Below are 105,647 nucleotides of genomic sequence, written 5' to 3' on the forward strand. Positions count from 1 at the left end.
CCTCCACCAGCCCACCCATTCCAGACGCCGGCTGCAGGCCCCAGGCAGTTCCCTGTGCTTCTGACCCACCAGCTACAGACTGGAGGTTCCCACGATGCCCCTTAGGTTCAATTAATTTGCTAGAGCGACTCACAGAACTCGGGAAAACACCTATGTTTACCAGTTTAATGAAGGATACCGTAAAGGATGCAAGTTAACAGCCAGATAAAGGAGACACAGGGCGGAGTCCCCAATACAGGAGCTTCTGTCCTCAAGGAGCCTGGGGCCTGGCTTGGGGGCACATGGAGGCATCTGGTTCCCTGAGCAAAGAAGCTCCCTCTGACTGAGAAACAGGAATAAAAAGACCACCAACCTGGGCGACCTAGACACGGCGAGTCCCTGGAGACGCCAAGCACAGTGAGACTGAATCCGCAGACAAAGGACACCAACACAGACTGCTGACCAGCGAGGGCGCTGAATCCATAATCAGAAATCTCCCCGCAGACAAAAGCCCTGGACTCATGGCCTCAGTAGTGAATTTGACCAAACAATAGATCTAATGCAGCGCATCTCAAACTCTTCACAAAAGCTGAAGAGGAGGGAACTCTTCTTGACACACTCCAACAAGGTCAGCGTAACCCTGACACCAAAGCGAGGCAGAGGTGCTGGAAGATAAGGCCCCGCAGAACCATATGCCTCAGGAGCATCAGGGCTCCCCAGAAGGGCAGCAGACATGACCCACCAAGTGTTGGTTGGATTTTATACCATAACCACGTGCCCGCAGACAACTGAACGGATGCGCAAAATGTGTTGTGTGCATTGTAGTGTAAGTGCTGGGCATTGAGCTTTTGGTAGCCAAGGCCTCCGTTATCAAAACCCCCATCTTAAAGAAGCAGGGTGCCAGCTAGCAGGAGATAGACCCCAGGTGCCCCACCGGGAAGTCCCCTTTTAGGGGGCCTGGGGCAGTCTTGCTAGCCGAGGGCTGGAGAGACTGGGTTCCCTTCCCTTGCCTTCATTCCTGCTCTTAGGTTTAAATTCACAACAAAGAGTGAAGCCCTGAAACTCCAGGCATCTTCCCTTGACCCCAATAAAGGCAGAGCCCAGGCTCGTGTATCTCCTGTACCCTTCAGGACTTGTGAGCGATGAACTTCGTTTTTCCAAGCTCTGTGGTGGTTGCTGCTGAGGTGCATCCTGCAGTCATAATAAGAACCTCAAGGGCTGGTCCAGCCACAGCCTTGGGGCCAGGCCGTCGGGAAATGTTTGGGGCTTCACAGGCGCAGGACGGGCCCAGGGGAGCACCCCAGGTGTTTCTAGGGAGTAGAATCACTACTGGGTAAATTCAGTTATGTGTACCTTACACACCAAAAAATTGACAGAAAGGTGTCTGAGGAGAATAGATCTAGTGTGGAGGAATAGGTGGCCGGTAGGCTGTACAGTGTCCAGTCCTAACTGGACACCCAAAGTGGAAAGGTGTGCCCACACAAAAACATGTACAGGAATGTTCCCCTCAATGGTATCTTAACAGCCAAAGGGCAGAAGCATCCCTGTTGAACACAGATGACACATGGATCTGCCCGACATGCACATTCACATGATGGAACATTATTTGGCAATAAAGTGAAGTGCAGAGCTGCAACAGGCACCCTGTGGTTCCCCCGCCCCACATGCCCAGACAGGCAATTCTATAGGCAGAAGGTGGGTTAGTGGTGGCCTAGAGCTGCAGTGGGATGTTGGGAGGGGACAGCTCAGGGGAGTGAGGTTTCTTTGGGGAACTAAAAACGTTCTAGAATTGGTTGTGGTGATGGATGCACAGGTCTAGGGACCACCCACTTGTAATAGATGAACTATAGTGTATGTGAAGTATGTCTCAGTAGAGCTGTTTTTACAAAACAAAACACAAACAAAAAAGAAAATGCAACAGATGACAGGCACCCCTGCTGCGGACTCCTGGAATGGAGCCACACACCAGGGACACTTGCTGTTGGGAGGAAAGTGCCGCTTGATCAAAGCAGAATCCTGATCAGTGGAGGACCTCACCTTCAGAGCCAGGCCCACTAGCGGGTAACAGGGCACGAGCACACCAGTCAGCCTCTCACCAGAGAGACTAGGAGCCCCCTTTCATGGAACAGCCTCTGTGTGAAAGACCTAAGGCACAGAGCGAGCCAGTCCCTTGGGAACGTCTGATGGAGAGGGAGGTGTGGATCCGGGCAGGGTGTGTGGCGTCTGTGGGGACAGGGCCAGGCTAGGTGGGGAGGCCTGGCTAGAGCCACTGGCCAGCTGGGTCCAACCCTCTCTCTGTCCCTTGCAGGGACAGCTTGAGGGCCGGGAGAGAAGCAACTGACACTAGACCACTTTTTGAAATGATGTGTATTTGTTTTTTAACAGAGCACATGTATATGACAGAAAATTCATGTATATGACAGAAAATTCAAAGGGGATGAAAGTGTTTACTCAGAAGAGTGGGTCCCCTAGCCACTCAACTGACACCCCAGAAGAAGTGGGTTAATGCCAATGGGATTGGTGCCTACCCTCCTGGAGACTTTTATGCCACAGTACTCTCTTCTCTCCTGCTGGCACATGCTTCCACACCATGGCTTCTCTGCTGATGTGAAAGGTGCCATTGCTATAAACCAGATTCTTTGTGTGGGAGCATCTCTGTGGGACAGCGGCCCCGTGATCAGTCTGTTCAAGCACTAGCTCTCACATTGCCTGTCCAGGCTTCATCGTGTCCTCACAGGGCAGAGCCAGTCCCGCTCCACTGCTATTTCCTGTCCACAAACTTCCCCAGCCTTTATTTATTTAGCCAGAAAACCCTTTATTTCCCTTAAACTTTAAAAAGAGCCAGTATGATTCAAAATATTCTTTTATTTTATTGGGATCACCTTAACTCTGTAGATTTGCTTAGCTATATTTTTTATCTTGAAGATATGAAGTCTTTGTATCCAAGAATTTTGTGCTTCTACATTTGTTCACATATTCTTTGGGAGCCTCAATAGCACTTTAAAATTTTCCTCATGTAGATTTGACTCAAGATCATTTACAGCAATTGCATCACTTTTGTTACCATTGTAAGTGAAGTCTGAACAAAGCAGGAGAATTGCAGGGTGTGTGTCCAGCACCTCCTGCCACCACTTCTGCTCCTGGCACCACAAGAGGGTTGCCTCCCCACAGGACGTGGCTGCTCTTGTGGCTTCGGTTGGTGGACAATGGGCCGTATTTGTATTTACCTACATGATTTCCTTTTGGGCATTTCTTTGTTTCCAGTCCAGGGCCATTTTCTTGCAGTCTGAGAAGTATCATTTCATCTCGTGAGTTTTTCTGCCAGCAAATTCTTGTTATTGCCTGTCAATATCTTACTCATCTTCAGTGTCTGCAGGACATTGTGCCACGTATAAAAGTCCAGGTCTGCAGGCTTTCCTTCTCAGTCAGCTCAGTGGAAGGCATCCTTCATTGTTGTCCACCTGCTTTGTGTGTGTTGGGACGACAGCTGACATTCTGATTGCTGGCCCCCCGGGAAAATGTGTCTTTTTACTTCTATTGCCTTTAGGATTTTTCCTTGGCATTGGTTTTACCAGGTGTGTGGTCTTGGCGGCATATCCTGCTTGGGTTTCCCAGGGATTCATGAAGGTGTGCTTGACATCTTTATTCAATTTTGGAAATTCCAAGCCTTTACCTCTTTAAGTGCTGCTTCTGCCCACTGCCTCTCCTCTCCTGGGTTGGGGTTCCATTTACAAGGGTTTTAGGTTACTTGGCTATTTCTCTGACATTCCCAGAGCGCTCAGCCCCTGCCAGCCTCCTTTCCAGGCTCCTTGCCGCCTGTGGCCTGATTCACTAAGTTTCCTTGGATCCTCAGCTCTTTGATAGGTTTTCAAGACTATGAATTTATAGCTTAACCAGCTTGTTGAGGTTATTAGGGGAGAATATATAGTCTCTGGTGATTTTATACATTGTAATTAAAACAGAAATTAAATGTGTACTTTTTTAAATAAACATTTATTTGTAGTACTTTTTAAAGTAGCATATTTTTTAATTTTTCGTTTGGCAGAAATGTTGTAAGAACAGTACGAGGATCTTTTTTCCTGACCCCTTGAGAGTAGCTTGCCAACACGACGTGTCATCAGCCCCGACCTCCAAGTGAGGAGGTTAGTTCGTGGCCACCCCCGCTGACCTGTAGTTTCTCCAGGTGTCCTCAGTGTCCTTTAGATGGAATCCCACCTAAATGAGGTGCGGCTTCTGGCTGCCGCATAGCTTCAGCCTCCCCTGATGGTTACAGTCCACGCGGCTGGTAGGAAGTCCCTCAGTCTGGGCGTGTTTATGTTCCCTGTGACCAGATGCAGGTACTGAATCCATGGCAGAAGCATCATGGAAGTGACACTGTCTTTCTCACGGAATTCTACCACACGGTGCACTGTCCCCTGGTCCCGGGCTGAGAGGATCATGTGTTCACCTTGACCTTTCACAGTAAGGTAGTATTTTCAGGCATCTTCCCGTAATGTTGCTTTTATTCCCCGTGTAATTAATAAGCATTTTGTGGACAGGGTTTCTGAGTCTCTGTAAATATCACACTCCTGCTCAAGTGTTCCACTTATTTATTTATGTAAGCATGGACTTATGGATTCTGTTTTTATTCATTGGGTTGTAATTCATTACTATCATTATTTATTTTCTTGATCAAAGTGCCCCAGATTCAACTGATTTAAGCTGGCCTCGCTGTCCCTTAAAGAGCTGCCCACTTTCTGATGCTGGGTTTTGGCTCTCCTGGCCATGCACTGGCGCTGCCCTGGAGCCGGCCACCCCCATGGCTTCTGGGTCCATGTTGGTGGGGAGCTGCAGAAGCCTGGGGCGGGCGCTGCCCGTGAGGGCTGCTGTCATACTGCTGCCTGGCTTTCCCCTGGGCAGAGGTGGGGAACACACAGTTACCACATTTATAGTCAGTCTATATCCACCTATGTATTTTGAAAATCATCAGTCACACAGGTATCACCAATTCCAATCCAAGTCAGAGTCTGTAGTGATTTCCTTTCAAAGTCCATGATCTCTTTTCTGCCGGTAGGAGACTCAGCTCCCCTTGCCCGGATACACCTGTTCTGGCCTGCCCTCCTTCAGGAAGCCCATCTCCTGTTGGCACCACCCCTCCCTTTTGCCCCCCAGGATGCTCTCTTCAGCTGGCTTGGGCTCTGACGCCCACACTTGGTCAGCTGTGGGGATGCCTGTGAGGTAAAGCACAGAACTGCCAGAACCTCTCGCCTTGCCTTAGTCTGTTCATGTATCAGTAGGTGTTGACCAGTGCAGCTGTCTGCAGCCTCTGGGCAGCGGGTGGAGGGAGGACAGCACAGCTGTCCTCTCCATCCTGGTGCACAACTGGTCTGATGCCTGTCAGTTGCCGAGGACCTGCCCGCGGAGTTCCAGAAGGGGCCAGAGGGGAGGTAAGGGCAGCAGCCAGAGGGGCCAGGGCCAGGCCTTCCTGCGAACAATAAAAGGGTTTCTCCTACCTGCCTTTCCCGTGACTAATTTCGGCCCCACTGGCTCATTTGCCCCCTTCCGGGAGCACCCTTCCCTCCGGAGCTACACTGCCCCTCACCCTGCCTGTCGTTCAGCACCGCGTGCCAGGCCCAGCCAGGCCACTGTCTGCAGCCCCACCTGCCCCTGTGCTCAGGCTTGGCCCTGCGGGGTCTCAGGGGCGGGGGGCGGAGTCTTCACCTGCTGTGGGCAAGGCCACCCAGGCACAGCCAAGTGGCGGGAAGAGCAGTCAGGGAACCAGCTAAGATGAGGGGACAAGTGAGAGCCTGACCTGGAGGAGGGCCTCTGGCACCAGGAGCCCCAAGGAGGTGGGACGGGGCTTAGGGTGCAGACCCCAAAATGGTAGCTGTAGAGTTGGCATTGGGCTTGCCAGGGAGGTGCCGTTCTGGGAGGTAAATCCTTTCCTGGTTCCCTCAGCCCGGGGTAGTTTTCCAAAGACCCAAGGACCTGATAAAGAACCCGTTAAAGGCCATTTTCTCTTCTGATTTTATTTTATGTGACAGGCAGAGCCTAATCACCTGAAGGGATGGGTGAGCCCCTTATCGGCCCAGCAAAGGCTTTGAACTCTTCTGGGACACAGCCAGCCTCCTGGCAGGCCCACTGGCCAGAACAAATGGCCAGGAAGGAACGGGGCTTATCTGGAGATGACCTGGGGGCCACAGGCTGCCCAGGACAGGCTGGGCTTGGTCAGCAAAGGGAGGCTGTGGGGAGGCTGTGGGCAGAGCTGGCTCAGCTGTAGGGTGAGGAGGCCAGAGGGAAGTGCGGCTAGGTGCCACCAGTAGCCAGCCAGGCAGTTCACTGCAGCGACAAGGTTGCCACAGAAGACATTCGGAGCCTGTGCCGGTGTGCAGCCATGGGGATCCAGCCAGTGCGCCATGGCACTGCTGGCATGGCCGATGGGCACTGCTCACTCATGGGCACTTGCCGGCCAGAGCCCTCTGCCTCCAGGAACAGCAGCAGCATCCCGGTGGCCTTCCACGTGGGGCCCCTTCCTCATCAGCCTGTGGACCCTCATGGCCCTTTCGTACCTCCTGGGTAGGCAGGCCTTGCCATGGGAGGGTCTCCGCGCCAGCTTACAGAGCAGGCCTCAGAGGTGTGTGGCTGGGTCGGTCTTCACGGCCTTTCTGGTTCCAGTCCACAGTTCCCCGCACCGTGTAAACAGTGGTCCACTGAGAGCAGTTCTTTCAGAACAGCAAATGGCCTCCCAGGCCCTGGCAGGTGGCTGGGCCCTGGTCACTCAGCGTCCCTGCCCCCCCGCCCAGGTGCCCCGAGGCCCTGGCACCCTCTCTGCTGACTCAGTCCAGCACCTTCCCAGCTAGGTGAGGAGGAGAAAGGCTGGGATGTGAAGCCCCTTGGGCTTCAGGGGCCCCTTTGAGGTGTCACACAGGCACTGTCCTGGCCAGTGCCAGCAGCCTGGTGGAGCACCTTGGGGCAGTGCACAGAGGGGGCTGAGGGACTGGACCACACGTGTTGGCACACACACACACACACACACACACACACACACACACAGGACACGTCCCCTGCACAGTGGGTCATCTGCTCCCTTGCAACTCTTGATACATTCGTGTATCCTTTACATTGAGAATGAAAAGATTAAGACCAAGTGCCCCATATTCTTACAAATTTCAAATCAGCAGAGTCTGAATTTGTGCTTATTCCTGATAAAGCATAAAGTCTCTTGAAAAGTCATGCAGAGTAAATAATTCAGCTTTAAGCATAAACTAAACTTGGGGGCTATAGTATCAAATTAAATTAAAAACTGATTGCCCAGCATGTGATCAAATTAAGATAAGAAAGTGTATTCCATTGTCTGATTCCAGTGATCTCCTCTTCACAGAAAGAACTGATTTGCCCAGAAAATTCCCCACACAGAGAGCTGGTCCCTGGGAGGGCCTATCACCATGGCTGGGAGCAGGCAGGGCTAGGGTCTGGAGGCGGAGGGTCTGGTTCCAGCCCTGCCTAGTGGCCCCACGTTCTTCCCTGACAATGGGCCTGGTGGGCTCTGGGGAAGCAGTGTCCTGCCCAGCGCACAGGCTGAGAGGGAAATGGGGGTGGCGTGCTCTGTGGATGGAGGGCCACCTGCAAAGTAGCCTGAGGCCAGCACATGGGGCTGTCAGCAGACAAAGGGCAGTTGCTGCCTGGCTTGAGCACAGCCAATCTCCCCCACCCTACAAAAGTCCCTGCACAACCACACGTGTGCCAGCGTCCCTCTGCGGCTGTGGCAGAAGGAACTGTTCCCTGGGATCCCAGTGGGAGGTGGAAATTGTCTGGCCTGGGCACCTGTTTGAACTGCTGAGCACAGGCTTGTGGGGGACAAGCTCCTCCTTCTGGGCAAGCCGAGGGCTCTGAGCAAGTGGGAACCTGCCAGGAACTGTGCAAAGACTCCTAACTCTGATCCCTGGCCCCTTATCTGTCCCTGAGATCTAAGCAGTCCTGAATCCTGGAAATTTTTTCATTCATTTGGTGCAAAATCTGGGATGAACGATATCTAGTCTTTATTTCTCACTCACATTCCACAAGTGTGTTTGATTTGGGGTGCTGTCCAGAGCCCCCTGGACAGACAGGCATCAGATTCCTGAGACCTTAGAAGGTCTGTGTCCCCAAATCACCTGCCATAGGGAATGCAACATGGCTTTAGGCTCCAAAGTGTGGAATCTGAGTTGGCAGATTTTCCAGAATCCTACCGAAATACTCATCTGTTGAGCAACAAAGGGAAGACTCATCTTGTTGAAGCAGGAGGAGTTTAATTACCAAAATACAAATGAAACTGCACTGCGGCCCTGGGGCTGTCTAGAAAAGCAGGAGGCTGTGTGGTCCCCGAGGGCCAGCTCTCCTGGAGGCTCCCTGCGTGGACACCTGCTGGAGGGCACCGGATCCCCTTGCAGCAGAGCTCATGTTCCTGGCATTTCAGGGCAGACTGCTCTTCCTTTTACAACATGAAGCTGAGGGGCTCAGAGGAGCCCAGAATGTGGGCGAGGCAGGCAAGGTGATCCGCCGGGGCACAAAGGGGCAGAGACAGCAGCCCCATTGGCTCAGGAGAGGCCAACAGCACAGGATTCTTACCTCAGGCAAAATATTTGAATTTTCTGTCTTTTTCATACTGATTTACAGAAGATCTATTTTTCTGGGTACAAATCTTGTGAGTTGCAAATACCTTCCTTAGTTGATAGCTTTTTAAAAATTTTATTTCTAAGATGTGTTTTCTTGAAGAGAAGTTTTTAAAATCTGATACTAGCACTCTTAAACCCATGCTTTGAGCTGTTTCATTTCATTTATGGTATCTCCTCCACCTCACCCAGCCAGGGCTGAATGGCTCTTATTTAGCTTTTGTTTTAGCAAATGTGAATGCATTCAGTCAATTAATTGTAAGAGAGTGCAAGATAGTGTAAATGTGGAAAACGATACTTCTTTTTTTTTTTTTGGGAGGGCATCTCTCATATTTATTGATCATATGGTTGTTAACAACAATAAAATTCTGTATAGGGGACTCAATGCACAATCATTAATCAACCCCAAGCCTAATTTGGAAAGTGATACTTCTTGAGATGGAATCATCTTGTTGCCTACGATGCCTGGCCCAGCTTTGCCTGACTGGCATGTACGCAGCAAGAATTGAGGACCCCATGTAATGGTTTCAGTGACAGAGAAGACCCCCTGAGTGTCACACCACGTTCATCCCTGGAAAGGACTGTCCAGTCACAGGTGGGATGGAGCTGTGTTTCCTTGCCTGCAATGCAGCATAACAGTGCCTGCCCGACTGGATATGGTGAAGACAAGGGGACTGCTGTGCACCAGGTGCACTGACCACCAACAGCATCAACTCCTGTTGTTTTCTTAAGGGGCAGATCCACTAAGGCCCTGAGCAATGTGGACGGTCCACGCACAGTCGGTGGTCTGCACAGGGTGGGGTCTGGCTGAGGTGAGGCCGGCTGGAACCTAGTCCTTGGTGACGCTGTGGAGTGTGGCTCGAACACCCTGCCTGCTGGTTTGGCGTCTCGGCCAGGCCACAGTCCCGAGTCATCCAGTGGCCTTGGCCATGGCTGCTAAGAGCTCTCTGGTAGGCGGCAGGCCCATCACCAGGTCCCCTTCCTTCCTGTACCTTCTCTCTTCATCGCTTGACACAGAAAGGACTTTGCTGTCCCATCACTTCTGTGTATCTTGGGAACATAGGCACTTGTTTTGTTTGTTGTCTTGAGGTTTTTTACTTAATCAGGATTCAGAGTGGGCATCAGGTCCAGTGGGCACAGCCGAGTAGCCCTGCCCAAGGAGAGCAGGCTGCCCTGGCAGGGGCATGTGGTGCTGGCTATGCCCTCCTCAGCGAGAGGCAGGGGGAGGCCCACAGCTGTGCAGCTGTGACCCTGGCAGGGCCAAGGGCGAAGCTCAGGGCATGAGCCCAGGGGTAACCCCGTGAGTCTCAGCCTGCAGCAGATACTCACCTTCCTCCCTGTTGGCCTCCATGGAGACAAGTTCCAGGACCGCGCAAGTCCTGGGCAGCACTCGCCCCCTGAACCCCAAGTCCTCACTGTGCCCTCTGACATGGTCAGAGAAGGGATGCTCCCAGACCCCTCGGTAATGCAGTCATGCACCTTACTGTCTCACTCTGATGCCCCCATACGCTTCTCCACATCTCTTACCTTCCCAGCCTGGGGATGTGAACATGACCTGGGGGATTCAGGCCGTGTCTCCACGATGAACAGCACAGAGGGCACGGTGGCTTCCCACCTCTCGTCCTTCAGGGCAGTGGGCTTCCAGCACCCCCTGCTCAGCCAGCCCAGGCGAGCCCCTCTCAGGTGCTTTCTCCATCCTGGGGAACTGTCCTCAAGCGCATGTGACCAGTGGCAGCTGGGATGGCGGAGCAGGAGTCGTGGGCCAAGGCTCCATGGCCAGGAGCCGATCTGGAGCTCTCCAACTGTGTTTGTGCTGCAGACCTGCCCTATGCCCCCTCACCCCAGATGGTCGGGGAGTCCCTCTGCCTGGCCCCTCGTCTTGGCCGCACCCCCTTCCATGCCCCCGGCACCTGGCAGAGAGAGGCTGCACCCCTCGGGCAGAATGAGACCTCCTCGTTGCTGCCTTCCTGGGGGCCCCTGGGCTCCCTCTGGTTCATCTCCATTTCTGGCTATTTTTCACTGCAAATATTGGGGACTGTGTTCTTATCTCAGTACCAGATGTTTTAAATAGGAAGTTCCAGAGGCCATAAAACAGCTATGTCGCCCTTTACATAGACCCGTGTGGACAGGCATCTGGGTGTTGTTTGCCTGCAGAGAAGCTTTGTGTTCCCAGGACTCAGCTGGGATGCTGGGTTGTTTCTTTTCAGAAAGAGACCATGTGTGCTCAAGGGGAAGAGGGGGAAATGGGCATTGACATCACACTTGCCATGTGCAGCGTGGACCCCTTTGGGTTCCTGGGGATGTTGGTGTGTGGTAGAGCTCGGGGACCTGAGTATAGGCCGGTAGCCACTTGGGGACTCCAGAAGTCCCTGCAGGGGCTCCGCCGAATCCCAAAAACCTGGTGCCCCCACCCTTGGCTGTATCCAGGTTCATCCCTGCCCTGCGGCCAGGTTGCCCTCCTCACGGCAGGCATGTAACCCAAGGGCCTCATCTGAGAGGTGTCATCCACCAACCCTTCCCCAGCTGGGTCCCTCTGGGAAGGAAACTGGGCGGCCACCCCTGTACCCAGGACCGGTGCATCCTAGTTGCTGCACAGATTATTCACAGGACAGCGATATCCCCACTGTGAGTGAGAAAGCTCAGCTTCATAAAAGTTGAGCAACCCCACCAAGGTCATGCCACAAGGAAACCCAGTAACCTCTGAGCTCCCCTCTGTGCTTATCTTCAGGACCCACCCCAGCACCCAGCAACCTTGGGCTCACCACTCTGTTTGTTTTCTATTTATAGTGGTCTTATTCTGTGTTAAGCATGACTTTATAAGCCGCCCCAAATTCCTCTGGGAAGCAGATAGGGGTGCACACCCTAAATAAATAAAGCAGAGTGGTTCAGTGAAGGGAAATGGGTCCTTGTTTCCTGGTCATAAACACACTGCCATAATATTGAGTAGAAAATGTGGCAAATAGCAAATCTAGGTGCTGGAACCCCTCACAGCAATTCTTCTCATGGACTTTAGTGCTTTATTATAAAGAAAGCGATTTGCTTACAAGACTCCCAGCCGGGAAGGAAACAGCCTGAAATAGCAGAACCGGGTGTGGACAATAGATTGCCTAATGTCTCATACCTTCTTTGGAGGAGTGTGGCCAGCGTCCGTAGTTCAGTCTGCAAAACAAATCTGTGGTACTGCTGTGCAAACAACCCATCATGAGAAAGACACTTGCTGGAGCAGGCTGCACGCCAGGCATCATGCCTCGCTGTGCCTCAGGCTGCTGCATCCTGTCCCCTACGTCAGAAATGTTCCTCCGCGAGCTCCTCCTCGTTTCTCCGTGGGCACCAGCCGCAGCTCCCTCCCTCGCCCACCGCAGGCCCTGTTCTCCAGTTCACACCAGCTGTGCTCACCCCAGGGACAGAAGGGTGTCTGGACCTTGCTCCAGAGCATGAACAATTGCTGACTTTGGTCAGGCAGTCGGGTGCGGGCCACCCAGAAGTGCATATCACCTAAGTTGAGAGGTCATATTTTTATAAGAGCTAATATAAAATTTGTCACTCATTGACTTTTTATTCACCAGCTTTACTGAGCTACAATGGACACGTAATGGCACATAAAGTGTCCACTCACTGCCTTTGACATGTGTCACCACAAACAAGACGAGGCCCCTCTCCATCCCCTCAAGATCCTCGTCCCCCTTTGCGACCCCTGCCTCCATCTCCTCCCTGTTCACGGCCTGTGCCCTGCTTTCTGTCCCACTGATGAGTAGGCATTTTCCACAACTTTTATAGAAATGTGATAACACAGCATTCACTTTTTCTGGCCCAACTTACTTCACTCAGAATAGTCATTCAGAGGGTCATCTATGTCCTCGCACACATCCAGGTCTGCTCCTTTCCATAGCCTGGCTGCATACCGCCATACCCACAGCACCCGTATGCACTACACCACAGGGGCATGTCTGGGCTGCTTCCACTTGGACATTAATTTAGTCAACCAGCTTCCTCTGAAGAGGGTGGCACGCTCTCTCTTCCGGTCTTTCATCATTTCTACACCTTTATGTGTAAAGTGAGCTTCCCACAGATAAACTCTTCCTGCCTTTCCGGGCACTGTTTCTTTTGCATGTAGGAGGGGCTGGGCTGCGGCCACTAGGGCCCCTTCCAGCTCCATAATGTTGTGACCCTGTAGTGGAGGCCACGGGGACCATCCCCACCAGGAAGGTGGAGACACTGGTCTGCGATGTTGGCCTCACGGAAGCACCTCCATTCACGAGCCACCAGGCAGGGAGGCTAGGGGCCAGCTCACCTGGGGCGGCGGCACGAGCACTGGACGACTCTACAGACACGTCAGAGCTGCACATGCCTATCTGACTCATGCAGTTGACCATTTAGTCTGCTGAATTTCAAGGTGGTCAGTGTGGAAAGAAGCTGTGAAAGAGGGCAGGGACCTTGAAGGGGGCCTGGGGGCCCTACGCGGGCTGCATGCAGGCCCAGGGACCAAGGCTCTTCCACCAGACCAAGCGATCACCAGCAAGGCCTTCGGCAAACAAGGCCTTTCCTCTGCCAGTGTGAACCATGTGGGAATGAGTGACTTGTTCTAGGTCAGTGGATTGCCAGGGCACCTTCTGTCCTTCAACTGTGAACACCACCCTACGCCCCCTGCTCTGGAAGCCCCCCAGAATCCCTGGCCAGGTGTCTTCCCTCTGGGGCCCATGGGGGCCCTCACATTCCGGCAGACCCTGTACTGAGCTGAAATGTTTTGGGAGCTCTGAGAGCACCCCAAAGGCAGGAGCCAGGCCCTGGTGGATGCTCGGCCTGCAGGTGGAGAGAGGCCCTCACAGGCTCCCCTTTCTTTTGTGCAGAGACCTGCCCATGGCTAGTCTCCTGAATGCATATAACAGGTGGATCCCTTATAGATGAAGTGGCAGGTCTCACAGCCCCAGGGCTGTTCAGAGAAGCAACTACTATTTCAAGGCTCTGTTTGCTGGCTCACCACAATCCGTCTGGACTTACCAGAATTGCCAGAGAAAATAATAATTGCAGCAAAACCAGGGGCCTATAAACTGCGCCTGGTCCAAAGCCAAGACTGCCATGTGGCGGTAGTAACATTGGCATAGATGCATATTTAATCATTGGGCTGAATGGACAACTCTTCATTGGGCCCTTACCTAGAGAGCTGGTACCTTCAGACACAGGTGGCGAGGTGAGCGGGTGCTCGTCTGCCTGCTTCGGCCCACCCCGCACAGCCCCAAAGCCGGGCCGTTTGTCCTTCTGCAGCTGCTCTGCATGTTACTGGTGAGGAGGTGCCCGCAGCTGGGGTCCTGTAGCATGTCGGCCGAGGGGCCGAGCACTTGCTCCCAGTGCAGGTATGAGCAGACTGGGTGCTTTCTGCATCTGGAGGCTCAGCCTCAGGTGTGCAAGAGTCGTTTGGACTCATCTGAGCCACAGCAGGGTGCCCCGGGCAGGCCAGAGGGTCATGTCCTGAGCCGGCCACTCCCTGGGGTGGCTGCTTTGCATACTGCCTGGGGGCAGGGAACACTCACCCCCAGCAAGCTGCTCCCCTCCTGGTCCCAGGAAAGGGTGACCTGCTTGCAGGGGCCCAGGAGCAGAGCCTGCTGGAGCAGCTGGCCCCTAGCCCCAGCACTGCACCTCACCACCCGTCCTGCCGTGCCAGCCCTCCTACCAGCCAGGCCCAGCTGACTGCCCAACAGCCGGTGTCCAAGTTCAGAGCCCTGTGGGCTGCCCTTGACCTCTGGGCTATGGCTGCTGCTTCAAGGGGCGTCTGGCACTCAGGATCACTTGGCTGGGCCCCCGCAGCCAGATCTTTGCTGCTGCCCCTGACCACACCCAGAGGAAAGGGTCTGGCCCCTTCTCGGTTCTGGGGCTGTGTAAGCTGCTGGACTAGACGGTTTGGCCAGTGCTGTGGGGCAATGTGACTGAGCCTGGGCACACTGAGGCCACATGGGCACGCTGGTGAGAAAGAGGGGCTCCTTGTTCAGTCATTGTAGGTGCCAAGAGCCTGCTTCAGCAAGCCTGCCGCCTGGTCCCCAAGATACTAACACTCCAATTGGAGATAATGCTCCGTCCCCACTGCTGGCTGGGCGGGTCTCAGGGGAAAGGCGGGTGGGCTTTGGGAGAGGGAGGCACGGTCTCTCCGCCTCCCACAGCGGCAGGCTTGTTCAGGGCAGGAGGGAGACCTTTCCTCGCCAGGGCCCTCGTGACTCCTTGGAGGTGACCAGGAGCATCCCCTCACCTCCTAGGCCCCATATCTGGTTCTGCCTTCCACCTGGGGGTCCTTTGTGCACCCTCAGGTGGCCGTCGCCCCTCTAGGGTGGGCTCGTGAGCTCTAACCATGCTCAGGCGGGGTGCAGCAGCAGGCAGCACCTGTGTTGCAGACCGTCCGGGAAGCTCCAGTGTGGCCCTGAGCCATGGGGACACCTCTCCTTCCCAAGTTATCGGGAAGCAGGAAGTTAGCACGGCAGGCCTGAGCCAAAATAACCAGATCACAAAGTCCACGCCTGTGACGTGGAGACTTTACTGACAGGAGAGGCTGCTCCTGGGCCCATGCGCCCAGCTCTGTAAGTGCTTTTGGCACCAAGTATGTGGTGTTTCAGCCCAGAGCAGATTGTGCAGTGCAGGGGTACAGCCTGGCCTAGCCCATCGCCACTCAGCGCCTTGGCCATGCTCTTGTGAGCAAGCCCTGGTGTGGGCTTCCTAAAGTCAGGTGAGGTCGCACAACGGCAAGGGGCTTTTCCTCCCGACAGGCCTCCGGCAGCCACCCTAGGCCTTGGCAGAGTGGGACAGTTGCTCGAACTTCCAGGTGCCTTCCCCGCACTGCCAGGGCTGAGCCTGCAGAGAACTGGGGCAGGAGGGGGTGTGTGGGCTCTAGAAACATCCCTGACCCTGTGCCCAGCGGGGTCCCTGGCTGATTCTGTAGGCTTTGCTGGGCGAGGTACCCTCGAGGCCTCAGGAGGATGGGAATGAAGCAGCTCGCAAGCTTTCACCCCTGGGCCTTCTGCTGCCGGGAGCTGCAGGACACCCACAAGGATGGGGTGAGCAGCTCTGCAGGAGCACGCCAGAGCAAAGCCACGGGAGAGAGGAGCTGAGGAAGGGGGGTGCAGAGACAGCCAAACAAAGGGCTCCACAAACACTTTTTGTTGGGCAGAGACAATGGGTTTTTGGGGAACATCCCAGATCCAACATGCTTGCAAGCAGCTGCAAAGCCTGCCCCCAGGGCCCTGTCCCACTCGGGCAGGGAAGGAGGAGGGGCCTTCTGCCCTCTGCCCTCAACCACCCCAACCGTCACCCTCCAGTGGGTCTGGCCAGCCAAGGAAGGCAAAGCTCTCTGGGTCATTGGCCATCATCAGTGGTCCAGGCAGTCCCACACCACCCTGAGGTCACCCCCAGGCAGGGTCATCTTCCATCTCTGGGCTCCAGGCTCTGTCCACATGCATGTTTGGTGGGCGCTGGCCTGTGCCCAGCGATACCAAGCAAGAAATGGTTTCCAACAGCAAGCTGTGCATGGAGGAGCTGAGGACGGGTCACTGATCACTCAGCACTCCATGGCAGCCCCTCACTCACACTGGAAGGAAGTGGGATGCTGCCCATCACAACGCACACAGCTGACCTTCAGGGCCCCCAGGGACAGGGTCTGCTCTTAGACAGCCCCCTCTAGTGGGTTTGGAGCCCTGAACACCAGGGCCTGTGAGGAACTGTGTCGGCCTTCTGGAAGCAGATGGTACTTGGAGGGGCAAGGTGCCATGCCCGGCAGGCATTGGGCACCAGGGCCTCTCCCAGCCCTGCCCTCCAGAGCAGGCCCCTGTGTGAGAGATGATCTCACTGGGTGGGCTGGGCAGTCTAGTTGGCACTGTATGAGTTCATGCTCCAGGCACGTGACAGCTCGACTCTACCTTGCACTGAGCTGGACGTGAGCCCCAAGGGATGCCTGAGGGTGGCTGTGGGGTGGCTGTGGGCTATCTGCAGTCCTCCTGAGGCCCCTGTCACAGCTGTGCAATAGCTACAGGAAGGAAGCAGGCCCAGGTCCCCCAATGGCTCCTGTCCCTGGGGAGAGGGCCCTGTGCAGCCACTGTGTGCCCATGCCCCTGCAGATATGCTGGGCTCTGCCTTCTGGAAGCCCACATTGTCCTATCTTCAGCTGCAGGCACCACCTGACCTCCCCACTAATGTGCAGGGTTATGAAGCATATAAAAACTTCACAAGGCAAGGAAGCAGAAGCCGCAGGCGCCAGCCCACCCCTGGAGCTCGACAGAGCTCATGGTCGGTGCTCACTTCCTTGCACTGATCCCTCACCTTCTAAAGAGGGAGGCTGGCTGAAGGGGACCTGATGGTAAAATGATCTGCTGACCTTCAGCTTGGCAGGTGCCTGGCCCGCCAGAGGCCCTCTCAGCAAGCAGTTTTGCCAAGGCTGCGTTTCACACTTTGTTCCAGCAGCGTGATGTCCGGTTCCGTCAGTCGGCCTGGCAGGTCATCATTCTTCCTTTGCTGACAGGACACCCTAAACCACAGGAGGCTCGCGGCTGGACACACAGAGCAGACCCGGGGCCCTCGCTGCCCAAGGTGGCCCAGTTGTGCAGCGTCTTCAGGAGCAGTCCCATTGGCCACCACCCAGACCTTCCATCCCACACGCCCTGCTGCCCAGGAGCTCCACAGTCCCACGGGCGGGCTGCTGAGGCCCTTGGCCCACCTGGACCCCTGAACACATTCACTCTGAGGTCTGACGGTGGAAAAGACCCAGAGAGTGTGTGCGGGGACCTGTGCGGGGCCCGGGGGCCAGAGCAGGCGTGTCCAGCCGAGGCATCCCCTCCCCGCCTCTCCTTGCCCCAGGCCCTGCTGCAAGCACTGTGTCCTGGCATGCTGTGGAGGCTGCACCCTGGCTTGGGGCTGTGGGCACTCAGTGGCTTCCCAGAAACAAGAAAGGAGCACCCTGAACACAGTCACTGCCACAGCTCTAAGGCAGGGGTCTGTGATGGGCAGAGCCAGGGGGCCCGGAGCGGCTGAGCCCCCCTCCCGGGCCAAGTCATCCCTGGTTCCGAGAGGAGCATGCCCATCCCCACCTCTGCCCGGTGTGCACTGGCCCTTCCTCTTCTGCTGCCTTGCCCAGGACACGCAGGGACCCTTCCAGCACCAGGGACCCATTGCAGCATCAGGGGAGGGCAGGCCTCAGTGGCCTCTGCTTCTTCTCCAGGGAAGGAACGACAGAAGCTAGATGCCCCACCCGCAACGTAGGAGGCCCCACCACCTCCTCGGGGACCACGGGCCTGGACTGGGCTGGAGAGGCGGCTGGGAGGCAGGGACAGCGGTGGGCCCGATCCGTATGTCCTCCTCTACCTGCCATGTTTTCAGGCAGCCTGGTGCCCATTACCAAGTCCTCTCCTCCTTGGGGGTTAGCTAAGCTCCACTGCCCATCCAGAGCAGCTTTTTGTTGCCTTTCCCTATTTTTAAAAATACTTAATTTTTCTAAAGCAGTTTTAGGTTCACAGCAAAATTGAGATGAAGGTTTGGGAACTTCCCATACACCACTCCATCTCTCCAAAATACACAGTCTACCCCGTTATAGTCATCCCCCACTGGGATGTTGTACTTGTAACAGTCGATGAACCTACACTTGATAGTCGATGACATGTTATCATTCTGCAGAAACTACGGAGTTCAGTTACGTGGCTTTGGACCAATGTGTGATGACATGTGCCCAGCACCGCAGCACCACACACAGCCTGGGCACTGCCCTGGGAATCCTCCGGGCCCCACCTGCTCGCCTCCCCACCCCTGCACCCCCACCACTGATCTTACTGTCTCACAGTTCTGCCTCTTCCAGAATGTCAGAGTCTGAATCACCCAGTATTCAGTCTTCTCAGACTGGCTTCTCCCACTGAGTAAGATGCATCCAGGGCTCCTCCATGGCTTTCCATGGCTTGATGGTCGTTTCTTCTTAGCTCTGAATGAATAACGTCCCACTGTCTGGATGGACCAGCCTATTATCCATTCACCCACCGAAGGGCACCTTGGCTGCTTCTGAGTTCTGTCAGTTATGAATAAAGCCACTGCAAATATCTGTGGGCACGCTTTTGTGTGGATGTTCACTTTCAGCTCCTTTGGGCAAACACCAAGGAACGCGACTGCTGGACTGTATGGTAAGAATATGTTCAGTTTTGTAAGGAACGTAACTGTCTCCCCGAGTGGCTGCACCATCTACATTCCTGCCAGAAGTTATGAGAGGTCCTGTTGCCCCACATCCTCTCCCACGCTCAGTGGTGTTGGTGTTGGCCATTCTAGCAGGTCTGTAGTGGGATCTGATTGTTGTAATTTGCATTTCCTGATGGCATATGAGGTGGAGCATTTTTCATGTGCTTGTTTGCCATCTATACATCTTTGGTGAAGACTCTGTTAAGGTTTTGGCCTGTTTTTAAATTGGCTTGTTTTCTTATCATTGAGTTTTAGGCATTCTCTGTATATTCTGCATAGTAGTTCTTTATCAGGCGGGTCTTCTGTAAATACTATCCCCCAGTCTGTGGCTTGACCCCTCACTCTCTGGACATTGTCTTTTGCAGAGCAAAGGTGTTTTTTATTTCAATGCAGCCCTGCTTATCGATTCTTTCTCCCGTGGATCATGCCTTCGGTGTTGTACCTTAAAAGGCAGGACCATCCAGGTCAGCTAGGTTTTCTCCTGTGCTTCTAGGAGCTTCATAGTTCTGCATTTCCTGCTTAGGTCTGTGACCCATTTGAGTGAATGTAGTGAGGGTGTGAGGTCTGTGTCCAGGCTCAGCCCTTTGTACGTGGATGTCCAGGTGTTCCAGCATGGTGTGTTGAGGACCCTGTGTGCCCCATCTTTGCTCCCTCGCCAAAGGTCTGTGACTGTATGTGGGTCTCTGCTGTGGGTTTCTGGGCTCCCTGTTCTGTTCCATCGATCTATTTGTCCACTCTCTCCCCAGCACCACACCGTCTCAGTTGATTCCTGTGGCTTTATAGTGAGTCCTGAAGGCGGGGTGTGCATCATGCAACGTAGTTCTCCGTCAGTGTTACCGCGGTGGCTCTGTGTCTGTGTCATCTGCCTCTCCACAGGAGATTTAGAGCAGGTTGTCAATATCCATAAATACATTGCACTCTGGCTGATGTTAATGATGTTAAGCTTAAAAGTAAAACTGTCAGTTATTTTTTTGGGTTTATTCAGAACAGCAGAGACTTGCAATTCAGGACAAGCAGCTGCTCCAGAACCACAGGCAAATGCAGAGACTGGAGGGTTGGGAAGGGGGCTGGGCCGTTCCAAGCAGAAAGCCCACTGGAGGGACCTGGGAGTCCCGCGTCAGGAGCTATGACTGCCTCTCATTGCTGGGGGAATAGGTTCCTTCCCTCCTGCGGCCAAAGCTGCCAGGTGGACAGAGACAGTGGGCCGGAGCCCCTGTATGTCAGTAGGTTCCCTTTGCTGATTTTCACATGCACCCACCCCCAGGCTGCTGTCTCCCCAATCAGCCTCTGTGGGGCACCCTGCACCCCCCTTCAGGGTGCACACCCCAGGAAAAGCAAATCCACCTGAATATTCCCCTGAGTAATCAGTGATTAACAGGGATTTCTCAGGGAATCAATGCCGATTTTGTTATGAAGTCAAAAAGACTATTGAATCCCCCGACCCCAGGCTCATTTCCCATGCGAGGCCACCAGATGAGTCCACAGGAGGACAGGGTCTGGGAGCCAGTGTCCACAGCAGGAGGGGGCCTGGGTGCCAAGTCCACCACCAAGTCTCAGCCTGGGTCTGCAGGACTCGAAGGCCAGCCGAGGAACCGGCACCAGCAGACGCCTGCTCTGCCCTCAGACCTGCAAAGCCACCAGCTTTCTGACTTCCTTGCTGGAATGTCTGTTGTTCTCCCCATGGAGATGACCCGGATCCGTGGTGCCCAGCACAGCAACCCTAGCACAGATCAAAACTCAGGCAGGGTCCAGACCCAGACAGAGCCCCAGGCCACAAGCGGGAGGGGCCTTCAGCCAGGACCTGCTGAGCTGCCAGGAGGTGCAGAAGGCCCTGGGATCTCAGGCCTTCTCTGCCTGGGGTGGTGGGGCCAGTCTCAGCCAGCTAACTCTGGCCCCCAAGTGGGGGGCGGGCTGGCTTCCTGATCCTGCACTCTGGGACTGCCACCCAATGCTGGGTGGTGCCGCCCTGTGAGACAACCTGCGGGTGGGGACAGGGCGAGCCTAGCACCCTCCCCAGGCCCCTAGGCCCCACCCCTCAGGCCCCATCTTCCCCTGCAGCCCATGGGAGGGGGATTAGGGGGAACAGGGAGCCGACACCTGAGAGCCGGGGGACCGGGGGCGCACAGGTATGAGGGTGCCAGGGGCACCCGTACCTGGGCAGTCTGAGGGTCTGTGCTCTCTGCGCACCAGCCCTCAAGAAGGGGCGCCCTTCTCCCTGCCAAGAACCTGGGGTCTTACTGACAAGCTGATTCTCAGGCTGGGACATTGCAGCCTGACCGTCCTCCAGCCCCCACTATTCCCACCTCACGCCCAGCTCCCGTCCCCCCGCTGGCCAGGTCCCCAACACCTACAGCCCACTGATCCTCACCCCAGGGCACCCAGCCTAGCCAGCAGGTTCGCCAGCACCCCCAGGCCACTCTGCACACATAGCTTCTGGTTATGGGGGCACTGCTGGGTGCCTCCGCTGGCCCAACCTCCTGGGAGGCCCCAGGGCAGACCCTGGGCTGGGGCTCCCCCACACCTGCTCCCACAGACACCCTTCCCCAACCGGGCACCTCCATCTGCCCAGAGACCCTCCCTGCAGCGGGCTGGCTGCCACCCCTCAGAACCCAAGGTGGGCCTTGACAGAAGGAGATGCCTGGGGGGCTGTGCTCACCACGGCTGTGAACGTATGGCTGTCACCGTCACGGGGATGTCATGGCAGTGCTGGGCCAGCTCCAGAACAGCAGGGAGGGCAGGGAGGGGATGGCCTGGCCAAGTGGATTCAAGAGTGGCAGGTCAAGGGGAAGTGGAGGGTGTGGAAGTCAGTGCGGCTCCCCAGGCTCCTACATGAAGGGGAGGGACGCAGGTTGGAGGCTGTTTTGTAGTGGGCTGAGGTGGAGGGGCTCAGAGATGGCAGGTGGCTTTTCCCCCCACGCTGGAAGGGAGATGGGCCTTTGGGGCTGAGACTGTGGAGGGGCTCAGAATGGGGGGGCCCAGTCACTCCCGCTGCTTTCAGAGGGGAGGCCAGGAGGTGTCCGGGCCAGCTCCCTGAGCGGATGGGCAGCCGAGGGGCAGTGAGGCCAGCCTGGCCGTCCTGTGGCTGCTGACGGTGGTCCAAGGCACCCTGTGCTGTCAACCACTGAGTAAACATTAATTAGTACGAGTTAATGTGTAATTCTGCACCCCTGAGTATCTCTCTGGCACCGTCGCTGCTCTTGATAAGGTCTTAATGAGAAGAAGGAAGGGAAAGCTCCCGATAAGAGCCTTTCTTGTGGCGAGCGCCAAGGTCCCGGGCAGGCACAGAGCCTGCCCCTCTGCCACCCCCACATGATCCACCATGGGCACCCCCCGCGCCGTGCCTGCATGTGCCCGGTGGGGGGCTTTGGGGTGATGCACATCTTCTTGGAAGTTCAGGTTGCTTTGTCTACCTCTTCCACACAGACATCTCTTCTGGCTGTGGCCTTGACAAGGGACATGTCCTCACAGGTCACCTGGGCACCCAGGCCTCCCATATCCGTGTGTTTTCCCTCTTGGCTCACAGGCAGCAGTCCCACGAAGCAAGGTCAGGGAGTGTGACGGTAAGGTCACCCATCCTGGGGTACAAGCAGTTCCCTCGGCAGGTCAAGGCGGCGGTGGGGGACTGGCAGAGCATGGGCACTGGGGTTAAGGCAAGAATATGGTGCGTCGTAAACTGGGCTCACCTCCCAGCCCGGCCCAAGTCCGGGAGATGTCAGCACACTGCCTGTTTATGGGCCCGGCTGCCAGCGGGGCCCGGGGATGGTGACTAAGTGTCGAGACCGCCGTTCCACACATGAGTCTGCCAGGGTTGGGCAAGGGCGTGGTGGGTGGGGTGACAGCCTTTTCCGGGAGCAGAAGAATGCATCTCAGGAAAAGAACTACCAGGGCCCCTCTCCCGACCTGCTCTCCTCTGGCCACTGGTCACACAGTGAGGGATTCTGTGCCCAAGCCAAGAGTCCTCTGTGGCATCCTCCCTCGGGGAGAAGGCAGGGCCCCCACAACCCTCAGGCAAGGCCCCTCTCAGATGCTGTCCCACGGGCAGACAGAAGGTCCTGCTCAGCACACACATGTCAGAGGACAGTCCCTGCAGACTATTCCACGGGCCAGCACTGGCCAAGGGCCTGCTCTAAGTTGCAGGTGCAGAGGTCACTGTCCCCTCTCAGGGCGCATGTACGCATGCACACACAGCTTTGTTTCAGACATCTGGTCCTGGTGTCAAGGACAGCTCTCCATACAAATGTGGTTAGTGAGTCAGTCCCCACCCTGCCCTACCTTTGTCTCCAGCACTCGGGCACCCGGACAGTGCTGGCTCGGAAGACAAGGGGCATGGGAGGAGCATGTGCATGCCTGGTACCAGCTCCAGGCCTGGCCTCCCCACCTCCAAAAGCTTAGCACAGCCAGACCTGTGCTCTGCAGAAGCTGGGATCCAGGAAAACCTGGAGAAACAGCCCCAGAGAGAAGCTACCAGAGCCTGTGCAGCCTCTGGCCAACCCGAACCATGGCTGCCATGGTGCTGACATCAGGCCGCACCTCTGGGGCATTTGTGGCATTAATAAAAAAACAGCTGGGATCATCAGCAAATATTTAAATAGTCACTTGACCAGCCTGGTATGGAGCAGTCAGCCGAGGCCATGTCCCCAAACGCCTGTGCACACCTGGACAGGACGAGCTCTGGGCAGCTCTGTCCACAGGAGTCCTGGGGCATCTGCAGGCGACATCCTCTGCAGACACGGGGCATAGATAAGGATGAGCTTTCCTCGGTGTGTCTCCTGAGACCAGCCACGTGACAGGTTCCAGCTGCTGGTCAAGGACTTACGCGGGTCCCCACATCACCCCCCACACACTGCTGCTGCCCCAAGCCACCCTTCGCAGCCCTCTTTCTCCTCCTATCAGGGACACCAGGCTTTGGAGGGAAGTTGGGATGCCCTTGTGCTGTGCAAAGAGGGGTGGGCCTCACAGTGAGGCCTGTAAGTGCCAGGGAAGGGCCAATGGCCACGGCTGGGGGCCTGCCACCCACTAGCAGGTACCTGGGGCCATCTGGGCAAACTGAACCAGTTTACTGTTCTCACTATCATTGTCCTTAAACCAACCATACCCCAGCCCCTGACCAGCTCAGCATGCAGTGGGGATTATTCAGCCAGGCAAAGCCCTGTGCTGGCCCACGCCTGGGTCACAGGTGGCCTTTATTGTGCTCAGAGAGCCCCTTCTCCTGCACGGGGCGGCCAGTCCCCACACCTGCTTCCACTGGCCCAGACGCTGGGCCCTTGGGTGGCCTCTCAGGTGGCGGGCTGTTGCCATCTCCCTGTCTGGCAGATGAAGAATTCGGACACAGAGAGGCGAGGCAACTCCCCCAAGGCAACACAGTCAGGCAGGGCTCCACGCCAGCTCTGTGGCCACGTGATCTCCGTGAAGCGCCGCCTTCAGCCCCCCTTGCTTTACAATGGGATCAGGAGGCCTGCGCAGTGGGTGATAGGCAGGCCTTCTGCATAGGGTTCCCATGGGTATCAAATGAAACGTGGGGTGGGGATGTACGTGGGGGTAAGTGGCCGGACCTGTTGTTATTTTTCTGTATATATAATACCTGATCTCAAAATAGGGAAGTTCAGAGGCAAAACAATGGCGTATTCATTGGCAGACAAGCACATCCTAAGTTGAAGCTCCCATGCCAGCCAGATCTGTGCTGTATTGTGGATGCACACACATTTCAGAGGGAGGTGAAGTCTCCCTTGGTGCGTGTCCATAAATGCCGACGTCTGTGTTAGGTAAAGGAGGGCAACCCCAAAGCCTGGGCCCGGCTCTGATGAAGCCCTGCATCGATAGTCTGCCTGCAAGCTGGTGCCCGCTCAGGCAGAGCTTTACGTATTTGATGTGTCAGAGTCACAGAATCACCGACATGAGGCTCATGGGCCTTTCCACGTGAGGGGAGTGGTGAGCACATCTCACCTGACCAGGCTGGTCTCATCTGCGACAGTGGTCAGGGAGGCCCTGCTGAGGAGAGCCGGCCAGGGGCCCGACGATGAGTGGCTTGTAATGCAGAACTCGTGTCTGTGTCCAAGGAAAACACCCTTGTTTTCACAAATGAAGATGGCAGAAGCAAGAGAGATTTTTGAAAATATTACTTTTGAAACCTGAACTTGCAGCTGGCACCTCCCAGCAGCATGGCTTTGTCGTTATCTCAGATTCAGGACACCAGTGTCCACCTGGGGCTTGGCTGAAGCAGTCAAGGAGGCACATTTGAACTGGGAAGAAAAACTGGAATTTGCATATTGTGCTCCAGCACAAATCTCCGAAGACAGCTGTGGTGGCCTCTGCTCTGCCTGGCCTGGCCTGGGGGCTTCCCAGGAATGAGGCCGGGTGAGCCCCACACCTCTGGCCCTTCCACACCCTCTCCTGGGACACTGAGCAGTGACTCAGACAGGGCTAGCTCCCACTCGTCCTCAGAACTCACTCAGTAAACCCAGACACTCCTGGTTCTGGAGAGAAGTCCTGGTTTATGCCCGACACGGCTGCATCTCCTTTACAGCCCAATTGACCTCGGTCCTGCTAGGGCTGGCCCAGGACAGCCTGTACCCACAGTGACCTTGCTGCCCAGCCCTGGGTGGGTGCTCCGGGCCAGGCTGCGGGTTATGTCCCACGAGGCCTCAGGTGGGGGTAAGCATGGGGCTCAGTGGACAGATCAGGATGGAGGTGGCCTCTCCACCAGGAAAGGAATGGAGGCTGGGGGCAGGTGAACTCAGAAGGGGCCCTGGGCTACCACTGCCGCCCCATCTGCAGAGAGGAGGCCAAGTGGTCCTCCGGGTGGCTCACTGGGATGGTAGGCCCAGAGTCACCTGCACCCCAACGAGCTGGACCTCAGCAGGTGAAGGCCCATGGAGCTGGTATTGGCTTCTGCCTGCAGGGCCCCCGAAGAACCCAGGACAGCGAAATCCCACACACCTGGGACCAGGAAGCCAGTGAGAGGCTATAGGGATAGCTCAGGGGACAGGCTGCATCGGCAATGTAGTTTTAGGGAAACACCTCCGGCTCTCCGTGCCTCTGCTTCCCTTTCTACAAAAGGGAGGTGTGGGCTCTCAGGTCAGCCCCCCTCAGTCCTGCTCTCACCCTCACTGTACAGACAGGAAGCTGAGGAACAGAGAGGACATGTGCCCAGGCATGCTCCATAGCCTCTCAGCCAGGCGCCTGTGTCGTGGCAAGCCTGGCCTTGATGGTGCCCCACTGCAGGTCGGAGACCCAGGCCTGCCACCCTGGGGACAAGCTGGCCCAGCCGAGGCACTGCTGTGCGACACAGTCCCTGACAGTACAGTGAGGGTCGGCATGCCATGCACAACTCAGGGCCTCCAGGGGCACAACAGGGGTTTGCGCACAGCACCCAGCTGAGCCCCCCATGGCTGCCTGTGTGGCCCTGCTGCCCAGCAGCCCTAATTCAGCATGGTCTTGTGGTAGACGTGCTCCAAGGGCAGAGGCTGACCCACTGAGAAGCTGGGGGGTCTGGCTGACTCTCATTCTGGCCCCCACATCCCTGAAATCTAACACAGACCCCAAGAGGCAAGGGCAGGGCAGAGGCAAGGGGCGTGTGGGGGCCTCGATGTTGGTGTCCGGACAACTAAGGACCGTCTTCCTGCTGGCCTCCTCCCAGAGGGCTTCTGTCCATGCCAGCCTCCCTCCCTCCCAGGCCCAGGCGCTAGCAGAGGAGGAACTGGGTGGGACTGCGTGGGTCCTGGGCCAGGGCCTACCTCCTGCCTGGCCACTGATAAAGCCTGCAGGACAGTGAGGACTGACGGAGGGTCCTGTGGGATAGCAGGTCTTTGGTGCTCTCATTGAGAGCACTGTAGAGTCACTCCTGCTTTCCTGGAAGCACCAGCAGAGTCAGGCCAGGGGACTGTGGTTGCATGAGGCCAGCCCCTGACCATCTACAAAGTCTGAAGTGAGGCCTTTGCTTCCAGGGCCCTTCTGATGAAGGACGGAGGCTTCGTGCCCAGCACCTTTCAGGGAAGAAGCTGTGTGGGGGAAGCGGGGGCTGGGCCTCAGATGCCAGACCTTGACTCTGTGCCCTCGGACACTGAGTGCCCCCATCCCCCAAGCCCTCTGTGCCAGCCAGGTCTTGCATGAGAGACATTCCCATCTGAAAGGCTAATTTGTGCAAATGAGTGTTCTGCTCCCTGCACGGCCTCTACCTAGGAATTCACTGTCCCAGCCCACACACGGCAGACATTCCTCTCTACAAAAACTTTCCATTGTCAGGTGAGCCCTGATGGAGGAACCCACCCTTGTCCACATGGGGGGCCCAGCTGCCACGCTTCTGCTCCCACTCTTTGGGTTTAGGCAACACCAGCGGTGGTCAGAGTCCTTGACAGAGGCTAGGGACAGACTGCCCTGACCACAGGCCTGGGGTCTCCTGGCTGGATGGCCTTGACCCCCTGCTCTAAGGCTCAGTGAAGCAGTGGGGGAGGGGACCACATGCTCCTGGGGTGGCTTCAGGACTCAGACGCCAGTTGTGGCCTCAGTCCCCCCACCCAGATGCCCCTGGGGGCTCTGCCCTGGGCTGGTGTGAGTCCCCTGCAAAAGGACCCCAAAGTGGGGGTTATATGGCATTCACGGCATGCTTCCTAAGTGGGGAAGTCCCACTGGTGACAGTGACAGGCACCTGGAGAGAGCTGTGGCTAACACCTCCCTCGGGGAGGACGGGGACTGCTGCCCGGCTGCACTGCTGGGTGACCAGGTTCAGACTTTGCCATCACGGTTCCTGGCAGTCCACAAAGGAAGCAAGACAGATGGAGGTGAAGAGGGACCGTGTGGGGGCCACAGGCTGTTCCCCTGCTCTCTGTGCTCCTTTGCAGCCCTGCTGAGCTGTGGGCAGAGGCCCCGGGGTACAGCCATGCCCCCAGGCCAGCCCGTCCCTGTGACCACAGGTGCCCACCACTCCCAGGTTCTCTAGCATGGGCAGGCTGTGACCCCACCCCACCGCAGGCAGGGGTCTGCCTCCCTCCATCTCCATCCCCACTAGGTCTGCACAGCACCTGTGGGGGTGCCCGAACCCATCGCTCACTTGGAGGCCTCAAATTCTCTGTGAATGTGGAGACTGCCAGCCAGACTTTACCCTTCACTTACACTGGACAGTGTGACTAAAAGGCCCAATGCCTGAAAATGTTAATGACCAATTTTCATAGCACGTTAGTAGGAGTTCTAAAGTGATCCCCATCGACAAAATTGCTGTTCTTTGGAGAAACTGCTCAGGATTCCTTCAGAAATGCTATCAGGGGTCAACTTGTTCACAAAACCACCCCATTCTCCGTGGATGGGGGCTCATCCCAGAAGCTCCCAGGGCCCTGGACTCAGCCGGTAAGGGGCAGTCTCTACAAGAGCACAATTCCCATTGTGCTACCCGGGCGGCACCTGTCAGAGGCCCCCAGAGCCTGCTAAATCCTCCAGCACACAGCATATCAGCCCAGAGACAAAGCCCAGGCGCCCCACTCTACCCTGTCCAGCTATTGTCACTGGCCTTTCAGGGCTGCCTGTTTGCTCTGGGCCTGGCCTGATACTATCGATCACCTGGGGAGGTGGGGCTCTGGGCTGGCTGCACTGGGAGGGCGGTGTTTTTCAGGCCCAAGGGGACCTGGCCCACCTCCAGCAGGCTCACTGAGGGCTCCCAGGTTCCCCAGCCAGAAGGCCAGCTGCGTGTCACTCCCCATCTGGGAGGCCTGAAGAGCAGCGAACAGGCTGGCAGGCTGGCCCTGAGTCATCCCCAGCTCTGGGGACAGGGCCTGCCAGGTGCACAGCAGGGGTGTGCTGGAGGCCTGTGGTCCAGCTCAGGGCCCGCTCACACCTGTGCCACGCACCACGGGGAAAACTGAGGCTTATCAATATAAACAAGCACTCACCCAAGGTGGGTGGGGGCCTGGGCCCGCGGGCACCAGCACTTCTGAGTCCTACATTGGGCTTCTGGTCAGAAATACCTGGGGGCTTCTGGCCCTTCTGGTTCAAACAGAAGCCATGGGGAGTGGAGGAGTGGGGAGCACGTGAGCTCTCTGGGGCCGTCTGTCATGAGTGAAGGTGGGCATCAGGTGCCTCTTGGTGCGCCCCTGCCCTCTGTGGCAATGCCAACATGGCCAGAGGGCTGAGGCCTTGTGGACAGCCACAGTGGTACCCGAGTCCCGGGTCCGAGGCCCTCAGCCAGCACACCATCTTGGAGACAGGCAGCATTGTCCGTGAGGGTGAATGAGCTCTTCCAGAAGGTGGGCTTGGCAAGATGGGGGTGGGGGCCGAGAGCAAGTCTGGAAGCAGGAAAATCCACAGATGAGGCAGATCTGTGGCTCAGCCTGGGAAAGCAAGGCACCTGCCAGGACACACCCCAGAGCCCAGGGTCCTCTGGGCCTGGAGGAAGCAGAGGAGGAGACCTGGATGGTCACTCAAGTATGAGAAGCCCCAGGGACACCAAGACAGCTGCATTCTGTGTGAACAATGGCTCGGAACACAGCGGGGCAGAGGGGTGAGCCAGCCTGGATCTGGGCGCCAAGGTGAGGTCTGTACTGTGACCATTGCCTCCCAGATCTGCCCTCTGTGCCTCTAGGCTCACAACTCATCTGTGCTGTTGCTGACATCCACATGCGCTTGTCTGCATCCTCCACACTGACCGAGCAGTCTGAGCGCATGTCTGTGCTGCACAGACCCTAATGGTCCTAGCAAATCTTTGCTGAAGGGCGGTGCCCACGAGAGGGGTGCATGGGAAGATTAACAGGCACGGAGGGCAGGGAAATGCCCGCGAGTCAGGTGCAGAGCATGCTTGGTTTGCTGTGAGCTTGTGAGTGGGTGCATCCCTGGCGCTGTGAGCAGTGACACACTCACCTGCTGCATGTGTGAGAGCAAGAGGCCCAGGCACAACATTCAGATCCGAACACTAAGATGATGTTCCTAGTCTGGAAGAGCTGTGCAGAGATAAACTTCATCAGAGTTGACAAGAAAACTGAAAATGTACTTTAAATATAGATACAGACTGAAGGCAGACAGTTGGGAAATGACACACCTTGCATGTGTTAACCACAGGAAAACCGGCGTGGTTATATGAACATCAGAGTGGACTGAAGGGATGAACAAGGACATTCCGGAATGATAAGCAGCCATCTCTGCCCAAAGGCGCAGCGATCCTTTTAGCACAGCTCACGGCCTTGCAAACAAAGCCCAGAGATGTAAAATGACAGTCACCATCACAGAGATTTTTGCATCTCTCAGTTACTGAAATTAGTAAGAATATAAACGATTTGAACAACACAATTAAAAGCTTGACCAAATGGACAAACACAGAGCCCTCCACCTGAGGATGGCAGCACACACATTCTCACCAAGGGCACACTGCTGCTTTCCAAACCAGCCCAGCTTCTGACCCACAGATCAGGTCTCAGCAAAGAGGTAAAAGGACTGAAATAACACAGCGCATTTCTCTGGCTGCAGTGGATTGCGTCAGAGCTCAGAGTTACAGAAAGACAGCAGAAAAGCTTCCAAGTGTTGGAAATTAAGCCATTGCCACTCAAGCAACACGCGTACATGACCTGTGATGAAGAAAAAATCATGAGAGAAACCAGAAAATATTTTGAACCAAATAAGGAAAATCCAATATAGTAAAACCACTGGAATGCACAAAAGCAGTTACCAGAGGGAACTTGACAGCTTCTGGTAAAAATCATGTAATAAAAAAAGAGGAATACTGAAAATCAGTGACTTAAGCTTCCAGTTTAAGCAGCTGGAAAAAGGGCATTAAAATACAAGCACAGAGAGTATGAGGTGCCTGTGAAAAAGGACAGAAATGCAGCACAGAAATCAAGACCAAAACCTGGTTCTGGGAAAAAGACTGATAAAGTTGGTAAAATACTAGCAATATTGGTCACTAAGAAGAGAGAAAACAAAAATTACCAACAGGAGGAAGAAAAAAGGAAACATCACAGCCAAGTCTGAGACATAAAAAGGGTATTATGAACTTTGCATTCATAAACACAAAATCTTAAATGAAATGAGCAAATTCCTTGAAGCTACAATTTACCAAAATGGACACAAAAAGAAACCATGTCTGAATAGTCATGAATTTATTAAAGAAATTAAATGTATAATTTAAAATAGTTCCCCCTAGAAAAGCCCAGGCCCAGATGGCTTTGCTGGGGGTGTGCTGGGGGTTTCTCCCATGTGTGTCTCACACAATCTTTGTTAGATTTTCCCCCTAGGTATTTGGTACTTTTGATAATGTGTAAGTAGTATTTTTAAATTGACTTTCCTTCTCTAAACAGTCTGTGTGCAGGTTTGAAGCCAGCAGCCTCACAGCCTCACAGCCTCACTCTCCTGATTCTAATAATTGTAAATGCTGGGAGTGGCTCTGCGCCTTCCCTTCCTCCTTTCCGGCTCCTGTGAAGGCTGGGCCACATGGGCAGTGTGTGCTCGGGAGTACCTGACCTCAAGCAGACTCCTGGAGCTGAGCTCAGGGAGGGGGGCCCTGACGCATCTGTTCTCCCTAAGCTGCTGGGAGTGTCCTTCTCGAGTCTTGTCCTGAGTGACCAGTCTCGCCAAGCTGACCTGTCTCCGCGGACCCTGGCTGGCTGCCCTGAACACACCGGCTGGGCCAGGGGCAGCTTCTCCCACATGGTCCCCTTGTTCTCGTGCAGGGCCATGGCACCCCATGTTGGGCCCCCATTCTGCTCCTGAATGGGGGCACACTTGTTGCTCTGGTCACTCTGTCCCCTGGGGGTCTTTCTGGGGCCTAAGCACAGGAGCTGGGGTCACTGGCCCAGCTGACAGGGACTTTGGGCCTAGGCTGTATTCCAGAGAGGGGTTCCCTCTGTGGGGGTTGGTGTGACATCAGTAGCGGGGGTGGGAGGTACTGCTGTAGAGCTCAGTGGAGTCTGGGGGTCACTGTCAGGGGAGATCCCCAAGGGTGGGTAGGACAGGCACAGCCTCCACCTAGTCAAGCAGGTGGGGTGTGCAGTGGGGTGCAGATGGGGTTTCATAGGACATGGGATACTCTGGGTGGAGGAGGGGATTCGGGGGGGTCCTAGCAGGGGTCAGAAATCTGGACGAGGGTCCAGGTTGGGTGGGTTTGGAGGTCCCTGGATGTGGCAGAGTTCAGGGTTGAGCAGAGGTTAGGGTCCTGGGCAGGTACCCCAAAGTCTCAGCTACGTGCAGGTGGATGGCAGGGGGCTGACACCCTGAGGTGGTGCCTTGCTCTAGCCCGTTGCCCTGGCCCACAGTGCCCCAGACCTGGACCCCCACCCTACACACTACGCAGCAGTCTGTGACCCAGGCCACCCCCAGGATCCTGGCCTGGCCACCCCTGCCATGTTGGGGTGATTCTTACCAGGGCTGGAATCTGCAGGCAGCTGCCATCTGCAGGGTGAGGTCAGCATGTCCTGGGGACATCGTGGACCGAGGCAGAAACACAGGGCTGCTGCTTGGAGTGGCTCCAGCTGCAGTTTCCCAGAGGCCCCCCTCCCCCTACCTGCAGGCCCAGCTCAAGTGGCAAAGGACTAGTGCTCACACCTTGTAGGCAATGCAGTTTATTCCAGCAGTCACCTAAGGGTGAATATGCCACACGGGCATTTTGGTCAGCCCCTGGGGCTCTGGCCTGTGTAGGCCATGCCTGGTGCCAAGCAGGTGCTCAGTAAATGGACCAAGGGCATACCGGGGTTACAGTGGCTGGAAATATGAGAAACCAGGTTCCTTCCTACCTTTAGGAAGAGCTAGGGTGGGACCACTGGAGTTTAAAAATAAATGGGGATGTAGGGGTGGTGGACGCCTTGTGCAGACTTAAAGTTACACTGAAAACTCAATTTCCATCTCTGGTGTACTGTTGGCAAAAGTAGAAACAGACCCTAAACCTTTTGCCTCTTTATTCAGAAGACATTTTTCACAGACCACATGAGATCCAGAACCGGAAGTCCCCCTGACAACTGGTGTGAGGATTCTCACTCGTGTCTCACAGTTTTGAGGCCCAGGGGCTCACCGCAGGCTCGGCACATGGAAGCTCTTTCGGCCCGGTGTTTTGCAACTGACTTCTCTGAGGACATCATGTGCTCGCCTTCCATCTGTGATGCTCCACTGCCCTGAGTTCTGCTTGTAGGAAAGTAAGGCTCAGACCTCTGCCGCAGCTCCATTCTCAGACTTGGGCCTGAGCAGCACCATTGACCCAGAGCCTCCCAACAGCCTGGACCACAGATGTTTTCATCCTGCAAACGGCTGCAAATCCTGCCCTCAGCCACGCTCTCCCCAGAGCAATATGTCCTGCATGGTCACACCATGCACACACCCATGCCATTTCCAGGGCCCGTGGCCTTTCCACTCTCCACTGGGCATCTTCTCCTTGTCCTTGGGCCTCCTGTGGCCACCCCTTCCAGCTTGCCATCCAATCCAGGGCCAAGGACAGGTGCAGCGATCGTTCCGACCTACAAGCCCACACATGATGCTCTGCTCTTCTGCCCTTGAATTGCTTCCTGGGTCTCAGCAGCAGCCCTCCCAGGAGTTGTTATGGGCTTAGGACAGGCTCTCAGATAAAAGCCCCTGAGGGTGGTGTGACCGGAGGGCCACTGGGCACCACAGCACACCCCGTGGACACTGAGCACCACAGCACACCCTGCGCTGGTGGGACGTGGCCTTGCTGGGGATGCACGGGCAGCATCTTCAAGGAGGATGCTCTTCCTGAAGGCTTCACCTGGGAACCACGAGAAAAACACCAAGTAGTGTCTGGGCAGGAGGCAACTCCGATCTTGTCTAGCTGGCTCAGTATCAGGGATGTAAGGCTGACAGTGGAGCTGGGGCCAGACACTGGGACACAGTTGAGCTGGGAGTGACTCCACAGCCTCCACGGCCCACCACAGCCCTGGCAGCCAGTCACACACCACTATTGCTGGGTGCTGGATGATGGGTGCCAGACCCTGCGCTTAGCCCGCGCACCTCAGGTGCTCACAGTGACCCTGGAGGCTGGTCTTCCTCCCCCTACCGAGGACCCCTGGGCTACCGCAGAGGCCCTTACAGCTGGGAAGTCCTCAATGGCCACCCAGTGAAGCCTGAAGCCTTCTGCAGCACCCTCCCACATGGTCACCCTGCTTCACCGGCCAGTAAGTGCTCAGCCACCCAGCTGTCACCCAGTTGAGCATGATTTGAACCCTCTCTGTTTCCCCACTACCCTACTGCTGGCCTGTCAGCAAGAAACTGGGGTCAGAACCAAGGAATGAAGTAGCCCAGCTCAGCACTATCCTGTTTAAGCCTCCTGGGACCCCAACAGATGCTCAAGTAGCAGAAGATGCACCCATCCGTCCACCTGCCCACCCGTTCCTCTGCACCATGAGCCTCATGGGCTTTTGCGGACGCTCACTCCTGGACACAGATTCCCACAGCAAGGGTAGTCAATCCAGACAAACTGAGGGGATAGCATTTTAGAAGGCATGGAGTGACTCAAGGCACAGGGCGCGCTCAGCTGTCGTGGCTGTGAGCTGAGAGGTCAGCTATGGGATAAAAAGAAGCTGACACCAGGGAAATGATGGGTACCCGAGAGGAGGTGCCCAGGAGGGAGGCCTGGAGGAGGTCAGGGAGAGGCCTGTGTCCTAAGAGGACTGGGACCTCTGATGGGCCTTGGCAGCAGCCAGGCGGTGGCTGGAGGTGCTGGGAAGCTATGGCATTTCCTTTGCATTCTGAAGGTGGAGTGGACAGGTGTGCTGAGAGATGGGAAACAGCAAGGCCGCAGAAGCCAGGCGTGCCTCCAGGGGCTCTGGGCAGGCTCGCTTGCTGGAAGGAAGCTGACTGGTGCTGCAGCTGCAGGCAGGGCTTGGGGAAGACTAAGGGGGGCCACTGAATGTGAGATGCATGGTGAGCCATCCATCCGCACGCAGGCTGGGCAGGAGGGCTTGCAAAGCGGAGGTCCTGCCTGGATGCCTATCTGAGGCCGAGCCAGGAGCAGAAAGGGCATTCAGGCCCCTACACTGGAGGTCTGAGTGGGCGCAGCTGGGCTCCTAGGTCCGGGGCAGAGCGTCCCTCACAGGAGGAGCAGGGCGCACCCCCCCCCACCCTCCCAGAGCGCGCACCAGCGTGGGGGTCGAGGAGGCTTGTGTCCTGCTCTACCCGAGGTTGGGGAGGAGGAGGCCCCAGTTTCTGACAAGTTGTTCCACCCTGATAGGAAGTGCAGCTTCCTGCTGAAGACAGCTCCAGGCCTGCTGCCCCGACACCTGCGGCCTTTGTGGGGTCCGCACAGCCCCAGGCCCGGCCCTTATGGGTAAGGAGGTTTTGGGGCCCATGTGCCCACTGCTGCCTCAGGCAACTCGGGAGCTGAGCGCAGCCACCAAGGGCCGCCTGAGCACCGGGAGCCCCCTGTCGGGCAGCCCGCCCGCAGGACCCGCGAGCCTGGCTCGCCACCCGGCCCTCAGCCCCAACCCCGCGCGGTGCTCACCCACGAGGGAGGCGGTGGCCCGGCCAGCTCCGCGTCGCCGGGCCCCCGCGGACCCAGCAGAGGACGGGAGGGGAGCGCGCGGGGTGGGGGTCAGGGGTAAGGCCGCCGCGCGCAGTGGGCGAGGAGGAGAGGCCGGCGGCGGGTCGGCCGCGGTGGGCGTGCCGAGAGCCGGCCACGGTGTCCGCGCCCGCGTGCGCGCGGCGGGGGCGGGAAGCCCCGCCCCGGGGCCGCCCGATTAAAGGCCACGCCGGCGGGCTGGGGCCCGGACAGCAGCCCGCAGCCGCACCGCGCTCAGCTCCGCGCCGCCCAAGCGAGTCCCGTCCGCCCGGGACGTCCAGCGGCCCCGCCGAGCGCACAGGAGCCCGCGCCATGAGCGTCCGGACGGGGCGCTGAGCGGCGGCGGCGATGTCGGGGCGTGGGGCCCCGGGCTCCGGCTGGGGGCTGCGGCTGGCGCTGCTGCTGGCGCTCGGCGTCCTGCCGCGGGCGCGGGGCTTCGAGGAGGAGGCGCACGGCGAGAGCCAGGGCTTCCAGGTGGTCACCTTCAAGTGGCAGCACGTCCAGGACCCGTACATCATCGCGCTGTGGATCCTCGTGGCCAGCCTGGCCAAGATAGGTGAGCGGCCCCGCCGCGACGTGCCCTGGCGCCCGCTCCCCTCGGCTCGGGGCCTGCGGATCCCGCCTGCGCCCCGGGGGCAGGGCTGGGCGCCCGCGCGCGCCTTCCGCCGGCCTCTGCTGGCGCGCGCCTTCCCCGCGGCCGGTGGTCGGAGCGCTGTGGGCAGCCCCGGGAGTCGGGCCCAGGGCTCGGGCAGGGCGCGGCTCTGGGGCCCGCGAGCCCGGCCGGGCCCGCAGTGGCAGGGCGGGCGCGGCCTCGGCGGGTCTCCGCGTTTGGCCCCGCGGTGCCCCATCCGGGCCGCAGGCTCCTTGGAGCTGCCGCAGCCGTGTTTTCTGTCGGGCTTGTCCGCGCTGCTTAATGCGCTAAGAGGCCTTGTCCTGCCGTCAAGCACCCGAGTGATATTTTGTTCCCAGAACAGCCAGAAAACGGGGCCGCTCAAGATCAAACCCAGTAAAGTCCTATTTATAGGAGCGACTTTTCCAATGACGGCTGTTTTAAAAACCCTGGTCTGTCGGATTTCTCTCCTCATAACTCGCTCCAGTGAGCCGGCGGAGTGGGGGCTGCAGGTGGCTCCCGGGGAAGGTGACGGGAAGGTCAGCTTTCTTAAGAGCTCAAGAGGACCAAAGTTTCAGCACGTTGGTCATCACCAGCGCGGCCTTCCTGAAGGTGGTGGGGACCCACGGGCACGTGTGACTTACTAGGTGGGGTCTGAGGACACCCTCCTCCTTCCCCGAACAGCGGGTGGGCAGTTCCCCGTGGTTTTCGAATGTGGAGGTGCGAGGTGCAGTGGAGAGGGCCCTCTGGGGGAGGTCAGGCTTTGGGAGAGAGGGTCAGAGGACACTGCCTGCTGTGTGTCCGGCTGATGCGGGGACCGCCTTTAGATCCTTTTCTGCTTCTGTCTCTTAAAAGCTCTCTCGGTCACCCAGCCCCCTCCTCTCTCCTTCGCTGGGTGTCTGTTTAGCTACTTGGCCCTCCTTTGCAGGCTCACTCTGCCCCCACAGAGGTTTTGGGGTGGGGGCTCGAGAGGTGGGAGTGAAATGGGCACGTAGACATGGGGCCTTGCAGGCTGTCTGTGCAGGGCATCGCCAGCGTGGGCCCACTGGCCACTTTCTGTGATCATTTGCTAGGCAGCAGCCTAGGGCTCTCCCTTCTGAGTGACCTCTTTCTGCGGGAGAAGAGGGGTCTTCTCTGCTGCCACCTTCTCTTCTGTGAAGCCACCATTAGTATGATGCTGTGTGTATGGGCAGACCCCGCCATTCCATCCTGGGGCGGGTGCAAAGCGGGTGTGCACATGCAGCGGAGCGGCCAGTCCTGGCACATTGGTGTGGAGCCTGGTGCCTGAAGCCCAGGGACAGCCACCAGGGCACCTGCTGGCCTGGCAGCCCGGGCAGGGAAGCCGCTGGAAGGGTGGCACTGATCCGAGCTTGTTACTCACCCTGGGAGGTCTCCCAAGTGGTCAGGCTCGCCCCGAGAGGGCCTTCCCCAGGGTGGGGCGGCCACCTACTCCAGCCAGCCCCATCTTGTGGGCAGGGCAGGCCCAGAACGTGATTGCCTGCCGGCACAATCATTTAAAAAAGCTGCCATCGCAGGGCCACATGCCCACACCAGCGCTGCTGTGCGGGGGGTGCTGCCCCACCTAGTGGGGAGGCTCTGGGGTGGGGGCCCCACAGACATGGCGGCCAGATGGCCTCGCCTTGAGCGCCCTCCAGCCCTGGGCCAGGCCTCGGCCCTGCCTACACTGTATGGGGAGGCTTGTGCCATGCTGGCATCGAGTCTTGCCCGTGGACAGTTGGCACCACAGATAGACTCCATGGCCCTCCTGGTGGCTCACAGGGGCCTCAAATGACCTCTGTGCCCTCACTCCAGAGGCCGCCCGCCCACCCTGTCCCTGCTCCCAGCGCCCTCGGCTGCCCTTCCCTGTTCACCTTGGGGCCTAATCCTCAGCCGGGCCCTGGGCCTTCCCCTGACTGTTCTCCTGGTACTGCCCCAAGCCCAGCACCTTCCTGGGGGGCCCTGAGCTTGTACCCACATGGTGCTGGGGCCCCACCTCCAGTCCAGGGTTCACCAAAAGTATGGCTGCCCACCAGGTGCCTCTGAAAGGACATCTCCCTAGGCCTTGGACTGGGCTGGGCTTTCTCTCTCCCATCAGACAGGCCACCCTCTAGCCCCCGATCCTCTTGGGCCTCTAGGACCCAGAACCAAAACCCACCTCAGCATGCAAGCCAGACCCACTTGCTCATAGTCAGCCCCCAGAACCGAGTCACATGAAACCAGTCACCTCGTCCCAGTGGTCACGATCATCCAGACCAGACCAGACCCACTGAGCCCACTGAGCAGGGTGCAGGTCCTGCCTCATAGTCCAGGCCCCACCCCCATGGTGCATGCCCTGGTCCCAGAGCCCACCCCTGCTCCCCAGAACCCCTGTCCTCCCTGCAGTGAAAGCAGAGATCTGACTGGGTTCCCCACTGCCCAACCCACCTCCCTGCCTGCAAACGGAGCTCCCACTCACCCAGCCCCCTGCCGTAAGGCTCCCCCCAGGACTCGGTGCTTGCAGTCAGGTCCTGACCATGGACCCACACCCTTGGTGGCCTCCCAGGCCCCAACCCCAGCACCCTGTCCCTGGAGCCCCACTGAGCTCTCAGCTTTTGGCCCACCCAGGCGGGCCTGGTGATTGTGTGGCAGCGTGTCCAGTTTGTGCACGAATGAGGGAGACGGGCTCCCCATGTGCCTCCCCCAGCCCCACAGTCCAGGCCTCGCTGCTCTGAAGTTCTTTGGCCCCTTTCATCTCCAGAATGGTAGCGGGTAGTCTGGACCCTTTCACCTCAAGTCACAGGATGGGGAGAGGAGCTGCATCGCTGTGCATCTCCAGACATCTGTGGAGTGTCTTACACCTGGCTCTGTATGTTCAACTCACATACCTGTTTGTGCTAAAGAGGTCAAATGTCTTCCAGCCTTTGGAACCTGGTTGGGGCAGTAAGACACAGGGTACCCTGAAACAAGGCAATGCCTGGCACCAATGCTCTGTGGCAGCTTCTCATGTGTGCAGCTTAGGAAAGGCCAGAGAGCAGGTCGCAGCCATTAGCAAGGCAGCCATGCACCTTTGCACAGGTGAGGAGCAGTGTGACTGCTGAGCCCCCAGACCCCACCAGGCCCTGTATCTGGGGCTCAGTGAAGGACTTGCTGTGGGCCCCCCATTTGCATGTGTTTGGGGTTCCTCTGCCAGTTTTGGCAGCCCTTTCATAGCACAGGGCAGGGTGGAGACTGCAGGGCTGAGGGGCTGAGGACCCTCCTGCAGTGGGTGGGGGTATTCCTTCCTGCGGGGTCCTGAGCCTGCAGCCATCCACTCAGGTCACTCTGGGCCTTGGGCTGGGCTGGGCTTTCTCTCCTTCATCCTGTTGTTTCTTCTCAGGCCTCCCCTGGGGGCTGAAGCTTGGGTCCAGCACCTGATTGTGAGGCTCTGAAGGCCTTGCTTGGGAACGAGTCCAGGCAGCTTCTGGAGACGGAGCCCTGGAGGTGTCAGAGTGGCCAGGAAGGGCGTTCCTGTAGGAGGGGGGAGATGGGAGAGTAGGAGGCCCGAGGGAGGCCAGCCCAGCCCAGCCTAGCCCAGCCCAGCCACTGGAGGACTTTGATCTCCCAAAGGGCATGGATGGTGGGACTGACCAGATCCATGTCCTCAGACCATTGCCCTGGCCATAGGGCAGAGGATGGAGCTGGGCTGGGGGTAGTTCCAGGTCAGCCTGGTCCATTTGTTCACAAGCATTAGCAGGAGGACCCTTCAAGGGATGGGTCTGGTGTCCAGCTGACATCCCAGCAGGCCCCAGGGTGAGGGGTCACCCAGCCAGGTCAGTGAGGGGTCAGTGCTGGGGGAGACCCTGCTGGTGAGGAGCTGAGCCACCTAGACAGAATGGGCTGGAGGTGGCAGCGGCGCCTGGCAGGGATGACCCAGTGAGATGCCCAGTGTGGGGACACACACTAGAAGTGGAGCTTGGGGCGCTGAGGGGGTGAGAAAGGGCACCCCAACTTTAGATGCCTTTGGGAAGTGGTAACACCGCTTTCTGAGCTGGGGTCCTGAGGCGGCAAGCTGAGTTTCATTGAAGGGCCAGGTCTTTGCTGTTCTCATACCCTCTGTGGAAAGGAGGGCAGCTTCCCAATCACAACCCACTTGCAAGGAGGGAGAGGCTGCCCCCAATCCCCACAGAAAGGCCCCAGGGGCATCCATGTCTGATGGGCTACCTGGATTCCAAGGATGGAGGCTGGGGTGGAAGGTGGGTGGTCTCTTCATCCCACCTGCCCTGCTGCCTGTCCCACTGCAGAACGTCCCTGGGACCTCCAGGCCCCTCCCTCATTGTCCCTGGGGGCTTTGCAGGCACCACCCTCCCCCCCGAGTGGGCAGCCTTTCTGTCCACCCCCTGATCGTGGAGGAATTGGCCCCTGCCGGGGTCTTTCCTGACCAACAGGCCTGACACTGTGACCTGGGCACCTTCTGCCCTCCACAGAGTTAGTTCCCAGCTGGCCCACCGTGGGAGCACACCCCTCTGGGGGGCCAAGCACTGACTTAGCCATCTGGACTCTGCAACCTCCAGGCCCCTCTGAGCCACTGTGCGTCTGGGCAGAAGGATTGCAGTGCAGTGCCCGGCTGCCACCCCTGGGGGCCGGGATCTCCCCGGGCACTCGGCCTGTACCCGGTGTCTCACCCAGGGCCCTTGGGGAGCCTGGGCCACTGGCTGTGTGGCCGATTTACGCCTAATGCGTGGACTCCTCCAAGGCACAGCTGTCGGGCACTGGGTGTCTGCCTGAGCTATGTCCCCAGGCTGAGGAAGCCTTGGGATGGTGTTTACCTCCTGCGGCTGAAACCAGAAACTTGTGGTTTTTATTTCATGTGCACAGGTCCTGAGACCAGGAGACCCTGGCACGCTTCCTACCCCTGTCCCATTCTCCTGTAGGCTTCTGGGCATCTCCACCTGGTCCCACCGAATCTCCCTTACTCCCCTGGCAGGAATAAGTGAGGGGGTCTGGGGAATGAGGGTGGCCTAGAAGGCAGGGTGAGCAGGAAGAGTCCCCATGGGACCCCATCCTCCCAGCAACAGACAAGTCAGGGGGTTCTAGTGGACCCCAGTCCTGGCAGGTCAGGTGCAGTCAGATGGGCCTGGAGTCAGGACCCATCATCCCAGGTCCAGAACTAAGGAATCTCCCAAAAGTGTCTACAGGAAAGACGGCTCCATGCTGAAGGTATAAAGTCTCACTTTTCAGGAACTGTCCCCAGGGGAATTAGCCACAGGCTGTAAAACAATCCCCGGGCATCACCATATCCTGAGAAGAGGGGCAAAGGTTGGGAATCGCTGATAGCATCCAGTCCTGCCTGCTTTAGAAGGGACTCCCTAGGGGACTTCCACTTGGGCCAACTTCCCAAACGGGGGTCCAGGAGCAGCACCACGTTGCTCCCCAGACCCTGAGCCCCCTGCGGAGTCTGGACCAGGTCAGCCTGCATGGGTCCGTGTCTCGGGTACAGAGCACTCCAGGGTGTCAGGCCCACCTCCTGCCCTTGCCAGGATTCCCTAGGAGGGGCTATGGGTTCCTCTGTGCCCCGGCGGGGTGGAGGTGGGTTTTCCTGTCCACCTGCTGGACCCCTGGCCATGTGCGCTGTGGAGCTGGGGTCTGGGGTGCATTTGAAGTTAGAGTTCCCATCCCTGCACTGTCTCCCAAGGGTCAGAGTCCCTTTCGGCACCCAGTTTTACCTGGGCTGTACCACAGCGGGGTGGGGTCAGGGTCAGCAGGGTCAGCACTGGCTGTCCCCAGCCTCAGCGGCACTGCCCGCCTTGCGTGTGCTCAGTGTCTCAGGGAAGGGGCTCGCCTAGCTCTGCCCTGCTACCTGGAGAGTGTGTGCGGCCGAGCCCTGCAGCACGCCACTCTCAGGGCTTAGGGCTCAGGGGCCAGGTCTTGGGCACTAGGTCGTGGACACGCAGTCTGAGCAGGGTCCCCAGTCATGTTTGCCCTGGAGGCCAGAGTGGGTGGTGTCCTGCCTGGCCTGCAGGCACAGCTGGGGTCCCTGTCCTGTACAGGGAGACACTCTGAAGGCACCGAGAGTGTCTGAGCAGCCCCAGGTGGGCCCCCACCCCATGCTGCACCTTTGCTCCCAGCCACCTCCAGCCTCTCTGTTATCTCCTGCCCCTCCTCTTTCTCCTCTTCATACCTTCTCTATCTGCCCCTCCCCACACCAGCCCTGCCTGCAGAGCCCACTGGACATCTCCAGGGTGTGTGCACTGGGGGCCCGCTGGCCCTTGGTGACAGGGAAGAGGGGGCTGGGGCAGGGCCGAGGGGCAGCGGAAGTGTCAGGAGGAGCACGGCAGCCCACACCCACTGCAGCAGTGGGCCCCTGAGGTTCCAGGGGAAGCTGAGACCTGCCCGCCAGCAACCCCTGCTGAGCAAGCTCAGTGCCTGCAGCCCACCCTGCTCCTGAGGATGCCCCCTCAGCACCAGCAGCTCCATGGCCACATTCTTTCCCCAAACTGCCACACGGCCTCCTGTGAGCAGCCCACCTCTGACACACCCTCAGGGCCAGGCATTGACTCTTAATGCCCACGTCAGCCTAGCGCCTGCCTGGGGTTCAGGGTGGGGAGCTCACCACCCCACGCGGAGCCCACTGGGCCATGGGTCCCCAAGAAGCCTGAAGCGTGCCCCACCACATGCTGAAGTCTGCTGCCCCATGCCCTGTCCTGTCCCTGGAACCAGGCAAGCAGATCTGCCCGGCTAGCACCAGGCCTGTATGTCCCGGCTCTCTGGCCTTCCTGGGACAGAGCCTGGAACTCATCCCAGGCAGGTCAACCCTCAGCTCATCCACAGCTTTTCTGAGCTTGAATGGTCTGATTTACATTGTTAACGCAGCCCAGCAGCCACAGCTCTGGGCGCTGGCAGAGCCCTCCCCAGTTTAATAGTCACATAACAAACACGAGTGCCACTGCGTGCCAGTCATTCCTGTAGGTCCAGAAAAGCAGACCCAGCCTCCCCAGGTGTCCCATGCCCTTGAAGGACAGACAGGCGGAATTGTGTCCTATGAACAGCCCTTGGGGCAATGAGAAAGGCAAACAGTGAGGCAGAGAGGTGCGAGCCCTGTGGGCATGGGGAAAAGCATTTTCAGGGTTGGAACAGCGAGTGCAGAGGCCCTGAGGCAGGCGTGTGTTTGAGGAACTAGGGAAGCCAGTGTGGGTGGGGGGTGAGGAGGAGGGGCCAGAGAGGGACAGTGGGCCCACGGGCCTCTGAGCACATGCGTGCCTGCCCCACCGAGGGGTCAAGCTCCAGGGAGGCAGGAGGGTGGCTCTGCCCTGTCACCCATGAGCTGAGCCTAGCCAGGGGCATCTGTCATGTTGGCACAGTCCCTTTGACTTTGTAAAATCCTTACCATAAACATGTCGGAAAACCAAGAAGGACATTACACAATGATAAAGGGGTCAGTCCAACAAGGGATATAAACATATCAGAAAACCAACCCATATGTGCTCTAGATCTGATCAGAGGTCAAGGTCACCCAAAGGGGAAAGGCCCAAGAAACAGGCCTGTGAGTGCTAAAGGGCCCTGTCCAGGCTGCCCTGTTTTGGCCTCCATGCCTCCAGCATCTCAGGAGCACACAGGACTGGGTCTGGGGGGAGGGCCCCTGGTGGGGGGTCCTTGGTGCCACCCCGCTCTGCCAGGCCTGCCCTGCCTGTAGGGGGGCGTCTGCACCTGCCAACCTCTGAGCACTGCGCTGTCCTCTGCAGGTCACGTGAGGCGCCCTCCTGGGCCTGGGGTCCGGCCTGGACGCGCCCACACTGGCCTCACCTTGCAGCTTGCTGTGTCCTGAATCCACATCTATAGCACAGGTGTTCATTCAGTGGTTCTAGAAGGACTGAGAACCTTGTGGTTTGCTGGACACTGAGGGTCACAGTCCAGGCTCCGCTCAGATTGTGGCCAGGGAGTAGGCTTCCCATCTGAGGGGCAGCTGAGATGGGCCACAGAGGAAGGGAGGGGCTGGGCAGAGCAGGGTGGGCTGGAGGGAGGTGGCAGGATGTGCCAGCCAGAGGGCCTGGTCAGGCTCAGGGGTTTTGGGGTCTGGGCTGGAGGGTGGGGGCTGTGGCTGGCTGAAAGGTGTGGACGTAGCAGGGTGGGGGGTGTGGAGCCAAGTTGTCTCCCATGTCCCCACCCATTGAAGGCTCTGTTTCAGGCACAGAAGCAACCCTGTCAGGCCAGCCAAGTATGACCTCCAGAAGGGAGTCCTGTGAACACCCCAGGGGTCCCAGCTTCTGGGGGCAGAAACAGCCCAGGGTCCTTCCAGGCCAGCATGGTGCTCAGGGAGTGCTGGTGCAGGGCTTCTGGGAGAGGGCTAGATTCTGTTCCTTCCCTTGCTGGGAAGATCAGGAAACTTCCGATGCATTCACCGCCTGCCAAGCCATCAAGCCAAAGTCCGACCAGTTTTGAGTTCTCAGCTAGGAGGAGGCTTCTTGCAAAGGCAGAATGGGAAAGTTGGGGCTGCCTGTTCCTGGCAGCTTGGGAACACGACCACCAGCTGGTGGGGGCTGCCCCCCGTGGACTCAGTGAGGCTGGGTCGCTAGGGCATCTCTAGCCTCAGCCTCTGGGTAGCAGGGGAGAAGCCCGGCGGGACCTGCAGGCTCTGTCCAGTTCAGTGCCAGGGCTGCCCCAGACATGTTGAGTCAGAGCCTCTGGCGTGAGGCTGGGGCCAGGACCCAAATTCTGCGTCTCCAGAGTGGAAACAGGAGGGCAGGGTGGTCGTGGTCCCAGGGCAGGCACCACCCCGCCAGACATATATGGATTCTGCTGTGCCTTTGAGGAGCTGAGGACCCTGCAGGGCCTCCCACACCCTGGCTCCTGGTCTCTCACTGCATCTCAGAGGACACATGGTGGCCTTGGCTGTGGGCAAACTGCTGACCCCTCCAACGCCTCGGGCACCCCCCCTCCCCGGCAGGCACATGGCCAGCATCCACCTCCCCTGAGGTGTGGCCGTGAGGGGGTCTCAGGCAGGTGCGCAGATGGCCCTAAGGTGCTTCCTAGGGCCTGGTGGGCATTCTGTGAATGTGGTGGTCTCTCTGCATGGCTCCAGCTGTGGTGAGGTATCAGCCCACAATAGTTGAATAAAAACAAAAATGCCAAGACAGCTGCACAACAGCTACAGACACCTGCATCTGAGGTGGATGGTGGGGAGCCAGCCAGGGCCGCACAGCACCCACCAGGGCAGGTCCCAGTGTCCTTTGATGTCTGGTGGGGAGGTGGGTGCAGCTCTGCTCCCCACACGCACCTGTTACCTGCGTTTGCTGTCCTCATCTGTCCTGAGGGGGGGATGATTTTATGACCTTACCCTGGCAGGTGTCGCTTTGACCCACTGAGTCCCCAGATAGCGAGGGTGTTCCTCGGATTTGGCCAGGCCGATGAAGGGTGGACTCGAGGGTGTGCAGGAGGCCCTCAAGCCATAGCTGCTCCTTCCCTTTTGTCCTCGGCGTAAGAGTGCCCGCCCATGCTGGGCATCTCCAGGTCAGCGTGGCTGGGATGTAGGGGGACATCTGACTGCCGCTTAAACATGTAGTGAGTATATGAACAGGGCTCAGGGTGTGGGTCACCATGTGCGGCAGGTCTAAGCACACATGTCCATGTGCCTCCCCCAAGACAGCCTACCTTCCTGGGTATAAACTGGTAAAGGAAGCAGTTCCACATTTCTGAGAAGTTCTCCGGTGTTGAGCGTACAGCCTCTGTTGTCAAAATCCTTCACTCATTAACTCAGTAATGCTGAGAACATTCTGACAGCCAAGGCACCCTCAGCACTGGGCCGGCGTGAGCCTTGTGCTGTGCCCTGCATTTCAGGGCCCCAAGGCCTTAGAGGAGCATGTCCTGGCCCAGCCCCCATCCGGCTGACCCAGGGCCCCCACAGAGGTGTCAGCAGGTACAGGGTGGGCACACCTGGCTAACGCATGGGGACAAAGACATGCTCTTTTCACCAGACAGAGGCCACTCCATCCTCTGACCACCAGCTCAGCATCAAGAAGCCACCCCCAGGCTATGCTCTGGGATCCTCTTCCCCACCCTCCTGGCCCTGGCATCCGTTAGCTGGAGCAGGGGGTGCAGATCAAGGGGATTTGTCTCTGTACCTCCCCCTCCCTAGGCCCCTACATGGTGGGCTTTCTGTTTATAATCCTAGCTTTCTCATGATCGCAATATTTGTTTTAGTGTCGATGAGTTGCATGTGATCAGGAAAGTAATCTAGTGCCAGAAAGTGGAGTGCCTTCGCAGGCCATGTGCTGGCCCACAGCCCTGAACTGCCAAGCTGATCTCAGGCCTGATGTGGCGCAGCTGTGGGCTCCCAGGAGTGGATCCAGCTGCCCTGGAGGGCCTGACCCTCCCTTGGGCCTGTGGTGGCAGAGGTGCTGAGGGCAGGCAGCCCTTGAATTAAGGAGGGTGTTGTATTCCAGCCCTGCTGCCCATACAGGCCCACAGGCACATTTAGCTGTTCTCAGCCTAAACCCGTGGGCTGAGCCCCAATGCTTAACTGTGGGAAGTTAAAGTTAAACGGCAAATTGCCTGCCCTCCCGGGAACAAGGTCCTTCTGCTTCATGGTGTGCTCCAGGGGGACGGCGTCCGGCGTTCCACCTGGGGGGTGGGGAGGGCCTGTGCTCCTCCAGAGGCCCAGCCCAGCGCTGGCCGCCTGCCCCGCAGAGCCGCTCAGACAGCCCGTGGAGGGCGTGTGCTCTCACGTCGTCGTCGGGCTCCCTGTCCTGGGAGCCACGTGTCAGGCGGTTTTCAGGGAGACTGTCAAAGCAGGGGGACATGCAGTGTGTAAGGCTTCTGACCCCTGAGTCCAGGGAGGGGAGTGAGGCCCCTGTGCTCAGACTAGCCTGTCTCCCAGGGCAGCTCTCTGTCCCCAGACCACGCCACGCAGAGCTTGCAGCTCTCCACCATGGCAGGTGCACCAGACCCAAAACCCTGAAGGACCAGTAACCCGAAACAAATATGCCTCCAGCCTCAGCCGGGAGGAGACCGTGTGGCCGAGACACGGCGCTGGGTGTGCGGCTTGGTGGCTGCAGCCCCCTCCTCCACTCACTCACACACCCGCACTCACTTGTTGCTCACATTCACACTCACTGACACACTGGTGCACACCCAGGCAGGCATGCACACACACCTGCATGCTGGCTTGTGCCCTCTCTTGACCTCTGGCTTCCTTGGCCCTCCCACCTGGGCTCCCAGCACCTCCACACTGTGCTGTCCTGGATCCAGGATCCCAAACTTCACTGTCCTGGTCAGTGGAACCCCTCCCTGGGGGCAGCGACAATGCCCTTTCAGCGAAAGTGGGACTTTTGTTCAACTTCTGATGAAAGCGCACAGGAGTGCCAGCACAGGAGAATCACAAGAGAGAGTTAACCAGGGGGCATGAAACTGCAGGCTGTTTGCATCTGGTTCTCTCTGGATGAACAGCAGGTGTGTTTCCCGGCCTGCCTACCTCCCACTTTCTTGTCCTTAAAATGCAATCACCTCTGCACCTGGCTGGGCCTGCTAAGGGCACATCACAGCACAAAACCCTGCCCCCACCCCTCACAGCCCAACAAGAGGTGCCTCAAAAAAAAATTAGTAGACTTAATATTTTTAGTAAAATTGTATTGTACAGAATAATTGAGCAGATAGTACATAGTCCCCAAAACACCCCCTCCCCTGCACAGGTTCCCAGTCCTTCACATCTTGCATTGGTGTATTACATTTGTTACAACTGATGGATCAATATTGATACTTTATTAACTGAGGTGCATAGTTTACATTAAGGCTCAGTCTCAGTGGCGTGTGGTGTTGCTTTGGACCAATGTGTGATGACATGTGCCCAGCACCGCAGCACCACACACAGCCTGGGCACTGCCCTGGGAATCCTCCGGGCCCCACCTGCTCGCCTCCCCACCCCTGCACCCCCACCACTGATCTTACTGTCTCACAGTTCTGCCTCTTCCAGAATGTCAGAGTCTGAATCACCCGGTATTCAGCCTTCTCAGACTGGCTTCTCCCACTGAGTAAGATGCATCCAGGGCTCCTCCATGGCTTTCCATGGCTTGATGGTCATTTCTTCTTAGCTCTGAATGAATAACATCCCACTGTCTGGATGGACCAGCTTATTATCCATTCACCCACCGAAAGGCACCTTGGCTGCTTCCGAGTTCTGTCAGTTATGAATAAAGCCACTGCAAATATCTGTGGGCACGCTTTTGTGTGGATGTTCACTTTCAGCTCCTTTGGGCAAACACTAAGGAGCGCGACTGCTGGACTGTATGGTAAGAATATGTTCAGTTTTGTAAGGAATGTAACTGTCTCCCCGAGTGGCTGCACCATCTGCATTCCTGCCAGAAGTTATGAGAGGTCCTGTTGCCCCACATCCTCTCCCACGCTCAGTGGTGTTGGTGTTTTGGATTTTGGCCATTCTAGCAGGTATGTAGTGGGATCTGATTGTTGTAATTTGCATTTCCTGATGGCATATGAGGTGGAGCATTTTTCATGTGCTTGTTTGCCATCTATACATCTTTGGCGAAGACTCTGTTAAGGTTTTGGCCCATTTTTAAATTGGCTTGTTTTCTTATCATTGGGTTTTAGGCATTCTCTGTATATTCTGCATAGTAGTTCTTTATCAGGTGGGTCTTCTGTAAATACTATCCCTCAGTCTGTGGCTTGACCCCTCACTCTCTGGACATTGTCTTTTGCAGAGCAAAGGTGTTTTTTATTTCAATGCAGCCCTGCTTATCAATTCTTTCTCCCGTGGATCATGCCTTCGGTGTTGTACCTTAAAAGGCAGGACCATCCAGGTCAGCTAGGTTTTCTCCTGTGCTTCTAGGAGCTTCATAGTTCTGCATTTCCTGCTTAGGTCTGTGACCCATTTGAGTGAATGTAGTGAGGGTGTGAGGTCTGTGTCCAGGCTCAGCCCTTTGCACGTGGATGTCCAGGTGTTCCAGCATGGTGTGTTGAAGACCCTGTGTGCCCCATCTTTGCTCCCTCGCCAAAGGTCTGTGACTGTATGTGGGTCTCTGCTGTGGATTTCTGGGCTCCCTGTTCTGTTCCATCGATCTATTTGTCCACTCTCTCCCCAGCACCACACCGTCTCAGTTGATTCCTGTGGCTTTATAGTGAGTCCTGAAGGTGGGGCGTGCATCCTGCAACGTAGTTCTCCATCAGTGTTACCGAGGCGGCTCCGTGTCTGTGTCATTTGCCTCTCCACAGGAGATTTAGAGCAGGTTGTCAATATCCACTTAACTTGCTGGTATTTTTTAAAATTGGGATTGCACTGTACCCATGGATCAAGTTGGGAGGAACTGACATCTTGGCCATATGGAGCCTTCCTATCCATGAACATGGAATAGCTCTCCATTTATTTAGACCTTTGATTTCTTTCAACCAAGTTTAGAAGTTTCCTCAAATAAGATGGGTACATATTTTGTTAGGTTTATACCTAGGTGGGTTTTTGGGTGCTAATGTAAATGGTATTGTACTTAAAATTTCAAGTTCCATTGCTCACGACTGGTATATAGGAAAACAATTGACTGCATATCCTGCAGGCTTGCTGTCATCTCTTATTAGTTCAGGGGATTTTAGTTGATTCTTTGGGATTTTCTACACAAACAATCTTGCTCTCTGAGACAGAGTCTTGCCTTGCCCCTCCCTGTCCTGCAAGGTTGGCATGCTGGCTTTGCTGACGTATGTTGGGCAGTTTAGGCTGTCTTGTCCAGGACCGTACATGTGGGAGGGCAAGGCAGGAAGTCGTTGGGATGTGAGCTCATCAGATACGGGGCTCTGGCCGGGGTGGCAGCATTGGAACCTGCCCCCACATGCTTGCTTTCCAAGTTCTGGTGTTTCCTATCAAAAGTCCACTGCTATGCATTATTGTGACTAGATGAACCATCTCTGTAGCCGTGTGATTCCCTGTCCATTTCCTGTGCAACCTTTTGTTTTACCTGAAGTTAATGATTAGTTGCTGTTGGCACAGTTTTCTATGTATTTAAATAATCTGCCCCAAATTCCCAGCAGGCTGCCACACTCTGCAATGTGCTCAAGCACCCAGGCGTTCTCTCATTTTCTTCATGAGATGTAAAGCCCCCTGGGCTCCCCACTTCCCGTGACCCTCTTCCCTCCTTGGGTGCCCCTTACATCACATGCCTTCTGTCAGGGAGCCCCACTGTTCCGGGGCCTCATCCACCAAATGTGGCTATTCACCCTCTTCCTTTTGGGGATGGCTGTGCCCAAACATGGAGAGCAGCTGCCGACCACCTGAAGGGACCCTGACTGGGTCTGCGCTGGGGTGCGGGAGGGCAGCGTGGCAGCGAGGCACCACTGCGGCCCCTCCAGTGGCACCGAGCCTCCACAGCATCCCCCTTGCTGGTTCCTTGTGTGGGGCCCCCGACTCCTGTCCTTGGTAATGATGTGCCTCGGGGGGCAGCCGACTCCATGCATGGCGCTGATTCTCAGAAGCACAAGCCCTTCATCGCGGAGGGTCTGGGTGCCCCCATGTCCCTCCTCGCTGCTTCCACATACCCCTGACTGCCAGCCACTGGGCCAACCTCTGCCCATGAATCTCCTCTCCTGCCTCTCACATCTCCGTCTTTCTGCTCTGTTGTGAGCGAGAACTTCATCTTCCAGCTCTCGAATTAACCTGCTGCTCTCGCATGTTCTCAGACTGCCAACAAGAAGCCTTTAAATCTCTGAGTGACTCTCTTGTTGAGGGTAGAGCATCTTCTGTCACCTGTGGGCTGGTGGTTGAGGCTTCCATGCCCACCTCCCACCCTCAGCAAATCTGGTCCAGGAATGTGGGAGGAGGATGTCCCAGCTGCCTGGGGAGCGGGTGAACTGTGGAGGGCAGGGAGACCCCTCTTTCCTATTGGCCTGGCCCAAAAACTCAATTAGAGAAAATAAATGACCCTTGACCCCCTTTGCTGTCATTGGGTGGGAAACTACGATGTCTGCCTTGCTGGGAGCAGACCGTGTCTGCGCAGCAGCCCAGGAAGCTCTGGACGATCTTCTTACCATGGTAACTTGCTAGGAAATGGCAAGACAGGACCTCAGCAGATGCTTTCAACTGTGGGGAAACCAGGACTCCTGACCCTTCCCAGAGGGGCGGTGGCACCCAGCCAGGCTGCTCCGCAGGGCATGCCCTTTGCCCCTGACTGTCTTGCATTTGGGGTGAGCAGTGGGGCCCAGGAAGTGCAAATGCCATGTGAGGACTTGCTGTGCCATTTGCCCCAGTAATGGTTTACATGTCACAGTGCAGCTTTCCGGGAGGCCCAGTGCCCGCACAGGGGCCTCCCAGTGGCAGCTGTCTGACTATCTCCCACTGGGAGCCTTTGTCTCCTGGCAGTGCTGCCTTGACACCAAATGTCAGTCGTCTGCCTCACTTCCTGCTGCTCTGCATCCAGGCGGTGCTTCAGGGGACGGTGCAGGAGCGCTCTGATGGTGGTGACCGTGGCGACAGGGCAGCCACGGAGCAGGCACAGGCTTGGTTTACGATGCCTTGGGACCTTGCCCACATGTTTTATCTGCATGAAAGATGTCCTTAGAGGGAAAGGCCTGCTGGAATTTTTCACACGAAGGTGTACAGGTCGATGGGATCTGAATGTGCTCCCCTACAGGGAATGTTGGCCAAGTCCTGGTAGCCTTTCTGAGGGCCCCATGTCCCCCCAGCCCCACCCCAAGGTGAAATGTGTTTGTATCTTGGTCTCAGTGGATTTTACAATGAATTGGATCATTACCAGCAATCTCCAGACTCCAGCTGATCACCGGCCCCAACTGAGCTTGAGATTTTTCTCCCCTGTCGCATGGCTTCCAGTGATATAATTAGTTTTGTGTGGTCTTGGAACTTGAAACTTTGAAGAGAATGCCTTCTCTGGTTTGTCTCATTCCGAGAGCTGCCGGGCTTCGGCTTCTCATCGCCAGCGGAGTGATGGAGCCGGTCTGTGCCGCGGCATGGCTGAGGTGCTGCATCTGTGTGCGCCCTCACTTCCCCTGCCATCGTGTCCTTGCCAGTGTGCCTGCCACGGCTGAGCTCGATCGTTTGTTGGTCAGGGTCTCGGGGCCTTCCCACAGCCACCCCGCCATGGGGCCCTGTGTGTGCTGCCCCCACTGACCGGGCGCGGTCAGTGAGATGAGCGGGGCTCCGCTCAGGGACGGCCGGGCAGCCCATCCGCCTGCCCTCAGCTCTCCCCCAACTTCACCTCTGCCCTGTGGCCTTTAGGAATGGGCCCCGCTCACTCTCACCCACCCTGGGTGCTCGGCTTCCTCCCACCCGTTCCAGCCACGGGGCCACGGGAGCAGAGCCATAGAAATCACCCAGTCTAAAGAGCTTCACATCCATACGTGCTTATCTTTCACCAAGTTGGGGACATTTTCAGCCATTATTTCTTCAGATTTTTTTCTGTCCCATCCTCTGTCCCCACCTTCTGGAACTCTGGTCGCACATGTACGGGTCTTTCACCATCACCACACCGGCCACGGAGGCTCTGCTCACTTTCTTATCATTCTTTGTCTTCCAGGTGAGAGCGTTTCTACTGAACTGTCATGAAGTTCACTATATCTCCCATCATCTGTGTCTGCTGTTAGGCCTACCCATTGCATTTTTTAGTTCAGATATTGAATTCTTCAATTCTAGAATTTCCATTTGGTTCTTCCAGATGTCTTCTGTTTCAGGGGTCAGCAGCTTACCGCCCATGGGCTGGCCTCCCGTCGTGGCTCTTCTCAGGCTGGAGTGGCGGAGCTCGGTACTCAGCTGCAAAATAGACTATAGGCCACAAGGCTAGACAACTTAACTCTCTGTCTCTTTTAGAAAAAAAATTGCCCTCTCTGTCCTATTTGGCTGCTGAGATTTATTATTTATTAATTCATTACAAGTGATTTCCCTTCACATCCCTGAGCACAGCTATAATAGCTGTTTTTAAATCCTTGTGTGCTAATTCTGACATCTGGGTCATCTTGAGATCTCTGATTCACGAATCCCATTTTCCTGCTGCTTCATATGCCTGCCAGTTCTGGATCGTCCCCAGGACACTGGGACTTATACATGGTAGGAACTCCATCCTGTCATGTTCCTCGGAGAGCATGGAATCTTGTGGGGACAGCAGCTGAAACCTCTGGACCATTATCGTCTGCTGGTAGCTCAGCACCTGCCTCCGTTGCATGTTCCTCAAGGATCAGCCAGTGGTTTGGGGAGAGTCTGTACACAGAATTGGGCACTGCCCTCCCATTTCTCAGCTGAGGTGACACCTCATCTCTGGGCTCTGATTTTTTCAGTCCAGCAAGTCTACAGGCTTCTGTTTGAGGTTCGGCTGCTCTGCATGGCCATGGCCTGCCCCTGACCCCCAAGAAAAGCCATGCAGACAGGGAGGTGGCCTGGGCCACTTTCTCCCTCAAAGCCTAGAGCCCCTTCATCCTCCTTTTGGTCTCCCTACAGTGTCTTAAGTTGTCTTTCATTTTTTTCCCAGAGTTTATAGTTGTTACCTGGGGGACAGTTGGTACAACAGGAGCATTCCTGCTGACACCCAGCCGTAAGTCGTGATTGTCACAAATCTTTATCTCAGATTTTTAAGTCAGAGCCATTTTGAGATCAGAAGAAATCAAAGTCTAAAACCTGAACTCCTTTGTACGTGGAGCACTTCGGGGACAGAGTGACCCAGAGGGAGAAACTGGGGAGCAGCGGTGCAGTGGGGCGCCAGTGCGGGCTCGGGGTGCTTGCTCCGGCCCCCATGGGCCTGCTGCCAGCCCAGGTGTTCACCTGGGCTCCCTTGGCAGCAGCTACACTTATTACTATTAATGTATGTAGTTATGTATGACATCATCAGTAACACCAGTGTGGCTGCTGCCTGCCCTGAGCACAGGCATCCAAGGTGCACATCCCTGCATATAGGGGGAGGGTTTTATTTTAAATCAAGTGCTCCTTGTGCATGAAGATGGCCAGGACAGCCTGCAGCCTGGCCTTCCTTGACCCTCATGTTTGCTGTCCATGATGGCTCAGAATTGGAGAATCCATGACTTCCCTGGGAGGCTGCTAATCATTTCCATTTTTTTATTTAAAAATTGACAAAGTTTGCTTGAGTTTTGTAAATATATAATGTCCAAAACATTCTATAGTTTGTGAGCAGAAGGGCTATATGACCCTTGAAGCCTTCCACGTGTGGCGTAGGACCAGGAGGTGCCTCCAGACAGGTGAGCGCCACCTGCTCAGCAGCCTCGCTCCACCTGACAGTGACCTCCAAGCTCTCATCTGGAACAGTCTTGCAAGCAGAAGGTGTGGGGTCATTTAGATAATATTTGTGGATACTATAAATATCTTTACCTCAAGTCCTGGGCTGGGCAACTGGCACATTTACTACTAGTCACTGTGTGGTGGCAAGTTTGCCCAGGTCAGAGGGAGAGAGGGTCTCCCCATCTCCTCACGGACAGGTGGAGAGGGGAAGCCAGAACTGGACCCTGTCCCAGAAGAGTGCCTGGGGACCCTATAAATGCCCTGTCTGTAGAGAATGCTGGAGAGTCAGTGCTGGGAACCCACACACATATATGTCCGAGTGTCTGTGCCCATCTGTGTGTATGTATCTTTGTGTCTGTTTCTATAAGCGTGTGTCTGTGTGTGTGTGTGTGTTCCTGAGCGTGTGACATTTCTGGCTGACACCTGCCCAGCTGGTCCTACTACGCAGTGCGGGTCCCGAGTGCCGTCCCTCCCGTTCTCCAGAAAGGCTGTGGCTGAAGGTCTGGCTGCCTGTCAGGCAGGGTTTAATTTACCCAGCTCCTCTGCGTTAAAGTAAAACCAGAGGATTTACTGTGCTGGCCATTTGCATGGACTCAGCTGAATCTCATTGAGAGGTCTCTGGAGGCAGTGGCCATGCAGAGCCTGACCCTGGGCCCCAGGTCCCAGCTGTGTTCTGAGGGGGCATGACGCACGTCAGTGATGGCCCGCTTGAGGCCCCGGCACCGCTTGGTCCAGGACCCACTCCAGAAATGGCCGGCTGGCTGGCCGGTGCCTCCTGACCTTCAACACCGGTCAGAGGGTTTGTAATTAGAACTAAAAGCGTGTGTTCCCCAGTTGTTACCATCCTGTGGCTGTGCCATTTGTGCTTAATTGGCTGTGACCCTCCAGACCTTGGGAGTGAGTTAACTGTGGGTCTGGAAGCCATTTCATCAATGTCCCCACAGCAGGGGCTCCGGACCTGCATTCTTGGTGCCCCTCCACTCTTGTCCTCTGCACAGACCCCGCCCTGTCTCCTACTATCCTTGCCACTCTCCGTCCTGGGAGTCTGTGCTGCATGTCCCCTGCAGCAGGACCTCAAATATTTGCTGACTTGGAGTTTACATGGGTAAGCCGCAGCTGGCAAAGCCCAGCTCACGATGCTCTGGCTCACTGCCCTTCCGTGCAAGACACACAAGCAACAGCCAGCTCTGATGTATGCTTTTCTCTGTGCTGCGACACCCTCTGCCCTTCCAACCTAAAGCGTTGGGCTTTTCCTGGGAAATGCACGGAACTTTGATGCAGAAGGTCGCTGCACTTCCCAAGGTAGTGGCCTCCCTGCTGCATGTGGCCGCAGGACCCCGGGCTGCCCTCCATGTTTGTGGCCCAGCCTCTGAGACAGGCCAGATGTGGTGGCCCCAGAGGCTGGGTCCTGAGGGGGAGCTCAGACCCGCCTTGTGGACCGTATATCTTTGGGGGCAAAGGAAACAAAGGCTGGGAGAGAAAGATCTCCCCACACTGTGCGGACTGAGGTGCTGAGTTTTCTGGCGCTCAGTGGTGAGGAGCAGGCAGGAAGCCTGCAGACCCCCACCCACCCTCCTGCCAGGCTGGGTGCCTCCCCAGAAGCCAGGCTGCCTGGGTGGTGGGGACCCACTGTTAGGGAGGCTGCTGCAGAGGTAGCAGGCAAGGGGTCCTCCCTGACCCCTGGGACACGGCTGCAGGCCACAGACGACACACTGGCAGGAGGAAGGCGCTGGTCTTGCCCCCTCCCACCCCAGGACATGGTGACTTTCAGGGTGACCCTGGCATGTGCCCATTACCACCCCATCCTTACAACAGGGCCGCAGTGGGACGGGGGGGTGGGGCAGCCCCTGCCTGGGCCACACCCAGTTCTGTCCAGCGGGCCCGCCACCAGCCGCAGCAGGAGGTGGCTGCGGTAGGGTTCTTGGGGCAGGGGCTGGATTGACCTAAACACCCATTATGCACTTAATTGGTGAACCACCAGCAAACTGCCACTAAAGTCCACCGTGTCTTCGGCTCAATGAGCTCATTCCGATGCGGACTGCCATCTCGGGGGGCACAGGGCTGCCCTTGGGCCTGCCTGTCCTGCACTGGCCAGACTCGCTCAAGAAGAATCCCAATCATCCGGACCCCTGAGCTCGGGGCAAAGACTGAGAACTCAGGTGGCTGCCTCCTCACACCCCCAGCCCCGTCCTTAGAGGCTGTTTGCTCAGGTGGGCCGGGCCGCGGGACGGGCACAGGGGCTGGGGCTGCGCTGCTCTCCCGCTGCAGGCGGAGGCATGGAACGAGGGCCCAGGAGTCCCCGCCGCCTGCCAGGAGCATGGCAACTGCAGGGGGCGGACAGCAGCACCCAAGCCCAAACTGGGTCCGGAGAAGATACATGGCCCACTGGGCCCACAGCAGGTGGTGCCCCACACTGCAGCCCCCACCTTGGAGTGTGGACAAGGCAGCCCCATTACATAGACGTGAGAGAAGAAAACACCTGGTGGCCACACCAGACCCTGGGAAACAGGCTCAAACCCACCTGGGACAAAATGTTGCCCAAGAAACAGAAAAGTTCCATGAGCTTTTCCTTGCAGAAGGGAGTTGGCATACAGCCCAGGGAAATAAGCTGGAGTGGGGACAGTGAGGCGGAGACAGAGGAGGGTTCCAGTGCTGAGGAGGTGGGTGAGAGGCCAACACAAATGTCAGGCCCGAGGAAGGAGCTGGAAACAGTGCATGGGCTTGTCCAGAGCCCATTGCTGGTGGGACAGAAAGGCCTGTGAGGGTTCTAGGACTCAGAGGAGGGCGGTGCCAGGTGAGCAGGAGGCGGCCGAAGTGGGGAGAGCCGTGGGCCGGGGAGTGGGGGGTAGAGCGCCACCTCCAAGCGAGCATGACTCCCCGCATGCGTGGGTGGGCCTGGGCATGCCTGTGCCAGGTGCCCCGTCATGGGAGTCAAGCCCACGGGATGCTGCATGCTGCCTGGGAACTGTGAGCCTGGCACCCCCTGGGCACTGCGTGAGCCACAGTGGATCTCAGCTGCTGATGCACACTCGGAGAAAAACAGCCAAGCTGGTGTCGGTGGGCAGTGGGCACTATGGGGCGCAAGGGAGTGGAAATGGAGGAGGGCCAGGGTGCAAGAACCCCTTGTCAGGGAAAGGAGGGGGTGTGGAGATGGGCCCTGGCTGCAGGGCATGCTCAGGAACGAAACAGCCTTCCCACAACCAGACCTGAAACAACTGAGGAAGTGGAGCCCTGTGCGCTGATGCAAGTGCGCAAGGGCAGGCTGGCGTGGCCCCCTCCCTCCAGGCCCCACTCTGGGCTGTGGGCCGCAGCCTGTGTGGCACCTGAGGCTGGCGAGCCTGAGGCTGGAACATGCACTCTGGGTCCCTGCAGACATCTGTGCAGCGAGATGGCAGAGAGAAGAGATGGACAGGTGCTGCCCAAGGGTAAGGTGCCACAGCCCAGCAAGGGGGCGCTTGGACAGCAGCCAAGATGCCCAGACCCGAGGGGCTTTGGGAGTGGACCCCTTGTTGGGGGACTCTCTCTGGGAGTGGTCAGGCCCTTCAGTTTCACGACTATTTTAAAATGTTTTCTTCATTATGAATTCAGTGAAATTCAAGTGAATTAAACTGAGTGTTAACGTTTGGTAGAAAAGAATTAGGAATGGCTTCTTTAACAAAACACAAAGCTCAGAAGCCACAAAACAAACAACCAATAAATGTGATAAATAGGTGTTTGCACATAGCAAAACCACATAAAGAACAGGAAATACTTGTGAGGAGCTACATGTCGAGAAGTAAGGGCTTGATAACCTGGTGAAGAAGGGCACCTGCGGTGGTTCACAGAAGGGGCAGGAAAAGATGCCCAAGCCTCACTCAGCCGGGAGGAAGCTGGACGGGCTCTTCCAGGAGATGCAGTTGCACCCGTGCCTCAGACGGGGGCCAGGTGTGCCCCAGGGGCAGGTGTGCCATTCCTCAGCTTCCAAGTGCACATGCTCCCACCCTTCACAGAGGTACTTGTGATGGGCAGAGCCTGGGAATCTGTGCTGAGCCACACGCACACATGCACATGTTTCCTTCTTAGTGACAAGTTGAAATACTTTTTCTGTGGATTTTCAGGCCTTGCTGTGAGCAAGAGCATGTGGTCTGAAGTCAGCGACTGCCTTATCCACCGTGTTCTAAATTAGTAAGATTGCCTAGGAACCAGCTGCTGTAGAGGATTCGCAGACAGCTAGGTATGCGTCCGCGCAGTTGGGGTCCCTGAGTGCAGAGTTGCTGCTCTTTTCAGAGATAAGCCTGTTCCCAGGCCCCTTTGGCCCGCTAGCCCCACAGCCGTCAAAGCTGAATTCACAATGATGGGGGCTGTGGCAAAGTGCTAATTTGGGGAGGGACTGTAGGAAGTACTGAGCATCTGGCCCCACTGGGCTAGCCAGCACTGGGCCAGCCCTCAGCAAGAGCCCTTCTGGAGTTTGGAGGCCACCCAGGGCTCTGGAGCCTGACCTGGGCCCTGTGACCTGCAGTGCTCACCTCAGAGGATACACTGCCTTTGGTCAGTGGTTCTGTCTCCCAAGAGACCCCCAGGCAGCGTGCACCCCACGTCTGCGAGCTTCCCTGGGCAAGCGCTGTTACATGACCAGAACAGGCATCACAGAGGGACCCTGGGTGGGACTCCAAGAAACACAGAAAACGCACATGTTGTAGGAAACAGCATAGGGAGTGGAGTCCCCGGGAGGGGTGGCCCTGCACAGCTTGCTTAGGGCTAGCTGGGAATTCCTGGGGGCAGGAGAGGACACTGTGTCCACCCCAGAGAAAAGGGCACCCTTGCTGATGACCCCCCAGAACAGAGATGTGGGGGGTCAGCCACTACCCCAAGGGCAGTGCCATGGGGAGCAGCAGGGGCAGGGTCATGTGCCACAGGCCTTCTGTGACATCACTTAGGTGGGGTGCAGGGACCCCAGGAGGGCCCTGCAGTCTGGCTCCTGAGGGGCCTTCAGGGCTGGCTGGTTGCAGATTCCTGGGCTGGCCCGGGACCTGCAGGGCTCCAGGGCTGCACTGTGCTCTGCTAATGGGCTGTGAGCCGGGGGGCATGGCCTGCAGGTCCCCTTCCTCAGCCTGGGGGCCCCACGTCACATGCAGATGTGCATCTTTTTCCGCCCTTGCAGGCTGCCAGCCCTGACACCCCGGATCTGGGGGCTCTCGGGTGCTGCCGTGTGTGTGTGCAGAGCAGGGTGGGGGTGCTGCATGCTTGCCCCTTCTTCCCCCAACACAGCCCCTTCAAGCTTGGGGTGCACCCCAGGGGGACACGAGCCTGTAGACCTCAGCAGGGCAAGCCCTCCGGGTGCTTTCCTGCTGACGAGCCCTGGGGACTCCCAGGGGACAGGCCCATGTTCAGAGACAGCCTCCCTCATTCTGGCTGGCAGCCACCCTCTAGTGCCGTTTGTCACGTGAGCCCCAGGGTGGCTGGATGATCCCCAGTCATGCCTCCCCACCGGGTGGGCCTCCGTCCATCAGCCTCCTGGAGGCCCCACTCGGGGAGCAGAGATGACGTTCCACCTAACGTGAGAAAACTTCCTGAGAAAATCGGAACCGTGATGGGAATGCAAGATGTGCAGCCAGCAGCCGGGGGTGGGGGCCGGTGGGCCCTCGGATCCCAGAAGCATCCACCCCTTCTGCCTCTGCCCTGCACGCTGATGCCACACCAGGCTCAGAGTGGGCCCTGTGCAGGCGACCTGGTCAGGGAGGCTGTCCTGCGGCTTCTCAACCAAACTTGGAGAGAACAGTCCCTGGGCAAAGAATGACCACGACATGGAGCCTCCTTCAGGGCCCCTCGAGAGCCAGCACACAGCACCCCCAGGCCAGCAGGCCCAGCAGGGAGGCAGGTGTCAGCCTACCCTCCCACCCCCCAAGGAGGGGTTGCAGGTCAGCCCCAACCACTGTGTACTGGGCCCCCCGCTGCACTCCTGCCCTGCCTGGAGGCAGGGTGTGCGTGGGGCCTGGGCACCTCAGCAGGGGCCCTCCTGTGACTTCAGACCCCTTAGTGAGCAGGACTCTGAGGTCGGAAAGGTGATCATCCCAAACTGGTTCAGGCCGCAGGCATCCAGCCTCCTGTCAACACTCCCAACTTTGCAATCAGGCTTGGAAGGCATTGGGGCCCTTTCTCCTGAGTCTTAAACTAGAACAAGGGAGAAGGGGCCCCACTAGGTCTGTGGGGCGGAGATGGGGCCCAGGCTCAGGGGCAGGGCCTCCATGCCTAGGTCCTCCAAGTGTGGTGGGCCAGGGGGCTGAGGCAGCCGTCAGTGGGGGGACCGCTGGGGCCTCCTGCATCTGCAAGTCTCAGTGTGTGCAGAAGAGCCAGTGCCTGTCGGGGAGCCCTGGAGACCCTCGTTTATTAGGCTCTGTTCCTGGGGTACCTACCACAAGCCCAGCAGAGTCGGGCAGAGGGAGATCAGAGTGCATCTGGGCTGCAGGCAGGGAGCGAGCATGGCCGGGCAGAATGAGGTGGGGTGGTGCTGTGCCTTGGCCACTGGAGGGGCGAGGAACAGCATGGGCCACATGGGGCTTGGGGCCCTGTGCTCTGCCCTCCCAGTGCGGCCCATCGTCCTCCACCATGGGGGCCTTGGCTGGAGGTGAGGAGACCTCTGAGGGTGTGTCTCTGGGCCAGGTCAAGGGGGCAGTGGTCTGCATGGCCGGCAGGCATCCACGTAGGCCTGGCTTCCTGGCCCATCTGATCCAGCGGGGCCTGGCCTCTGTGCCCTCAGTGCTGCCAGGGGAACCCCCTGAGGCGGTGGCTGGCAGCCCCCTCCCACTTGTGAACAGGGAAGCCCAGCAGGCAGGTCACCTGCTTGCTGGCAGAGCCCAGTCTTGCCCAGGGAGCAGGGAGCCTCAGCCTCAGCACCCACAGCCTGCCAGCTTTGGGGGGCCCAGGGCCTCCACCACCATGTCCATGCAGGTGGGGCCACCTGGCTGGGCCACTGCCACCAGAGCCTCGCTGGGCATGGTGTCGGGTCCCTGACACCCTTCTCCCTGCCCTGAAGTTCTGTGCCTGGCCACCCCAGGCCAACAGCCTACTGACCCCTCGGTCCCCTGCAGGCTTCCACCTGTCCCACAAGGTCACCAGCGTGGTCCCCGAGAGCGCTCTGCTCATCGTGCTGGGCCTGCTGCTGGGCGGCGTCGTCTGGGCGGCCAACCACAGCGCCTCCTTCACCCTCACACCCACCGTATTCTTCTTCTACCTGCTGCCGCCCATCGTGCTGGACGCCGGCTATTTCATGCCCAACCGGCTCTTCTTCGGCAACCTGGGCACCATCTTGCTATACGCCGTCATCGGCACCGTGTGGAACGCAGCCACCACTGGCTTGTCCCTCTACGGCATCTTCCTCAGTGGCCTGATGGGTGAGTGGGCGCCACTATCCCCTAGGCCTCCCTGGGCGGGCACCATGGAGGTTGGCCCGGAGGGGCAGGCTCCTGGCAGCTCCACTTAAGGAAGCCCAGGATGCAGACTATGGACCCAAAAGGGTTAAATAGAGTGGCCCGCTGAACCCTCCTGGAATGTTTGGAATAAGGTTTAGTTCACCAGTAGCCAGGTGTCCCCAGTCCGAGGCAGGTGTCCTGCTTGGGAATGAGGTCCTGGCTGGCCCGCCAGGGAGGTGGGGTTGGCCTCTGTCCCTTGCCACCAAACCCCCAGGGAAAGAAGGCCCCTCTGGCAGGGGCCAGGTCATGGAGCCAGGCAGACATGCACCTGAGCAGAGCATTGTACTCAAACCCGTGAGGAGAAGCCGTGGGGCCTCTTCCCCAGCATGTGAGTCTGCAGTGCCTCCCTTGCCAGTATTTCCCAAGTTTGGGTTACTTATTTCCTCCTGGCATATCTCCCAGGGCACCCCACCCACCTGGGACCAGTCATTATCTACCTGGGAAACTGGGTGCTGGGGCCAGGGGCTTGCCTGGGGCCTCAGGAGGAGCTGTGTGCTGCCTCCTGGGGCTGTGGCTTTAACTCCGCCATCGGGCATGACCAGGGAGGGGACACCTTCCCACACTCAGCCTCAGCCCCAGACACTCGCCCCGAGGAGCCAGCCTCACAGGGATGGCCGAATGGGCCATTTTCCATCTGACTGGAGGAAGAGCCTTCCACAGCCCTCACTGTGTGGATCAGGGCCTTGAAATCTTAAAGATGAAGGAAGCACATTGAGAAAGAGGGGCCAAAGTCCCCACCGGGCATAGCCACCCCACCTGGCACATGTCACCTTTGACCTTTCCCCCTGGGGAGCATGGCTGATGCCTTGAGGCCCTGCTGCCATCCAGCGCCACCAGGCACCACCCAGAGAAGCCCACTGAAGGCGGCCTGGCAGCCTTACACATGTGTAAGCTGCAGGATTCAGGATTACATTCACCGGAGATGCCTTTAGTAGTTGGGACATGCCTAAGGTAACTCTAAGGGAAAGTCTCGGATTTCAGAACAAGGACTCCTGCCCCTTGAGGGGCTGCAGCCCCCAGAACTCAGCTGGTCAGGGCCAGACATCAGCTGTCATAGAGCAGAGTTGCTCCCAGGGGGCACTGGGTCTGTCCTGGCTTCAGACACCTGGAGCTGGGAGCTGAGGAGGCCAGGGACTGGTCTGTGCGGGCCAGCAGCTCGGCTCTGAGGTAAAGTCAAGGCCAGGTGCACCCCTCCAAGGTGAGCCCCCCGGGAACAGGCCCTACAGAAGCTCCAGGGCTGGAGAAGCCCCCTCAGGTGGGGGAGGCTGAGGGTGTTGTCTGAGGTGCAGAGGGTCCTGGCGGCCATGAGCCCACCTCCAGTTCCAGCTGTTGGTGGACTCTCCTGCCAGGGGAGAGGGCAGACTGCTCCTGGCCCTGGGCCGTCCCCTGCTCAGAGTAGCTGTCTCCTGGAATGTACCACTGGGTCTGCAGGGTCCTCAGGCATGAGAGGCCGACATGCAGGAGGCTTGCAAAGGTTAACTTCCAAGGTGACTGTGTATCTGGGACCATGGTATCTAGGTCCAGGAAGGAGCGTGAGCTCCCATCTACTTCACCAACAAGCAGCATTAGGGTGGAAGAGCAAAACCTGTGTCCCATGGGTTTAAAATGGCAGGGGCATTTTGAACTCATTGGAAACTGTCTCTTTGACCACTTGGGGCCCTGGCGCCAGGCTGCAGGCGTGAGGCTCACAGGAAACTCCCTCGGGGGCACATTCCCCTGCAGGAAAGCTTCTCCCAGGGATCCTGCCCACGTGGCGAGCCCTGAGGGGGAGCGGGGCTTCTGTGGGAGCTGCATCCAGGCCTGCCTCCCCCTCCCTCGGTGGGCCTCTCCCTCAAGGCAAGACAGGCCCCCAAGCCCCTGAGCAAGGTCCTCCCCCACCAAGCCCAGCTGAGAGCAGGTGTGACACCAGGCTGGCCAGGTGTCCCTGGGAGACCATCAGTGGGAAACGGGATCTGCACATGGCCTATGGGATCTGGAACCTCAGATAAATCTGGAAGGATTTCGGAGGGTGAAGGTGCATATCCAGTGACACCTCCCCTGGGGGGCTGAGACCCACTGGGCAGGGGCACTGGGCCCAAGGAGGCAGGCCTGTCCCCTCCCCTCCCATCAGGCGGGGCCTGGTTGCCCCTGTCTGGGTTGAGATGGCTTCAGGGCAGCTGCCTGTGCTACCCCATTACTTCCCAGCATGTGCACTATCTTCTGCACCAGGTTGCCCCATCTGCGTCTGATTCTATGCTGTACATGGCCAGGCCGCCAGGCCCCTCATCCATGTGCAGCGGGCTCCCTAGTGGGCCAGCCAGGAGAAGACAGGTCTAGGGGGACAAAGAAGAGAGCCGGGGGGCTCAGTCCCCTGCAGACAGGCCAGGACTCCCTACTGGGGGGGAACCAACGTGAAGGGCAGGCAGCCTGACCCAGGTCCCTATGAGCCAGCCCCAGACAGAGGAGAACCAGGGTCCCCACCCGGGGGCTCCCAGCCCATCAGTCCCCAGGCCTGCTGCCTGCAACAGCGCCCACAAAGGATGCGTGGAGGCCGGCCCAGCCCCCCAGGCTGCCGGTCCCCAAGGCCATCCCACCACAGCTCTGCTTGTCTCACAGGCGACCTGAAAGTCGGGCTGCTGGACTTCCTGCTGTTCGGCAGCCTGATTGCCGCTGTGGACCCAGTGGCCGTCCTGGCTGTGTTTGAGGAGGTCCACGTCAATGAGGTTCTGTTCATCATAGTCTTCGGGGAGTCGCTGCTGAATGATGCTGTCACAGTGGTGAGTCTGGGGCCTGCCCAGTGTCTCAGCACCACTGGGGGCGGGAAGGTCGTGTGAAAAATGCCCACCAGGCCCAGGTGACCCTGTCACGGACTGGTCCCTCCGACGCTGGAGGCCTGGCCCCTACCACTGGCCACTCCTGGCTGTCCTGCAGTCCTGGCTTGTTCAACTAGATGTCGTCAGCTGTTCCTCGTGCACCCACACTGGTCACACTGCTGAGCCCATGGTTGCGCAGAGCGGGGGCCTTAGCTTTAGGTGCACAGCTGCAGTCTCAGTCCTGATTGCCCTAAGAGAACCAGTAAAGGAGCAGTCTCCCCAGATTAAAGGACAGAGAGCTGGAGCTGGTCTGCTTGTGGTGGTGACCCATCAGAGGTGGTGTCTCAGTAGCTGGCAGGGCCTGGGGGCAGGGGCTGCAGGACCGCCCCCAGGATGCGAGGCCACACCAGCTCTACACAGAGCAAGTGGGACATTCATGAAACTGAGGGTGCTGTCTCGACAGATGACACGAAATGTTTGATGTCCACCCCCAAATCAGGCCACTCCATCCGTGGAGGTAAATCTCTAGGCATGGTGGGGGCATGCAGACCTCCCTACAGGTCAGCCAAGGGGATGTCTGTGCACCTGGCCTGTGCACAGCCCCGCCGTCCACCGCCTTGCCCCATGGATTTGCAGACAGTGAGACATGAAGCTCCTGGGCTCTTGTGGGACCCATGGCCTCTTTAACAAATTCCTTTTCTCATGTTCCTTCAGGGTTTAGAGAGTGTATTGCACCAGATTTCCTATGTGGCAGATAAGATATTCTTGGGGGAAATCGAGAATTAATTGGAGACTAAATCGGAAACGTGGCAGGTAGCTCCTTCCAGGCTGCAGCTGTCCTGTATTATGGCCTTTGTACCCACTTCTGCCAAGCCCATGGGTTCTTGCTCACATCTCCCTTCCCACCCACATTGCCACAGGGAAGCCAGCTGAGCTTAATGACGTTCATGGCCTGTGCCACAGTCCCCATGACCTGTGCACCTCCTTTGGAGGATGGCTTCACACCCAGCCCTGGGGGCCCTCTGTTTCTGGGAACAGGCCAGGGAGTGCAGACTAGGGGCACAGACAGGCCCACCGGGGGCAGCCCCTTGGGCTCCTCTGCGTGGAGCCCCAGCCCTTTAAGAGAGCTTGGGCTTGGAAAACAGCGTCTCCACAACTGTGGCCCAGCATGAGGTTTCTGGGCTTTTTATCTCAAGGTTCTGGCGGGATAAGGGTTACACATCAGCATGGAGATGCAGGGGTGGCAGCCACATGGGTGAACAGAACAGCAAGGCCACTGACAGTGGAACTTTGAAATTGAGAGCTGAACACAGTGGGCTGGCTCTGTGGCTGCCTCGCGTTGCTGCAGGTAGGCAAGGGCCAGGTTTGCTCCAGAAGTTTCCAGGTCTTTCCAGAACTTGCCATCCTTTTCCTCTCATAGAAACCCTGCTAGCAGTCTCTGGCCTCCCTCCTGTCAACCACTTTTACCCTGAGATGGTTCTCCTCCCAGGGGTTTTTGGTGTCCTGATGGCTGCTGTGGGCTCCTTACTCTAGCACTGAGTCCACAAAGCCTGGACTCAAGGTCGGGAGGGGTCAGCGCTGACCCAGCGCTGACCTGATGACGTGTTTGCCTCTGTCTCCCCAGGTGCTGTACAATGTGTTTGAATCTTTCGTGACACTGGGCGGTGACAAGGTGACTGGTGTGGACTGCGTGAAAGGCATAGGTGTGTGACTGGCGGGGCTGTGTGTAGAGTGGTGCGGGTGGAACTTCCTCATAGCAGGTGGACCACTGCTGGGCAGCATCGCTGTTGAGCGGAACCTTGGCAGCTGGCCTGCCCTGAGACCTACAGCAATGTAGGAAAAGGTGTCTCCCCCTAAGGGTCTCCATGACCGGCCCTCCTGTCCTGGGTCCTAAGGTCCCCGGCTGGTGAGGGTCATTTCCCCGTTAGACCCACAGGATGTCTGGTCGGAGGGTGTGGTCCTGGTGCCCCGGGAGGGCTGGGCACTCCTCTGGGCGGGGACAGAGACCTCAGCTGTCCCTGGGGGCCTGGCTCCCGTGGCAGGACCACCCCCGCCCCCACTTCCACATCGGGGCTGGTGCAAGAGGAGAATCAGCCTCTTGTTTGCTGAGCCTCAGGCGCCTTTATGGGGGTCACCAGGCAACTGCGGGGGCCCGGCCACAAGGAGCCATTCAGGGGCTCAGCCCAGCGTCCCTGCCCACAGTGTCCTTCTTCGTGGTGAGCCTGGGGGGCACGCTGGTGGGTGTCATCTTCGCCTTCCTGCTCTCGCTGGTGACCCGCTACACCAAGCACGTGCGCATCATCGAGCCCGGCTTTGTCTTTGTCCTCTCCTACCTGTCCTACCTCACCTCTGAGATGCTGTCCCTGTCGGCCATCCTGGCGTGAGTGCCCCCCAGAGTGCGAGCCCCAGCCGGCCCACACACAGCCCGACTCCCCTGCAGCCATCCTCAGCTTTTGCCATCCGCCTGGCCTGCTTCCCCACAGGGCTGGAAGTTCACTGTGGGGGTGAAGAATTTGATCTATTTGGGTTTTCAGTAAGGGGTAGGCGTTTCCACAGAATGAGCGGAGCTGCAGTGCCTGCCCTGGGCAGCCCCTCTCGAGTGCCGCAAGGGGGAGGCCGCCGACCTGGGCCTGGAATCTGCCCCTGGCCCCCAGAGCTGCCAACTGACGCAGCTGCTGTGCTTGGGGCTCAGTGGCTGTGAGGATAGGCATGTGCCAGCTCACGGCACAGAGCCTCAGCAGGTGCCCCAGCTCAGGGAAGGGCTGGCCGAGGGGTGGGGGTCTGCCCGGGACCCAGAGGCCCCCCCCCGCCTCATGGTGTGCCCACCCCCAGCATCACTTTCTGCGGGATCTGCTGCCAGAAGTACGTGAAAGCCAACATCTCCGAGCAGTCGGCCACCACCGTGCGCTACACCATGAAGATGTTGGCCAGCGGGGCCGAGACCATCATCTTCATGTTCCTGGGCATCTCGGCCGTGGACCCCCTCATCTGGAAGTGGAACACGGCCTTCGTGCTCCTGACCCTGGTCTTCATCTCTGTGTACCGGGCCATTGGTGAGGGTGCCAAGCAGGACCATGGGGACTGGGGCGGGCCGATGGCAGGGATGGCGCAAACAATGGGAACTTGCTACAGGGTGGCCATGGGAAGCAGGGTGTGGTGGAGGCAGTAGCACCTTGCAGGGAGCCCCCTGCCCAGGGAATGGCAGGCCCAGGAGCCCCTGGGGACCCAGCCCAGCAGCTCGCCACCCTCAGGGAAATCAGGCCTCCTCATGGCCTCTTTGCTCTGAGCTTGAGGTAGGACAGCTGGGGTCAGTTGGAAGGTTTTGGACCCCAGGGAACCCATTTAGTCTCCCAGTGGCCTGCTGCTGGGGTGGGGGTGGGGGAGCAGATGCTCAGGCAGGCAGTGGTGATTGGCCCTGCAGCTGTCTGAGGTACAATGGCCACGTGGAAGCCTGAGAGTTTGCTGAGCCGCTGGCCAGACTGGGATGCCCAGGGTGCCCACAGGGGCAGCTCTGACTGGCCGAGAGAGGGTGCAGTGTGGCTGTGGGAGGCAGGGGCTGTGGATGAGTGTGGCTGCAAGATGGAGTTTCTGTGATTCTGTGCTTGGGGCGTAACCTGTTGCTGTTGCCGGCCTGGGGGATTCCCAGACACTGCTGCCAGGAAGGGCGGGGAGGGCCGTGGTCCCATGCCCCCCAGAAGGTGCGCAGGAGGCGGCGGGCAGCCATCAGAGCTGAGCGTGCCCTGCGCCCGCAGGTGTTGTCTTGCAGACCTGGGTTCTGAACCGGTACCGGATGGTGCAGCTGGAGATCATAGACCAGGTGGTCATGTCCTATGGCGGCCTGCGCGGGGCTGTGGCCTTCGCCCTGGTGGTCCTCCTGGACGAGGAGAAGGTCAAGGAGAAGAACCTGTTCGTCAGCACCACCATCATCGTGGTCTTCTTCACTGTCATCTTCCAGGTAGCGTGCGGGCCCCGCTCTCCACCGGCCTGGCCTGCCGCCGTCACAGCGCTCCATGCCAAGCTTTCCCAGGCTCCAGGCCCTAATTGGGTTTTACAATTTTAGTAACTAGGAGCCGTTATGTAGGTTTCATGGGGCCCCACAGGGGATGCAGCACACTTAGGCCTAAAATTGTCCTTGTTCAGCATGGCTGCTCAACAAGACCCCAGGGAACGTCTCACGGACAGACGGCTGGGAAGGCACCCCTTCGCCTGCTTTTGGCGAATCTGCGGAGCTGGGCTGGGCCCTCAGGGTGTGCACATGCCCAGCGGTGCCCTCTGGCTGGAGTCCAGCACAGAAGCCATCCCTGGGGTAGGGCAGCCAGGTGCACCTATCTGGTTCACTCAGAGCTCACGGGCCAGAGTAGGGTATGGGGTGGGCCTGCCCCAGCCCTCGGGGTCAGCACATCCCCCCTCCCAGGGCCTGACCATCAAGCCCCTGGTGCAGTGGCTAAAGGTGAAGAGGAGTGAACACCGGGAGCCGAAGCTCAACGAGAAGTTGCACAGCAGGGTAGGGGGTGCTGGGGGGCCTGGGGGCAGGTCTGTGGGGGAGGAGGGCTGGTGGGGGGTAGAGAGGAGGGCCGGGCTGGGGAAGGGGGGCAAAGGCCAGGTGACACTAACCCATCCCCACTCGGCTGTCCCCCACAGGCTTTTGACCACATCCTCTCGGCCATTGAGGACATATCTGGGCAAATTGGACACAATTACCTCAGAGACAAGTAAGTGGGCCCAGCGCCAGGACGGCCTGAGTGGGGAACTCAGACACACGTCTGTCCCAGCTGTCAGCTCCTCGTCCTCCTCTAACCAAGGACTGTGGGATTCTCCCAGGGTCAGACAGACCATGACGTGACCCATAAGCTAAGCTCACATGGGGCAGTGCTGCTCTGAGGGCTGAGAAGGCCACCCCCAAAGTGTGTCCCCCTCTCCCCTGCAGCCTCTTCCTCCCCCACTGTAGCCCTCTCCCCTTGCAGCCTACTCCGCCCTTGAGGCTCCTCTTGCCCCCTGGAGCCCCTCCTCCCCTGGGCATTCCCTGCCCTGAGTTCAGCTCACTGGGCTTCATCTGGACGCTCCTCACATCTGGCCTGGCCACCTCCTCCTCTGCCTGAGTAACTGGTCGATGTTCTGTGCTGGACTCAACCTCCTGGCCAGCCTGATTGTGTGTGTGAGCTCAGGGGTCTCCTCCCTGACCCGTCCCTCATGTAGGTAGAGGTGCCCCCTCACTGCAGCCAGAGCCCCATGGCCCCACCAGGCCTCAGCCCATGCGACTGGAGGGTTGGATGGTCACGGGGGAAGCTGTTTGCCGTATCCCATTAAATGAGAGAACAAGTCCCAATTTCATGTCCATTCTGATGACAACTGCCCAGGTCAGGGAGGTAGGAACCAAGTACAGGATGGTGGAATTGGCATGGTGGAGGTTTATTTTTTATTTTAAAACTCACCTTGTCATCATTTTGGTAAATAAAAATAAGAGGGAGAGAGTCTGCTATGCCTGGCCCAGCTCCCAGGAGACCTTGTCCATCTTCAGTCTGGGGGATGGAGTGGGAGCCCAGCCCCGTCCCCAGGTGTAGCCAGGCCCAGCCTGCTCACTGCCTGCCTGAGTGCTGACCCCATGTTGCTTTGACCCCCAGGTGGTCCAATTTTGATAGGAAATTCCTCAGCAAAATCCTCATGAGAAGGTCAGCCCAGAAGTCACGAGACCGGATTCTGAATGTTTTCCACGAGCTCAACTTGAAGGATGCCATCAGCTATGTGGCTGAGGTGCCAGAGCGTTCCATGTTCTCTCTGTTAGTGTCAGGGGCTACAGTGAGCCACAGACATGGCATGTGGACAGACATGGGGTCTAGGGATCCACCTGCAGCCAAGGCTGCTGTGTGTGTGTGGGGTCACCAAGCCACCCCCACGTTCACGTGAGGCTCCTGGGTCTTTTTACATGCTGAGAGGAGGCCATGTCACAGCTGCGCCGCTCACGGGAAACAGAACCCTCTCCCATGCCTCTCAGAACATGATATGCTGCTGGTGGGTCTGGGGTCTGAGGCCAGGCGGGTGATCGAGGGGCCATAGACACCCACATGCATGTGCTCACATGTCCACGCTGCACACACGCCCCTAAATGTGACCTGAGATGACAACTGCCCATCCAGGTGGCCCCCAGAGTGGCAAGGTCACTTGGCAGCTGCCAGGTGGGCTCTGCCCAGGCAGCCCGACCACAGGGAGCCGCAAAGTGTGGGGACAAGCCCAGCTAGGACTCCACCTTTCCCGAACGTCTGAAACTAGGGGTCCCTGTGTTCCTCTTGACCCTTCCTGAGCCAGCTGACATCTGCACTCCATGTAGAGGGATGGGGTGTCTCAGCAAACCCCTTGGGCCTCACACAGAGCTTGGAGCAGAGTGCTGTCTGTCCAAGGGCAAATGGTTCTCCTGGGGTGCATCCAGGCCCAATACGACCCACACTGTTGGGGTCGCTCCAACGGGGAGAGGTGCTTCCTGGCAGAGGAGATGAGGAGGCGGAGGGCCCCTAAGCCGTCCACTGAGCCTGCCGCCCCACAGTTGCTCCACCTGCTCTGGCAGGGCTGAGGCCGCCTGTGTGGCCGTGGTCGGAGTGGAAGGACTGTCGTCTGCACCCCTAAGCCAGGCACAGTTGGTCCAGTGCACAAGTCCCTGCTGACACCAAGCCGCCTTCATGGTTCAGAGGTGGTGGGAGGGCAAGGATCTCTGGGGGTGCCATGAGGCAGTGTTCACTGGCCATGACCCACTCTGCTGGCCCAGTACTCCCTCCCTGGGTGCCCCCACAGTCCCCATACCCCGATGTGGGTGATGCAGCCTTCAACAGGGCTTCAGCCTCCCCTCTCCGAGCTGTCCCCCCACAGAGTGTCCTCAGCGCATACAGGACCCTCACAGGTGAAGTCCCGACCCTGCCACCCTCCCCAAGGGGTCACCCCTGTGCCCCCTAATGGCCCCTGCCACATGCCTGCATGCCCAGCCATGGAGCGGGCTGGGAGCTCCCTGGGGTCACAGTGCCTCTCTGACACTCGCCCAGGTGCCCAGGGAGGTACCGTGTTTGCACACACAGCTGTCTTGACTTTCCTCCTGGACGTAACAGCCTGCTGACCGCCTGGCTCAGGCAAGCCCTGGGTGTGGCCTCTGGAACCTCCGCTCGGCAGTGGCTGGGGGCTGCTGGATCCGGTGAACAGCACCCTGTGGCCCCCCAGCTCCTGCTCCCGCCGCGGCTGAGGGCCCTCTGCCGGCTGACACGGGTCGTCTCTCCCACCACAGGGAGAGCGCCGGGGGTCCCTGGCCTTCATTCGCTCTCCAAGCACCGACAACATGGTCAACGTGGACTTCAGCACACCACGCCCTTCAACCGTGGAGGCCTCTGTTTCCTACTTCCTGTACGTGAGCAAGTCCCCACTGCTCCCTTCAGGAGGCCAGCCCCGCCTGGCTGCTTCTGACCACAGCCAGGGCCGAGGGCAGGATTCTTCCTTGACCAGCGCTTCCCCAGACCCTCTGACATGGTTCCCTCTGGGCAGATGCCAGTCACTGAGCATCTAGGGGCAACTGATTGTGAATGGGGGAGCAGAGGCTGTAGGCCTGGGCTTGGGAATGGCGGTGTGCAGGGAGGGGTGTGGAAATGGGCGGTGACCTGCCCAGACAAATCCCTTCCTTAGCCAGTCAGCAAGCTCGAGTTCTCACTGACACAGGCAACACACAGGGAGGCAGGGCTGGACAACAAGTCGGGGAAACAGGTGTGGGACCAGAGGCCACGCTGTGTCCTGGCCCTGGCCTGTGTGACCCCTGCCTCTGCTGTGCGGTGGGCCAGTGGCCAGTGGGGGCTGCCCTGGGTTTGTCAGCTGGCGGACAGCTGCTGGGAGGCGAGGCTCACGCCAGGCCTTGGGGGGAAAGGGGTGGCCCTGGGGAGTGGGGACCCTGAGTAGGAGGCAGGTAGGCCTTGCGGGGGCTAGTCTGACTACACCTCCGTGGGAGGAGCCCAGGACAAGCCTGCGGGGCATGGGGCATGGGGCAGGAGGGCGCTGCCCGCTCAGAGGGTCCCTGTGCAGGCGGGAGAATGTCAGTGCCGTGTGCCTGGACATGCAGTCCCTGGAGCAGAGGAGGAGGAGCATCCGCGACACGGAGGACATGGTGACGCACCACACGCTGCAGCAGTACCTGTACAAGCCCCGGCAGGAGGTGGGCACCCGGCCTCCGGCCTAGAGGAGGCGGGCTGGGCCGGGAGTGCTGGGCTTGGGGATACCCCAGTGCCCAGCCACGCGGGCGCCTGCAGCTGTGGCTCTCGACTCCCCCAGTACAAGCACCTGTACAGCCGGCACGAGCTGACACCCACCGAGGACGAGAAGCAGGACAAGGAGATCTTCCACCGGACCATGCGGAAGCGCCTGGAGTCTTTCAAGTCCACCAAGCTGGGCATCAACCAGAACAAGAAGGCTGCCAAGCTGTATAAGAGGGAGCGTGCACAGAAGCGGGTAGCGCAGCCTTTGGGGCGGCCTGGGCCGCAGGTGCAGTTGGGCAGTGGGGACCCCCTGCTGCCCGGGTGTTAAGTGGCCTCCTTCGCTTCCCAGAGGAACAGCAGCATTCCCAATGGAAAACTGCCGATGGAGAGCTCGGTACACAGTTTCACGATTAAGGAGAAAGGTACTGCCAGGGCCGTGGCAGAGATGCTGGCCGGGAGGGGCTGGGGACCTGTGAAGGGGCAGGTGCAGAGGGCTGTCCTTCCAGGGAGACCCTTCCCCTGGCTCCCAGGACCCTCTGCAGGCTGCTGCCCGGCCTGTCCTACCTTGGTGGGGGCTGGGACTGCAGGGCCACAGCCTCTGGAAGGCGGTGCCCTTGAGGGGGGCTCCTCGTCCCCACCTGTGTTTGAGCCACAAGTACCCCTCCAAGCAGGGCTCCTCCTCAGGCCCTTGCCCTTCTGGCCCTGTGGCTCCAGCCTCCTCTTGTCCAGGATGCCCCCCTCCTCAAAAAGGCCAGGTGCAGCTGGGGAGCAGGCCCTGCCGCCCCCGCCCCACCCCCACCTGCATGACAGTCTGGGAACTGCCTCCCACCAAGTGCCCAGGCGCGGCTGGGTTGGGGTAGCAGCGATGACAGCCCTCAGGGTGCATGCTGGTCAAGGTGCTGGTCACCAGTGTCGGACTAGGCCTGTCCGGCCCACAGACCGTTTCCCTCACGCTGCTCCTGCCTTTTGACACCAGATATGGAACTTTCCGACACCGAGGCAGCCCCAGACCACGACGCTGAGGAGATGAGCGGGGGGATAGAGTTCCTGGCGCACGTCACGCAGGACGCAGCCACAGACTCCCCCTCAGGTGAGGGTGGGGCAGTCCCCGGCTGGCCCACAGGCTGCAGGTGGTCGACAGGGGCCTCTGCTGCAGGAAAAGGGAGCTGTTACCTGTGCCGTGTGGAGCAAGGCCTGACCCCCAAAGGCATGTGACCCTGACCTTCCAGGTGACCTGGCAGGTGGTGGCTGCAGGACAGGCTGGTGTCTGGCCCCCAGGCAGCACCCTCCCTCTCTGCCATCTTGAAGGGGGGACCCAGGACGCTGATCAGCCGCTGCCTCTCTCCTAGGAATTGACAACCCCGTGTTCTCCCCGGACGAAGACCTAAGCATCCTCACTAGGGTGCCGCCCTGGCTGTCTCCTGGGGAGACTGTGGTGCCCTCCCAGAGGGCCCGTGTGCAGATCCCCTGCTCTCCGGGACACTTCCACCGCCTGGCACCCTTCCGCCTCAGCAGCAAGTCCGTGGACTCCTTTCTGCTAGCCGACAACACTGAGGAGGGGCCCCCCAAGGCCCTGCCTGAGTCCACACACATGTAACCAGCACCCCCACTCCACCGTTTAACACCTGCTCTCTCCTTAGCTCCTCTCTGCAGGCCTGCCTCTTGCCCTGGACCCTCTGCACACCTCGCGCAGCTGCTCCTCCTTCTGAACCTGTCCCCCTGGCCTCTTTCTCCAGCACACGTTCCTTAGGAGAGCGTCTGTGTTTCTGCTTTTCCAGCTGAGAGATGTTTGATTTTAGGAGATGTGCTCTTGGGTTCTTGGCTGATCACCGCTTACCTGAGATGAGCGTTCAGTCTGGTGATCAGCCCGGGATGAAGGCTGAGCAGGGAGTGGGCAGGGCTGCATGGGGAGGGACATGTCTTCCCACTAAGGCCCTGGACCTGGGAAAGCCTACAGGGCAGCAGGATCCAGGTCCAAATCTGCCGCACCTTCGAGCCTCACAGAGAGGAGAGCAGGCCAACAGCTGGCCTGCCCACCAGCCAGCCCTGCCCCGGCCCATGGGGGCTTCTGGCTCAGGAGAGGAGGGGAGGGAAGGCACCTCCTCAGCAGGGGTGCTCCAGCTGGGTCCCCGGAAGGTGCGGCCACTTTGTCTTCCGCAAGGAAGGGTGCTTAGCTCCCCCACCCCCTGGGCAGGGTGTGGGCTCATTTCACATTCCCTTTGGGCATTTGGTGGGCACTTGGGAGGAAGCAGGCAACCAGCCTTTCCCTTGGCTTCCTCTTGGGACGTCCTCTCGTGGGGACGAGAAGTGACAGTTGCAGTGAGCTGGGGGCAGATGACAATGCCGAGCGCAGGACCCCCTGCCCTGTGCTTCTGCTGCCCCTCTGTCTCTTCTGGCTTCTGTGTCTGAACCTCATACTTTACCCTCCCTCTTGCCTGGGTCCTTACGACAGGACGGGCATGGTGCTGGGCTCCCTCTCGTGGAAGGGGCACCTGATGGTAGGGCTGCAGAGTCGGGTCCTCGGCTGACCCTGTCACTGTACTGGGGCGGGAGGGGGCACAGCCAGGACATGGCCTGGAACTGCTAGAGCTTTGCAAGTAGTGGGGACGGGATTAAGGCTGGGTGTGTTGGGGGCCGCCCCGGGGCCTCCAGGCCCCCCGCCCCCGGGTCACCAAGCCACACTAGCCTTCCCCGTTCGCCCCCCGGCGGCCTCCGTGCTCACGCCGCCTCTCCCGCAGGTGACACGGGCTCCGACGTGCCGCTGACCCGACGCTCGTCCCCGCGGGGAGCCCCGCCCGTCGCTGAGAGGGCCCGGCCGCCTGAGGGGACCCTGCGCGTGCGCGCCCCGAGCCCGGCCCCGGCCGCGCCCCCCGTGCCGCCCGACCGCGAGCCGGGGGCGGGGCCGGAGCGCCGCGGGCTGCCGGGCGCGCACGCGCGGTCTGCGGCGGCGCGCCGCGTGCACAGCCGGCGCTCGTTTCAGAGGCCCCGCGCGCGCCGCCGCCCAGCGCTGCTCAAGCTGGCGTCCCTGCAGCCGTCGTGCCACACGCCGCCGCACTCTCTGGAGCAGGAGGAGACGCCGCTGTGACGGGCGCGGGCCGGGCCCGCCACGGCCCCTACCTCCCGGGGCTCGTCCCCCACGGGGTTCTTCCTCCACGTTTCCCCACCTGAGGGTCCCCTCCCCACGGCCCCGCCCACCGGGGGGTCCTCGTCCACGGCTCCGCCCCAGGGCCCTCCCGTCTGGCTCCTGGAGTAGCCCTGGGTGCTCAGCCGTCCAGCGTCTAGGTGCTGGAGCGGCCATTGAGCTGGACTCTGGTTTAGAGTGGGCCCCAGGGACCAGTCGTGCCGGCAGGCATGAACCTCGGAAATCAGTGGGGCCGCCTGCAGAAAGGATCTGCAGGCCGGCACCTGGATCTCCCCAGCCGCTTCCAGCTTCCGGGGGGCGGGGCCTGGGCAGGTGCCCCTGTCCGGGAACCTGTGCGGGTCCTTCTGTCCACCTGTCTGGTTGCGAACTGAGCCAGCACTTGTGTGCGACTCTGTCCATTGGGCCCCTACTTAGGGATAAGAAGGGTCCTGGGCCCCAGAGGCTGGACTTCGTGTTTGAGTTCTTGCCACTTGCGTCCATGTTATCATCACTGCCAGAGAAACCGAGGCACACACAAAATAAGATTTTCCCAACGTGATACCCACTCAAGATTCCAGGCCCTGGCTGCCTCTTTCAAAGCTCCCCTGGGCTTACCCCAGCGAGGGCCCTAAGTCCGGGAGCAATTCCCAGGCCTTGGGTTTGGGGTTGTGGGTATCTGAGCCCCCTATGATACCTTGATAGCCACTTGCCAGGTCTTTGAGCTACCTGTCAGCCTATGGATTGTAGGTACAATTGCAGAAACATCTTCCATCTGTTCATCCTCCCAGAGCCCAGCAGTTGTCCTGCATGCACCCAGGTCTTGGTGTAGTGGCCTCTGGGCACTAGGCATCGCCCCATCCCCACACACCTGCCCTCCAGCCTGAGCTGTCCCCTCAACACTGGTGGATGGCCAGGCTGGCTTAGAGGGTGACTGCCCATGTGGGTGCACCTGCACAGCTCGAGTGGGACCCTCGCTTAGCAAGCAATCTTGTTTAGAGTCACAGCCCATACCTAGGGACCTGGGCCCCATGGCTGCTCTGGCCCCTCAACCACAGCAGGGGAGGAGTTGCTGTCTTGTGGGGAGTCCAGGGACTGGCAGGAGGTTCAGAGCCTTGTAGGACCCCTAGGCCTGCCCAGAGGATCTTGTAGGATAGACACCCCTCCCACCCCACTGAGGTTTCAGGGGTGCAGCCTTGGGCAGAGCACCCCCTCTCCTCTGGAGGGTAACCACAGTCCAGCTGTCCTGGGGGGTGCAGTGGGGGAGTGGGGCAAGGCAGCCACACAGTGAGCCAGGGACGGAGCTGCACAGTCGGCCCCCATCTGCCCTCTCCTTTACACACAGGTGGTAAAGGATAAGGGGCAGTGGGCTTCCAGATGCCCTAGGAGCTTCTCTGAAGAAGCTAGACTCAGCCTTGCTCAGGAAAGGACCAGCCACACTGTGCTGGGCTGTGCCCACGTGCTGACGGCTATGTCCTTCCAGCTGTCAGAGCCCAGGATTACTAGCAGTCTTTTCACAATGCATGTGAGTCCAGGTGAGGACCTGCTCATTACTCTAGTCATGAGCTCCGCCACCACAGATAAATAGGTGATGTTTGGCTTTGCGTAGCCATTCTCCACATGCTGCGAATTTTAACCAACTCTGAGCACAATCCAGCCATTCCCTGCACACCCAAACCCATTGGTGACCCCACTACACCCAGGCCAGCCAGGCACCCAGCCACCCAGCACACCTGTAGGAGGGCTCCCTGCAGGAGTGGCTCCACTGGGCCAGCACCTTCAGCTGCCTTAACATTCACCTGGGCTGCGAGGCCAGTTTGACCCCAGCTGCAGAGCTGGAGCCTGAGTCAGTCCGGGAAAGCGGCTCAGGGACAGTTCCCAGACACCCCAGTCCACACCAGAGCTACTGAATGGCCAGGTGGTGAATCAGTGTGACAAATGCCTCTGGCCACCTTGATGGCCCCATGTATTCTGCAGTGGGAGGGCAGATCTTCTGCATTGGATTGCACAGGGCAAGCACAGCTGCGTGGAACTGAAGGCAGGCAGGAAGCCCGATGCACAGATCCCCACATTTTGGCCCTCCAGAGTCAGTGTTATGAACCCCAGTACTGTGGACACATTTCATAACTGAGAATCTTAGCTGTTCTCGTCATCGTAAACTAGAATGTACATAGTCTTATGAATGTATTTCCTTAGGAAAACTGTTGTAAAATTTTTTTATTAGGAAAGAATCCTATTTATTTAATACTGAACGTTGGCCTACTCTGTACTATAAAGTATATAACTAGCTATTTCTCACTTGTTTTTTTGAAAATAGTTTTGTTACAGTGCTCACACACTGTGCGCTATTGATCTATTGCGAAAAGATATTTAAGGAAGAATTTCATTGGAATTGAAATGTATTTTAAGTTACAAGTCATGGACATTGTTGATTTTGTGAATGTAATTTTAGTCAAACTTGTGTTGCCCCTAATCACAAAACAATGTGCCTTAAAGTGCCACATGGATGTGTCTTGGGCAGGATCCTATCACAGAACCTGCCGTGACTGCTTGATCAAGCCTATTAAAAATGTTCCAAGGCATTTCTGAGTGCACATTTTGTTTCTAAATGAGAAATCGTATTGAGGAGAATTTAAGGCATCCCTGCAGGCATTGTGCTGGCACTAAAGTGGCTGACATGTGTGTGTGTATCAGGAAGCCCCTTCTGGGTATCCAAGATCATTGGACACATGGCTGCAGGCACAGCCTGGGCCCTGGGAACCCAGGCCTCCCCAGCAGAGATGGGCAGCCAGCCACCACTCACATGCACAGCTGCACACAGTCGGCAGCCCTGGGAAGGGCAGGAGCAGTGCCCACCTGGCCAGATAGGGAGGGGGTGGGCCAGGGACTGTAAGGAGGTTGACAGGGACAGTGGGGTCCAGAGCCTGGGTGGGCAAGGGCCTTGGTGGAGTCAAGCAAGTGTGGTGGCAGGGGCAGAGATGTGAGTGGACCCAAGGGCGGGGGCCAGTGTACCTGCCCCTAAATGTCGCGGGGCATCCTGTTATCATCACCAACCCCCCTGCCCTGCAGGTGGATTCCAGTGAAGCTCCCAGCAGGCGAAACCACAAGGGCTGGCCCTACACGCAGGCCCAACAGTCACCCTTGAGGTCTCAGCATCACAGAAACATACCCCTCAATAGCTAAAATTTTAAGTATCATAAAAAGAAAATAGCAAGTGAAAGTCGAGTCCACAGGTATCTTCAGGGGTCTAACCAGCAAACAGCCATTTCAAAGGGGGCAGAGTCCCCAAGGAGTGTGCTCATCCCTGGGGCTGCCACAAGGAAGCCCCCAAACGGGGAGCCTGTCCGAAATCAAGGTGTGGGTAGGGCCTCACTCCCTGTGAGCCCCATGAGTCCTTTGACGTTGCAGTCCCGGCACTCTGAGGCTGGGAAAAGCACCCCCCACATGCCTTCACCTGGGCCTCGAGAGGACAGTCATGCGGGATCAGGGCCCCCAGCTCAGCTAACCCAGGGGGGCCACTTCCCTGGCTTCCCCTTACACTGTGCCTTGGGTCTGCTCCCAGGAGGGGAGGACCTCCCAGGCTGTCCTCCCTGGCATTCCTAGCTGAGCTGTGCCCAAGACGGGCAGGCAGGGTGGCTGGAAGCCCCATCCCGGACCAACCCCCGCTGCACAGGAAGCCAGCCCCATGCTCAAGCTTCGCGTTTTGGGGTGTGCTCATTACAGCCACCTGGACTGTGCCTTAGACACAGGGACAGCACGCAGGTGACAGCTGGGCTGGCAGGAGCCACATACCCACTGGTTAACAGTCAGGAGCCCCTTCTCCCCACTCCCTGGAAACCCACTGAATAACACCGAGCCAAGGAAATTTCCTAGCTTGTGTTCTTCCAACTGAATGGCAAAGTGATTTCATGGAGAATGAGTCTCAGACTCAGGGAGTCTGTGGTGGCCCAAGCAGATGAACCTGCTCCTGGGAGGGGCTGCAGACTCCCTGTCCTGTTAGGCCCATTGCCGACGGGCCCTGGGGTCCTATGCACTGGTCTCTCACTAAGCGGCCTGCCTGAACATGACCCTCCCCTTGGTGTCAGCATGCACACCCTCTGGGAGATGGCCCTCTGCCGTGGCCCCCACTGCCCAGCCCGTCCCAGCCAATGTCCTGCTCCAAAGTCACATGTCCCCATGGTTTGCAATGTGATGTCAAACACCAGCAGATGTGTGACCCCCAGCCTGTCTCTGAATGCTCACCTTGGTATTTTTTCCAGAAATAACCTGGAGTAAAAATTCTCTCAGCCAGTGGAAAAATAAACATTTTTTATTATAAGAGGCACTAAGTAATTAATGACTGTCAATAAGAGCACTGAGCACTTGAGCAGCGTCTGGGGCCTGTCGGAACGAACGTGCACACAGGGAATAGCAGAGCAGCCACACCCCTTCAGGAGGACCGCACCTGTCCTGTGCAGGTAACACCAGAGCTGTGTCTGGCTCCTGCACCCCCAAATTCCATTTAGGTTCAGACCCAAGAGCAAGTCCCCCAGTTTTTCATGTCTCATGAGGGTGAAATGAAACCAACTGCTGTCTCAAACATGCCTCGAGAGGAAAACCCATGTCACACAGACCAGACACCTGTGGCCGCAGCCTGACACAATGCCCAGGATGTCCTGCAGCAGCAGGCAGAGCACACTGCATGGCACGTCCCCGGGGAGGCTGGCGGCCCGTGGCAAAGGGGCCAGCCAGTCCTGGGGCCCGGAAGCAAGGGTGGCGGGACCTGCCGGCAGAGCCCTGCAACTTTCTGTCCCAGCGTCACATGGCTACACCAGAGCCGGCCGTCCACTGAGATGTGGCATGAGGAAGGGTCAGGATGTTTATTTTGGGTGTAATTTGGTAGTTAACTGGGTGTAAAATTAAACCCTAAGGTGCAACCTGAGGCCACTGCTGAGGCAGGTGCTGCAGAGAGATGGTGGCAACAGAAAGAGCTGCGGAGCCAGGTTAGCGGTGGCCTAGGTGCACGTCGCCGCCGCATCCTCACTCACTGTACCAGACCTGATGCACTCAGCTCATCCACTTGCTGACTGCCCGGCACTGGGTGGGAGGACGAGCTGTGACCCAGCAGGTGAGAGCTGAGGTGCGAGTCCAAGGACTTGCGCCTAAGGGGCTCCACGCTGAGGCAGAGGGTCACCCGGAGGGCAGGTCTGGCAACTGGAAAGCAGCGCAAGACATTCACTAGTAAGAAAACCCACACGACTGCATGTTTTTGCTTCCTGGCAGGAGTTCAGGCTCTTTATTAAGTAGCAGAGCGTGACAGGCGCACAGCGGAATGAGCGGCCCAGGGCAGCGTGAGGACAGGCTGCGCAGGCGCCCACACAGGCCGCTGGGGACACACGGCCTCAGGGCACGTTCCTCAGGCAGCGTGCGCTTGGTGCCAAGGAAGCGGACACGCAGGGCTGAGGGTGGGCAGGAGCGCGGCCTCAACATGCCTACTTGAGCAGCTTGGCCACGTTCAGGCTGGGGACCACGATCTCTTTGAAGATGGGCACGTAGCCGGGGCTGGGCTGTGCCGGGCCCTGCTCCAGTGTCTCGATGATGGTCTGCTTCATGTCCCGGCTGGCGTCCCCTCGCATGGCCAGCAGGGCGCCAATGTGATCATCCCTGTGGATGGGGTCCCATGTCAGGGGCACATCAGGCACCCACAGTGCTTGCCTCATGCCCAGCATGCTCCGGACGATAGAGGCCCAGGCTGGCGGGCGGAAGCATGCTCCCTGCCCATGCACAGGTTCCCCAAAGCCAGCTCAGAGCAGGTGCTGGGCAGAGGAGGCAGGAGGGGACAGGCTCACAAAAGCACCTGGGGTGAACCAGCCGAGGGGCACAAGGGGCTTGCACGGCAGACGCTGGCCTAAAAACTAGGCTGCAGGGAGCACAGCAGGCTCCTGATGCCCTGCCTGTGGCTGCCGTCTGGAGGGCCAGTCCTCCCAGGCGCCCGGACCGCTGCTGCCCACCAGACCCACGCCTATGGCTGGGACCCTAGCAACGACCTCGTTGCTCCCCTCTTGTTATTCTGGCTGGAATGGGAAGACACGTTGTCTTACCTGATGTCTGGGTACTTGCTGACCAGAGTCGAGACTTCCAGGTAGAGCAGGGAGGGGTCTGTGAGCTTAATCACCTCTGCGATGGCGATGATGCTGTCACAGTGTGCGTCTATGTCCTCCCCAAACCCCTGGAGGGCAGTGACCACGCTCGTCAGAGGCACCAGTGTCTCCGCCAAGCTCCCTGGCTGACGCCCCGAGTGGCTCCCCTTCCAGCAAACAAGCCTTGCTCAGCCGTGGGGGCTGGGCTCCTTCGAGGGAGGCAGGGGTCGGAAGGCTGGGGGCACCTACTGCCTTGGCAGCCCAGCATCTCGGGACAGCACAGCAGCTGCCCAGGAAGGGCGGGCCTCAAGCGCCATCTCAGAGCCAGGCTGCTGAGCTGCCCCCAGAGTCTAGAGGCTACAGCCCTCCGTGCATGTGCCCCACCCCAGGCTCAGAAAACACGTTTTCTGTTTCCAGAAAAATGAACTAGCCGTTACTTGGTTCTGACGCCACTGATGCCGCTCAGCGGTGGAGCCCCGGGTAGAGCGGGGGCAGCACACTCACGGAGGCCAGCTTCCGGAACAGGAAGTGCAGCTGCTCAGCCTCGCGGACCATCCTCTCTGCACCCTCCTTGCGCTCCTCCGGGCTCCGGAAGGAGATGCGCTTCTGCATGACGGCCCGCAGGTACTCCACCACCACCCGCCGGTGTGCCTCGGCTATCATCTTCTGTGGGGGCAAACGTGGGCTTTGGGTGAACCCGGGCACTTCCCACCGCTCCACGGCAGGAGCCCAGAGTGAGCGCTAAGCTGAAGAGGCGCCCTGGTCTGCCTGACCTTGTTTTGAAAACCCTACCACATTCACCATTCCATCAAAGTAAATGGTGAAAGGGAAGGTTAGCACGCCTGCGGGCGGCTGGCCTGCAGCCTGTGGATGGCGCCCACAGGTGCTGACACGCATGCACGCTGGAGCTCCTATCTGGAAAGCCAGCAGGTGAGCACCAACAGCACCTGCCTGCAGCCTCGCCGCCGCTCTGGGGACACAAATGCACAACAGGGGCAGCACAGCGCCCATTCCAAGCTGTTCTGGGATCCCTGCCATACACACCTCAGCATGGTGCCCGAGGGCAGAGTGTGTGCTCCGCAGGGCAGATGTGCCCAGAACTAGGCTCTGGCACTGGAGCCAGGGGTGCTTCCAAGGAACCCCAAATCTGCACATGGGTTCTTCTCAGTAAAGAGGACACATGGGAGACCTAGGCTCCCACCAGCGCGAGCCCCCCCACCAGTGGGAGACAGGCACCAGACACCCTGCAGAGGTGCACATGAAACAGGTGAGGGGCGTGTGGCACCTGGGCCCCCAGACCAACAGAAGCTGGGTCCCATCTACCTGTGGGAGGCTCCACTCCCTGCGCCAAGGTGGGGGGTACCCCACAGGCGTCCAGCAGGTGCACACAGCGAAGGGCCGGCCTCAGAAACTGAGAATGATCTCCCTGGGCAAGGAGCACTTGGCCTGCGGGCTCCACAGACACACTCAGGCTCATCAGCACAGTGATGTTTACAGACAAAAAAGGCGAAGCCAAACGCTGTGCAAGCAGAAATTCAGAGTGAGCAGGGCGGCCCCACACGGCGCGGCTCCCAGAGGCTCCCAGTGGCTGGGAGGGGTGGGTTTAGAACACGTGGGTCCTGGCAAGCATCACTTCTAACAGCAGAGCAGTTACACTGGCCATGAGGCAGGGAGCCATGGCGAGCGGGGAGAAGCCGTAGGGCCGGCAGGGAAACATGTCCGCACTCAGAGACAGCAAACCCTGGGAACAAAGATGGCTTCACCACGCGTCTGGACCTGAGAGCGACTTAGCAGAACCACTACATTTCACAAACCGGAAACAAACATGTAGAACGCCTCACTTTAAAATGGTAACACTTTCGATGGTAACAGCAGCAAAAACAACACAAGACTCTGAGAATAGTGGGGGAAGAGGCCCCCCACCCCTGGTAAGACCTGGAGAAGAATCAGACCGGCACGTGCTCTGTACATGGCTCCGCTCCCCCGCCTGCTGTGGGGCTCTGGGCTCTCACAGGTTCTGCATCACGCAGCTAGCACCCTTCGGTCCTCTGCCAGGTGGAGAGGCCAGCGGCCTGCCCTCGAGGGGCCTTGGTGCTGCTGAGGAGGTCCCTGCCACGTGTGGGGTTCCGGGCCTAGGGGTCCTGGACAAACAGCCTCGGTCTCCACACAGAAGCCCACGCCCTCCTCTGTCTTCAGGCCTGGTGTCTCCCACCTGCTCTACGTTGACCAAGCCACATGTGCACTTCCACTTGGACACTGGCACGCCACTGTGCCCCACATTCCTACCTTTTTATAAGGCTTTTTAATCTTGGCAAAATCGTTGAAATAGTCCTCCACGGTGACGCAGATGATGTCTACAGCACTCGAACCCGACAGCCACTTCTTGGTCATCAGCTCACTGAGATGTTGCTGAGAAGCGAAGAGCACAGAAAACATCACCTGGACAGTGTCCCCAAGTCGCTGCACCAGGAGGGAAGTGTTGCAGAGCCAACCTCGTGAGGCCTGAGCCAACGGTTACTTCCACACCTGTTCCTGGGAAAACTAGTGCAATGCTACCCACAAACAACGTTAAACTAGTGCAATGCTATCCGCAAACCACGTTAACAGATCATGCTTACACCACACACCTCCCATGAGGTCTCAACCTTATATGGGCAGGTGTCTGCAAGCACATGCTGTACCGTTAATGACTATTAAATGTTTATTATGCAGATACTCTGGGACTTACCCAATCCTGATGGACATTGAAAACTTGGCAAGTTTTATAGTTATAAAGAATGCTGCAGTGAATGTATATTTCTGGAAGTTAAATTCCTAGAAGAGGGGCTGCTCAGTCAAAAAGTATGCAAACTAAAACCTAACCTGGATAACCTTGTTTACAAATTGCCTCCAGAAACTGTACGAGTCCCAGTTTTACACATAATTCAGGGAACAACTCTTCTCAGGCCCCCATCAGTTCTTGACCACTGCCATTCTAAGCAATAAATCTACCCAGTTTTAATTTGCAGTTCTATGAAGAACGGCAGGATTAGCATTTGCTTCCCAGTCAGGACACTTGCAACCCCTCTGTGAAATGGTCAGTCTTGTCTGTCGCTGGCTTTTCTAGCACATTGTCTTTTTCATATGCTGATTCCAAGTGCAAACATTTCTTTTGTTTTCTAAACTGTCACCCACCCACCATCGGGAGCTCTCTCCCAGGAGCAGACATCACAGCTTGCTTTATGTACATTCTGGTTTCTGCCTACATCTCCACATGTGTATTTCTGAAACAACCTTACTATTCACAATGTGTATGCCTTTGATATGATGCTAGATGCAATGTTAATGATTTTGCTTATATTTTTCTTCAAAATTGAGACTGATCTATGTGACACGTGTGCATGCATGCACACATTCTCAATTTAGTTTTAGTATCAAGAGTTCACTACCTCTCATACTCAAGTCTCTCTCTAAACACTTATTTCTAACTTGGGACCCACTGAGTTGTGTCTCTTTCCTATTTACTGGCGCCCCCATTCAGCTGAGTGTCAGAAAGACCCCAGCCCAGGCCTGTGCCATACAAAGCACATACCTCAGAAAAACAGAGGCACCAGCATGATGGGAACAAACCTGGGGGCCACTTAGCTCAAGTGCACCATCCACAGGACACTCACCATGGGGCACCAAGAGGGCGGATGAGAAACACGGCATCTCAGCCCAGAAAAGGGAGCAGGAAGCACTAGTACCCACCTCCAAGTCCAGAAAGACCTCCTCCAGCAGACTGCCACAGCCCTCCTTGGCGATGGCGTCCAGGATCCCGTCCACGCTGGGCTGGCTCAGAGATGTGCTTTCCTCTGCTTCATTTTTCAAATACTTCCTTTTTAAGCTGACTATGGATTCTCTGAAAGGAGACACTGCTGCTCAATGTGGGGCTGAGCGCCCCAGGCCTGTCCTCCTCCCGAGCATGGGGTGGCTGCAGCCCCTCACTTGAAGGTCTGGGAGTTGTTGATGACGGCGACCAGGTACTGGACGTAGTAGTGCGGGTGCTGACGGTTCCTCAGATGCTCTTCTTTGTATGACTGGACCTCATCTCTGTACCTGCGAGCACACAGCCCCACAGGCAGGTCACGGGAGGGAAGCCTGGAGGCGTCTCCAACGCCACAGTGATGTCACACCCTATGAGTCCCCATCACTGATGTGCGACTGGAGGGGCATTTAAAATAAAACAGTTCTGGATGATCTATACTACTAGGAGGGCCGAGAAGCTGATCGTTCTAATTTGATTATAAAAACTTAATTTCATATCAGGCTTTGAGATACCGTTCAGTATTCTGACTATACAGTATTCTGCAACATTTGTGAATAGTTGGGAAGGTATTATATCTGAGAAACAATTCATCTAGAAACACAACAATTTTAGAAACACTATCAAATGTTACATGATATGTCCCTTTCTAAAGCTTTCCCTGAAGAAATCAAATAAAATAAATTAGACTCTTTAGAGGCCAAGAAGACAAAACACTATTGAACTGTTGAATTTATCACAGATATTCTCAGACATATCCAGGAGAAGAAAAGCAGTGCAATGTGCTGTATATATTTTTCAAATACCTTAAGAAAGAAGCAAATTGGAAAACTGGTGATTAAAGGGAAGTAATTAAGCATTTATTCCACCTTTCTATCCAAAGTGTGGTTCAGGTAATCAAATGGCTAATGCTGGTGCAAAGACTCAAGAAATGACTGACCCAGGCTGAAGCCCCGAAGGGTGGCTGAGGGAGACCCTCAGGAAGGGGCTGGCTGTCCGAGCCGAGCCACCTGAGCAGGACACAGGCCGTGGGGGTTCCTTGCAGGTTCCCGCCCAACAATAAGCACACTGAGGCTCCCACAAGCCTTTGGAGCCGACTGGTGGCTCATGGGCAGCAGCCCAAGGACCAGGGTGGGCATCGACGGACAGGACGGAAGATCACCAGCCAGGGCTTCCCAGCAACCCAAAGGTCACATGATGTGCCTTCTGAGTGGTAAGGACAGAAAGACACGTCTGACCATGGGAAAACCCAAGCACAAGCTCAGTGTCAGGTGACTCTATGGAATGACCATCCTACCCACATTTTAGGTGGTTGATGGCCCTGCAGTATGGGTGGAGAATGTAGGGGCTGAAACGCAACACTGGCACTTGGGTTAGAGAACTTTGGATGAGAGAGTGAGAGAGGGAGAGGGAGAGGGGAGGGGAGAAAGAGAGGTGCAGGTAGGGTGGTGGGGGAAGAGGGGGAGAAAGGGGAGGGGAGGCGGGGAAAGAGGTGGGGTGGGGAGAGGGGAGGGGACAGAGGGGGCAGTGTAGGGGGGCAGCCCTAAGGGTGACAGTGAACAGCTTTTTATGCCATTCTTCCTCCTTCTGTGTCGGTTTGAAAATCTTTAGGCATAAGCCACGAGGTGGGGGGGCATCCCATGACCCCCATGCAGGGCTCGCACATGGTGTCTTCCCCAGCCTAGGAAACTCAGCAAAACCTGTTGGTCTGAGGTCTGGGGACAGCATCGCCCACTCCAAAAGAAGATAGTAAGAAAAGGCTTGTGTTTCTAAGTAACAAAAGAAGGTGTCAGATATCCAGGCTTAAATTCTGTGTTAATATTGAGGATATGAGGATCAACTTATTCTTGATTTTAGTTTTTGGAAACATATGCTTTCTAAATTAGCACAGTGGTGAGAATACTTACCTACTCAGGAAAGAATTCATTTGCTGAAGACACAAGACCAGCACCTTTGTCTTTAAATCTTCACTGATCTGAGCAGCAACCTGAAGATTCTGCTCGAACATCTAGAAATTGGAGAACTTATGAATTCTGACATAAACTCACAAGAGTGCAGATTTCCATTCATATAAAAGCCCCATCTGATAGGACAGTCCACATTCAGATAAAAATGAAACCACTTGAAAAACAACAGTTAGAGAAATAAATAAGCACCATTCTCACTGGGTAAAAAACCAAGTGGATCATTTCCTAACTGCCTGCAAATGGGCTGGTCCCCACTAAGGGGGCCAGGAACACACTCCCTGAGCTGAAAGGGAGACAGGCCCAGGGGGCTGGAGTGGTTGGTGTCATGTGGGCCCCAAGGGCTGGTCTGGGCTCTGCTGTGGATTTCTTAAGAACTGGGAGGACACGGCAAGTGCCACAGGCACAGCTCACCCCAGGTCCTAGTCACATGCAGCCTGTGAGGATGTCAGAGTTTCCGAACTATAGGGAAGGGCAGGGACTGCCGTGGCTAGCTGTTGGTGACACCCAGAGAGGAACGCCAGCAGGCAGAGTCCCCCAGCAACATGTGGGTGGGGCTCATCCCCCACCATCAGCAGTGCTGCTCAAGGAATGAGCAGGGGCCAGAAGAGAAAGAGAGCAAGACAACCGCCCGGACGACACCAGGGGGCCGAGGGTGGTGACAAATCCTGGCTATTTACAATAACAGGAAACACCAAACAAGCAAACTCCAACTCACGCATCACAGGCAATGATGTACAATCAGGCTCTAGATCGAATCCAGAGCAGGAGGCCCAGGCGGCCCTCGGGGAGGTGAGGCTGTGGCTTCAGCAAGCATGTGACCCATGCATAACCCCTCAGGCTCCACTTGAAACCCGGAGCTGGGCCTCGAGAGCACAGGCAGTACCTGGAAGACGATGGCAGGGAGCGTGGTCTGGTAGTACCCATCCTGGTCGGCCTCAGGCTCACTCTCCTTTACCCAGTCCCTTCTGTCTGTTTCTAGCGCTTTCCTCAGCCAGGCGATGATGTTTGACTAGGCAAGTCCAGCATCACAGGGAAAGAAAGGGAAGAACAGGGTTTTCTCCTTGGGGTGCAGCTGCCGTACCAGACAGACACAGAACCCGGAGTTCCTGCACCACAGCAAGGGGACAACAGACAGGCCATCCACGGGCCACTTGCATAGCAGGCCAGCCTCTACCCAGCTGATATCTCAGATGACTGGTCCTGGAGGAGAGGCTGGGCCAGACAGGAGTCGGGGAGCATGAGGCCCCCACCTCTGCCAGGCCTGTGCATGGTGCACAAGGCATCCCATCATCACCCGGGGAGCACAAAGCCCCTTTCTGCTTCTAGGCGTGGGCCTTGCCTCTCAGCCACAGTGCTGTCATGCTTGGGCCCATCCTGCCCCCGGAAGCAGGCCCTGACCGCATCTTCTGGAGACTACATGGGCATCTCCCCTATCTGCCACCCTAACAGTCCAGGGCTCAGCCTCATGGCTGGCAGGCACCACCACACGTCAGCGGGACGTCCTGGGTCTCCCACACCCACTAGAACGAGGACAGGCTTACTCCTTTGTGGGACGAAAGTCCCAGGCAGTCTCCAGACCCAGGGCCAGAGGAGGGACCATCCCCTTGATCTAACTGGCAAACACACATTGGAGGACCCAGTTCCAGAGCCCGTGAATTCTTAGGAAGCCAACACCAAGACAAGGCCCCGTGCCTCCTGCCTGCTAGTCTCGGCCCATGCGGCCACAGTACCAGACATCCTTTGGGGACCGCAGGCTGCTCTACTCACAGTAAGAGTGTACATGTACGTGTCAAGCAGCTCAGAGACCACGTTTGGAGCAAGCAAAGGCTCCAGGGTGCTGACGTCCACTTCTGGGGCCAGCTCCGTGTTCCCCATCATCTCTGCACTACAGTGAAAACCAGGAGTGAGAAAGGTTAGCTGTGAGGGAAGAAGAGAATCCTCAGTAAGTGTTACTGTTTTTTCTGACACACAGATGCCCAGCCAGAAGCCAGGGCCGGGCTGGGCCGGGCCTTGGGCGGTGCCAGGTGGCCACCGAGGGCACCACACCCCCCAGCCTCAGTGTGCTGTGCCCACACGATGGGAGCTGGAGACTGCACTTGGGAGAGAAGCCCAAGTGAGGGAGGTGAGAGTAGGCTCTGTTGTTCTGGGGAAGGCCAGTGCCTGACAGACAGCAGATGCTGAACACATGCTCCAATAGATGTGCAATAATAAGCAAGTACTGTAATTCAGAAATATGAACTGCTGAGGTTAATGTTGCTAATTCCTGCAGGAGGGCGACATGAGGCTCGTAAGGAGGTGCATTAGCGAGGAAGTGTCCCTGGCTGCCTACTGGGCCAAAGGCAGGGATGTGACTGCTTCAGAAAAAGTTTTCAGAAAATACAGCTAATACCTATGTATGTGGTTAGGTTCTTAAAAGTCCAGGGTCTGAATGCTCAGAAAATTCATATGACTTCTGCCAGTTCCCTACATGTATGTTTAGAGTGATGACATGGGACATTAATACTAGTCTAGTGTCTGTGAGAAGCCCAAGGTCTTCTTGAGTGAAAAACGCTTAACATGATCCTGCAAATACTAGAAGACGAGGTTATTCTCATCCCCAGAGCCGTAATCAGCACGGAATGTTTCCATCACGGAAGCAGGTCGCCTTTTCCCATGAGGACATCCACCATGCAGGGATGCCCAGGGTGAGGCCACAGAATGCCCAAGGGGGAAATGCTCACAGTGTGCCGGAAACTAGATGCAGGCAGAGACTGCCCCCCCACGGACATGCACCTCGGCCTGGTGGCAGGAGGGACGGTTAAGGTCCCGTGCCTCGAACCCAGTCCTGCCTCCCGGATGGCCTGTGAGCCCAGTTGCCACTCCTGAGCCTCATTCACAAGGAGAGAGGGCCACTGCAGAGCCCTCCTCATGTGAACGACACAAGGGAGTCGAGGCCCACACAGGGAAACGGGGAGGGTGGGCAAGGCCCTGCAGACTACAGGTCGGATGAGGGCAGTGCCAGGAGGCACTGAGGCCAGGCCTGGCTCACATGGCCGTGGTGGCCACCACTGTCTGTGGGTGGGAGATGCTTCCTTTTTCTCCATGTCCTTACACATTCTCTACCACGGCAGTGGCCAAAGACACAAAAAAATCCCAAGACCTTACTGCTAAAACAAGAGGGCTGATTGATTCCTACACACTAGTGACAAGACAGGCTCAAACAAAAACCCCAGTGTGGTATTAATGCTATCCTCTACTCACAGACCATGAGGTCCCCAGTGCTGGCTGATCTCAGAGAACTCAAACACCCCACCGCCGCCCCAACTTTCAAACTCTACCTCAGACTCACACATGCACAAAGCAGCCCACACCCCCTCCAGGAAGGGACCAAACTCAAGGTGAAAGGCACGAGAAGTGATTTTTCTGGGGTGCTGGTGAGAGGAGCCCACATCCAGGGTCGTCAGAAGCCGGGAGGACAGCTGGTGTCTCCCACCAGCCACAGGACAATGCAGTTCATGGGGCATCGTGGGGCTGGGCCTCCCATGTCCAGGGGTGTGAGACCACCTGTCCAGGGTGTCACCCACGGAGGATGTGAGGGCAGAGCAAGCACTCAGTGTCACAGAAAAGCCCGTCACTGCACTGGTCGTCAAAGGGCAGGGGCACCACCCAAACACGGAGCATCCACACAGCCGGGAGACCCTCACATGACCCAAAGGGGGACTTCTGTTGGCCAGGGAACGATACCTGTGGGGGTCAAGCACACACCAGGAGCAAAACCACTCTAGCTGTTTAGAAACTGTCTTGTTGGCATGTTTTTATGCACTCTCTGCAGACATAAAGCTGGGGTTACCTTGTGTAGGTGTTCAGGACCCATGTCAACAGGCTCACAATCTCATTTGCTTCCAGGTCCTCTGATGCGAGCTCCTGCATCCGTGTGCTCAAGGCCTGGTGGTACATGCTCAGGAGGCTTCTGAAGATATTGTAATGCAGAGGAAAACATTGAACCATGAGGTTTTTGGCAATGATGAGGTCATCCAGGACATACTTCCTTATGATTTCCAGGTGGCGGACAAGCCACATCTTGTCGGACTCCCTGGTATCCGCCTGCGTGCCCTCGATCCTGGTGGTCACGGTTCTGTCTAAGATGGCAAACATTTTCTCCTTCCAATTTTTGGGCCTCCCCGGAGGAACAAAGCCAGTTTGCTTTTTTCGGTCAAGTATGCGCCTATCAATTTTTTCTTCCCTTTCGATGATCCTGACAACTGAGACCAGCAAGGTGGGGTTGCGGCGGACAGTGACCAGCGACCTCTGTAGCACCACCCACAGTTGCTTGGCCAGCTCATCAGAGAGCCCCTGCGTGCTCCCAAAGTAGCCATGGATGAGGGCCATGTCACGTGTGTTCCCACTGTCCAGGCGGTACTGCTCGTGCATCAGCCCGTCCCGGGAGCACTCCAGGTCCATCAGCTTGCGGTGTGCCTGCAGAAGCGCCCCCTGCTCTATGAGATCCTCGGTCTCCCTCACAATCTCCGGCACTGTAAAAAACCAGACAGAGGGCTGTGCAGTGCAGGATTCTGGGAGGATGGCAGGCAGGCAGGACACCCCCAGAGCCAGCCCCAGACAGCTGCCTGCCCACAACCTGTCCAGAAACTCCCGGGCACTGGTGCTGAATGAAGGCTGTGGCTTCCAGGGGAATTCTGGTCAATTATGACTGGTTTCAATGGCAGTTACCCCCGCAGCCCCAGCCCCCACCCCCGCCCCCACCACATGTTCCTATAGCAGCTCGCACACAGCCTGTGGGAGCCGAGACGAGCAAGAAGACCCCGTCCTCTGAAGCCTGGAGCCTGCACTCTGGTTTCTGATGGCAGCTTATGGTTGCAGAGGTGCAGACACAGAGGCAGGTGACAATGCTGCTGACCCCCAATTCATTGGAAGTCCTTCTCCCTCCAGCTGAAGGGACTTCCAGGTGATTTAAAGGGCCTTAATTTTTCTCTTTCTCCCTTTTGTGAGCCAGATGTTAAGAAATTAGGACATTTAAAAACAACCTCATATATAGGGGACTTAAGAAAGTGACCACTTTTGGCACAAGAATAGACCCACCGACCAGTAGAACAGACTAGAGAGCCCAGATATTAACCCAAGCATATATGGTCAATTAATACATGATAAAGGAGCCATGGACATACAATGGGGAAATGACAGCCTCTTCAACAGCTGATGTTGGCAAAACTGGACAGCTACATGCAAGAGAATGAAACTGGATCATTGTTTAACCCCATACACACAAGTAAATTCGAAATGGATCAAAGACCTGAATGTAAGTCATGAAACCGTAAAACCCTTATAAGAAAACATAGGCAAAAATCTCTTGAATATAAACATGAACAACTTCTTCATGAACATATCTCCCCAGGCTAGGGAAACAAAAGCAAAAATAAACAAGTGGGACTATATCAAACTAAAAAGCTTCTGTACAGCCAAGGACACCATCAATAGAACAAAAAGACGTCCTACAGTATGGGAGAATATATTCATAAACAACATATCCGATAAGGGGTTGACATTCAAAATATAAAAAAAGAGCTCATGCACCTCAACAAACAAAAAGCAAATAATCCAATTAAAAAATGGGCACAGGAGCTGAACAAACACTTCTACAAAGAAGAAATTCAGATGGCCAACAGGCACATGAGAAGATGTTCCACATTGCTAATCATCAGAGAAATGCAAATTAAAACCACAATGAGTTATCACCTCACACCAGTTAGGATGGCCACCATCCAAAAGACAAACAAATGTTGGCACGGTTGTGGAGAAAGGGGAACCCTCCTACATTGCTAGTGGGAATGTAAATTAGTTCAACCATTGTGGAAAGCAGTATGGAAGTTCCTCAAAAAACTAAAAATAGAAATGCCATTTGACTCAGGAATTCCACTCCTAGGAATTTACCCTAAGTATGCAGGAGCCCAGTCTGAAAAAAACATATGCACCCTCTGTTTATCGCAGCACTATTTACAATAGCCAAGAAATGGAAACAACCTAAGTGTCCATCAGTAGATGAATGGATAAAGAAGATGTGGTACATATACACAATGGAATATTATTCAAACATAAGAAGAAAACAAATCCTACCATTTGCAGCAATATGGATGGAGCTAGAGGGTGTTATGCTCAGTGAAATAAGCCAGGCAGAGGAAGACAAGTACCAAATGATTCCACTCATCTGTGGAGTATAAGAACAAAGCAAAAACGGAAGGAACAAAACAGCAGCAGAATCACAGAACCCAAGAATGGACTAACAGTTACCAAAGGGAAAGGGACTGGGGAGGATGGGTGGGAAGGGAGGGATAAGGGAAAAAAGGGGCATTACGATTAGCACACATAATGTGGGAGGGGACACAGGGAAGGAAGTATAGCAAAGAAAAGACAAGTAGTGATTCTATAGCATCTTACTATGCTGATGGACAGTGACTGTAATGGGGTAAGTGGTGGGGACTTGATAATGGGGGGAATCTCGTAAATACAATGTTGCTCATGTAATTGTATATTAATGATACTAAAAAAAAAAAGGAAGGAAGTGACCACTTTCCCATGCTCAGCATAAGGTGCAGGCTCAGAGAGGACCTGAGAAGACATTAAGTTTACATCTCAGCCTGATCCTCAGCACACAAACAATATAACAATCAAAAAAACAAAAACAATAAACAAAAATCAGCACACTCTGGGGAATAGAAAAATCTGATTTCCTGAATTACCATGTTATTAGATTCAAGTGTCCAGTGTTCAACCAAAAATCATAAAGCATGCCAAGATATAGGAAAGTATGGAGATTCAAAGGAAAAAAATTAACAGAACCCAACCCTGTTAAAGACTTGGCTGGCAGACCTACTAGGCAAAGACTTTAAAACAAGTCTTAAAGATGCTCAAAGAGCTGAAAGAAGACTTGGAGAAAGTCCTGAAAATGACAGATGAATGGAAATGTTAATGAAGAGATAGAAAACCTAAAAGACCCCTCTCCCCTCAAAAATCCTGGAACTAAGAACTGCAATAATTGAAATGAAAAATTTACTTCAGGGTTTCAAAGGCAGACTTGAGCAGTCATAAGACAGAATCAGCAAACCTGAAGACAGGATAGTGGAAATTATCAATGAGGAACAGGAAGAAGAAGGACTAATGGAGGCTGCAGCACCGCCAAGGCGCCTAGCATGCTCCTCGTGGGAGACCCGGGAGAAGAAAAGAGAAACAGGGACAGAGAAATTACTTGACTAATGGTCAAAAACTTACTAAATTTAATGAAACACATGAAGATACACATCCAAAAGATCAACAAACTACAAGCAGGAAAAATTCAAAGACCCACACCAAGACATTTCAGTCCAACTGCTGAAAGCCAAAGGCAAAGAGAGAGAATGCCAAAAGCGGCAAGGGAGAAGCCGACTGCTACATCCAAGGAGTCCTCAGCAGGGGCGTCTGCAGAGCTCTCAGCAGGAACTCTGGAGGACAAAAGGCGTGGGCTGGCATACTCCAAGTGCTAAAAGAAAAAAACTGCCAACCCAAATCCTGCATCCAGCAAAACTGTCCTTAAAATTGAAAGTTAAGAAAAAATTAAGCCATTCTCAGATAAACAGAAGCCGAGGAAGTCGGTTACCACTAGCCCTGCCCTGCAAGACGGACTCGAGGGGGTCCTGCAGGTGAGGTGGAAGGACACTGGATGGCAACAGGAAGCTGACTGAAGAAATAAAGATGAATGCTCAGGCATCTGCAAAGAGAGGTATTATTGTAACTTTGCTTTTTAACTTTACTTTTTGTTCTACATATTTTAAAAGATTGATACCTTTAGAGACAAAAACAGAGCTTTTTATTCTTAGAACAGAGCTACTATTACTGTAAGTTTGGCTTATAATTCCACAGTTTGCTTTCTATGTCATTTAAGAGACTAATGCATAAACACAGTCTATGTTTTGGGACATACAGTGTATATGATTTGGGGTATCAATAAGGGGTGGAGACAGAGCTGAATAGGGCAGAGTTTCTGTATGTTATTGAAGTTAAGCTGGTATAAATACAAATTAGTGTTTAACTATACAACGTTAAAATGTAACCTCTACAGAAAGCAAAGGAAATAGCTACAGAATAGACACAAAAGGAAATGAGAAAGGGAGCTCATTCTACTACTGAACATCAACCAAACACAAAAGTCAGTAATGCAGGAAATGAGGGACAAAAAGCTGGAAGGAACAGAGAAACCAAATGGGAAAATGACAGAATTAAGTCCCTCCTTATAGGTAATTACCTAAAATGTAAGTGGGTTAAACTCTCCAATCAAAAACAGATCAACAGAATGGATTAAAACACATGATCCAACCCTACACTGTCTAATAGACTCGCCTGAGATCCAAAGACACAGACAGGCTGAAAGTGACAGGCTGGGAAAGATACCCATGCAAATAGTGACTGCAGTAGAGCAGGCTGGCTACCCTAGTACCAGACAAAATAGACTAGAGATCAAAAATGGTTACAAGAGACAAAAAAGAAATTGTATATTAATAAAAGGTTCAGTCCAGCAAGAAGATACAGCCATAAACATTTGTGGACCCGATGACAGACCATCAAAACATACAAAGCAAAAACTGACAAGAACTGGAAATACAGATGGTTCTGTAATCAACAGCTGGAGACTTCTATAGGCCACTAGCATGGACAGAACAAGCAGAGGCGGCGAGCAAGGAAACAGAGGACTTGGACACCACCACCCCACGAGGTCTGAGGCACACGGGGGCATGCCACCCAGACAGCACACCCGCTCTTCTCGGGGCCCACAGGACATTCTCCAGGACAGACCATAGATGAGGCCACAGATTAAATCTCAATGGATTGTGAAAGATAGATACACAAAATATCCTCTCTGACCACAACCGACAGTTAGAAATCAGTAACAAGGAAAACTGGAAACCTGAAAATTGTGGAAATTAACATGCTGTTAATGGGTCAAATAAGAAATCACAAGGGAAAACCACAAAACCAAAAGGTGGCTCCTTCAAAAGATGGGTAACCGACCAATCTCAGCTAGACGGAGTAAGAAAAAAAGAGGGGGACTCAAATTCTAAAATCAGAAATGCAAGTGGGGACATTTCTACGCATTCTACAGAAATAAAAAGACCACTAAAGGCACTGTGACCATCACACACCAACAAACTGGAGACGACCTAGACGCAGCGAGCCCCTGGAGATGCCGGGCACACCGAGACTGAACCCCCAACCAACAGGACACTGACACAGACCCCTGACCAGTGGGGCGGGATCCCTGAGTGGGCGCAGAGCTCCTGCAGCTCTTCCTGGCTCACTGAAATGTAACTGACATGCGGTCTGTCCAGCAAGAGAATAATCCTGCAAACAGACGGTGGTGATGGCTGCACTGCGGTGCCAATGTGCTTCAGACCCCAGACCAACGCACTTAAAAGTGATAAGGAGGGGAACTTCTACTGTATGTGTATTTTAAAATAAAAAAGGTGGGGAAAGGCCTCCTGAGTTACAAATGACAAGGGCCTGGAGGGGCCCAATAAGCACACTGTGTCCCCAGGAAATTCTTCTCCTACAGATAATTCATATATATTGTACCCTTGATTTTCATCAGGGGATGAAAATTATTTTCAACTTCTGTGGATGAATGCTTCCAGCAACTTTCTGGTCATTTAGCATTAGCTTTATCATCCTGGAAGGAAATGCTGCCAATCAACAGGAAATTAGAAGGTGAGAAAATAAACAAGAAGGTGGGGCTGAATGTCAGAAAGGATATTTGGGCATGGGGACTGTGCCCCAATTCCAGGCAGCCACCCATCACCAAGGTAGCTGCTTCCCGAGCACCCGTAGTGGGGTGCATGTCACTCATCAGGGACGTGAGAAGGAACCTGGGTCATGGCTGAGTGTCAGGCCCGGGAAGATGACGCGGCAGAGCAGCAGGCCACATTACAACGCTGCCATCAGATGCAGGGGTGAGTGGCAAGAATTCAGGGGAACAAAGATGAACAGGACACAGATCACCACGACTCCATGTGGCAGGAGCAAGGCCATGGAGCTGAGGCCTCACAGTGTATGTGGGTGGAAGAACCACACCAGGCGGTGTGCAGGGGCCGAGCAAAGTCTGGGAAAAGACAGAGAACTCCGAGACCAGACCTGGCACACAGGGAGGGGTGGGGTCAGACCGTTCTGAGGCCTCACACTGGGTTGTTGGTGATCCCGCCAGAGGCAAGGGGACAGGAGAGGTGCAGGCTTTGGGGGCAGAGGAGCTGCCATCACAGCAGGTGGGGAGGCCATGCTGCACACCACAGGAGCCCTGCTGGGTGGCACTGGCATGCTCCCCGACACTTCCTCCCAGAAGCCAGGTGCTGGGATGTGGCTCCAGGAGAGCCACGGCCATGCTCTCAGGCCCCAAACCACCAGGCCCTGCTCACACAACAGACTACGGGGTGAGCCTCCCACCCAGGCCGCGCCCATTCTCCTCCTCCTGGGAATGCTGTTCTCCTTAGGCACCCCTCCCATGGGGAAGCGGCCTCTCTGCCAGATCACAGTCCAGACCCCTTCCACGCATGTGGCATCTTCTCTTCCTGCAGAGTCCCAGCTGGTCTGCTCCTCTGACAGCCAGACTGCAGCTGAGGGGACACTCAGGCACCTCTTTCGGTGCCTCCATCCTGGTCCTGACAAATAGAGTTGCCGGGGGTCTACCAGCCTTCACTTGCTCAACTCATCCCTGCCATCCACAATCCAGGTAAGCAGCTCACGTGGGCAGGAATCCTAGCCACTGCCCACCGAGGCCAGCCCCCAGAACACACCAAGCGGAAGCCCCACCCACAGAGCACGACACGTGCATCCTGCGGACGAGCTCAGCAGCGCACCGCATCCCCGGCCATCCACCTGGCTACCTGAGAAGATGTTCTTGAGGTTCTCCACAGCTGCAGCGAGCTGGCTGTGCCGCACGACGGCGTCCTTCACGTCCTTGAGGCTCTCGATGGTGTTGATGCTCTGCCTCCAGTCTTTGCTGACGTCGCCCAGAGACCGCCGGATGTCCTTGACGTCGTTCAGGGCGTTATGGAGCTGGCTCAGGCCGGTGCGCACCCCGTCCAACTGCGACTGGATTGCGGCCTAGGGGCGACACCGGCAGGTGAGCAGAGCGAGGGACGCCAAGAGCAGATTGCCCCCAGGCTCACGTGCAGGAAAGAGACATTTCAGTATCAGGGAGAAGTCAACACCCAGAGGGGAGAGAATAAAATTCAACAAGGAGTTAGCTTATCTACAAGCAACTCTTTCTTTTCGTTCAATTGCTGCCTCAAAACAGATCAACAATGCTTTTTAAAGCATCGCTGTGAAAACCTCACAACACTCCTCAGCCAGCCTCTCAGCCTGAAGACACCAGACACCACTGTGGGCACACCTCAGCCCCATGGCTGCTGCTTCAGCGGTACCGAGAGAGACAGCACGTACCATCTTCCAGCGTCCCTTGGCTTCCTTGCAGGCCTTATCAAAGTGCAGAACACTGTCAGGACTGGCTCATCAGCTTTGGGGGGATCCTGACACTCAGGAAGAACCAGGCACAGCACTAGGATGGCAAGCCCACTGCACAGAACCGGTCCCTCTGAGAGGCAGACTCGCTGCACGCCCACTGGAATGTGCTCTGGCAAGCTGTGCGGCAGGGGGAGAGGGCGTGGAGAGGAGCAGAGGTGGAGATGGGGAAGGGAAGGGCAAGGCCAGGCAGCCCCACTGAAGCCAGGGGCACCTTTTCACCCAGGAGCCTTAAGATGCGTCTACAAGTAACAAATGACGACTGCAGCAGACCACACAAGGTTTCTAAGTAACTAATGAAACTGCTAATTCCAAAAGCTTCTAAAACATCAAAATTCTGATGAAAAATGTAGCATTAGCCCATCAGGTCTCTGGGTGCTTCTCTGCACAAATGAATGACCTTCACCCTGCCTCATCCAGTCTGCCATTTTCTGGGTGCTAACAGTGTCACCAAGTGATAAGTGCCCTCAGCGTCACATCAGCGAGAGGGTTCACTTCCCCAAAGGCATCCTCTCAAATCTCCAGGACTGCGCTGCTGCCTGTCAACCACAGCAAGCCATGGTCACAACCTTTTCATAACTACTGATGGTGTTAGTACTACTACATAACTATGCTAAATGTGTGTGTTTTACTAAACCCTCCTTCTTCAAATGAATTACGCTGAAAGCCAATCTGAATCCTCAAATCCTTAAGAGTGAATTATTTCCTTTTTTGTCTCACTGTCACACACTCGTAGTAAGTGTGTCCTCTTTCTTCCTACCCAGGGCCAGCAGAATGCCTGGCACCCAGTCAGTGTGCTCCGGCACATTCTGGAATAACCTAAACGAAATGCTCTCTGGTGGCATTCCACAGAAGAGGTTTTAATAAAGAAGAGTAGCTGTTTGTAAAGGTAAAAGGCTACTCCCCAATGCTTAAAAAGGTGGTTCCTTCAGTGTTTGCAATATTCTGCAATCTACTTTGTAAATCTCATTGATTGGTAATAAATTGTTGGAAAGAATGTGCTAAATAAAGGTCATGTTACACCTCTATCCAGATCATCACGAAGTCTAATTTCTAATTTGGTAAAATTACAGTAAGCGGGAACCTGGAACTCAAGATACATGCTCTGTCCTGCCTGGGAGTGAAAACAGGTGTCCTGGCCTCCCTGATCTCGTACCTTCAACCTGGCCTCCACGGAGGCCTTTTTCCGGGCCTCTCTTCTGCGATATTGCTCCACCTTGTCCAGCTGGTCTGGCCGTTGAAGCATGCCAGCAACCCTCTGGACTGCTGTCGCAACAGCCTCCCGGTCCGTCTCCTTCATGGTCAGAAAGCAGGCAGGGGTTCTGCATCTGTCATGCTAGAGGTGTGCTGGTGCTTGGGGAGGAGGTGGGAGGGAAGATGCATCAGGTAGGTAGGAACCTCAAGGACAAAACTCGCCCCCATCAAAGTCAGTTGCTCACAAAGGAGCTAAGAGGAGTTCACTTGAGGTCATTAATCAGTGAACTAGGATTACGAATCCCTCTGTAAAAAATGCAAATCCTCAGAACTCAAATATGGGAGAGCTTTGCAAACGTGTGGGGCAGGGGCATTTACAGGCTACAGGCAGGAGGAGGGCAGTGGTGGTGTCTCTGTGGGCCCCAGACCGCTCACATCACGTGTCAGCCCAAGGCCCTTCTGTCCCAGACAGGGGCAGTTTCTCATTTCCTGAGCCCTCACATCACCCACCGGGCCCGCCGTGGGGCAGCTGTGCCAGGAGGCCTCAAAGAGGACACAGCAGCACAGGGACAGTACACACCTCACCACCAGAGCTGCATGCCCAGCACATGTCCTGAGTCCCTTGAAAAAGACCAGTGCCTGCAGTATCCAAAACTCTATTTCCTATTAGTTCACAGCTCCCACAAATAAAGGTGACAGGGCAGAAAGCACAGGTACAGTGCACAGGTGCTCAGACAGCAAACAAACCTGCTTTCAGCCCTAGCTCTCCCAATAGCCCAGGGGGAGGGGGGCTAAAAGGTATTTGGTGACTGTCTGGCAAATGAGAGCATTTCACACGCCTTTATCCCCTTGACCTCATATGTTTCACTCCCACCTCCACTCATTTTTTCTGTATGCAACTTCTCAAAGATAAAAAAGATCCACCCTTCCCCAAAATTCTTCATTCCCACTCCCACCTGCTTTCAGAAAACACTCAAACCCATAGAGGATTTTCACTAAGGGCTCTGGTTAAACAACTGTGTCTCCGGAACACGCTTTCTCACTTGTCTTTCACAGGGACACATACTACAAGCACGCGCTTCCCTTCTCGGTTTATTTTTATTATGCGCACCAACGCAGCAATCCGCACCGGACAGAAAAATGCCAGCTGCGGAGGCAACCGGCCGAAAACCCCACCCCAGGGCAGCGCCCGCAGCGTTCCCGTGGCGCCTGCGGTCCCCGCGTGCGTGGGTTCTCCGGGTTCGCGGTGCAGCGACCTCGGCGTCCCCGCCGCCCGTCCACCCGGTGCGCTCGGCGGTCGGGGCTGGAGTCCCCGCCGGCCTGCAGTCCACTCACCGTCCGCCGCGCTGCGACCGACCGGAAATGGGAGGACAGGGCACTTCCGCTTCCGGCGGCGGGACAGGAAGGGCGTGGCCTAGCGCGTGGGAGTGCCCAATCCGCTCCCTGCCCGCCTGCGCGCCCTCCGGCCGGTGGCTACTAGGGTGCGGGGCGTCCTGCCGCCCACAGCGCGTCTTCTCCCGCCCTTCCCGCAATTTTCCGTCAGGGACCCCCCGCAGGAACCAAGTGCCTGCCCTACCCCGGTGTCCTCCCCGGAGCCTCCCCGACCTCGCGCTGTGCCTTCACCCGCGTCTCTGCGGACGCGATGCGCGCACCTGTGTGTACCTCTTACCCAGATGCGGCGGGGCCTTTTCCCTTCGCGGGGCCCCAGAGCTCCCCAGACCACTGATTGGCAGGTGGCAGATGTTAAGTGAACACGAGCAAGGTGGGCTGCGCCACACCTGGCTGACCAACGCCCACCGCGTTAAGTGGCAGCTCCTTAGTGCGCTGTCGGCTGACGCTCGAGTCAAAAATGAACTCAGTCCCCGAAAGAATGACAAAAGCAGAACATATGAACAGAGTGCATCGGCGTGCAAGCGGTTTGCATACGACTTGGCCGGCGGGAAAACCTGGGCAGAACTACACCAAACGGGCTGTTTCAAAGGCACCGTCAGTTATTTTTTTGAGATGCTAAATGCATCAGACACAAAGAGTTTGCCATGCTAAGCTTTTTACTCCAGCATCATTTTTTGAAAAATCTTTAAATGAAAAAACAAGCCACGGACAGAAAATCTGTTACTGATGGAGCACTGCCCTCAGAGTATAAAGAGAAGCTGGCAAATTAGCCAGAAAGGGTGAGGCTGGGGGGCTCCTCTGTCCCCTCCTCAGACCCTCCTGTGACCTGCAGTGCCTACGGGACCCTGTCCCCTCCTCCCCAGCCCTTCTCTTACACCTCACACACTGCTGTTCCTGCACCTGCAGCAGGGCTCCAGGTCTTGGCTCCACAGGCCACCTCCCCGCACAGTCTTGGACCCCAGTCTGCTTGTGCTGCACCTGTCTCTTTCCTGACCTGCAGGACTTGCCTGGATGCTTGTCTGCACCCTACCCCATGGACCAGGGGTGTCACCCCTCCTCCCTACTGTGTCCCAGTCCCAGTGCTGTCACAGGGCCTGTATTCAGCAGGGGGCTTGACTACTGCTGAGGAAGGACTGGAGATACACGCAAACCAACTGCCAGGCCCCTCATCTGACACCAAATCCGGGGGGCATATCACCCAATTGCACCACCGAGGCTGGGGGCCTGAGGTCCTGTGGGTGCTGGGATGTGTGTCCCCAGACTTCATATGTTGAATCCAACCCTGGTGGTGTCAGGTGGGCCTTTAGGAGGGGACTAGGCCATGACAATGGGATCAGTGTCCATAAGGAGGTGACCCCATAGAGGTCCCTGCTGGCTCTCTGACAGGGCACTTGCAGCCTCCAGAACTACTGGGAGACACTGTCTGCTGCCGAATGCCACCTGGTTGCTATTGTCACTGCAGCCTGAAACAGGCCTGGAGGCAGCACCTAGCGAATTTGTGAGCACTGCCAGCATGCCGGGCATTTCCTCAGGCCTGCACCGGCCCAGGGGTGTGCAGCTGCTGCATGTGTAGAGGAGTCCAGACTCACTCCTGTCCAGCAGCAGAAGCGGGGTGAGTGGTGCTGGAGCCCCACTGCAGTGGGGATGTTCACGTCCACCAGAAGGTCTCAGCAAAGACAAGTGTAGAGTTTGGAGGACACAGGGAAGTTGTGGGGACCACAAGCTGGCAGGTGGCCACAAGAGACAGGGAGCAGCTGGAGTGGGGGGCAGGCAGCCTGGCCTCCCCTGGGAAGGACACAGGAGTCTTAGAACAGGAACTGGAGTGGTGACTGGCAGGGCACACAGAGGAGGCCTGGCCATGCACTGTACAGTGTCTGAGGCTTGTCCATTTCAGGGTGCTTTTTGGCCAAAGAAAACAAAATTACTACTCCCTGGACTTGGGAAGGCTCTGCCTGAGCCCTGATGAGCCTTGTCCCTTCTCACACACCTGTCACTAGGTCCTGGGCTGGGAGGGACTGGCCCAAAGGGGCCCTTGTGACGGTGCACGCACGCATGCACACACACACACACGCACACACACATGCGTGGAGGCCAAGGGGCCCATGTGACGGCGCACGCACGCACGCACGGAGGCCAGGCGTCTGCCTTCTGCAGGCACGTGGGGCCCGGGTGTCCTGACAGCACCTGGGAGGCCTCAGCCCTCAGGATGAGAGGGCCTCAGGCAGTCAGTCGGCCTCCTCGGCAACCTCTGGCAGCGGCGGCAGGTGGTTTCTTACGTTTGCAGCTGCACTCTATCCAGGAAGTGCCACCTCACAACATGAAATAAAGTGACTTCATTTGGAAAATCAAGCAGATGTTTTTATGGTAAACGTGATTTATTTTACATCAATAATACAAGAGTATCAGAAGTATATTTGAAAGATCTTTAAAGGCACTGAGGAAACAGTATAAAAGGTTTCATTATAGTGTATTCACTTTTAAAAATTCAACAAGTCAGTCTAGATACTGAAAACTTTTTCTTCCAGTAGAAACTATAAAAATGTAAAATATAATGTGTTTATCTGCTTCCTTCCATCCATCTCCCTCCCACATTATATTTGACTTTAATACTTGTTCAGCTATATAGGCAAAAGCTTCCAGCCAACATGAGCCTGTAATTAGCACTGATGACATCTTGAAGCAGAAATGGCCCCTCTGCACCCCCTACATCCCACCACCGTCCCCACACACTTCTTAGGAGGGCATGGCTGTTGGACAGCAGCGGTGCTGACTCTGGGGGTAGCGCCCACCCACAGAGGAAGGGCCTGGGCACAAGTGTGCACAAGCCTGTGAGCCCATGCCTGGGCGCTGAATTACACATCAATAAGGCAGGACCCGTCCACATCAATAAGCCCGCCGTCTGTGGCCAGTTTGGTTGTGCCATCTGGGAGAGTGGATGACTGCCTGGACACCAGGGCCCTGTGGCAGGAACAGCCATGTGTTTGGAGAGGCTCTCCGTGTGGCATCAGCCTGTAGCTCTGGTCATGTGGGGATTTGCTACGGTGTGCACACATGCACTGATGTCACCGAGGGGCGTCTCTTCCATCCCTTGTTTTCCCGGTTACATGATACATGCTCCCAGTTGGGTCAGGTGCATGGCTCTCAGGTGCATGAAGTGAGGACAGAACCTAGTGTCCCCTCTGACCCTGGGGGGGTACTGCATGTGAAAAATGGTGTAGGGGCTTTCCACGATGAGGGCTGGGCATGTGGTTTGCACAGGAAGGAAGGACAGGGATTCTGAAATACACTCCACATCTTAGGGGTTGAGTCCATAGGTGTACAGAAAGCAGAGGTGTGCTGTGCTTGGCACAGAACTGGGTGGGGAGGGGACAGTTCTGGGGGCCCATGGGAGCAGGTAGTTGGGGGTTGTGCTGCCTCATAACAAGGGAGGGGAGACTGGCAGTCGTGGTGAGGACAGGACAGTCCTGATGATGTCACCTTCTGCAAGGCCCAGTGGGCTGAGCAGAGATGGAGAAGCTGCTGGGTGGGCCCTGTTGGGGAGGTCCCAGGAAGCCATGGACTGACTGCTCCGACCCTGGGCTCTGGCAGGTGACCCTTTGACAGTGCTGGGAGGAGACCTTCAGCCACTGCCATACCCTAAGGGGACACCCTCCCATGAGAGGCAACCGAGGAGCATGGGCACCCTGGGCTGTGCCTAAGTCCAGTGTCCAGAAGACCCAGTCCTTTCAGCGAGTGCTGAGCTGTGATGAGGTGAACAGGCACGTTCCAACTGGCCTCATCATTAGCTGAGGACACACACTCCAAGCCACAGATGATGGAGGGACCCTAGCTGAGGAGCAGAACGTACCAGATGGTGGAGCAGCCAGTCATTTCCCAGGGGCTCATGCCATCTCTGGAGACTTCCAATGGAGGTGACTTCAAAGACAGATGCCCCTGTCCCTGAGGAGGAGGGGTCTGTCCACCCCAGCACAGGTGGGCAGCTGCGGAGGGACCCTGACCTGGAGGCCCTCCTGCTGCAGCTTCTGCTTG

The 105,647-nt window shown here is 56.8% G+C and overlaps 2 protein-coding genes across 3 annotated transcripts; one reads left to right on the top strand and one right to left on the bottom strand.

Moving 5' to 3' along the window:
- The first annotated feature begins 35,463 nt into the window (after positions 1–35,463).
- Positions 35,464–78,212, top strand: SLC9A3 (solute carrier family 9 member A3). 2 transcript variants are annotated; one of them, XM_037015546.2, is made up of 17 exons: positions 35,464–35,824; positions 61,124–61,426; positions 64,100–64,260; positions 65,921–65,999; positions 66,499–66,676; positions 67,129–67,349; positions 68,049–68,251; positions 68,711–68,800; positions 68,938–69,008; positions 69,918–70,047; positions 71,561–71,676; positions 72,343–72,472; positions 72,589–72,765; positions 72,862–72,934; positions 73,489–73,602; positions 73,862–74,105; positions 75,251–78,212. In XM_037015546.2, the coding sequence occupies exons 1-17, from the start codon at positions 35,617–35,619 to the stop codon at positions 75,252–75,254; spliced, it is 2,502 nt and encodes an 833-aa protein (XP_036871441.1). In that variant the 5' UTR covers positions 35,464–35,616; the 3' UTR covers positions 75,255–78,212. The 2 variants fall into 2 exon arrangements, with proteins under 2 accessions (XP_036871441.1, XP_036871442.1); XM_037015547.2 differs by lacking the exon at positions 75,251–78,212 and having other exon boundaries at positions 73,862–75,244.
- A 2,661-nt stretch (positions 78,213–80,873) lies between these two features.
- EXOC3 (exocyst complex component 3) lies at positions 80,874–101,632 on the bottom strand. The gene is made up of 13 exons (XM_017645069.3): positions 101,562–101,632; positions 100,189–100,385; positions 98,396–98,615; positions 91,330–92,011; positions 89,268–89,385; positions 88,384–88,509; positions 87,441–87,541; positions 85,716–85,826; positions 85,479–85,629; positions 84,036–84,158; positions 82,254–82,415; positions 81,711–81,838; positions 80,874–81,273 (listed from the first exon to the last, which is right to left on the bottom strand). The coding sequence occupies exons 2-13, from the start codon at positions 100,330–100,332 to the stop codon at positions 81,102–81,104; spliced, it is 2,238 nt and encodes a 745-aa protein (XP_017500558.1). The 5' UTR covers positions 100,333–100,385; positions 101,562–101,632; the 3' UTR covers positions 80,874–81,101.
- Positions 101,633–105,647: the final 4,015 nt, after the last annotated feature.

Source organism: Manis javanica, chromosome 1 (assembly GCF_040802235.1).
Source record: "Manis javanica isolate MJ-LG chromosome 1, MJ_LKY, whole genome shotgun sequence".
Classification (NCBI taxonomy): Eukaryota; Metazoa; Chordata; class Mammalia; order Pholidota; family Manidae; genus Manis; species Manis javanica.

Coding starts and splice junctions, on each gene's coding strand:
- EXOC3 (XM_017645069.3), bottom strand. CDS start 100,332: ATGAAGGAGACGGACCGGGAGGCTGTTGCGACAGCAGTCCAGAGGGTT. Junction 88,510..89,267: donor CGTACATGTACACTCTTACT/GTGAGTAGAGCA, acceptor GGACTTGCCTAG/TCAAACATCATCGCCTGGCT. Junction 82,416..84,035: donor TTAAAAAGCCTTATAAAAAG/GTAGGAATGTGG, acceptor TTGCCCCCACAG/AAGATGATAGCCGAGGCACA.
- SLC9A3 (XM_037015546.2), top strand. CDS start 35,617: ATGTCGGGGCGTGGGGCCCCGGGCTCCGGCTGGGGGCTGCGGCTGGCG. Junction 68,252..68,710: donor TCTTCACTGTCATCTTCCAG/GTAGCGTGCGGG, acceptor CCCCCCTCCCAG/GGCCTGACCATCAAGCCCCT. Junction 72,473..72,588: donor TGTACAAGCCCCGGCAGGAG/GTGGGCACCCGG, acceptor CGACTCCCCCAG/TACAAGCACCTGTACAGCCG.